The following is a 129,496-nucleotide window of genomic DNA, read 5'->3' on the forward strand; positions in this document are numbered from 1 at the left end:
TACTGAACCCTAAGCCTCGTCAGATCTTAGCTCGTGACTTGTGAGCCAAGGAATTCAATATTTCTAGAAATGCATAGAATATATTTAAAGAAATATATACAACAAGACAAGCAGTTATTGGTTTCATTTTTGCCCTTTAATTTATTTTAAAAACAACGTTGTTTTCTAACCGCTTGATGTTCTCCTGTTGTCTACCGTGGGTGGTGCGTATGTGAACGATATTGCTTAGAAACAAAATCTGCTTCCATTCATAAACATTATGTTTCCTTGAAAACCAAATTGAATAAAATGATTAATTAATTAATATCATATTGAACTTTGTAATTTAATTTTTTTTCTGACGAAAAGAATTAAATTACAAAGTTCAATTACAGATTCTTATTTTCCTAACCGGACTCCTTTTTTTTCCAGGTAAAAAGGGAGGAGAATAAACTCACCTGGTAATGGCTTAGACCGTAAATTACGCCAAAACCAGGGAAGTTATTAATGTAGAGGATCGTCGCAAGAGCCGAAATAAAAGAGAGATGGTTTTCTGGTGACAACTCTCGAGAAGACGCGTCACACGGCGACAAGTGTATGTTAATCACTGGTTACCGCCTTTTTGAAACTTTGAAAATGGTTTCACGCCACGTCTCCACAGATTCTTGAAGTCACGTGCTTAGCGACTCCTTGTTGCTTTTCTTGACAAGACACCTGACATTATAGTTTTTTTTTTTTTTTTTTTTTTATCACGCTAATATTACATCCTCGGCATGTCTATCATATATAGTGTCGAACAACTGAACAAGTATATATAACGAACAGTTGTTGATAAGGAAGCCGGACATGAAATCCCCTTTCATAAGTAAGCAATTGATTGTTTGACTTCTTATGGGGTTTGTAAATGCTGATTCTTTTCTAAAGTATTTTTATTTTAAAAAATATTTTTTATACCTATATATCAAAATAATATGAAAAACATAAATAAAATTAAACAGAAAAATAAATTGTAATAAAAAACAGGTTAAACCACCCAGTCAAGTAGTCCATAAATAATCCCATGGGAGGAGTACCTTTTTTAAATTATTAAATAGTTAGCACAAAAACTAACTTGAAAATAAAATTCTCATTAAAAAAATTAATTGAAAAAAAAGTTCAAGATCATTAAGAAATTAATAATGAAAATCATTAAAAACCCATCTCAAATTAAAAATCTCACTCGTTGCCTTTTTTAAAATTATCAAATAGTTAGCACATAAATTAACTTGAAAATAAAATTATCATTAAAAAAATTAATTGAAAAAAAAGTTCAAGACCATTAAGAAATTAATAGTGAAAATCATTAAAAACTCATCCTAAATTAAAAATCTCATTTGCTTTATTTTGGAAAAATATTGATTACAATTAATAAGCTACAAGTCTAGAGTTTTAATTACATTGTAAATAACAAGCACCAAAAGCAATCTAATTTATATGATCAAGTGTCATCTTCTCACCTTGCAATTTTTATTTTATATTTTTTTCATCAAGGAAAACACACTCATGCAAGTGATGGGTCACGGGTGTATATATTGAGATGATGAAACATAAAATATCGAATACTACTTGTTCAATCTCGATGATCTTAATTTCCTCTACTTTTTTCGAGTATCATTATTATTAATCATTGTTTTCTTTAGATTTCAAAACAGTGGAAATTTGGTGCTAAATTGCAGGGGTGAGAAAAAACCCGAAAAAACCAATTAAACTGATAATACCAAAAAAAAATAATTAAAAAAATTTAACCATGTGAAAAAAAAAATCAATTAAAATTTTATAAAAAATTCTACTAATTCAAATAGTATTTGATATTTTATCGGTTAAATATTAGATTCATTTAAGTATTAGATTAGAATCAAGATGACTATTATCAAATTAAATTCATTTAATATTTTAAGCCCCGTCTGTCAAAAAAATCTAATTGTCATTGTTGTTAACTTATTTTCTTTTTAAATGATTTACAGCTTAATCAATTGATATTAATGTTGCTTTCTTTCTCTGGGAGAGGTTTCAGTTCAAATCCTTATTCATAACATAAAAAAATAAAATAAAAACTTGTTTTTATTAATTTGATGACTAATCCCTTCCCGGGTGATTCTATAAATGCACTTTTTATATCGACATGCTTTGTTAATTTTTTTTTTTAATAAATTCTCTTAGATACTGGTGGATCATTTATACTTAAAAATCGAATACAAGCACAAAAAAAAAAAAAAAAAAAAAAAAAAATATATATATATATATATATATATATATATATATATATATATACCCAGTCACTATCCCAGCCCTTGAAGTTTTTGTTATTATTATTGTTACCTTCATTAAAAGAGGACTTATTAAAAAAGATTGTTAATTGTATATATACCTAGTCACTATCCCAGTCCATATTAAATTTGAATTCAATCACGTAGAATTAGTTTCAAACATATATACTCAAACAAGACCAATTAAGTACCCCAGAAAAGGATTAGAGGTGGGCATCAAATGCAAAAGTTTCACCTTTTTAAATACAAAATATTTATAATCTCTGGATTCCATTAAAACACAGTACTGATGTGCACTTCAACGAAGTCCGTGCCAAGCACAGCCCAGATAAGGTCACGCATTAGCATAAGAGAATTGCTGATAGACGGAGAATCAATCAATCTCTTCCACTGGTTAATTTCTATTATATGGTATGTAGGGTTGTTTTTAGATTATTTTGATATTAAAAATAATTTAAAAAAAAAACAATTAAAACCATACTTCCAAACACATTATATCCTTTTGAAGATCTTCTAGGCATTTTGCAAGGGTAAAACCTCGCAAACGTCGAGAGGTACTGCCCACCAAACCAACGTCTACAACATTGGCTCATGTTTATTCATGATCCTTGACCATCACTAAGCTGTCATTAAAAATAGATGGAAGTGCACGTGAACATGCTTTGGACGCAATAATGGAAGTTTAGAGACAGCCGAAGTGTACTAATTACAATCAAAAGATAAACAGCTAGCCCACTTGTTAGCAAGTTGCAATATAAATCTGATATTTCAACAGTTCTCTCTCTCTCTCTCTCTCTCTCTCTCTCTATATATATATATATATATATATATATATATAGCAGATGGCGAGCTCAGCATTGCAACACCTAGAGTGCAAAATGATAACTAACAAGGTACTATAAGAGCAGGGCGAATTTATAGACCGAAAGAGTAAAAAGCGTGGTGCCTTATGGACCGGCTCAATACATATATGATGCCTGTGTCACAGAATGCTACAGGCGCGCTATGTGGGGCGGTTACGTTGCTTCAACTTGGGGGCTAGGGTTGTATGTGTTGAGAGCAGGGGATTGCTCAGTTGTGAACTACTGCTACCATTTTCTTGTAAAGCACAATTAACGGTGACGTCATCAATATCACGATTAATGGGAGTTTGAATTAAAAGTTACCCAAAATACTCGATGACTTGACTACTAAGAAACATGTGGACCATCACAAACATGCCTGGTGTTCATTGCCAATCAACTTTTACCCTCGTGGATAAATGCTTCTGAGTCTTTGCACCTTGTTTTTCTTCCTCCACGTTGACAATTTAATCACAAATATTGATAAGATATAATTCCAATAGTTAAGTATTTTTTGAGTAATTATTATATTTGATAGGTATGAATATTATCAAATTCGATTCAAGATTTTCCGGAACGTAACTTGAAATATTTATTTATATTATATAGATATATTTATAAAGTATTTATATTTTTTAATACAATATAATATACATATTTTAATATTAACATAAAACAAACACACATTGAATACTATTTTAATATAAATATATTATATATATAATATTTATAATTTTAAAAATATATTAACTATTTAATTTTTATTGAATAATAAATAACAATAAAGTAATGAATACACATAAAGATATCCAAAACTGATAATTAATGGATATTTAATTTTTTTTTACATGATATGTAATAAATAGGATATAATACCAAGAGCAATCTAATCCATAAAAACTGATTTGTCTGCTCCTCTCAGAGAAAGTAAATAGAGATAAGATAGAAAGAAAAACCGGAAAGCATACTCAATGGATTCTTATTGCCTTGCTTTATCTTATCTCCCAGTACACGTATGCAAAATCTAGTCACGAGAGTGTTGAGGGGAATATGTGACCATCTGAATTATGGAATAATTTGATGAACATGTCCAAACACTACTTATGTCTTGTATTTTTTAGATATATAAGGGCAATGCTAAATTCAATAATAATTTAATTTGTTGTTCACACTACTTAGCTTTTTAAAAAAATAACTAATTTATTTTTTATTAATGTTTATTATATTTTAGTTTGATTTACTGTCTTCTTTAATTAATGATATTGACATAAAGAGATTAATTAACAATGGTCATTTTAAAAGAAGCAGGAACTAAAACCCACCCTGTACATGTGCGCGCACGCAATAAAAACATCAAAACATGCATTTCTTACAATTTAATCTGTGAAGTGCTTGAAAATTTTTTTTCTTTCTTTCTTTCCTCTGCGAAGAGTACTGATCTCCAGGCCAATTTTTGTTAGGATGTTCTTAATTATGTACACTAATCACGGCCTTCTTTGCTTGTCTGTGATCCCTGACACCATTGCTGTCTATTTTGGGATGACATTAGAATGAATAATAATAATAATAATAGTTCACATGATCAAACCTATATCTAAATGGACACGAGAGTCGTGTCCAAAATTATAGAAGGCTGGTCCTGGCTGTTTTCTGTATTCATATAGATGGTGAGCAATGGCTACGCATCATCGTCACATGCATGCATGTTTGCACAGAGCCATTTCATAAACTACAAGAAGAACTCAGCTAGATGTGCAAAATTTCCACTAAAATCCAATGAGCCTTCTAGCCACCGAATACCAATGAGCACCCGTGACCTAGATGGACCATAGTATTGCGCAATCCGCCAGCTCCGTGGTTTTAAGGTCCTAGCCTTGTTAAATCTGTGCCCAATGACCCCACCCGATGCCATTTACTTTCGTATCTTCATTGCTATATAAGTCCTAACGCACCATTGGCTCTCTTCACAGCTCCACAAAACAAGAGACAAGAAAGAGATCAGTAGCTGGTCGACATTTTGAGAGTTATGGAGGCACGCACAAAGAAGCTTGTCGTTGTGGCATTGGTCATGGCCTTCGCCCTGATGTCCAATCCCATTGCGGCAAAAGGACAGGTCACCTTATGCGGCATGACCACAGAGGGTCTTGCTTCGTGTAAGCCATCAGTTCAGACAGGTGTTAACCCTCTTCCACCATCATATTCATGTTGCTCGGCTTTACAGAAAGCTGACTTGAGCTGCCTTTGCTTTTTCAAGAAAAACTACCCTAAAATGCTATCTGACAATAATATAGATCCCAACTTGGCAATGCAGCTTCCGGCGAAGTGCAACATGGCGGGGTCTTTCAGTTGCAAATAAAATGCGGCTGAGCAGTACTGTAACTGGTGCCGCGTGCTTGGTTAATATGTTTTGTTGTGTTTCCTGATCAATCTGCTCTTCTTTGTTTGTGTTGTTTTGGGTTTGACCAGCCAGATTATGTTTAGTTGATGTTGTCATGTTGTCTCTGATTTTTTTCAAGTTAATTGATGTATGCGGTGATGGGAAAAATAATCATATCTTTATTATCGAGTTGGTTGTATTTCCTTTTCAAAAAGTTTGTGCTTCACAACATTAATATGTTATGGCTTGTGAGGCAGTTCTCCATGCATCTAAGAACCAGAATTCCAAAACTAGGGCTTTTTTTTCGAGATGAGAGGTCACAATGAATTATCTTGCAACTCATAGAATAGGATAGTACTCTCATCTTTAAAATTACATGGATGTAAACTTCAGAATGCGTAGAATTAGTTAAAATAAATGTAAGTTAAATCAAATATTTAATCAAAAAAGAAATTACATGCATCCCACCTTTCTAGTGACAATATTGTTGGATAAAGTAAGTTTCAATTTATCTCTTAAGATTTGTGACCATTAACGATCCATTTTTTATTAATTATAGTTTTAGTTGAATCAATGCTCCTTATAAAGTTTCATTATGATCATCAATTTATTCCTTCCTTTTTTTATGTAATATTCCTTCTGTCGATCCATTTAATGGAACGGAGGTTTTTCAATCCCCATGCTTTAGGAAATTTGATCACATATAACCATTTCAATACAATTGTTTTTTATTAAAAGGTGTAGATGATGCCACGGATGTTAATAAGGTACAAAATTGAAAATTACCCACCTTTTTTTGTATATTTAATTCAGAATAAAAATAAATAAAAACATAAAACAATTTGAAACTTAATTAAAACTAAATCGGTATTAAAAAGTCAACTAAATTGGATAAATATTTTTTTCAAGAATTTGGGAATTTGTGAAACGTTTAAATTTTTTTACTATTCCTCTTTGGCCTTCCTCTGGTTTGGTTGTTTGGAGGCGTGAGAATTGGTGAATTGTAGCCTCGTTTATGTTATTATGAAGTGATTAGAGATTGTTTTTTTAAATATTTTTTATTTAAAAATAATTTTTTTTAAAAAAATATATATTTTTGGTATTATCATATCAAAATAATTTGAAAATATAAAAAATAATAATTTAAAATATAAAAACAAACAATTGGAAAACAATAGCTGGACTTCTATCCTTGTATTTGGGTTAGGTGTAATTATTGTTGGACCTGGCCCAGGGCAGCTCTCTCTTACTTGCCCCACGCTAAACAATACTATCCACCATCTATATTTTTGCTTTTTACAATTTCTACGGCAGTGTGGAAATTCTACATTGACGGGCACGACAATATGGAATTCTGCCTTTCTCTGTCCACACCCCTAATTTTCTAGTTTTTATTTTGTTTTTTATTTTTTCTAAAAATATTATGTATAAAAAATTAAGCAGACATGTCTTTTAGTCTTTTTTTTAATGGAAATAAAGGTCTTGCTTTATTTATTTAGAAAAATAAAATAAATGAGCATAGTTAAATCATGTGAATCAAACAAGATTATTACAGAATTTTAAAAACAATATTTTAATGTTTTCCAGTTTTGTAGAGAATTATAGGATTAGTAATTATGTTTTCTGTTTCTTTAATTTTTTCCTGTAAAACTATAATATTTTCCACAAGTGAACATTAGATGTTGCATGTTATCACTAATTTTGGATTTTGTTTGATATTCAATGGATGTTGTAATTCTTTCATGTTTGAAATCTAATCTAGTTTTATGAATAATTTGCAATGGCTACTGAAGTCCTTCAAGCAGATTAGAACAAACTAGGTTTATTAGGATTATATATTTTTTTTAACATAAAAAATAATTAAAAAAAATGAGCAAATAAAAAGAAGTCAAGGTGCAAGAGCTATGATATTTTTTTAAAGTAAAAAAACAAGAATATACTGAAACTGATCCTCGTTATCAACTCGCCAAATCCCATCCTAGATTATGGATTCAATAACATTTTTTTGTTATTTAATAAAAAATTACAAAAGACTAATTAAAAAACAAATATGTTATTGTTTCACCCTATACTATAGATGAGGGGGAGTAAACATAAAAAAGGAATATCGATGTTACAGTAAATATTTTGATATTCTCATTAAACTCACTTCATAAATAAAATTTTAAGACTCCCAACCAATTTTATGTATTTCCAAACAATTTTTTATTTAATAATACAATAAAAAAGCATATAATTGCAAAACTATTGCATATTTTGTTTCAAAAACAAATCCAATATGGTTTTTAAAGAAAAATTTAAATTACAAAATAAAAAAAAAAATCCAGCATTTGTATATCATTGAAGACAAAAATATCTTAAATGTGATAAAATGATATAAAAAATATATTAGAAAACTTGAAAAATCACAATTTTTATATTAATTGAATATCCATGATTTTTTTAGTATATTAAGCACAAATTTATAAATATATATATATATATATAAAACTATAATATTATCTAAGAAACGTTACAAAATTGAATATTTTTTTATAAATATGTTTACATGTATATGAAAAAAAAAACTAAAAACTAAAAATGCAAGTGCACACGAGCCCAGGCCACTAAAAAAAGCTGAAGGGCCCAGTCATTGTTTTTTATTATTTTTCTTAAGGGGTGGTCTGCTACCACCTCAGAGGTGACCAGGACATTAGAGGAAATAGATTTTTAACCTGAAAAATTATTTTTTAATTATTTATTTACTTGTAAATACCTATAAAAACATCAGAGACCTAGATTAACCCACTAGTAACATCAATTAACCCAAAAATGGGTTAAGAAACCAAAAAAATAAATAAAGAGTTGGAAGAAATTCTTGGGCTCAAATCTGCCTTCTCAAGAATGTTTTCAAGAAAAAACAACCATCATTGAACTTTATTATTAAATAAAATTGTTAACACAAAAATTAACTTTTTTTCATTGTCAAGTATCAATTGATGATTTTCTCTCTTTTCTATTAAAATTTAATGACTTTCTTTATTTTCTCGTCTCAAGAACTGGATTGGTAAAAAATAAATTGTAAGACCAGAATATAAAATACCAAAACTACAGGGACTGTAAAAAAGGAAAATGGAAAGTACGGGGTTTGGATAGAACTTTCCCACCAATTTAGGCATTAACGGGTCAATAAAAAAAAACCAAAGAAATGAAAAAAAAAAAATGTGGTGCTATTGTTCACCGCCACATAGCATATTCGTAATGGTGAAGCTGGGGTGTGTAATAAAATAAACTGATTGGACTTGAAATCTACACTGTTAAATGGAATGCTGTAATAATGATTTTGCTTTTCTATCAGGAAAATTTAACATTAGCTTTCAAAGCGTGTTTGGTACTACAATAAAAAAATATTTTAAAATAAAATTAATTTTTTATTTTTTTAAAATTAATATATTTTTTATATTTTTTAAATTATTTTAATGTGTTCATCTCAAAAATAATTTTTAAAAAATAAAAAAATATTATTAGCATATTTTTTTGAATGAAAAATATTTTAAAAAGCAATCATAATCGCATTCTAAAAGCATTGGAGTATTTTCATAGGATTGCCAAATTGTTCAAGAATAAGTTTTTTTTTCATCAGTTACACGATCAAAATATTATAAAAAACAAAAAAATTAAAACAAGTATAGGGGGTATTTTAATATTTTTTTGTTATTATAACATCAACTAAGAGGAAATTTGGTATTCAGCCAAATATAAAAAACAATAAATAATAAAAAAGATGGTAAAATGATCAAAACAACCTTGAAAACAAAAAATTTAAAATTAGAGTTAATAGGCGTTTTCGCCATTTTCACAATAGTTCTTTTCTGTTATTATTGAATTAGCTTAGGGGCAACTTGGTATATGAGTAAAAATAAAAAAATAAAAAAAGGGTGGGCCACGTGAATGCACTCCTCAACAAGTCCACCGTCTTTGATGTCTAAAAATTTTCTTTCATCGTATTATTTAATTATTTGAATTGCCATTGAGTCATTTTCCTTTTACATGTTAGCATTGGTGGTTTGTTTTGTCACCGATGAGTCCTTTTTTATTACTCCCTCTTTTTTAAAAAAAAATTACAGCTTAATTATTTTTGTTGTTAGTATTCCAACTTCAATTCATATTCATTTGATTTATAATCTTTATTATTTTTTATTTTATAAAAATTTTATTTATTTTCAACTCCATCATTCCACCGTGATTTGTTTTATATTTTTTTTTCAATCCAATCCCTATTCTTCTAAATTTTATTTTTTTCTTTTACGTTTTTGTTAAAATTTTATTAGTTTTTAATTTCATTATTCATTGTAGATTGATGGTATTGTATTTTCTAATTTGGTTAATATCTTAAAATTTGAAATTGACAAACAAAAAAAAATTTAAACAATCACAACAAAAATTCATAAGCAAAACATTGTGAATTTATGTTGTGATTAACGCTGCAATAGGTATGGGTGAATAATAATGATCCTATACCCTTTAATTTTTGTTATTTTATAAAGTTTAATAACATGGTTTTTTTATAGAATTATTTTTTTAAAATTTTATAAGATGAAATAAACAATGAAAAAAATTAAACTCAATTAAAAATAAATAAAAAAAACATCTCACTAAATTTATAAACAAAAATAACCCGAGTTATTTGACAAACTAGCAAATCAAGCTAGCTTAATAGGAAAAAAAATTACAAATTTAACTTTCCAACTATTTTAATATTAAAAATTAAAAAAGATAAAAATAATTTTTTTAAAAAACCTTTTTTTCAAGTAAAAACAAAAAACTCAACGTGGAAAGTAGCGATCCATGTGAGAAGAAAGAACCACGGTCACCAAGTCAAGAAGAAAGAGCGCAGAAAGTTCATTCAAGGTAAAAAGGAAAACTAATATAAAGGACAACAAACCTGGCTTTTCCAGAAATTATTTCTTTTCCATTCAAGGTTAGCATTTACGTGGCTTTATTCAAGCCTGCCACGCAAGGAAAGCAGGAAAAAAAGCATGATTAAGAAAAATTATCTATAGAAAAAAAATAAATTTAAAAAGTATCTAGAAAAAAGCACAGGGTAAAATAGTTAGTATTGCATAAAAGATGAACGTCGAGGACTCGTTTGTTTAAAGAAAAGTGATTTCTTGAAAGTTACTTTTTAAATTTTCATGTATTTGTTTATTATTAAAAAAATTGATCAATATAAAATAATTTTTAGTTAAAGAAAAATTTGGTTTGTTTTTAAAAAAGTATTTCCTTTTATTTTTGTGGAAAATACTTTTTAAAAGTTGTGAAAAATATTATCTTATTTGCTGATTATATCAAATTTGGTTCCTGTAATATATTTTGTTTCGAATTATTATTATTTTTTCAATTTCATCCCTTAAAATTTATTTTAATTTGATTTTTATATCAACTCTAGTCCTTATTTTTATGATTGTTATTTGCTTTTCTCTTGTTATTTTTTAATTAAAATTTTTTATTTATTAGATTTGGTTTTCATTCTTTTGATTGTTATTTATTTTATTTAAAATAATTTATGAAATTATATATATTTTTTAATTTCATTATTACTTTTAAATTTTTTATTTGTTAGATTTGATTTATATTAATTTAATTATTATTTATTTTATCTGAGATAATTTATAAAATTATTATTTTTTTAATTTTATTCTAAATTTTTTTTTTATTATTTTAATAAACTTGAAAAAAGATATTAATAATTTATTTTTCAACTTATTTTTTATGACATAGTCAAACACTAAAAAATATTTTTCAACTTATTTTTTATGATATTACTTAATATTAAAAAATAATTTATTTTTTAATATTTATATTTTTAAAAATTATTTTTTAAAAATTATTTTTTTTCTCCAGAGACTAGACTATAAGCGTATTTAAGAGTGTAACTGTGATTGTTTTTTAAAATATTTTTTCTTAGAAATATATTAAAATAACAATAATTTATTTTTTTAAAAATTATTTTTGATATGAGCACATAAAAATAATAAAAAATATATAAAAATATTAAATTAAAATAAAAATAAATATAAAAACTTTCAATTTTTATTTTTTAAATACTTGCAAAATCAACACCCTCTATATAGCTATGCACTAGCTTTCTTAGCTCAGAAACTGTCCACTGTAACCTCCCTTCTATCATGTCTAATCACAAAAGAAAGCTCCCTCAAAAGAAAGTTCCCTCCAGTCAGTGTCATCAAAATAAAAGAAGCAAACTCGGTCCCCTCCGTCTCCCCTTCTTCTTCTTCTCGTCGAAGAAAACCAGAGAGTCAGTGGAAGTGACGGCGTCTGAGAGCCACGTGTGTCATCATAAAGATCCATTTTCCTCAACTCCACCACAAGTTTCCCCATCTCCTCAAAGGAACCCTAAAGAACATGATCAATGCTTTATGTGCAAATGGCTTGGCCACTGGTCCAAAGATTGCCCCAACAAACCCCCCCAAAATCACTGGCCTTAAGCCCTGGATCATCCTCCTCGCCTTCAGTGCAGGTTCTTGATCTTCCGGTGGTTCGACGCCCTTGTGGTCGGGGCACTTGTAAAGTTTCAACTTCGAACACCGTTAAAAATCCTGGCAGAAAGTTAGTACAGTACTATTGTCCAGTCTACACCTCATTTCCCTTATTTCTTCTGTATTGCTTTTTTGTTGTTAATTTTTAGGATAGTTGCGGATTCTTCAAATGGAGTGTCGACATTGTTGCTAGATTTAAACCTCCTACGTGTCCATGTGGTGCCGGGTCATGCAGTTTAAAATATGTTTTTAGCATTACTAAACGTTCAACATATACGGTTTGCTTTAAAAGAACGCAGAAAGTTCATTCAAGGTAAAAAGGAAAACTAATATAAAGGACAACAAACCTGGCTTTTCCATAAATTATTTCTTTTCCATTCAAAGTTAGCCTTTACGTGGCTTTATTCAAGCCTGCCATGCAAGGAAAGCAGGAAAAAAAGCATGATTAAGAAAAATTATCTATAGAGAAAAAAATAAATTTAAAAAGTATCTAGTTGCATGCATGGTTGTCCAAAAATTACCTACAGGATGTTTGGAAAATGACTTAAAAGGACAAATTAATTTTTTTAATGTTATTTTCATAATTTCTCACAAGCAATAATAAGAAATTTTCTTTCTTTCTCTTAAAAGCATCAAAATCATGTGTTTGTTATTTTGCAAAACTTATAATTTAATCATAATTTTTAATAAATCTCATGTTATAAAAAATATTTATAAATGCGGGGGGACCAAAAATTGCTTCAATCATGAAAATAAATAAGTTTTCTCATGTTTCAAATCAAAAACCTTAGCTCACCTTTAAATGAATAATAATGTCTCTATTTTTTTTTTCTACACACTTGACGTTAATTTGTTCACTGATACATATTCCACAGTTAGAGTGTATTTGATTTGAAAATCTATAAATTTTAGGATGGAGAAAATAAAAAAAAGAAATAAATGTATGTTTTTTAATGATATTTATTTAGTGCTTTTTACGAGGTATTATAGAATAAGATTCTAATATAGGATGTTGTAATCATTACAGTTACTCATGTATCTATCAGAATAGGATTCTAATATAGGATGTTGTAATCATTACAGTTATTGCAGTGTTCTATTGCCTCTATATAAATATGAAGGTTGGCCAAGGCACAACCAACACATTCCATTATTCTCAACTTGGTATCAGAGCCACAAAACCCTAAAATAAATTAAACCTAATTTTCTCATAGCCTCCCAACCTCCCTTCTTCAATGGAACAACCACCACATACATCTTCAAATTCTGCAGCACCACCAGTCCAACTTTCTTCTTCTCCGACAGTGCAACCCTTTTCTATTGCAGCGCCTTCTATGCTTTCCTCTACTACATCACCGCCTAGATTCTTCTCTGCCATGGCTGGTGAACGTCTCCTTTTGTAGCCCACGTTTGCTGCCTTTACTGCCGCAAGCATTATCTCTCTTTCTCACACTCATCAAGTCATCTCCCTCAAATTAACAAACACCAATTATTTATATTGGCGTATGCAAATGCTGCCTTATCTCCTAGGCCAAGGAGTTTTTGGTTTTGTTGATGGCTCCAACACATGTCTATCAACACATGTTCTTGCCCATGATGGTATCTCTCTTCAGGTAAATCCTTTTTTTCAAACCTGGAAACAACAGAACCAACTCATTCTAAGTGCTCTTCTTTCCTCCCTATCTATGAAAGTTTTGCATCTTGTTGTTGGCTGTCAAAGTTCTTGTTCAGCTTGGGGCACTCTTGAGCGAGCTCTCGCTTCCACCTCCAACTCTTGTATTATACAACTTCATGGCTCTCTTCAGGATCTTCAACAGGGTGATGAATCAGTAACTCAATTTATGCAAAAAGCGAAGGCCTTATTTGATGAATTGGTCGTTGCTGGTCGGCCAGTTTCACTTGAAGATTTCAATTCATATGTGTTTCGTGGTCTTCGGGGAGAGTTTAAAGACTTAGTTACCAGTCTTATTACCAAGGCTGAACCTTTATCATATGCAGATCTTCACAGCCATCTCCTCATACATGAATTTCTTCACAAATCTTCTGCTGCCATACATGCTCCTCTGCTGCCCACACCCAGCATTCCATCTTCTGCTCTTGTTGCACAGCATCAGACTTTTGGCAATTCTGGCCGTAGTAGGGGGCGCTTTAACAGTGGCTGGCGTCCCAACCAGTCCAACAGTAGAGGCAACCGATTTGCTAGCTCCAGACCTGATCACTGTAGCTTCCAAAACTCCTCATTCGGTGACAATAGGCAGGGCTCTTGGCAGCGTAATAGGGGGCAGAATCCACGCTGCCAACTGTGTTAGAATTTCAGCCATACAGCTCCCCATTGCCCTCAATTCCAGCAGCGAGGTTATGGCCAACAACCTACTGCCAACCTGGTGCAGCGCAATCTCTCCTCAACCGGTTTTGTTGATTGGTTTTCAGATATCGGTGCCAATCAACACATCACACCTGATCTTGCCACCTTGACCGCTTCAGAACCGTACCTTGGTAATGATAATTTGCATGTTGGTGATGGTAAGAGCCTTCCTATATCTCATCTTGGTCATACAAAAATATATACACCACATCGTTCTTTCACCTTATCTAATGTTCTTCATGTTCCTGCAATCACAAAACCTCTGCTCTCTGTTCAGAAATTTTGTCTTGATAATAATGTTTATTTTGAATTTCACCATCGTGTGTTTTATGTCAAGGATTAAACACCCATGAAGTCCTTCTCTCGGGTCAGAGTAAAGATGGTCTCTATGCCCTGACCAAGTCTTCTGTCACGTAGGTTCCTCAAGCCTATTGGTCTCCCTGCACTTCTGCCTCTACTGATTTATGGCATCGTCTATTAGGTCATCCTACTTCACGTATCTTTCAATTGTTAATCTTGAAAAATAAGATTATTTGTAACAACAAACGTTTTAATTTTCAATGTCAAAGTTGTCCTTTAGGAAAATCATCGCGTTTGTCTTTAGGACCTACTGGTCACAAAACTTCTGCTCCACTTGAATTAATTTTTAGTGATGTATGGGGCCCTGCTCCTTTTTCTTCTTCAGATGGCTATCGTTATTTTGTTATCTTCGTTGATGCTTATACTAAATATGTATGGTATTATCCTCTAGTTGCCAAGTCTGATGTTTACTCTGTTTTTCATCAATTTCAGACTCTTGTCGAACGTCAATTTTCCTTAAAAATAAAATCTGTTCAAACTGATTGAAGCGGTGAATACCAAAAACTATCCACATTTTTTCAGACCATTGGTATTCATCATCGTCTGATTTGTCCCCACACTCATGAACAAAATGGAACAATAGAGCGTCGTCATAGGCATATTGTGGAAACAGGTCTTACTCTTTTAGGGCAATGTAAAACACCTTTTCGATTTTGGAATTATGCTTTTGAAACCTCTGTTTATCTTATAAATCGCATGCCTACTCCTATTCTTGCCCATCACTCTCCGTTTGATTGTTTATTTCAACGGTCTCCTGATTATCATTTTTTACGTACCTTTGGGTGTCTCTGTTTTCCTTTTCTGCATCCATATAATAATCATAAATTGGATTTCCGTTCCTCTCCATGTGTGTTTTTTGGATATAGTTCCTCGCATCTTGGTTATTGATGTCTTGACATTGCATCTCACCGTATTTATATTTCCCGTCATGTCCGCTTCCATGAATATGTGTTTTCATTTGATAATTCTGAACAGATTGCAAAGGTCTCCACCACAACCCCCACCCCACCCGCTACTGTCACTCTCTTAAATTTGCTAAACCACCCACCGCTACCCGCTCTCACTAGCCACCCAAACAGCCCACAACACTCCACTTTGCCACTCTAAATAGCCACCCGACCACAGCCTCCACCCATCCCTTGGCCATCATCCCATGCTTGTTTATCTAATCCTTATGATGTAGGTTCAGATTGTCAATTTGTCTCCTCTCCTCATGGTCTTGGGGCACTTTCTAGTCCCTCCTCTGCTTCGCCCTCCCTGGCCAGCACTCCTGCAGCTTCAGTCTCTACCTCCAGCCCCTCCTCTACTTACAGTCCTATGCTTGAGGCTGCTTCTTTATCATCCTCTCCCGTTGGTCTGCAACTTATGGTTGATTTGTCTTCTTATCAGCTGCCACATGTCTCCTTGCTACAACCGTCTTCCCCTGTGTCTCCACCAGCACACAACAAACATCCTATGACTCTTAGACCGCGGCAGCCGAAGACAGCTAATCTGGTTGCTTCCGCTGCCGTTACTTCTACCTCCACACAGGTACTGTATTCTCCCTCTTCTGAGCCTTTTGCATTCTCTGATGCTGACCGGTATGCAGTTTGGCATAATGTTATGTGTGATGAGATCGCCGCTTTACGCGAAAATCGCACTTGGTCTTTGGTTCCATTTCATCCTTCGATGAACGTTGTTGGCAGTAGATGGGTATATCAGATAAAACATCATGTTAATGGTAGTATTGAGTGCTATAAAGCGCGCCTTGTTGCTAGAGGTTTTACCCAGCAAGAAGGTATTGATTATTCTGAAACCTTCAGTCCAGTTATTAAGCAGGCCACTATCCGATTGGTTTTCTCTATTGTGGTTTCGTGAAATTGGAAGATTCATCAACTTGATATTCATAATGCCTTCCTTAATGATGTTCTTACTGAAGAGGTCTACATGAAACAACCTCCAGGTTTCATTGACTCTTCTCTTCCATCTCATGTGTGCAGATTGCACAAATCATTGTATGGTTTGAAACAGGCACCGAGAGCATGATACACTCATCTAAGCGATTTTTTTATCTCCATCGGTTTCCGAGCTTCCAAGGTTGACACCTCCCTGTTTATCTTATCTGATGGTACTAATATATTTTATCTCCTGGTGTATGTTGATGATATTCTGCTCATGGGTAGCAACTCTGCTATGCTCCATCACCTTATACAGTTACTCAGTTTTGAGTTCAAGCTTCGTGACTTAGGTGTTGTTCACTACTTTCTGGGTATTGAAGTTCAGTCTACCAGTATGGGTTTAATGCTGCGTCAACATAAATATATTCTTGACATCCTCACCCGAGCTGGTATGACTTCCTGCAAACCATTTGATACTCCAGTCTCCCCTTCGAAAGTCATTTTATTACCGGATCATTCATTCTCTGATCCTACATGATTTCGTCAAATCGTGGGTGCTCTTCAATATCTTACCTTCACTTGTCCAGATATATGCTTTGCTGTTAACAGAGTCTGTCAGTTTATGTATGCTCCTACAGATTCTCATTGGGCCGTTGTCAAACATATTTTACCCTATCTTAAAGGTACGACATCTTATGGTTTCCATATCACTTGAGGCTCCTTTTTTGCTCTACATGGCTTTACAGATGCAGATTGAGCTGGTAGTATTGATGATTGCAAGTCTACGGGCGACTATCTTGTCTTTTTTGGTCAGACGCCGATTTCTTGAAAATCCGGCAAGCAACACACTGTTGCTTGCTCCTTTACTGAGGCTGAGTATAAAGCCCTTGCTGATGGTACCGCTGAAGTCATTTGGCTTCAATACTTGTTAACAGATTTGCAGGTTCTCTCAGTCTTTACCCCTACCATTTGGTTTGATAATCTTGGTGCTACCTATCTCTCAGCAAATCCTATCTTCCATGCTCGTACTAAGCATGTTGAAGTGGATTATCACTTTGTCTGTGACCGTGTTGCCAAGAAAGAAATTCAGATTCGTTTTATTCCCTCTCGAGATCAACTTGCCGATGTTTTCACTAAACCGCTTCCTGTTGCATCCTTTACTACTTTTCGATTCAAGCTTCTGGTTGATCCCCCACCCTCAGCTTGAGGGGGCATATTATAGAATAAGATTCTAATATAGGATGTTGTAATCATTACAGTTACTCATGTATCTATCAGAATAGGATTCTAATATAGGATGTTGTAATCATTATAGTTACTGTAGTGTTCTACTGCCTCTATATAAATAGGAAGGTTGGTCAAGGCACAACCAACACATTCCATTATTCTCAACTCGAGGAACTAATGTACGGGGTGGAGTTGCATCTCCCATAAATAATATAGGAAATCGTTTGGAGGGAGTGATATTTTGTCTTCTAGCTATCAAGAGGGTTTGTTTTTTCTACTGATTTATTGAATTTTAATTTTTAAAATCAATTTTTAGACAAATTGATATTTTAAATATATCATATAAAAGATGCACTTTTGAATTATTATTTATATATATAAAAAACTTAATCTTGGTCGAGGTATCGACCGGTCTGAAATATCCTGATCTAGTCATCTTCTCATGATGATCGGAAAGGAAAGAGAGAGAAAAAAACATAGAAAGGTGGAGTGGAGAGCAGATTCCGCCTCATGCGCCTCTCTCTAGACTATAATATATATAGCAATGCACTAGCTTTCTCAGCTCATACGCAAACTTCTCTCATTTCTAATCACAAAAGAAAGTTCCCTCCGGTCAGTGTGAACCAAAATAAAAGAAGCAAACTCGGTCCCCTCCGTCCTGTTCTCCTCGAAGAAAACCAGAGAGTCAGTGGAAGTGATGGCGTGTGAGAGCCACGAGTGTCATAATAGCGATCCATTGTCCTCAACTCCACCACAAGCATCACCCTCTGCTTCCCCATATCCTCAGAGGAACCCTAAAGAACATGATCAATGCTTCATGTGCAAAGGGCTTGGCCACTGGTCCAAAGATTGCCCCAACAAAACCCCCCCAAAGTCACTGGCCTTACGCCCTGGATCATCCTCCTCGCCTTCAGTGCAGGTTCCTGATCTTCCAGTGGTTAGATGCCCTTGTGGTCGGGGCACTTGTAAAGTTTCAACTTCGAACACCGTTAAAAATCCTGGCAGAAAGTTCTATGCTTGCCCTGTTGATCATAGAACATCGGTTAGTGCAGTACTATTGTCCAGTCTACACCTCATTACCCACCTCTCCCTTATTTCTTCTGCATTGCTCTTTTGTTGTTAATTTTTAGGATAGTTGCCGATTCTTCAAATGGAGTGACGACATTGTTCCTAGATTTAAACCTCCCATGTGTCCATGTGGTGCCGGGTCATGCAGTTTAAATATCGTATCAAGTGGTCCAGATAGAGGCCGATGGTATTTTGCTTGCCGGATTAAGAAGGTGTGCTCTTTGACTTTTGCTTCGTTTTCCTTTTCAACAAATTTCTAACCTGTTTTGAGTTCGGGGTCTTCATTTTTTCCCTCAATAATATGCCATCTGTTCATAATCATTGTGACGGGCTGCTGCTGTTCTTCGTTGATTTTACTGGACTCGAAGCTTCCATGTTCTCCAGATCATGCTCTATCGTGTTCGTAAAGTCCACATCACATTTTAATCAACCGTTGAGATTTTTACTCATTAATAGCGGGTCGTTGTTTCATATTTGATGTGAAGATTAAACACAAGCCTTACTGTTGACCTGTATTCAACAATTTAGATTTAAAGAACTTGCTATGTCGTATTTTCAAAGACAAGAACATGAAACTGACTTCATAACAGCAGTCCCACTCTAAATTTTCTCAAGAAAACCTAAGAAAGTTCCTGGCCACAGCCGGGCATCACCTCTGGAGAATAAAGCTGTTTTTCCAATGCTTTCCAATAATTGATTGTAGCTGTAACCCTGTAAACTCGATCTTTGGGCGAGATGGTCAAAGTTCAAACAAATTTATTAGTTTTTACTTGTGTGTTTCACCATACTTTTGCCTGTGTTTGTAATGCTTGTCTTGATCTAAGTATAGTGGTTTGATTTTGATACAGAACCATGGAGGTTGTAAATTTTTCCAGTGGGCAGATTCTGAAGGGAATAACATGCAGAATATGCAAGGAGATAAAAACAAGGGATACCCTCCCCGTCGGTCCTTGTTTACTGGAAACAATGAACTGTCCAAGGAAGACAATAGGAGTTCTGATATCGAGTTGGAGTCAACAATGGTGGAGAGTGTTGAAAATTATCCTAATTCATCTATGGATTCAGCTGTCAGAAAAGATGAGGCCCTTGTTAGGGACCTGGTCATGCAGGACTCCGAGCCTTGGGATCTTGTGTCAGGGACAGAACTTCAAGTCCCCCCACTAATACCCAAGCCCGAGATTCCTTGCCAAGAACCAGAGTTATCTTTGCAAATTTCTAATGCAAGGCACACTAAAAGTGAAGGTGTATATTTTTTGGGTACTTGATTTCTTTGTTTATTGCTGTCAGTTTGTTTTGATAATTTGCATGATCCCCACTATCATTTCACAACATTGAATTCATTTGTCATTTTGGTGGTTGACTGATGATGTTTATCAGTTTTTACAATTTCATGTCTCTGTTTGATTGGGTAGGGTTGCTTTGACCTCACTTATTGGTTCCTAAAAGAGCCTCATGGTGAACCCTTCTTTTGCCGTAAATATTGTCCATTCATTTGTCCGGCTGTTTTCCTTCCTCAAATCTTCAGTTCTAACACCCCTATTCTGCAACAGGCACTTCTCCTTTTGATCCTGTTATAGAAGATGTGGGTGATATTGAAGGCCTGGCTCTCTTAGCAGGCAGTCCATCAAATGATGATGAAAGTGATATAAAGCAAGGTCCATTTCTACAATCTCCTAGAGAGGATGCTGAGCATCCAAATGGTATTTTTCAGGAGCCTTCAAGGATGCAAACTGTGGTGGAGAACAGTGATACATCAAAGTTAGCCTTGAAAACGTTTGGGCAAGGTTTGCTCGACATTCTGCAGTCTATGGATCAGACTCAGCATGAAACAATGTTGAAGGTGGCGGAAAACACTTTTGATACTTTGCGCCATCTCTCAATCGACCATGCATCTTTTTCCAAGGCTGTGAGGGAATACATTCAATGCAAATCAAAACTGGCTGGAATTGAGGAGTCCATGGGCAAAGACTTTTCTAAAGAAGAATTCCTTGGCCAATACAATGATAAGAAATCCCTGTTTGATAACATCTCTCAGCGCCATGCGGAGGCAGTGTCTGCTTATGAAGCTTCCAAAAACCAAGTCCAAGCACTTCGTGTAGAACTTTCACGTGTCGAAAATGCAACAAGCTTTGGAATTTTCATGCCTCTTCAACTGGAGAAACATTTGTCTTTCTATGAGGATGAGACTTCGAGGTGGAAGTCTGATGTTAGTGAAATTTCTAACCATAAGTCAGAATCAGAGAGAAGCTTGGATGCTGCATGTGAGAAAATGGAACAAGCTTTGAAACTTGAGGACGAGAGGGATTCAATGGTATATGCAACAAATGCAGCATTAGAGAATGCAAGGGCTCAGCTTCTTCAGTGTCACCACGAAACTTTCGATTTGTTTCTGTAGTATCCAACAATCCAAGTTACAATGTCTGTATGTGTATGTATGTACATACTTGTAAGCGAATCTAGCAACTTTAGGCATGCTCATCGCACTTGTAAACACTTAAGACCTGTATGGTATGTATGATGTTACGATACGTCATCCTAAGTAGTCAAATGTAGATTATGCTGCTTGTCTCGCGGAACTGACAGCTAATGTTTTCGTTGTTTGAAAGAAGGAACAAAGTGCTGACGTGGCTAAAATGGGTGAAGGTTAAAAACTGAAGGAGCTAGCCAAGGCAACCCCGGTTGTTTTTTTGGCAGGACAACGGGGGTTTCTGGCAACCTGGTGATTTTTGGGCTGCTTTTCTCGGTTTGCAATTAGCTTGGCAGCAAAGTGTGTTGAAAGACCGAATCAGAGCTTGAATCGGTTAATTATTGTTGGGACTATCACTGAGGCCAATGCCGCTACTAGGTGTGGTCCTTTCGTTCCGCCGAATTATGGATATGGTAAATTGGGATTGGAAAATTCAGGTCAACCATTCATTCAGGTGAGAAGGTAATGGCCTAATAGCTGGATTGTTCACGTCCTTGAAGTTTCAAGTTTTTTCATATTTGGTCTTTGTAGTGTTAGGTTTGTTTGATTGAGTCATCACACTTTATTTTTATAATATTTCAGTATGGGGACAGTAAAGAGTTCTTTTTTTGGGTTTTGATAATAGTTTTGCATTTAAAATTGGACTTGTTGAAGTTCTCGGATGTATTTGGGGTGTTTTCAAGTGAATAATCGGTTTGTGCTTCTGAAAACTTGGATCTTGATTTTGTTTTTGTTTTTTTATTGGAAATTGTTTTATATATCATACAAAGATTTTATACGAAGAACAAAGTTTTTGATAAAAACCGTGTTGCTCAAAAAATTAAAAAAATGAATATAGAAAACAGAGCTTTATTTAAAAAAATATATTTTTTCTCTTAAATTTAAGTCTTTTGAATTCCTATTAGTTTCTAGATTACATGCTTTAATTTGTATTGAAAAAACCATCTTAATGATAAATTAGTCATGGTTATGTCAAATAAAAAAGAAATGAATAAATAAAAACAGAAGATTTTGACAGAATATATATTTTTTATTTATGAATTTAAATTGTTAATTTTCTTTTTCAAGTATTTATTTTAATATTTATAAAGTTAAATAAAAATAGTGTCGAGTATAGACTCGCTCATTGTGTGAGAAAAAAAGATATAATAGGGAATCACTTGTCTTTTATAGCTCGAACTAGAGTCCTGACTCAAGGCTGTTAGATTGATCAAAAGGATTATGAAAAATAAAAAAAAAAACAATCAAGCTCGTAGGGCAGAAAAATATTAGACATCATTTCAAAATAACAAGGTGGTGGGTGGCCAACTTGATCCGGCGGAGCTAGTTTGATGATGTTTTATTATTTTTTTTTTAATTTTAAATTAATGTATTTTTTATATTATTAAATCATTTTAACATGTTAATTTTAATAATAATTTTTTTAGATAAAAAATATTATTTTAATGTATTTTCAATTAAAAAACACTTTAAAAAAAAAAATCCTAATCACACTCTCATACATCTCAATATGTTTCTAGGATTTTAATTTTAATTTTTATCTTCTAAAATATATCAGTTTATTTTAACAATTTATTTAATAAATTGTTATTCCTTAACCCGTGATTTTTCTAAAAAAATCCCATTCCCACGGGGACTTTTAGCATTTGTTAAATTATAGACGACTTGTCGTTCCCTATCAAGGAGTTGAATAAATGACAGGTGGTTCCTTGTGGCATTGGCGTCTAACCCTAATGGGATGGACTTCCTCAATCACTGTCAGATTTTAGAGACTGGGTTAAGCTGCTGTCTGATGCAATACAATCAAGGGCTATAGCATGATAGTTAGGAGTCTCGTCTTTTTTTATTTATTTATTATTATCATCATCATGTCTGCCTTCTCACTCGTCATAATGTCTCAAGTCTTAATCATTGAAAAAAACAGAAAAGTTAAGAGACACAAAATAGGATTAAAAAATCATGAACCATTTATTGAAGAAGATATATGGATGTGATGCATGCCTTTTTACCAAGTTCAAAACAGATGAACTGTGCAAGACATTAACTTGGTTTTGCAGCTTCTTTGCCAGAATCCACTTGATTCTGACGATTCACATCTGGACCATCGCCACATTTAATTTCACATCCTCTTATATATATTCCTCGGTGAATTTGAAGCTTGCATTCTTGAACACAGGGAGTAAAGCAATCTGAAGCAGCCATTCTCGCATTACACAGAATCATCAACACCAGCATCAGGGCCAGGAGAATGCTTGCCCGAATACCCTTACCCTCCATGTCGATCTCAATCAAAATTTCTTTCCCTCAGCCTTTAAATCTTTGTAGTTGGGGCCCTTGAATCCCTTCTACACTACATGTATATATAGTGGATCGAGTGATTATATTTCAACGAATATGGACATAAATCTCACAAATCTCGATGCAAATGGAAGGAAAAGGATTGAGTATTTTTAATCATTAATAGCGGGTCGTTGTTTCATATTTGATGTGAAGATTAAACACAAGCCTTACTGTTGATCTGTATTCAACAATTTAGATTTAAAGAACTTTCTATGTCGTATTTTCAAAGACAAGAACATGAAACTGACTTCATAATAGCAGTCCCACTCTAAATTTTCTCAAGAAAACCTAAGAAAGTTCCTGGCCACAGCCGCGCATCACCTCTGGAGATGGTGAGAGTTAAAACACAGTTATTAGTTTTTACTTGTGTGTTTCTCCTTCCTTTTGCCTGTGTTTGTAATGCTTGTCTTGATCGAAGTAAAGTGGTTTGATTTTGATACAGAACCATGGAGGTTGTAAATTTTTCCAGTGGGCAGATTCTGAAGGGAATAACATGCAGAATATGCAAGGAGATGAAAGCAAGGGATACCCTCTCCGTCGGTCCTTGTTTACTGGAAACAATGAACTGTGCAAGGAAGACAATAGGAGTTCTGATATCGAGTTGGAGTCAACAATGGTGGAGAGTGTTGAAAATTATCCTAATTCATCTATGGATTCAGCTGTCAGAAAAGATGAGGCCCTTGTTAGGGACCTGGTCATGCAGGACTCCGAGTCTTGGGATCTTGTGTCAGGGACAGAACTTCAAGTCCCCCCACTAATACCCAAGCCTGAGATTCCTTGACAAGAACCAGACTTCCCTTTGCCAATACCCAGCCCGATTATGTTTTGTTGTAGTTATCTCTGATTTTTTTCAAGCTAATCATGATGTATGCGTGTGATGGGAAAAATAATCATGTCCTTATTATCGAGTTGGTTGTATTTTATTTTCAAAAAAATTTGTGCTTAACCACATTAATATGTTATGGCTTGTGAGGCAGTTCTCCATGAATCTAAGAACCAGAATTCCCAGAACTAAGGCTTTTTTTCAAGATGAGAGGTCACAATGAATTGTCTTGCACCATATAGAATTGGATAAAGCTCTTTATCTTTAAAATTATTAAAACTTGTAGATATAGAATTAGTTAAAGTGCATGTAAACTATATTTATATTAATAAATGAAAAACAACAAATTGCATGTGTCCGTCCCTAAGTTTCAATTTATCTCTTAAGATTTGTGACCATTAACGATCTATTTTTTATTAATTATAGTTTCAGTTGAATAAATGCTCCTTGTAAAGTTTCATTATGATCATCAATTTATTCCTTCTTTTTTTATATGTGTATAATAATCAGTTTATTCGTTTTGTCGATCTATTTAGGCTATATTTGTTTAGGCAGTTGCGATTATGTATTAAACAAAACACAGCTACCAGGTTAAAAAAAAATAGATTTTAGTATTTATAGGTCCCGTATTTTTCAGCATTCCAACCACAGCTTTAATGGGACGGAGGTTTTTCAATCCCCGTGCTTTAGGAAATTTGATCACATGCAACCATTTCAATACAATTGTTTTTTATTAAAAGGTGTAAATGATGCCACGGATGTTAACAAGGTGCAGGATTAAAAATTACCTCCCTTTTTTGGTATAGTTAATTTAGAATAAAAATAAAGAAAAACATAAAACAATTTGAGACTTAATTAAAACTAAATCGGTATTAAAAAGTCTAAACTAATTTAGATAAATTTTTTTTTTCAAGAATTTGGAAATTTATGAAACGTTTTCATTTTTTTGGCCTGACCTAAATTTGATCAGCTAAAGTAAACAACTCCTCTTCGGCTTTTCACCCTTTCACAGGTGTGGTTGATTTGAGTGAGCGAGCTAGTTTGGAGGCGTGTTACTGTGATAATAATAATTTTGTAAAGTAATTTTTATTTAAAATACATTGTATTGTAATAATATTTTTTTAATTTTTTAAAATTTATTTTTAATATCAGCATATCAAAGTAATTTATAAAATAAAAAAAATAAAAAAAAATAATTTTTTAAAATCACTTTTAAAATAAAATAAAAAAACCCATAGCTCTCTCTTACTCGCTCCTAGAGAGTGTTGTTTTAGAAAATAGTTTTTTAGTTTTTATTTTGTTTTTTATTTTTTTAAAAGATATTATGTATACAAAATTAAGGAAACATGTCTTTTACTCTAGTTTTTTTTTTTAAATGGGAATAAAGGTCTTGCTTGATTTATTTAGAAAAATAAAATAAATGAACATAATTAAATCAGGTGAATCAAACAAGATTATTACATAACTTTAAAAACAATATTTTAATGCTTTCCAATTTTGTAGAGAATTGTAGAGTTAGTAAGTATGTTTTCTGTTTCTTTAAAATTTTCCCTGTAAAACTATAAAATTTGCAATGCCTATTGAAGTCCTTCAAGCAGATTAGATCAAACTAGGTTTACTAGATTAGATTTTTTTAGCATAAAAAATAAACAAAAAAAAAAAAGAGTCAAGGTGCAAGATTTTTGATTTTTTTTTTTAAAAAATAAACGGTAATATATATATTGGATTGATCAGGTTATCATCACCAAACTCAATTACCAATTACCTACGATTCAATAACATTTTTTTTTATATTTAATAAAAACAATACAAAGATTAATTAAAAAACAGTCATGTTATTGTTCCGCACTATACTGCAGACTGGACAAAAAAAATTCAACACTTTAAAGGAATGTCCAGGTTACAATAAATGCTTTTGCATTGTCATTAAACTCGTCTTAGAGGGTAAAATTTTGTAACTCCCAACCCGACTTCATGTATTTTCAAATAATTTTTTATTTAATAATACAATAAGAAAACATACAATTGTAAGAACTCCTGACCCGACTTCATGTATTTTCAAACAATTTTTTATTTAATAATACAAAAAAAAACATACAATTGTAAAAATATTGCACATATTGTTTCACAAAAAATCCAGTCTGGTTTTTTATAGAAAATTTAAATTACAAACCCAACAAAAATTCCAGTATTTTGTATATCATTGAAGACAAAAATATTTATAAATGTGATAAAATTATATAAAAATATATTAAAAAACTTGAAAAATCACAAATTTTATATTAATTAAATATCCATGCTTTAGTAGTCTTTGTTATGATAATATAATAATTTTTAAACACCTTTGTATTACTTGAATATAATTGAAAAAAAAAAGGAAACAAAGTCCGGCATCTCTATGAACCATCATTACCAAGGTGTGTTTAATATTGTGGTAACTTTTGCGGTTATGGTTTAAAAAAATTATTTTACAAAAAATACTTGTAGTTAAGTTTGGTTTGATATTTATACATGTTTGGTTAAAACTGTCGTTGAAATTGGTATTAAACAAAAAGTAATTTAATGTGTTTGGTTAAAAAAATACTTTTCAAATTGATGTTATTAAATAATATATATATATTGATGTTTTTAATTTAAATATTGTAGATTTAACTACTCTATTATATAATAATAATAATAATAAAAATACTTATATCAAATATTTTTTATTGTTTCATTAAAATATCTACAATTTCATCACATATGAAATTCATCCAATAAGAACTACAGTTTTCTTGGTTTCTCAAGTGCGTAATAATATCAAGTAAAATATGACCAATAACAAAATTATAATTATAATTAAATTTTATAAATGTTATGTCATTAAGTAATTTCCATTTAATTTTTCAAATAAAATATAATTAAAAATTATTAATTTTTAACTGGTTAAACTTGATTTAATATATTTAACTTTAGACGGACCTTTCAAACAAAAACAGCAAAAAAATTACTCTACTATTCACATAAACAGTACAGTTTCACTCTCCACTTTCTGGAAACACGTGGTTCACATAAATTTTGTATGGGTATCAGGTGAACAGTAAAATATGTTTTTAGCATTACTAAACATTCAACATATACGGTTTGCTTTAAAAGAACGCAGAAAGTTCATTCAAGGTAAAAAGGAAAACTAATATAAAGGACAACAAACCTGGCTTTTCCAGAAATTATTTCTTTTCCATTCAAAGTTAGCCTTTACGTGGCTTTATTCAAGCCTGCCACGCAAGGAAAGCAGGAAAAAAAGCATGATTAAGAAAAATTATCTATAGAGAAAAAAATAAATTTAAAAAGTATCTAGTTGCATGCATGGTTGTCCAAAAATTACCTACAGGATGTTTGGAAAATGACTTAAAAGGACAAATTAATTTTTTTAATGTTATTTTGATAATTTCTCACAAGCAATAATAAGAAATTTTCTTTCTTTCTCTTAAAAGCATCAAAATCACGTGTTTGTTATTTTGCAAAACTTATAATTTAATCATAATTTTTAATAAATCGCATGTTATAAAAAAATTTAAAAATGCAGGGGGACCAAAAATTGCTTCAATCATGAAAATAAATAAGCTTTCTCATGTTTCAAATCAAAAACCTTAGCTCACCTTTAAATGAATAATAATGTCTCTATTTATTTTTCTTTCCTCCACGCTTGACGTTAATTTGTTCACTTATACATATTCCACAGTTAGAGTGTATTATAAATTTTAGATTGAAGAAAATAAAAAAAAAGAAATAAATTTATGTTTTTTAATGATATTTATTTAGTGCTTTTTACAAGGAACTAATGTACGGGGTGGAGTTGCATCTCCAATAAATAATATAGGAAATTGTTTGGAGGGAGTGATATTTTGTCTTCTAGCTATCAAGGGTTTGTTTTTTCTACTGATTTATTGAATTTTAATTTTTAAAATCAATTTTTAGACAAATTGATTTTTTAAATATATCATATAAAAGATGCACTTTTGAATTATTATTTTTATATATAAAAAACTTAATCTTGGTCGAGGTATCGACCGGTCTGAAATACCCTGATCTAGTCATCTTCTCATGATGATCGGAAAGGAAAGAGAGAGAAAAAAACATAGAGAGGTGGAGTGGAGAGCAGATTCCGCCTCATGCGCCTCTCTCTAGACTATAATATATATAGCAATGCACTAGCTTTCTCAGCTCATACGCAAACTTCTCTCATGTCTAATCACAAAAGAAAGTTCCCTTCAGTCAGTGTGAACCAAAATAAAAGAAGCAAACTCGGTCCCTTCCGTCCTGTTCTCCTCGAAGAAAACCAGAGAGTCGGTGGAAGTGATGGCGTGTGAGAGCCACGAGTGTCACGACAGCGATCCATTTTCCTCAACTCCACCACAAGCATCATCCTCTGCTTCCCCATCTCCTCAGAGGAACCCTAAAGAACATGATCAATGCTTCATGTGCAAAAGGCTTGGCCACTGGTCCAAAGATTGCCCCAGCAAAACCCCCCCAAAATCACTGGCCTTAAGCCCTGGATCATCCTCCTCGCCTTCAGTGCAGGTTCCTGATCTTCCAGTGGTTCGATGCCCTTGTGGTCGGGGCACTTGTAAAGTTTCAACTTCGAACACCGTTACAAATCCTGGCAGAAAGTTCTATGCTTGCCCTGTTGATCATAGAACATCGGTTAGTACAGTACTATTGTCCAGTCTACACCTCATGTCCCACCTTTCCCTTATTTCTTCTGCATTGCTCTTTTGTTGTTAATTTTTAGGATAGTTGCCGATTCTTCAAATGGAGTGACGAAATTGTTCCTAGATTTAAACCTCCTATGTGTCCATGTGGTGCCGGGTCATGCAGTTTAAATATCGTATCAAGTGGTCCGGATAGAGGCCGATGGTATTTTGCTTGCCGGATTAAGAAGGTGTGCTCTTTGACTTTTGCTTCGTTTTCCTTTTCAACAATTTTCTAACCTGTTTTGAGTTCTGGGTCTTGATTTTTTGCCTCAATATATGCCATCTGTTCATAATCATTGTGACGGGCTGGTGCTGTTCTTCGTTGATCTTACTCGACTCGACGCTTCCATGTTCTCCAGATCATGCTCTATCGTGTTCGTAAAGTCCACATCACATTTTAATCAACCGTTGGGATTTTTAATCATTAATAGCGGGTCGTTGTTTCATATTTGATGTGAAGATTAAACACAAGCCTTACTGTTGATCTGTATTCAACAATTTAGATTTAAAGAACTTTCTTTGTCGTATTTTCAAAGACAAGAACATGAAACTGACTTCATAACAGCAGTCCCACTCTAAATTTTCTCAAGAAAACCTAAGAAAGTTCCTGGCCACAGCCGGGCATCACCTCTGGAGAATAAAGCTGTTTTTCCAATGCTTTCCAATAATTGATTGTAGCTGTAAAGTCTTGGTCCTTGGGCGAGATGGTGAAAGTTAAAACACAGTTATTAGTTTTTACTTGTGTGTTTCTCCTTCCTTTTTCATGTGTTTGTAATGCTTGTCTTGATCCAAGTAAAGTGGTTTGATTTTGATACAGAACCATGGAGCTTGTAAATTTTTCCAGTGGGCAGATTCTGAAGGGAATAACATGCAGAATATGCAAGGAGATGAAAGCAAGGGATACCCTCCCCGTCGGTCCTTGTTTACTGGAAACAATGAACTGTGCACGGAAGACAATAGGAGTTCTGATATGGAGTTGGAGTCAACAATGGTGGAGAGTGTTGAAAATTATCCTAATTCATCCATGGATTCAGCTGTCAGAAAAGATGAGGTCCTTGTTAGGGACCTGGTCATGCAGGACTCCGAGCCTTGGGATCTTGTGTCAGGGACAGAACTTCAAGTCCCCCCACTAATACCGAAGCCTGAGATTTCTTGCCAAGAACCAGAGTTCTCTTTGCAAATTTCTAATATAATCCACACAAAAAGTGAAGGTGTATATTTTTTGGGTACTTGATTTATTTGTTTATTGCTGTCCGTTTGTTTTGATAATTTGCATGATCCCCACTATCATTTCACAACATTGAGTTCATTTTTCATTTTGGTGGTTGACTGATGATGTTTATCAGTTTTTACAATTTCATGTCTGTGTTTGATTGGGTAGGGTTGCTTTGACCTCACTTATTGGTCCCTAAAAGAGCCTCATGGTGAACCCTTCTTTTGCTGTAAATATTGTCCATTCATTTGTTCAGCTGTTTTCCTTCCTCAAATCTTCAGTTCTAACACCCCTATTCTGCAACAGGCACTTCTCCTTTTGATCCTGTTATAGAAGATGTGGGTGATATTGAAGGCCTGGCTCTCGTAGCAGGCAGTTCATCAAATGACGATGAAAGTGATATACAGCAAGGTCCATTTCTACAATCTCCTAGAGAGGATGCTGAGCATCCAAATGGTATTTTTCAGGAGCCTTCAAGGATGCAAACTGTGGTGGAGAACAGTGATACATCAAAGTTAGCCTTGAAAACGTTTGGGCAAGGTTTGCTCGACATTCTGCAGTCTATGGATCAGACTCAGCATGAAACAATGTTGAAGGTGGCGGAAAACACTTTTGATACTTTGCGCCATCTCTCAATCGACTATGCATCTTTTTCCAAGGCTGTGAGGGAATACATTCAATGCAAATCAAAACTGGCTGGAATTGAGGACTCCATGGGCAAAGACTTTTCTCCAGAAGAATTCCTTGGCCATTACAATGATAAGAAAACCCTGTTTGATAACATCTCTCAGCGCCATGTGGAGGCAGTATCTGCTTATGAAGCTTCCGAAAACCACCTCCAATCACTTCGCGTAGAAGTTTCACGTGTCAAAAACATGCTTCTTCAACTGGAGAAACAATTGTTTTTCTGTGAGGCTGAGACTTCGAGGTGCAAGTCTTGTGTTAGTGAAATTTCTAACCTTAAGTCTGAATCAGAGAGAAGCTTGGATGCTGCATGTGAGAAAATGGAACAAGCTTTGGAACTTGAAGACGAGAGGGATTCATTGGTATATGCAGCAAATGCAGCATTAGAGAATGCAAGGGCTCAGCTTCTTCCGTGACACCACGAAACTTTCGATTTGTTTCTGAAGTATCAAACAATCCAAGTTACAATGTCTGTATGTGTATGTATGTACATACTTGTAAGCGAATCTAGCAACTTTAGGCATGCTCATCGCACTTGTAAACACTTAAGACCTGTATGGTATGTATGATGTTACGATACGTCATCCTAAGTAGTCCAATGTAGATTATGCTGCTTGTCTCTTGGAACTGACAGCTAATGTTTTCGTTGTTTGAAAGAAGGAACAAAGTGCTGACGTGGCTAAAATGGGTGAAGGTTAAAAACTGAAGGAGCTAGCCAAGGCAACCCCGGTTGTTTTTCGCAGGATAACGGGGCTTTCTGGCGACATGGTTTATGGCAACCTGGTGATTTTTGGGCTGCTTTTCTCGGTTTGCAATTAGCTTGGCAGCAAAGGGTGTTGAAAGACCGAATCAGAGCTTGAATCGGTTAATTATTGTTGGGACTATCACTGAGGCCAATGCCGCTACTATGTGTGGTCCTTTCGTTCCACCGAATTATGGTAAATTGGGATTGGAAAATTCAGGTCAACCATTCATTCAGGTGAGAAGGTAATGGTCTAATAGCTGGATTGTTCACGTCCTTGAAGTTTTAAGTTTTTTCATATTTGGTCTTTGTAGTGTTAGGTTTGTTTGATTCAGTCATCACACTTTATTTTTATAATATTTCAGTATGGGGACAGTAAAGAGTTCTTTTTTTGGGTTTTGATAATAGTTTTGCATTTAAAATTGGACTTATTGAAGTTCTCGGATGTATTTGGGGTGTTTTCAAGTGAATAATCGGTTTGTGCTTCTGAAAACTTGGATCTTGATTTTGTTTTTGTTTTTCTATTGGAAATTGTTTTATGTATCATACAAAGATTTTATACGAAGAACAAAGTTTTTGATAAAAACCGTATTGCTCAAAAAATAAAAAAAAAATGAATATAGAAAACAGAGCTTTATTTAAAAAAATATATTTTTTCTCTTAAATGTAAATCATTTGAATTCCTATTAGTTTCTAGATTACATGCTTTAATTTGTATTGAAAAAACCATCTTAATGATAAATTAGTCATGGTTATGTCAAATAAAAAAGAAATGAATAAATAAAAACAGAAGATTTTGACAGAATATATATATTTTATTTATGAATTTAAATTGTTAATTTTCTTTTTCAAGTATTTATTTTAATATTTATAAAGTTAAATAAAAATAGTGTTGAGTATAGAATCGTTCATTGTGTGAGAAAAAAAGATATAATAGGGAATCACTTGTCTTTTATAGCTCGAACTAGAGTCCTGACTCAAGGCTGTTAGATTGATCAAAAGGATTATGAAAAAAAAAAAAAAACAATCAAGCTCGGAGGATATGAAAAATATTAGACATAATTTCAAAATAACATGGTGGTGGGTGGCCAAACTTGATTCCGGCGGAGCCAGTTTGACAATGTTTTATTTTTTAATTTTTTAATTCGTCTTGTAAAAATCATTATGATGGTATAGCCAAAGCCACCAATGAAGATTTCTGTTTGAAATTATGGTGATGGAGATTTTTGTTTGAAATTATGATAATAATGATGGTTTAAAATATTTTTTATTTAAAAATATATTAAAATAAATTTTTTATTTTTTAAAAAATTATTTTTGATATTTACATATCAAAATTAAAAAAAAACATAAATTTTTTTAATTTTAAATAATTTTTTTTTAATATTTTTAGAAACACGATATACCTTGCATTTCCAGAGACACCAGTGTTTTTCTGGTTAATATGCAGGTGATTATTTGTTAGATTATAGACGACTTGTCCTTCCCTATAAAGGAGATGAATAAATGACAGGTGGTTGCTGGTGGCATTGGCGTTTAACCCTCATGGGATGAATTCCTCAATCGTTGTCAGATTTTAGAGACTGGTTAAGCTGCTGTCAGAAGCAATACAATCAAAGGCTGTGGCATGATAGTTAGGAGTCTCGTCTTGGTTTATTTATTTATTTATTATCTCTACCTTCTTCTCCTTTTGAAAAAAATTATCACTCGTAATAATGTCTCAAGTCTTAATCATTGAAAAAAACAGAAAAGTTAGAGACAAAATAGGATTAAAAAATCATGAACCATTTATTGAAGAAGATACATGGATGTGATGCATGCTTTTTGCAAAGTTCAAAACAGCTGAACTGTGCTAGACATTAACTTAGTTTTGCAGCTCCTTTGCCAGAATCCACTTGATTCTGACGATTCACATCTGGACCATCGCCACATTTAATTTCACATCCTCTTATACATTCTCCTGGATCAATTTGAAGCTTGCAGTTTTGAACACAGGGAGTAAAGCAGTCTGAAGCAGCCATTCTCGCATTACACAGAATCATCAACACCAGCACCAGGGCCAGGAGAATGCTTGCCCGAATACCCTTACCCTCCATGTCGATCTCAATCAAAATTTCTTTCCCTCAGAATTTAAATCTTTGTAGTTAGGGCCCTTGAATCCCTTCTACACTACATGTATATATAGTGGATCGAGTGATTATATTTCAACGAATATGGACATAAATCTCACAAATCTCGATGCAAATGGAAGGAAAAGGATTGAGTAATTATTATAGGTTGAATGAAATCGTTAGGTATATTCGATATAAATGGAAGGCAATCTCACAAATTCTAAATCTCGATGTAAATGGAAGGAAATGGGAATGTAATTTGTTTCCTGTATGATTAGCGATACAGTTAATATACTAGCAAATTGGAGAACAAACGGAGAAGGGAGCAGCTATTGACACTCCTCGATATACTATCGACAGTCGGCCCCCACGCCTTTCTTTGCAAAGGATGAAATTGTTATTTTTAAATATTTCAAAGTTTGATGCTTGAAAGGACTTAACTCGTGATGTTGTTGGTGCATTTACTGTGATTTAAAGTATTTTTTATTTAAAAATATATTAAAATAATATATTTTTTTAAAAAATTATTTTTAAAATCAGTATAATATAACAATTTAAAAACATAAAAAAATAAATTTTAATATATATTTTTAAAATTTGACGAAACACGGTTTCAACCATGTTCAATAATTATTGTATGGTGCTAATAAATATGTTGTTAAATCTTTTATTATACCAATGGAAAATAAATACTATGATGTATTAAAAATATTCTAAAAAATATATTTTATTTACCTATTAAGTGGTTTATGATTCTTTAAATTCATATGAGAAGTGTATATGAGAATGGTTCTTTAATTTAAAAAACAGTTAATAATACACACACACACATAGTTTTTAAAAAATCAATAATATATATATATATATATATATATATATATATATATATATAATTTTGAAACATGATTATATAAAACACTAGCATTCTAGGCACGAGTTAATGGAGAAAGTTATCATTTTAAATTTTAATAAAAATAAAAATGGACTCAACAATAAGAAATTATGCTTTCGATTAGTGTTCGTTAAAGGCCCGGATCTTGACTTGAATTTTATTTGACTTCGATGTAATTAAACAGATTTGTATACAATTTTTATGATTCTAGTCTAATTATAATTAACATGTTTTATAAAATGAATCAAATATTAATCTACTTGGATTCGATCCAATAATAATCCAATCTGGAATTAATATCATTATTATTTTTATTTCTAGAGCACATCACTGCTCAAACTCAATAACAAAAAAATATTTCCTTCAAGTATACTATTCTATTCTTTATTTAGTATATATTTCAACTAATAACTATTTTCGAGTTAGTTGTAAAAAAAAAATCAACTAGTAATTTCTTTCAAGTGAAGTCACGTGTTGCATAGTATACTCTGGTAAAAGAAAATCAAGGAGATTATAAAGATATTGTTCTAATATAGTACTGTTCAAGAGAAATCTTGAAATTTTTGAAAGGTGATTTCGAGAAAAATCTTTCCATAAATTGCTCTATACAAAACAATAGGCATGGAAGTTAATTAAAAAGATCGTCATATTTGATTTTTTATATGAATTGAAAACGTCAATTATTGATATGCCATATCACTATTGCTTATTCGTGTGTGTGTGTTAAATTACCCCTTTCCAATTATGAGTATTTTATCAAATGAACTTTAATTAAAAATATTGTAGAAAAATACATGACTTAATAATTTTACTATACTAGACAATTATTTTATAAATTTTATTAGAAAATCATTCTGTAACAAACAAAAATGGAAAAACAGAGAATTTTTTTCAGAATTAAGAGGTATACTAATTAAGTTGTCGTCTGCCATGAACCCATAACACGAGAGACCAAGTGATTCTTTGACCATTCAATCAATGACGCATCAAGATTGTAATTATCTATCAATGTCATTGCTTATAAACAATTCCAACTCAAAATGTTCGTTCTTTTCAATTTCTCTCCCTCTCCCTCCCCCCTCTTCTCTACCTCTCTCCGTTTTTTTTCTTCCTTGGTGGGGTTGTCACGGAAGGCCCGCAGGCAGTTTCTTCAACATCAAATGTTATCTCAGCTACTTGCTGTGCAAGTGGGCTATGGTGAAAATGAAGAATCCTGCAATCTGGACACCATATATAAATAAGGCATAAAAAAGACAGTAAAATGGAACCACAAACCTGAAAGAGAGTTTCAAAACCTTTCATACAAGAAAAAAGAAGCCCCAGTTCAGGCAGCAACCCCAGAAAACACAACTAATGTTTCTGGTTTGAGCCACGATTTAGCATATTTGTGCAGTTGATAGAAGCAGGTATCAGTGATCTACACGCATAGATTATTGCTAGTTGAAAAACCCTGACATAAGACACTCCAATCCCCCGGAAGTCATGTAGCATTCTCAAGAGGATAACCGGTCTAATAAGCAAAAAAACTACATACGAACAACTCAAAAGTTTGGGTTGTAAACTAGTTAATTGACTTCATTCAACTTGTTTAAACCACAAGAAGCTAACAAGTCAAGCAACAACATAAATATTAACAAGAAAGTATATTTAGGAGCCCAGCAGACCCAGGATCTTTTAAACTAATGCAGAGATAAATCCCTTGCTCCCTCCAAGCAAGACAGGTTGCATTTTCAATATGATGCCCATACCTTTGTATGGAGGAAACCAATAGTCCCTGGGTATTGTGGTTCCAAACCTTAGCATCTAGGGTTCAAGCAATGACACCAGCACAGCAACAGAAATCTTTCCATGGAGGAAATTATAGATTCTATATTAAGAACAAGCTTAACTAGGTTTGATAAAGAGCTATTCTTGGTCAAATCAATAAGCAAGTCTGAAGAGAATTATTGAATAACGATCCAGCTTAGGCCCAGTCCACGCTAAACCAAGCCAGGGGTGAATACCAAAATGCTCATCATATCAACTTCCATTGCCCAACCAAGAAGGAGCAATATGAGAAGCTCAAAGACTAATATCCCAGATTCTAAAAAGACGAGTACTGGCAGACGACCTGAAGGGGTCTATAACCTAAACTCCAGTGATGTGATAGATAAAATGACTTTGATGGCTGGGTTTTTAAAAATGAAAATGGTTACTTTGATGGCAGGGTTTTAAAAATGAAAATGGCTAAGGGTGGTTTAGAGAGGAGCAATACCATAGAAAATGCAGCTCCATAGTAGGGGTAAGCTGCTGGCATAAATCTCTCATATTCATTATGTCTACAGGGCTGGACTGGAATCTGCAATTCAATTTTCAAAAACCCACGGCATCAACAATAGCAGCTATAGCAGAAAGACACTGTACTTATTCAATACTCAACAAACTATAACACTGAATATAAATGAAATACAAACTGTCAGTATTGTTGAACTTAAGAGGTTTGTAATGAATTTGATTAAGTTGGCAAGATTTCAAGCTACTGTGCCATTTATTTTCCCCTTTTTAACTATAACTTCAACTGGTAGCTAGGCAACATGTGAAAAAGATGCATGAAGAAAAGCATAAGCAAAGGTACACGTTACTTTGTTCATCCTGCCTTGTTATAACTTAACAAGATCCCAAGCAACCACCTATTATGCAATGAAAGTCAAAAAATACAGCAGAGATCACAGGTATGCAGGTTTCACATGAACAAGACCAGATGATTATGAAAAAGGCATCACACACCACCGCAGAAGCCTTTAGTCCAATCAATTGGAAATTCCTTTTTGAAGAATCTGGAATTTAAAATGCTAGCTTAAAAAATCAAGTTTTTGGTACTCCATCTTGAACTGGAAAACCCTTTACACATCTGGAACCTTGAAAGATGTGAAATACAGACCCTGCAGTACATATAATTATGAAGCAAAAACCTCAACAATGGAGGAAACCAAAATTCATATGCATACACATGCTCAATAATCAACTAGCTTACTTTTGTATCTGTTGACAAGGTTTTCAAAACATAGGGGCTCATCATGTAAAACTGCACTTGAACATCATCTGCCACATATGGTTCACAGCTTGCTCCAGACCACACATATGTTCAACAGAGTATACCTGCAACCAAAGCTTATCCACAATTTATTTCTCCAGTTCTACAACAAAAAGAGAAAAACAACAAGAGAGAAATATTACCAATTCATCTTTGATCCTGTACATTGCAGGTTCATCAGCTTCCCCAACTTTGTGGTGTCTTACATCTACAGCCAGTAAATCATGAACTGTCTTAAACAAATGCATTAATAAGGACATAAGGTGATCACAAGTAACCAACAAGAAAATAGCAATTTTCATTTCCTAGTGTTCAGAATGAGTTCATGTTCGGCAATATTAAGAGATCATACCAAAATACAAATGAAAACATCCTCACCTTAAGATCTCTATCATGGAAAATCCATTTGTTGAGTTCAGTCAAGAACTGCTCATTTCCGGATTTCACATGTCTGGCATCAAAAAATAAAATTAACTTGTGTCAATACCATCTGCAAGATTTGTTCAGCATGATAATGACATTCATTTGCAGTTCACGTTCATAACTAAGTCAACCGCATGTGCTGAAAACCAAGTAAGAAGAAGTCCCAAATTGTAGTTTTAATAGACACCAATAACTACATTGTCATTACTGCCCTTGACAGATAATCACAAAAAGGAAAAAAATAATTGTAAGCCATGTTTTTCTTCTAGTCCAGAAAAAACCACCTGAATTCTGCAAAAAGCAACAGAATTCCACAACCTTCCTGTAACCTCACTTCAGTAAGTTAATCCTTTCTTGTATTCATTTTTTAGTCAGGTTTTCTAGTGTACACATCCATCTTCGCAGTCTTTTAATGAACATAGTTACAGTTTCATATGGATCACAGAACATATTTAAATGATAACAAAAAGGGAAGTTAAGGCTTCACTGACTTGGTTGAGCTCCCTGCCTTCTGCACCCCAGAGATCTAAAGAATCTGAAAATGGGTACACAAAGAGAAAATTTGTTCACCTAAGAACTGCCACATACTGTTGCTGAACATGCTTAATGAGCCAGCAATCAAAATTCGTGCATTATTCCTTGCCTGAAAGGAAAGGAAAGCACGGGCATTTTTTTTCTTTGAGATGTTACATGCAGGCATACCGATTCATTTTATTCTTTGAGTTTACATGTGAATCTTGCTTTCTCTTTGCTACTTTGTTGCATTAGGAAGTTTTCTTGTATCCTTCCATAATTGATAACAATCTCTTAAAATGTTGCCTGATATGTGTTAACCCAGCCATAGATTGATATTTAACAAAAGATTAGCGGAGCATAGATAATAGCATAGCATGGAAGCAAATATAATTCCACAATCCACATTTTCAATAAAATAAAACAAGAAAAAATCATAAAAATATCAAGATAGCAATTATAAAAACATTATGGCAGTTAATGAGACAAAATCTAGAAGACAACAGAGAACAAAAGGTTGCACATGAACAACCGATACTAAAGAGATTGCAGAACCAGTGAGTTCTGGAGGACTTGACATCGCAGACTTGGGGTTAGCAGAACATGCAGCTTGAGAAGCCGAAAGAACTTTTAATACCTAAAAACTCCACACATTTTGATGAACAACTTAAGGTAAAACAGTCGTTTAAGCTTCAATTCTGCCAACAGTTGCAGAGTGGACAAGATAAATCCAGATTACCAAGCTATTTGCAGCATTTACCGTATGTGCAACCCCTTCAAAAAGCACAGGAGCCTATACCAGATTCGTAAAAGAACTACTGATAAGAAATTAAAACAAAACCATCACTAGCATAGCAACACGAGCATCGACATCAAAACTTCTGTAATTGTTTTACTTCAATATTGTCACGTCCCAAAATCACCTTAAAATTAATAAAACAAGCAATTAATGTATGATCTCCTTCAAAATCCAACACCGCATAGCTAATATGATCTATAACCATAGCTGCTGGATCCTACACCAATTAGACTACATTACACTCCTACGTTTAACACTAAACAAATGATAAAAAAAATCTCACAATTAATTAATTAACACCAATGTCCGTGGCTATTTCGCGAATTAAATCAGACAGGTTAGCATCCGCTCCAATAATCAAATCATGACCATAATCAATAAAATTAGCAATCGCAGCGATATCAATCGATCCTCCAAAACCTAACCGGAAAACTAGAAGGGATCACAGTGTGACTGGCGGTCGATGGAGGGGCAAAAGATGATTAGAGCTTCGTATATTGGCCTTAGCGTTGGAGTGAGAGTTTGGGATCATCAGCGAGTTTGAAGTCAAGGTTAAAGTTGTTGCGGGATTGGAGGGAGTTGAAGAAGAGAGAGTGTGGGGACTTGAGTGCGAAGTCGTCGAGTAAGATGAGAATGCGGCGGTTGGTTGGAGAGTCGGGGGAGGAGGACGTGGTGGAGAAGGGGAGGATAGTTAGGCGAAGGAGAAGGTTTATGGCCATTTTGGAGTGGATGTGGGGTTTAGATTTTTGAGTGGGAGAATGAGAGGCCGGGAATTTGTTAAATCGTTAGAGTTTTGAGCGGTTTTTTCGTTTACCCGTCGGGGCCGGAGCAGCCTGATAGTGGAAATGTAAGGGTTTGGTAATTTATGAAAAAATGGTGGTAATTTTCTAAAGGAGAAATAATGGTGGATAATTCAAGGAGTAGATTTCTTTATTTACGAGAATTGTAATGAACAAGTGATAATGTCAATAGATATAACCTAATATCATAAATATTTCCAATTATTACATTCTGGATATTAAATAGGTAGGCAGACAAGCACGCATCATGTGCCACACCAGCATCCTTATCTTCTCCGGAGCCTTAACCTTCCATGCCCAGATCCATTTAACATTTGTCTGCAGATTTCTGTTCCTTCGTAACAGCCACAAATAGGCAGACTTCGAGGTGTACATTCCATTAGAGCTAGCAGCCCACATCACGCTATCTAGAGGGGCAGAAAGCAAAGATGCGATCAATAATAAAATTGGAAAGCACATCAATAATCAAACGCCTCTGGCCTGCGCTAGCTCTAGCAAAAATCAGGACATCATCCACGGAAAACAAATGAGTTAATTCGAATAGCTTAAATAATTTAATTTCAATTTGATTTTTAAAAATTAAAATGATATATTGAATTGTGATTGGACTTAAGTTTGAGTTATTTTTTTTTTAAATTCAGACGGGACAAATTTAATAACTATGCGGTAAATAAATCTTAATGGTTGAATCCAATTCAAGAAAGAAATGTCTACAAGATAGCGGAAAAAAAGTGCTACTGTTTGTTTTTTTAAGAGTAAATTTTTCTAGCCAGTAAATGCAAAATTGTTTGCAAAACCATGTTTGCAATAATTGAGAGAGAAGTATAACTTTTATGGTTGTTCATTTGGAAAAAATGTTTGAAATTATTGTTTTTTTAAAATTTTTTTTTTATATTAATATATTATTTAAAATTATAAAAAATAATTTTAAAATACATTTTTTAATGGCAAAATCAAACGCACCCAGAGGATAAAAGTATTACAACTACGCTGCAAGTGGATGACGATTATTGACGCCGACACGATAGACATAGAGAGAGAAAAGCTCGTTCTCCCCTTCTCCTTCGTAAACAACGAGCATCCTTAACACGCTTTCAGGTTCCTTCGTTCTTCATAGCTCCTGCGCTCTCTCATTTGTTCCAAGAAAAGCAGCTAAGCTTTCCTTCTTTCTTGTAACCCATCTTCGTGTGTTTGTCAAACATTTTGATCAACTCCTGCTGTTTAATTTCTTGATTGAAGCTTTATCGAACTCTTTGCGACACACAGGTGGGTTTTGCTTACGGTTTTCTTTAATATTATTAATTACAGAGATGTGCTGACCCCTGTTTCCCCTTCTTATCGTGAAGGAGAAATGATCAAGCTGTTTAAAGTGAAGGAGAAACAAAGGGAACTTGCTGAAAACGCCAATGGAAAGTCACCTATCAAGAAACAAAGTGCAGGAGAATTACGTCTTCATAAAGGTTGTTCTACCTATGCATCTTCATCGCTATCTTTTAATTGCTAATTATGATTACTTTTATTTAATCCTGCTCGAAAAGCATTATTTTTGGTATATGGGTCTTGCTTGCTTTGTTAAGATTTATACTTTGACGAACTTTCAGATGCTTTCAAGTGTTTTAACTGGGTAGAAGAGAAAGTTTTGATCTTTATCCTTTTATGGTTGGTTAATGGGTTATCATTCATGAATTCCATTGCTGAAACTAGGATCAGCTACCTGGTTGTTATTTTCATTAAGAACTCCATTACTATTTTAAGTTTCTTGGTTATGACGCACTGGTTTTGGATTTTTCATAAATCTTACGTTAGGGTGTTTCTCTTATAGATATCAGTGAACTGAACTTGCATAAAACTTGTACAATGGCTTTCCCGAATGGCAAGGATGACTTGATGAACTTTGAGGTTACCATTCGTCCTGATGAAGGATATTATCGGTTAGTAATTTCTTAGGCAACGCTCAATTCCATCTTTACTTTGCTCGAAAAATTGGGTGCAAGGCATTCAGGATCCTAAAACTTGCATTTCCTTCCCAATAATCATCTTTTGGTTTGTTTTTTTAAGGAATTTTATGCCATGTTTCCTGGGTTATATGTTTCAATTACTTAACTAGATGCACTTCTTTTCCTGTCACAGAGCTGGCACATTTGTGTTCTCGTTCCAAATTTCATCCATCTACCCTCATGAAGCACCAAAAGTCAAGTGCAAGACAAAGGTATTTAAGCATGTTCTGTTTTCCATGCTCAACAAAAGCCTTTTGCCATTAACATAGCTTTGATTGGGATGCGGTGCAGGTTTATCATCCTAATATAGACCTGGAAGGAAACGTTTGCCTCAATATTTTACGAGAAGACTGGAAACCTGTTCTGAATATTAATACAATAATCTATGGACTCTTTCATCTTTTCACGGTATTGCTTTTCTTCCATGATTAGGTTCTTGCTATTTTGTAGGTCCAATTTAGTTGATGTTTGTACTTGTGCATGCAGGAACCTAATCATGAGGATCCCCTCAATCAAGATGCCGCAGCTGTCTTAAGAGATAACCCACAATTGTTTGAATCCAATGTGAGAAGGGCAATGGCCGGTGGATATATGGGACAAACCTTCTTCCCTCGCTGTATCTAGTTGCTGCCCTTGTCGATGGGAAGCATCAAGCTCAGTGCATGTAGTTCAGGAGATTGCAACTTTGGTAACATCTCTCTCCCCGTGTGTATTGATGCTAATTCTTCAAAATATTGCAAGGCCAATGTGAAGTGTGTGTATGACAGTGTATTGTTGTGATGTGTCTGATACTGCCTGGAGTATTACTACCCCATTTCTCAATATGAATCGATTCTGCAGCACTGAACTTGAGAATCTAGTCATGTATATATTTCCTTGATGTTGGCTAGGAATAAAACTTTCTCCATAGTTCAGTCTTGAAAAACAAGTAATGCATTCATATCTCTTTAAGACTATCTTGTGTTTGTCAAGACCATAGCTGAAATACCAGAGCTGCAGAAATTTTTTGCTCTTGCTTTGAATACGTGGTAGTGTCAATAAACAAAGTAGTGCTGCTGATCTTCCTACAAGGCATTCTTAAGAATTTCGCATTTTGAATCAATACACAAGTAACCCTTTGTTGATTTTGGTTTGTTTTCATAAAAAAACAGAGCGACTTCTGATTAGGGCATAAAGCTGTTTAAGACTTCTACTGTTTTATTAGAGCACTGCCCAGTGATGGTAACTCGTTTCGAACTGCTCTTTTTATCTGCTCACGGTGGCTAATGATTTGGGATATCAAACATGATCAAGGCTTCATGTACTGGGTAAACAGCAAATCTTTCATGTTGCAAAACCCAGGCAACATGCATAATAGAAAACACAGAAAAGTCGTAAGCCAAAAGTATGTCAAAGAACACAACCTCGCAACTTTTTGATCAATATGGTAGCTCAATCAAATGGTTCATCCGAATAAAAAACGATATAATCAAATGGACATTTCAAACCATATACAAGTACGTAACACACCAAAGAAACAGGGAGCCAGAAGATGGGAACGAAAAATGGGCATGGAGTAATGTTGAGCTACAAAAGAATAATCTCCTAAGCTATCTAAAACCTATAGACACGTGATATCTAATGACACGAGAGAGAAACACACAAAAGATCAACATATAAACATGGTGGACGGAGATGTAATTGAATGTTGGTTTTAGCAGCGCTAGTTGTGGTTCTCACCAGACGCAAATGAAAAGGGCAAGGCAAATCTTTTGACTACCTTAGCCATGTATTTTCCCTGGTGCTCCACAAAAGCTAGCTCTGTTTCACTAGGCTCTCTTGTGCCATCCCCAGAAAGGACTTCTGCGCCACATGGAGATCCTCCTCTAATGGAATCCATTCCGAGCATTCCAGCACCACACGTGTAACCAATAGGGACAAAGAGCATCCCATGATGGACTAACTGAGTGATTACTGTCAAGCTGCAAAATGAACAAAAAAAATCAATTCGATGATAATCATAAATTTCACACTGCAAAAAGAGGTTAGTTTTCCTAAAATAAGTGCACATCGTTTATCCTGACTGCATGTCCTCTTTCAATGTCATTAGAACTGAAGCAGGAAACTCGGGGGAGTGCAAAATCCCAATCAGGGACTTGACATTAAGTTGTCAGGCCGACATTTTACGCCATCTGATCTCTAGGGTACATCCAAGGCACTAATAAATGCAAAAACAGTTCCATAACAAGACATTCTTGTTGCATCTGTTCACTGCTACACCTGTCAAGCTCACAATCTAAGACTTATGAAAAATCCCTTCATTGTTGATAAAAAAATGTTGATTGATGTTTGGGAAAGCTGATCAAACTTTAACTATCCGTCTCCCCACTAAACAAGCTATAAATCGAAAAAAAGCCTTCATTTGAGCCGCCATGGAACCAAACCTTGTAGGAAATCAAAGCAAGAACCCATCAGCGTTAACCAACTCATCAATTTTCACCAAAGGCACCTCATTTCCTTTCTGGGGAACCTTCATTTGCCCTAAAGTCCTATGTGGCAACGTCTCTGGGATCCTATACAAAACTCCTTCAACCTCAGGAGTGGAATCCACTCCTTTCTTTATTCTTCTTGCCATTAACTCCACATGATCATAAGTTGAGCAAAAATTAATGTAACTCTTGCTCTTTTTAAACTACTCGTCGTGTGGTGTTATATTGATCTGGGATTGTTGTGTTCGTGGATGTGGTTTGGTTTTGTGCGGAAATAGCAGGGTTTGTTTCTTATTGGAGAGGGATGCTTGATCATGCACCTCTATAGGTAATCTTCTCTTGCTTGGTACACGGCCACCACCTTTATCCATGTTAAAAGATTCAATAAACTCTTCAAGAATCAGAATCAATGATCAAGAATATAGAATTCTTGGTTTCTCTGTCGTTTCTTGAAATCTTGAACTATAAATGATCAAATGATTGGACGGCAGCTGTAGTTAAAAGAAAGATTGTAAATTTATGCAAGCCTGATTATGCTTAGCATGAACAGAAATTGAAACAACGAAGATGAAGAATTTGTTTGTCTGGGTCTTGGGTCTTGGGTCTTCGGCCTCACTCTTTCCATAGATGTTCTTGCTGGCATTTTGATATATGTCCATAAAATAGCGGTCATGAAACTCTGTCGTAGGAATCTGAAAGTTCAATAAAAAGCAGTCTTTTTACCCCAGCAACCTCAATTTTGTTTTGTTTTTTTTTTTATCTCTATTGTCCCGTTACTCTTTTAATCTAACCTAACAATTTCAATTTTTTGATTGAAATTTAATATGATGTTAATATCAAAATCTTAATATAAACAACCTCACCTAATAGCTTCATCATCTTCATAATAGCTCAAGTTACATTCTTAACATTCTTAATTGGTTTGGTCTACATGAGTCATATATTTGTTGGCTGTAGAGTAATTAGTTTAACACATCTTTGCTTATTTTATCAATCTCTCTCCTTTCTTTTATTTTACGGAAATCTTCACCATTTTGGAACATGAAGAATTGGAACATTTTATTTATTTGAGATTTCTGTCAAGAAATTGATGAACAGAAAGCAACTTTTACTATTGTGCTCTTGTAATGTAATGGGAGTGAAGTTTCAAAGAGTAATTAACACCAAACGAGAATAAAGGCAACGTAAAAGAGAATCTTTTAGCCAAAGAAATAGCATATATAACCAAAATCAGAAAGAGCTACTGAAAATTAGGAGATCAATGTGATTTCTAGACAACTGAAAAATCTACACCAGTTCTCTAGCAATGCAAACAGGCTTGCACGACATCGGAATACAATCATAGAAGACAAGAAGCAAATTCCTCGGAGGCAGCCCGGCCGAGATGGGATAAGAAGTGTAAAGCAATCTATTGTCGCGCTCAAAACAACCACCTTGCACATATTTACTTTCCAAGAAAATCGTTTTTAAAGGAAAGATGTTTATATCCCCCGAATGCCTCAAAATTGCAAAACCACAACTGACAATCTTTCTAAAGCACTGACATTTTTTCATCCTTCCTTAAGTGAATCCTTTCTGGACCTCTTCAATTCCCATGGTGGTAGGCAGCCTTTGTAGTGAGAGTGCAGAAACAACGAAGACATGGAGACTTCCTTTTGTGGCATTGAAATTGATGAAAAGCAACTGAAGGAACTTCTTAGTCTCTTCTTTTCGCTTTCGCGTTCTTGATAATTGGGGTCATGCTGTACTTTAGTGGCCTTGAGGGCCTCTGGGAGTATACAGTTGCATAGTGAACCTAAAGAAAGAAGTTAACAGGTGAAAAGGAGTTTTATATCAATACAAAGAATTTTTAGGGGAAAAAATAACAAGGGAAGAAGCGTGGTAAATGAACATGCAGCTCGCATAAAAAGTCTCGTAGATATGATTGAATTCTCGTTTCTTGTTGCTGTCGGAAGCTACAAGAATACTGAAGATAACACAAGGAGATGAGAAGGGAACACGCATAAAATTGCAACATGAATGTTTGGGTGGGTTCAGTAATCCACAGCAGTCAACTGATACGTAGTATTTGAACATCATGCAAAGGATGGCACGAGGTGTATCATTAAGGAAGGATATTTATCCAATACCTATTCTTGCAAGTCGATTCACCCATTTCGGTATTCGGTTCCCAGTCAGTTTGTAACACGTATCCTCACAGAAATGGTTGCAGTTCTTAACAATCAAATGATATGCATCACCATTGTAATTAGCAGATTGGCGCTCCATGAACTCTCTAACTTGTTTAGGATCTAAGCGTGTTGTCCCCATAAATATTGATTTTCTAAACTTGAAACCAGGGCACTGCCGGGGTTCAACCTCAAACACACCGCTTGATGGGTAGTCATGGGCTCCAAAGGCATATTCCACACCATGGACTGTAAGCATGCAGAAGGACAATTTATGATCTTGGGAAGAAAACCAATGAGAAGATGAAGCATCAAATGATTCATAGCATTCTATGAATATATAATATGATTGATGAGAAGGCAATCAAGAGCAATGTGTAATAAGTGTTGCTAAGTGCTAACCTTCCACCCCAGAGTGAAAGATACCGAAGCCTGCCCAATAGACATAGCCATTAGCGTTTGTCAAGTCATACACATTCAGGTAGACAGGTGCGTTTTCTGGGCTATAACCTGCTGATTTAACTTTTGGGAAAATGCAAAAGCCGGTGACTGCTTTGCCTCTGAAATTAAGGGGCAAAATAGAGTGCCACCCGTTCTTTGGTCGTGATATCATGTTTATGGGTGAAACCAGGAACAAGTCTACCTGTTTCTGATCTGCAAATATGCCAATATGGAAAAAAAAAAAATAATAAAGTTACCAAACACATACAATTAATCTTTTGCATGCAACTAATGCAGGAGGATTTTTAGGGGAAAATTATTTTTCTTAATTATTATTATTTCATATTTAGTTATGAAAAATATTTTTTTATGATGTTTTTTTAGGACTAGTATAAGCAAGGAAATACAAACTATATCAGAGTTATTTATCCAGTAATGAAAATATAAATCAAGATTCTATATACCAACTTATTTGTCTTCAATTCTGTGTTTCTCTCCTCGGCTATGTTCTCTCTCACCAAAAATTATGGTCAGAAATGAGCATCTATGTAGAAAGACAGAAGTTAACTAATTGGGACGTGAAGGCTTTATTGATCAATACAAGTTTATTTGGTTTCTTAATACTGAGTTATGGCATTAACCCACGAGTCAGATATGAACAGATTGTCTCTCCAGCAGAGCACCCAAGATCCTATCAGAAAACCTCGGGTCCTCCAATTCATTGGAAATGACAGAGAGTCAAGTATCTCATGCTGCATTGGACATTTACCATTCCCGAATTAATAGAGAGAGAGAGAGAGAGAGAGAGAGAGTAGATGACAAATCGACAATAGTATATCAATATGGTTCAACAAAAAGATGGCAGAACTGAAAATCTACTGAGTGGGTCGGCTGCACATAATTCTCAAAGAAAATGGCTCTTTCAAGTAGACAGATCAGGTCAACAAATTACTCAAAGTGCAAAAGCCAAGTAAACAACCACCATTGTTAACAAAAGAATAACCCATTGACCATGAATAATACAAAACAAAACGAGAGATGCAGAACTGGAAAGAAAAAAAAAAAGGCACCAAACTCATCAAAGGAGTAAAATAGGAATCAAAGAAATCAACATCAATGTGAAGGAAGAATTATGAATCAAAGACACTAGCTTGCCTTGCTAAAGAAATGCAAAACAAATCAAGAAATCAGGATTCCATGAAAATAATGCAAACCCACGAAAGAAAAGTGGGAAATCATAAGCACATTAATAAACAAAGCAAAGCCATGATAAGAGAGAGAGAGAGAGAGAGACAGAGAGAGAGAGAGAGAGACCCTTTTACCTTTATTTTAGAGGGGTATTCATTCAAGAAGCATAGCATATGTGGAGAAGGGAATGCCGGAACAAAAATGCCAGTTTTTCTCAAGAGTCAAAAGGAGAAGAAAAACTCCTGAGAATGCAGTAGTAAGGTAGAGATGTGTGTCTGAAACCCACACATTTGTTCTCCTTTTGTTCTTGTCCTTCGACTGACAAAAATGAAAGCAGGGGTAGGCACAGAAACTGCTGTTCTTTCTTGAAAGACCAATGAGCAAAGAGAGAAGAATCAACGAAGAAAAAGAAGAAAGTAATAATATTTAATTATTAAATTTGCTGAAAAAAGGTAAAGGTAAAAGCTGACGGGACATGAGTGTTGACTGGATTGCTTTTGGAAATCGGACTAGACTTCTCTATTTTCTCTCATATTTAGGTGATATTCATAACAGCAATGAATATTATGGGCTGTTTATTTATTTATTAAAATATTTTAATTTTTTTATTTTAAATTAATATTTTTTATATTTTTAGACTATCTAAAATATTAATATCAAAAATAACTTTAAAAAATAAAAAAAATAATATTTTAATACATTTTTAAATAAAAAATAATTTAATAATTAATCACAACCGTATTTTTAAACATTTTTCCGAATGAATTTAAAAAAAAATAAAAGAATTTAAAGAGAATTCGAGTGATAATTTAAATCTAATTATGAAAAACTGAAATAATAATTATTGTGCTTGGAATTGATAAATAGAAATTGAAATAGCATAATATACTTCTCTATGTATTCTTAAAAAAAATATAACAAATTTTGTCACGAAAGAAATTAAGATTTTAAAAAAAATATTATAAGAAGATTCTAGTTGTTTTATACTCACGTTTTTTTTCATGCATTATACTCTTTTTTCCTCCAAATTTGAATTCTTAAAAGTAAACCAACATGCGACATCATTATATTTTTCAATTTGAATTTTATTAACACAGACACACATATATATATCTTTATTATTTTTATTTTTAAAAAATCATGTGAGAATAAAAAAAATGTGAAAAAAATTAAGGTATAAAATAATAAAAAAAAAGTAATATACATAAAATGATTTGCAACCTAGTAATAAACAAAATATTGTATATAACGTAAAAGACAACAATTATATAAGAACAAAAGTTACCATCATTCCAAAAAAAAACGAAAAATTAAGAGTTCGGAAACTAACGGGGTTGATATTGCCGCTCCTCGTTTTTTTCTTAAGATGACACAATTGCCCTTAACTAAAAGGAGTCGGATACATGCCGTGATGTCTCCTGGCTGCTCAAGTGAACTTTTTCCGGCTATCCAAACACCTAATCCAACCTTTTGTTTCCCCACCATCACCAATGTCCATCTTTTAAGATTTTCCAAACAAAATTAGAACCAAAAAAATTATATTTTTATTAATTTATTAAATAAACTAAGGACTGTGAAATTCAAATCTTATTTAAGAATTCAATCGAAAGGTTTAAACGGTTGGGCTATAAAACAGTTGGTGATCTTTCTCCTGGTTTTCCATGTACTCGTTATCACCATCAGTACCATACTTGTTCAAGTTTGAATCTATTTCTCGCTACTAATTGAACTGAACACTGAGAGTTAATTCAGTTTCTCTCGTTTCCTCTCTTTCCCTCAACATCAAAATTGAATAAGTTGCTAATTGATCAATGAGACAGGAGGCGCTAACCAAGATATATGAACGAGATGCAATCTATGATCTTGTAGCCATGGAATCTGATGCTGAAATTGAAAGCGAAAATGATGAAGAAACCACTTCAAGTGAACAGAACCAAACTCTTGACCAGAGTGAGATTTCTCATATCTAGCTTGAAGACAGAAGGTAACTGTTTTTGTCTAGGCAAATCAAGTCTTTGCTGAAGATTCATCAACAGAATAGGCAGGCATTCAGAATAAATTCTGCAGATTTGAAACTTTACTCTCAAATTATTTTAAATTTACTGAATGGTGGGTTATAAAGCTGTAAGACTAAGAATAGATACCACCAATGTACTGAAGCTTGTCTCCAGAAGCTTCGAAGATAGGATAGGAGATAAGGTTATGGTTTTTGATCTGTATCCTAAGTATGTACAATAGGGAACTCCCGAGTTCTCATCCTTATAGTTCGTATTTATCTATTGAGGCATGAGAAATGAAGGATAATTTCATAGTCTGCAAGATTGAAAAGTCATGTACTTTGGAAGTGGAGATCAGTCAAAACGCAAGCTACCCAGTATTTTCTTAATGAAATCAACTCCCGTATGATTATTTTGATAATCTAAGAGGGTCCGTTTTAAGGACCTTAAACTAGTAGCTTCCGGCTACCTCAGCAGCAACAAAAAAATCAGCTACGTCCAATTTTCAACAATCATGGCGGTTTTTTTTTTTTCTCCTTCACCCGCCATTATCAGTAGATAAATATCATAAACATTGCTGGTAGTTCAAAGACAACATGACATGAACTAAACTTCAACTGTAAGTAAGGCTGGAGGGGCAAGACTGGAGCTGTGAGGAGGGAGTTTAATGAAACTAGATTTACCTCTTCCATTGCAATGTTCAAGATCAAGGAAAATATGTTCATTTTCAGCGTAGAAAGTCATACACAGATAACGTATAGCAGAATGCCCATGCATTTCCTTGTATGAGATTGGTATGTTTACTTGCAAGATACAACTACAGGAAAGTAACAAATGTTATTGTGCTAGATAAGCGATTGAAAGAAAACCATCTGTTTGGGAAACAAAGGGTTGCAAATGACTTATAAGCTACCTGCATAACCTGGTAATACAATGGCATAGAATTTGCTCTGACAGAGGAGCAAAATTTCTAACATGGACATTTGATAAGGATTGTCTGGGGATGATGGTGCTGCTCTCATTGGGTCCTAGCTGTGGCGGCTTTGGCCTTACAATTTGTTTTGGACAATTCATTACAAGTCTACAACATGATTGAAGGGTTAAGCAGGAAAATGTGGAGGCTATCTTCTGAAAAGCAGGAAAGAAACACCAATCCAAAAATTTATCATTCTGATCCATCAGGGAAAGAGCTTAGTGCATCTTGCTTGCCATTGACATAGAATTCCACCACCGCGTGCATACGTGGAAGCTTATCAGGATGGTAGTTTATATGCACAATCACTGGCTTGATCTTTCTCAAGTTAGCATTTTTCCTCACAGTTTTGAAGAGGACCTTGCTGTTCATGAAGAGATAGAAATCCATAGTTCTCCTGGATGCATAAAGTCCATCATACCCAGGATGTGAAGGGAAAAAGAGTTCCTCGTTGAAAACTGCCTGGTCCCAAGCATTCCCACGAGAGAGCCGATTAGCAACTCGATCCAACAGCTCGATTGAAGGAATTGTCGGTCTAATGTAGAAAAAGCCAGAGTTGTAAACCCATATCCGCATTGTATGGGCATATCTAGCCCAACCCATTGCAGGTTCATCGAAAACATCATTATAACCATAAGCTGTCATATTATTGTGGCCATCACTCATGGATTCCACATCTGAATCTCTATAAAGATAATGGAAAGGATTTTGCAAATACACAATATCAACATCTGAGAGAAGAACACTGTATCCGAGCTGCAAAAATTCCCTCAATATATGAAATTTCAGTCCTGAAACAGCATGGTTGCCTCCAGTCTTTCCTACAGAATCAATTCCCTTGTCTGGGTCTCTCTTATACACTGGAACATCATTTGATTCACAAAACTTGGCAATCTCATCATCCAAAGCAACAACCAAATAGTTGGGTATCCCTACTTTCTGGATGCTTTTAAACCAAACCTCCAACATGTCCTTTACATTTGAATTCGCCAAAGCAACTATAAGTTCCTTCCCAACAGCAATTTTCTCTAAAATATTTGCTAGTCTCGGGTTCACAGAATCATCTGGAACGACTGTCGGATTTGTCCTTAAACCCTGAACAGTACCAAAAGGCCCAGCTTTATGCGGTTCACCCAACACCAACACTTGCTTCTCTGCATGATCTTTACCTTGTTCAGCCAATCTAAGCTTTTCAATCAAAACATTAACTTGTTTTTTCAACTCGGCATTTTTCTCCGATGCAGCCACAAACTCAGCTTTTAACATGTTCAGACTATCAGATGATTCACATGATGTTGATACCACCTAATATAACACATAGTTAGAAGCTTTTAACAGAATTATCATTTGTGTTGAATAATCTAACCCTACAGATCACCCATCCAATTCAAAGCTGCCAACTAGCTAATGAAACTACCAAAAGTGTAAACAAATCTACACAGATCACATAAATATACATTGACAACAGTACATTGTTGTTGACCTCATTCTAACACCACTTACATTGTTGTTGACCTCATTCTAACACCACTTAGATTTGAATTAGAATACACACAATAACATGTTAATTAGAATATCCCATCTAACAGTAGGATGAATATGGTAAATCAATCACTCCAATTTATACAAACAAAGGAAAAAACACACTTTATTTCCAAAACAAAAAATCCTCAAAATAGAAAGACTAGATAGTATCTTGTAAATCAATAGGGAATGACTTATAAAATTCAAAAGAACAGTGGAAGGATCAAAACTGTGGCGAAAATGAAACCTGGGAAATGGATCTTGTGAGGTGGTTATGGTCAAAGTGAGGAGAATTGGAAGAGAAAATTCCATGAGGGAAGAAGAAAGCGAAGATGCATCCAAGGAACATCCCAATGGCAATTGCAATTGCAATTCTTGATTTAAGTAGTGATTGATTGCTGCTGTTGTTTCGCATCAACGCTCCATCTCTGCGTCCAATCATCTTTCTTTCTTTCTTGGTGTAATATGGAAGCAGAGGTTGTGTTTGGTTTCTCGTTTTATGCTTAGATGGGTTCAGTCAAATGTTGCTGTTTTTTGCTAATGTGTATGAAAGGTAAGAGAAAGGGTTTGGTTGAGTTGAAAAGTTCTTACTCCGTATTGGGAAAGAGAGAGAGAGAGAGAGACTGAAGACAGGGAGAGTTGGCTGGTTCAGAGAGTAGTTGAGGGGGGGTGTATGTCGCAGGAGCACAGTTAAAGTAAAGGTTGTTTTTAAGTAATTTTTTTTTTTTGTAAATATAATTAAATAATATATTTTTATAAAAATAAATTATTTTTAATATTAATAAATTAAATCAATCTAAAAACATTAAAATTTAATTAAAAAAATTAAAGTTCTTAAAAACTCCCATTCAACCATAACCCAAACACCCATGAAGAAAATGCAAACCAGTACTCAAGTGGGCAGATTAGTTGACTTATTTAGAAGGTGGGCAGATTAGTTGAATTATTTAAGAGGTTTTACTGTTCCAGAAGGTGGTGTATCAGCAATTATTTTTTATTTAAAAATATATTAAAATAATATTTTTTAAAAAATAATTATTTTAAATTTCAACATATCAAAATAATTTAAAAACACTTAAATTTTTAAAATAAAACAAATAAAAAAATTAATTTTTTTTAAAAAAATTTAAAACATAAAAATAATTAAATTCTTCATATAATTTTCTAACAGGTTTTTTTGAAGTCAAATATAATTATATTAATTTATGCGTTAATCAAAGCACATAATATTATTCAATACTTTAATACTTCTTCCCTTTTTTAAGTAAAATATAATTATATTAATTTATGCGTTAATCAAAGCACATACTATTATTCAATACTTAATTATTATTATTAATTTATGATTTAAATTCTTCCACAAACAATCGTCATATATCGTCATTGTGGATAAAAATTAAAAAATAATAATTCTTCGAGCAGAAGCAGACTCCAAATTGATCAAGTACATTTTAAAGAATTTAATAAATTTCTTTTAGATAATAGTCTTAAATCTAAAAATTCAAGGAAAAAAAGAATTTCTCCTTCATTACTAATCCAGCCTCGTATCTCTTAACCTAAAAATCCATCTTCCAATTCATCCACATCAAACTATTACTTTCAAGAGTTTTATCTTTTTCTCATACAAATGCGAGTGAAATTCGATAAGGCATAAGCTATATGACTTCGCCAATTAAATGATTGAAACTATCCAATGTTTGCAGTGAACAAGGGTAAACATTTTGTTTTGCCTCTTCTTTAGATTGAGAAATCGAACTTCCAACCTTCACCTTACCTTCATAAGAACCCGACTTAGAGAGGATCTTAATCTTCTGACTGCAGGAGCAGAACGGGGGGCCTTTCGATAACGAGCTAGCTTAAATCAAACATTAATGGCTGTTATTGCTGAATGGATGCATAAAAGAACATCAAAAGTTGAAGAAAAAAAAGGGGATATAGACGGGCTAAAAGCCTAAAACCCCCCAAAGGCTCAAGCGTTGACAATTTGAAATTAGCCTGGCCCTTGGACATTTTTATAACAACATACCTTAACGCTATCATGCATTACCTGGCACCACCCTCCAAGATATAAAAAAAACTTCTCTCTCCATTTAATACAAGAAAGTCGAATTATTGCTTCAAAAACTAAAGAAAATATTAAAACACAGAAGGGCATGTCATATTTTAAATTCCAGTTTTCAAACAAATGGCAATTGGTAATCCTTGGTTCAGATTCTTGTATATGGCCTACGTATATACAGCTCATGCTTTCCATTACTCATTATCCAGATTCGAAAACTTACATAAACTTAACTCAGGCCTGTCAGAAAGAAAAATGCCAACTACCACCTATACAGCTATACTCCTATAAGCGAATTCTGCTTGTAAGGAAGGAAGCCCTAATCTTCCCCGTCAGATTGTGAATCCTGGATTCGCCTGGCTGGGCCTTGAAAGGTGCCATTTGCCTGTCTTCCCCCTGGGCTAATCACATCGCGAGCTATTTGGTTCACTGATCACAAAAAAAGAGAAAACAATTTTATAAAAGACAATATTGACATCAAGAAGACCTGGACACAACAGATTATTTACCGATTTAGGCAAAATATGTTTGATAAACATATATTCTAGTGCTGAAACTTCATTTAGAATAATAATATATGGTATTCAATCTAAATAATTGCTTGTTCAATCCAAATCCATACCTGATGCCAGAATCTTCATTAAAAGTGCTTTTACAAACCGAAATTCAGCTTGATGTGCGCTGACAAACTTATTCTGCAAATCCAGAAATCCATCAGGTCACTTTCAATTTCCAAACCATAAGTTATATTATTTGAGTAAATTAGTTTAGACACCCGGTCCAACAAGGCACACAGAGTTTACCAACTATGCCAACTCCGACAAGGCACACAAAGTTTACCAATTATGCCACTTGCCATCAAGACTTTCTATTTACACAAGGTTTTTCAAACATCGAAAACTCAGATCAGGCTAATGTTTAGGATGAGCCAAGGAGATTCAGGCATGGAGCTGAATGCTCTCCTGCCCTTATTCTCATTGCACATACCATGATGTTACCGTACTATACAAGGAAGACCTGGATTTAATAATCCAATTATTTTAATCACAATTAGTAACGGCACAAATCCTTACCATTTCACCATGCAGAAACTCCACAAAATTATCAAGTCTGGCTTGATGCCTCAACAGGAATGGGCGTAGATGGCTCATATACAATTTCCCAGCTCCCTGTTAGATAAACAGCAAACAGTTATCAACATAAACTATTTTGTTATTTTAGACAGTAAGTGATATACTAATATAAGATGGATTTATTAACCATACTCAAATAGAGTTTCCAAAACACGCAGTACTAGAATATTCATTAACCATATCAATTTCATCTGAAAGCTAGTACTTTCATTCATTTTACCCCTAAAATGTAAGACATGCTTGAAGAAAAACTGATCCACAAAGTAAAGGTGGAAAAATGAAGCTTACATTTGCAGATGGGAGCTGTAGCCAAACAAGAAATGCAAACTTCATGTGATAGTAAAGAGGAAACCTATTGAAGAAGACAAAAGAGCTTTCTGATTGTGATACCTCGTACAAATAAAGCAGTAAAACCATGAACCGTGACCAAATTAACTTGACAAAAAAGGGAAAATCATTGTCAATGTTGTTAAATGAACCTTGCATACTTAACACATGTGCGAATGAGCTTACACACTTACTGCAGAACTAAAGTAAAAGAAATGACCGACATCAGTAAGTCAAGGAAATGACCAATCTCAGAAAGAATATATACAAGATCAATTTAAAACTGTCATCATTTTATGTGAGCTTCATTATAGAGCTTTTTTGTGGGTTCTACCACCATTAACAATTGGTTTTCAATCAACAATCAAACAAGGGATACTTCTGTTCCCTACAAACAGTCTGTGTGGAGTTTTTAATGAACACAATCATGACTCCCATTCACATGCAAGCTATAATAAAATAAATCCATCAGAGGTCATGATTTAGTCAATTAAAAACAGCACAACATAGTGTAAAACATTTAAACAAACAAGGTAATTGAATAGCATAATTTGACCATCCATGAGAAAGCATCACCAAGTGATTTCCCTAACACAATGGATACTTTCATAGCCGAAGCCCAAAAAAAATCATGTTGGGCAGAACCATACCAGGAGAGAATTTTATCTGTAAAGACTTCCGCGAGGCTAAAAGATCCATAAGCTGCAAGAGGATAAAAACGCGCAATGATATCAACTTATCAGTATAGTATAGCAATCTTTTAATGATAACAGGAAAAAAAAAACGAGTCAGTACAAACCAGCCCAGTAGAGAAGCCATCGCTGTTGCTCGATTTGATCTTTATTTTCAATAGCCTTAAATGTTGAGTAAATAGGTAAAGCAATTCCAACAGAACAGCTGCAGAAACCCCAGTATTCAATATCGAAAACATAACCCAATTAACTCTGACTAGAATGCAAGAAAAAAGCGAGGTTTTTACCAAGCTGTCCGGACAACAATGTTGGAAATGTTGGAATTCAATGGTGAAAGAAGCAATTGCAATCCCACCTACAAAACCGAAAAAAATTATTTTTAATTTTTTTTGTTGTTAATTTGAAGATCTTTAAATTTCATGAATAACACGATTAAAGGAAGGAAAAAACATAATTTTTTTACTCAAGCGAGTTTACCTTAAGAAGATAAAAGTATTGAAAAACTAGGAGTTAGAATAGAGTAGGAGTAGTGGAAAGAGATAAGAAACAAGTTCTGATGTATGGATTCTTACCTCTCCTGGAAACGCCATGGAAATTCTTCGATGATTTGCAGAGAGAGAGAGAGAGAGAGAGCGTGTGAAGAAAAAATATACAGAAAATGAGAAGTAATATAGTTTGTACTAGATATTTTTTCCATCCTTGTAGGACGAATTTTTCTTTTTTAATATAAAAAAATATTCAAGTATAATAGCTCAAGTAAATTATAGGGATATGAGATAATCTAAAAAAAATAAATTCACTGTCTATTAATTTAATGTTAAATAAGAAAATAAAATAAAATTAAAGCTAAATCAGATTATTTTTTTAAAATTAACAAATTTAAATATGAGACCAAAATGACTATACACAATACCAAAAGAAATCTTAAACAAATTTCTTAATTATATATAAAAAAAGTAAATAAAAATTAAAACAATGAAGATCAAATCTAGTATAAAAAACTAATAAAACAAATAATGAGGAACTTTATTGAAAAATAAAATAAAAAATAAAAAGTAAATTAAGAAAATGAAAAACAAGGTTGGATTAAAAAACAAATGAAATAAAATACTAAAAGTCAAAATTGAAAGAAAAAAACAAATTAAGAAAAGATTTTAAAAAAATAAATTAAAAAAAATAAGGACTAAATCTAGAAAAAAAAATGTTAAGGGATAAAACTTAAAAAAAAAACTAGGAAAATGATAAAAAAAAAAAAAACAATTAAGAGAATGAATGTCAAATTTGATATATAAATAAAACAAAATCAAATATAACAAGATGAAACTAAAAAAAAAAAATCCAAAACAAAGAAAAGGAACCATAATTGATTTTTATTTTTATTTTTTAATGAAAATGATATTATTTTTACTTTTTAATTGAATAAAAAATTAAGCTTGATTAGGAGAGATCATGTTAACACCTATTAATTTTTTTACCTTTTTTTTTATCAAAATAATGTTATTTTTACTTCTTGTATAATAAAAAAATCTGATTGACACTGGTAACCCTGATCATTCAATTCAACCCATGACCTGGGACATAACATGGGTCGATTCTCGAACTGGGTTTTAAAAGCATTATATAAAAAACATAAACATAAAAAATGATATGAAAGATCAATGAAATTAAACAATGAGGGATAAAATCGCCAAAAAACAATCAATTAATAAGAGAACTTAAAATAAAAGGATTTACAATTATAAAAATAAAGATTACATTCAACAACAAAAAAAAAAAGAATTAAAATCAAATGATTATGGATGAAATCAAAAAATAAAATATAATTAAAAAAATATAAAAATTAAATGTCAAGCGATGAAATTTAAAAATAACTAAATAAAATTTAATATAATTAAAAAAAAATAAGGATCGCTTGGTAATTTTGTAAGGCATGCACCAATCATTTTATTTTTTTGATTTATAAAAAGACCATAATACTCTTGAGTTTTGACCCATAAGATAACTGTAAAAGAGTTGAGATTAAAAAAAATAAAAATATCTCTTTATTTTAGGTAAAAAAGAGTTTACCTCAAGGACTATGGAATAATAAAATTGTATAAAAAATATAAAATTTCAAAAAAACTCATCGGACATTAATTATGTTTTTTTATTATAAGGATACAGGAGTAATTGTATTGTATAATAAAAATACAAAATTACTCCTGGATATTTAATTAAATATTTGATTTGTTTAGAGAAACATTACTTATTTTACTGTGTGGATTATAATGGACACAATCCACAGTCCGCCGCCTTTTTTACAATGTTACAGGAATTCCAAAGGTGAGGAGGGAATAATAAAAACGAGAATTAAAATTTTGTATAATTTAATGATATTGAGATAGCCATCCAAAAGAGGTGTCGTGGTGTAGTTGGTTATCACGTCAGTCTAACACACTGAAGGTCTCCGGTTCGAGTCCGGGCGACGCCATTTTTACTATAATTGTTTTTTCGGTATTTTGACATTTTTAACATAGCTACTACTTTTGTTTAATTTGGTTTACCTCTTTTATTTTGGATTAATTACCAGTTGAAACCGAATTCTTCGACTCATCTTCTCTGCAAAACAACTTCAAAGCCATTTCCATTTCACTAAACCAGAAGCATTCACGTTAGAAATATGTACCAATATTGATACAAGTTAACAAGAGGCTTGAAGTTTCCAGGCTATACAAGGGAGAGAGCGTTTGTAGCAGCCGGAAGAGCAAACCATTTCACTACCAGGCAATTGATGGGCAAACTTTGAAGAAAATTATTCAATTTTAAAAAAGAGAGATGTTATTATGCATAAACATTCTCAAATCTCAATGATCCATTGCGACCAAATCGGTCATATGCTGCTTTACTGACCAAAAGCATGACCTTGCTAGTAACTTAGCATCAGTTTCCAAGCGGGTGAGAAAAATCACTAATATACAGCAAATTCTACTCTCTAATATTTTTTTTTTTGAACATTTGAATTTGAAGGCTCCAAACAGTACACATAAACCAGCATTGTTAAGGAGTCCTTACATGACTTAGACTTGTTCGATCTTTCCCTTTTCCTTTGTTTTTTGTTGGACCATCTTCATTTAATAAATTCTCGTAATCCTCAAGACTTGCAAATGGGGATGTGCCTAACTTCCCCTTCGACTTCCGTTCGCTTTTTTGGCTTACCGAAACCATAATCCGCAATGTCATCATCTCTCAGTCATTAATGGTGCCAAAATCATCCCCTTCCGCAGTATCCGAGGGGGCATCCACCTCTGCACTGTCAACATTGCGAAGCAAGTCTTCGTCATCTTCATTCATAGCTTGGTTTAAATCACGAGTCCTATTCATTTTCTGCTACAAGAGACAGATCAGCAGGATCTAGCATATTATCAATCTCTTCATTATCGCTTTCATCATCACCAACCACTTCATCGTCATCATCCACATCAAACAATTCTTCAGCTGCCTTATTTGGCTCTGAAAGGTTTTCATTTTATTCACATAAAATTTGTGGAAGACGAGATCCTCTGGAGGTGCATCCACTTCGGCCAACTAAAGAATTTTGGGGCCAATCAAAGGATTTATCTAAAAAAATCTCATAAAACAAGGTTGTGTTGCTGGAGCATTTGGAAACCATGGTAGAACTGCAGCATGGCTCCTCGAAGATGCATGTGACCACATTTTCAGTTTACAAAACCCAGATAAGGATAGCCAAATGTACTGTTCAAATCCTTAGGAGACTTGACCTTTGGCTTGGAAGAACTTCCAGCCCTAGTAACAAAACAGTTGTGATGGTTGCTATTACACTAAACATCTTGCTTTGTAGCTTCTCAATCTGGATGTTCACTTTGGCTTCAGTAATAGTTCTCCTCATAGCTCTAGTCTATTATCCTGTTTCAGAATGACCCAAAAAAAAAAAAAAAAACTCCTACATGTTACCGTATCAGGAAAAATGGTTATTTGAAGTACATAATAATCATACATGACTATAAAAATTGATATGAACCCGATGGTAAGACTTCATTGACCAATACAATATGGAGTTCCTTTCCCAGCATGCAGGGACAAAGCATCAAATAAGAAATCTGTCTCATGCACATACCAGAAAGGGACATTGGAATCAGAACATGATCTCCTCATCTTTCCCAATAGAGAGTCAATTTGTTTTTGATGCTATAGTGCTGTAGAAGTTCCTTGCATCATCGAGCTCCTTCTCTACAAAGATACTATCGTTAACTTGCAAACTTTCTGATAGATGAAGAAGAGAACAAATAAATGCACAGAAAACAGATTTTTGTAGAAACACGAATAATAACCATGAGAAAAGGTGAGAACTCATGGTAGTGGACATGAAGTTCTCTCACGATAGACTAGCTTTTGAATATTTCAGTGTGACCGCAAAACATCAGCGGCCACTCCAAGTTTCCACTCTCCATCCTAAATGCAGGCTGTTCAAGCTTTTCAACCATGTTGTCATGCCAACACTCAAAACATTATCTAACAGAATGCCCCAGCGATTTCATATAGTTCTGATGTCAAGAAGTCCAACATTGAATAGATACACACTGCTTTTGAATGAGTTCTGTCACCAGAGATAAAAGTATGGACTCCATTATCCAAGTATACCCAACTACAACCAGCAAACTTCTTGGCCTCCTTTCCTCTCATCTCCTTCCTAATCCTACCCATCTCAGCCCAGTTCCCTTCTGCTGCATAAGTATTAGCCAACTGCACATAACGAGCTCCACTATCACCTTCAATCTTTAACAGTTTCTCCTCTGCCTCTCTTGCTAATTCTGTGTTCTTATTTAGCCTACATGCATTAAAAAATGCCCCAACCACGGCAGCATCTTGATATTCTATAGGGATTCTTTGCATGAATAGGACCATCTTTTCTAGCTGGCTAGCCCTTCCATAAAGATCAATCATGCATGCATAGTGATCAGTTTCAGGCAGTATGTGATAATCTTCTGTCATGGAATAAAAAGTTCTTTCACCCAAATCTACCAACCCATGGTGACGGCAAGCTGACAGGAGGGCAACAAAGGTAATAGCATCTGGTCCAACTCCTCTCTCCAACATTTCCTGAAACAGATTTATAGCTTTAATCTCATACCCGTGATGAGCATAACTGGCTATCATTACATTGTAAAGGACTAAATCTCTTTCAATAACTTTCAGGAACATTTTTTCTGCATATGGTATACTTCCACATTTTGAGTACATATCAATCATAGCAGTAGTCATCTTGATGTCCATTTCAATCCCCATTCTGTATACATAACCATGAATTTGCTTCCCAAGACCAAGCGCAGCTTGGAATGCACACACACTAAGTGCACTGACAAGGATCAAAGGATCAGGAATTGCCGCTTCCTTGGCTATATACAAGCATAGAAGTTCAAAAATAGCTTCACATTGATTCAATTTGACATAACCACCAAATAATGCAGCCCAAACGATAGAATTCTTCTCTTCCAACGAATCAAAAAGCCTACAAGCTTCCACCATGTTTCCTTGTGAAGAATACCCCACAATCATTGAGGTGATGGAAAAGGAACTTCCAGTCCCGCTTGTCAAATGGAATGACTCTGCATACTTCATATTCCCAACCTTGCAATAAACATCAACAATGCCACTTTCTACAAAAGCACTCGAACTCAATCCATTCTTCAAAATCCAAGCATGCATTTCCTTACCAATCTTCGAGTTCCTTAAATCAGCACAAGCACTCAAAACACTACCAAAAGTATGCTCATTCCATTTAACACCATTTTCCCCCATACAAACAAACAACTTCAATGCCTCCAGTGGATAACCATTTTGAACATAACCAGAAATCAATGTATTCCATGAAACCGAATCGTTCAACTCATTTTCCCTCCAAAACAACCCCAAAGCCATCTCCATTTCCCCTTCTCTACAACATGCTGCCACCATCGCATTCTTTGAAACCAAATCAATACCCCCTTCCTTTTCACACCCTCTAAAGATACCGCAGGCCTCTTTATAACACCCACATTTAGAATACATGTCAATCAAAGAACTCACAACAAACCCGCTTCTATCGTTACCAGTTTTCACCATATATGAATGCAATTGCCTCCCATAACACAAATTAGATAACTTAGCAAACAGTTTAACCATACTTGTAACAGTAAAATCATCAATACCAATATCATTACTCTTGCTGTGCATTTCAACAAACAATTCAAGGGCATTTCTTTCATATCCATCCACGTCTACAAAACCAGATAACATAGAATTATAAGTGACCAAATCCCTAACAGAAGCGGAATAAAAAATGGATTTTGCTTGTGCTAAGTTTTGGGATTTTACGTGGGCAGATATTATTGTGTTCCAAGAGTAAATATTTCTCTGAGGCATTTCATCGAACAGTTTCTGGGCTTCATTTATCAGGCAGTGTTTGGAATACAAGTAAATGAGTTGATTTGAGGTTAATATTGGTAGTGTAAAACCGGACTTTATGGATCGGACATGGTGTATTAGTCCAACTCTTAAGGACCTCATTTACTATGATTACATGGAACAAAACGATGAATGAATTGAATTGCAGGAGGGATGTTGAACAGTGAGGTTTAAGATTTGCTCCAAGTGAAGAACAAAACGATGATTGAATTAAATACCTACGTGTTATTTATTTTAATTTTTTTATACTTGATTCATTGGGTTTGCGCAGGGTGCGCTGCCTGTTTTACGTGATGGTCTGAGAAATATTCAGGAAGCTTATAGAAATATTGTCGTGTTTTTAATTTTTTTTAATATATTAATATTAAAAATAATTTTTTAAAAATAAAAAAAATATTATTACAAATTTTTTGAGATCAAACACGGTTCCTTCATACAAATCAAACAAGAGCACACACTCGAGCCATTTAGTTAATTAGCTGTTACTACCAGATGAACAACTCAAAACATGGATACCATTGGCAGAAGAGATCATTGACATGCTTCTCAGAAAAAGATGCCTTGTGCTTAGCTGGGCACGCTGGAACTTCAGTCCCGGTTTGATCCACAACTATGCGAGAGGTTCGCCACTTCAACTTTGTATTTTCGTATTTTTCAACATACAACAATACTCAACAATGCTCTGCCTAACATCTAAACCTGAACAGATAGAAGCAAGTGTCACAGCTGTTGCAGGAAGTGCAGGAAAATGTACAGAAAAAAGATGAGAGCTTCTCTCGATCTGCATAGCACCAGAAAATCTACTTCAAGGACAGCCAAATGTCACATTATCATATAATTGTCCACCGAATCCATTTTTCTTGGTTCTACCCAGATTAAATCTCATCAAGTTTGGTCCTCTTGAGCATAAGAAAACTCCCATCTTCACCGAGGGTCGCGACAGCTATCTCGATACCCTTCTCCAGCAAAACCAAGATTGCTGGTTTCAACAATTGGAACAAAGACTCGACTGGACACCTGTATCCCTTTAGATTGGATGAAAAATATTTTCAGAAGACAAAGCATTCACCATGGCATTCCTTAGCTTTTTATCCCGAAATTCTTCATGAAATCAATTCTCGAAGAATTTCAATCGTTAAATCAATGAGATACATCAATTCACTTATTTAATATAGGAGATCTTCCAAAAAAGAAAAATGAGATACAATTAACATTATTTATGGCATAATAATCTCACATGAACAACCCCCCTAAAAGTTGTATATTTTATTCCCTTTTTTCCGTATACATTATTCATTCATTAATCTTTTTATTCTATAAATATATATATATAAGAGAGAGAGAGAGAGAGAGAGAGAGAGAATTGACAGGCAGAATCCGAATGGGCTCAGCCAATGGACGCAGCTCACTCCAACTCCAGTCCAGTTGGTATTCATCTTGTTGCTTTAATTAGCAGGCCGAGAGTTCAGACTTTCCTTGGAGGTGAGAGTCGATTTTTTGTTTCTGGGAAAAGTCCACTCCCTTTGAAGGTGGCACAAAAAGCCCAACAACTCTCGAAGATAGCCAATTAAATGTATAATCCTAAAAAAAAAGTAAATAAATAAATAAAGTAAGCCATAAGTAATTTGTAAATTTTGAAGCCATTATATCATGGCATTTAGTTACAGGTGGGTCAACAAGCCTCGTCTTATTCCTAGTGGACCTTTAAGAATATAGGTTCTGCCCATATTAGTATCACAATTAATTCCGGCAATCAACAGAGCAACGATGGCCTCTACGTTAGTGGTAGAGCCGGCAATGAAAATGTTAAGAAGTCAAAAACCATCTCAGCTTCTTTAAGGATATGCACAACGAATTTCTTACACGACCCCCATTGGCTTAAGTAAATCATTAGCACTTATCACTTAAGCAAATATTCAAGATGCACGTTAATCTGCTGCTAAGCGAGAAGGTGCTCAACACTTATCTAATGATCCGCCTTCAACACTTTCTTCAACCTTTGCTACTTCTTGACAAAAAATCTTCTTGTGATATATTCGTCTCGTGTTGGCACTTTCGTTGTAATTCAGCAGCCATTAATTTCCTTTATGTGTGGGGATGATGTGGAGGAGAATGTGTGATCATAAAATGATATCGTGGAACAATGATTATGATGAGGAAGTCAGATGACGATAATGACTTGCACTAAAATTTGATGTCGGAAAGTGTGACTGGTTCATATTGGTATATATCAAGAAGCACTTCCGGCAGTGATTTTTTTGCAAAATTAGGCTTGCATGGTCGTTCGGTTCAGGCTACTTTAAACCGCATGTAGCGTTCATACAAGGAAAGAGGATTTTGGAATATGCTTGTGTAATACTTGTCAGATTATTATTGATCAAAGTAATCTCTACTTATAGATGAACCAATTCAAGAAGACGTGATCAAGGGATTGAAAATAATCCAAAATCCATAACCATTCAAGTGCTTGTTGGCATAAAATCATGTGTATAAGATTTGGGGTTTAATCCTAGATTATAAGTTGCCAAATCAATTCATAAGTTGATGAAGCAACTCAGTTTTTTTTTTATTAAAATGATTTGGAATTAACGGATTATCAAATTAATTTGTCATTTTAGATTGTGTTTTTATTTTCTAGTTCATTTTTTTATTTCTTTGAAAATTGGTTATCCATATACATATAATTTTATTCCACATATTTTGACTTTATTTTTTTTTAATTATGGATGTCCGGATCAATTTACATATATTTTAATTATGTAAATTTCAAGTGATCTTGAGATTTATAATACTTGAAGTGATAATTTTTAAAGATTAAATTTAAGATCTCATGAATTAAGCTTCACGTTTGTTTATATATATATATATTTTACTTTAACTTACAAACAAAGAAAACAAAGAAAATGACAGAGATCTGAAAGTTGGCTTGTACTGTTTACGTTTGATCAATTCAACTTGGTCAAGGAGAAAATAATTAGTAGAGATTCTTACTGACTGGATTATCTAATCTTCAGCAGCAAGAAAATCTAAAAGTAAAACCATAATGAGAATCCTAAGTCCACAGATAATGAATTGTTTTATAGGTTTCCATTTATCCGCAAAATATTAAATTCGATATGAATATATTATTATTCTATAGCCGTAAGGGTTTGCTTACTATATACTGTCTACAGATTCAACTCCCCAACCAATCGTTCGTTGACCAACTTTTAGAGATGCGAGCTGAGGAAACAGAGGGGGTTCAGACCTCAACGAGTAAATATAGAATTAAAAAAAATATATAATCTTAATTATACGCATTCAAGGATTCCTTCAGCCTTACTTCAGATGACAAATAAGTTTAATTAAATTAGTATGCTGAGCTGTGTTTCAAAAGAAAACGAGGAGAATGGAGCCTTCTGCATATAAAAATATCAATCTAAATATAAATATCATATCAGTAGACAAAAATTGGTGTGAAAATAGCTTAATATAAAAACATACCAAGTTGATGGAAGATAAAAATGGGTGGTATGACTTTGGTTTTATGAGGTGATAAGGTTGATTAAAACCACAAGATTGTCGAGCCCGTTCTTTCCATGAAACCGGCGTCATTTTCCACCTAATGAGCTTTCGCTTTTGGAGATTCCAACACCTTAAGATTTTGTCAAAGAAATTAGGGCAAGCAGTCTCTCCTCAGCACTTTGAAGTTTGAATTCAAATTCTACAAAATCACAAGTATCTTTTGTTGATTTCCGGTGCCCTCTAAGGAGAGTCCAAGTTCAGTTTCTAACCAACACGGGAAATAAAAACCGGGAGTGGTGGCTGAATAGAAAAGACAACGGCGATGGACTTTATCAGGCGAGAGATCAGTGCCACGTTGTAAAAGGAAAGGGGTGATGGAGCTTTGTGAGATCGTGGGATTTTGTATTTCATTGGAAAATTCTTGCAGTCTATGAATAGACAGAGACTTGGGCGGCCTATTCTATGTGGTAAAAATGGCCACCTCTTGATAGTGGAAAAGGCAAGCTTTCCCTTTCCAAGCCCCACAACGAGGCACATGGAGAGAACGCACATTATTGTACCCAACTTGGAATAATAAAGCAAGGGAGCAATTTTGTCAGTTCCAGAGGCAAATGAATTCCAAGAAATGAAACAATTTTACCTCTATACCTATCTATGTGATTGTTACTGCAGCGTAGATTGCTTTTTAAAAATGTTTTTTTATTTAAAAATGTATTCAAATAATTATTTCCAAACACTTAATTATCAGAGAAGCATGAAATGAAGTTGTGAATGTTGAAAATGATGAAATTATTTGGAATCGAAACTCCCTTTGATTTGATTAAAGAGACTTTGATATTATATTGGTAAGTGTTTTAATCTTAGAATTTAAGTTATTAGGTGTAATTTCTGAAATGATTTTATATTAATTTTTAAACAAGTACATGGGTGGGATTTACAACAAATCATTTAGCATATCTTAGGCATAATCTTTAATTTCGTTTGTTTTTAAGATTAAATTCGTTTTTAATCAAATTTGAAATCTCTCTGTCGCAATCTTCTTTAATTTCAAATTTGAGATTATAATTTATGTGGACAATAAATACCTCATAGGCAAGCGTTGCAGTTCTTGTCGTAAAATTTGAAACAGAGCAGAGATCTTGCATGGTTGCCCTCAAAGGAATCTAGACGATTAAACTTGAGCCCGGATCGATCTAATATTAGATATGATCTAATATTAGACGATTAAACAGAGAGTCTCTAGTTGATAGCTTTCACGTTGCATGATCATTTAATATGTGATGATATTTAAACTATTAAAATCTTATTATAAGTTTGTTTTCTTTAATTATTCTTTATTAACTATCTCAAATATCAACAGCCCTACTGATCTTGAACTTGAAATGATTTTTGCCTCCTGACTGATCAGTCGATCTCGGTTGAGCTGTAGCGTCCAGATTTACCAAACTTGGGAATCAAATGTCCTCTCATACTGGGAAAATGCTCAGTGGAAAGTCGAATCATACTAATCAATCAAGAACTTGTTTTGATAATTGAGAGGATAGAATATAAAGAAAACAGAGAATAAAAATAAAAGAATGATTCAAACCCTTCACTTCACTTGTTTCGAAGAGATTTGCAAAGGTGGTCTGCGCTCATGTGGTCAAAAGTGGCAAGCTATGGAAAAGTCCATGGCACAAGTGCAAAGAATAATTTCATTGTTATTAAAAAAATAAAAAAGACAGTGTTACCTAAGTAATTAAAGAATAGATAGTCAAATTTACCGTAGCCATGAATATATTCCACTATGGATGAGCTACAGGAAAAACCCACAAAGTTTAATATTTTACTTAATGCAGCCATGGATGGTCACATTTCAAACTGTTTCCAGAGGCACACGGGGACACATTTTCATGATCAAAGGTCTCTGTCCTAATTATTTGTCCACGTTCACTTTCAATACAACAGTGACAACTGCTATGAGCCAAACTGGTTTTATGATGCCACGTTGTTATGTTTTTTTTTTTTTAATTATTAACGTGTATATTTGGATCAATTTATACGCATTTCAATTAACTTTACGAGTTCTAAGATTAATAATCATGTAAGCTTCCAATAAATATTATATTAGCAACCATAGGACTCGAACTTAAAATCATAAAGAGAATAAATTTATTAGTTATCACTGATCCACCTATTAGATGGTTCCATGTGGTTATGTTTTATTCATCTATATGGGAAAGGTTTTTTTTATCTTTGAAGTGCCATTGTACTAGTTCTCACCGTCGAAACTAAATTCATCTCTTCACTATATTTATAATCAAGTTATCCACGTTGAATTAGACAATTCATAATAATTTTATATTCTCACTGACTTATTTAATGTATAATTACCAGGATAACCGTAAACTTAGTTTGCAAATATTTATTTTTCAGACAACGATCATATCAGTTTAAGTTTTTTTTTAAAAAGGTTATTTACACTTGAAAAATCATTATAAAAAAGAGCATGCATCCATCGAATTCGATCATATGCACGGCTGAAATATGAATAGAATGCAGACCAGATATTACTCGAAGCTGTAATTTCGAATTATAAAAAAAATAATATCCGTTCATGATTTCTTCTTGTAGGAGCAACAATGTTTAAATTAATCCATCTAACATCGGATAGCGGATCTCCTCGAGTCTCTTTAATTTGGAGAGAAATCTGGACACTGACCCAGTTTTGGAAACATCTTTATGATTCAATATCCAAGATATTTAGGCTCAAAAGTTTTTTTCCTTTTTATCCTCTCCGGGTGAAATGACTAACGCATCTTTAAATCAATGATGTGAAAAAAAAAAAAAAAAAACTCTAACTTCTTTCAAGATTAAAAAGAAAAGAAATGTAAGATAAAAAAGAAGAAAAGAAAAGGGAAAATGGTCCGAAAGTAAAGGGGAAATGGAAGATTTTAGGCGCAAATGGTCCGAAAAGTAATGGGGAAATGGAAGATTTTAGGCACAAATTCAACTGCAAACACCTGTCTAGTGCAGGCATGAATGCAGGAACTTGTCGACGTTAAATTTTCTGCCGAATTGGTTCTAAAGTTTGTTTCTAGACCAAGTCGTTATAATATCCACTTTTCCCTTTTAGCGGTTACAATCCTGTAACCAGAATTATTTCATAAATCATAGTCCAGTTCGAACCAAGATGTTGACATGCATCTCTGTATTGTTCATGATTTCATTTTTTTATCGAGCTGTTCATAATCAAAATACTGCTTTTTATGTGTTTAATTGTGACGAGCAAAATAACAATGAGTAACTAAATTTGATAGTTGTCGTGTCCTGTCCAGATTTTGTGAAGCTGAATTTAACCTGTAACGATCTTTGATGTAACATATATTATGGTATGTCATGTTATAGTTTTTCGAAAATAACATATATAATAAGCTAATTTAGTATAAAGAGATTGACGGGCTTACTCACTTATAGGTGGCGGCGTTGAAAATCCTAAAACCCATGACCCGGACTTTCAGCTGGGTCGACCACCAGTCAGATTTAAAAACTCCAACATGTATTTGCTAGGTAAATCTGAGAGCAGAAGAAGATATTTTTTTTTATGAAGGAGAAGATTCAAGGTAGTTTATAAAATCTTGAACCCAAATGGACGAGTCCATATGAAAGTAAGACGATCAATGTATTTGTTGTTTATAGTTTTGGACTATTTGAAAATAAAAGCTCAAAAAGTCTTAGTTTTAGATTTTATAAGATAACATGACCAAACTATAGAGATACGTGGCTACGATAAGTGGCTAAGAGACGTGCTCTCTTTTAACACATACATATGTACATATAGTATATTCAAATATAATAATTGGATTTAGGCATATAATCTTATTAAACCCCCGTTCAGGGATATTATCTAGTTAACCTCCATGGATAATTAGCAGAAGGAGATTTACAATCTCCACAGAATGCATGATATTTGATTAAGTACATATTCTTAATTCCAGCTTGGGTATATTGTATAGCAGTAGATTTGCTAAAATATATGCAATCTTCTAAAGGGATTAGTTATAGCTCAATGTCTCTTAAAGAAATAAACGGTCCATTTCATTTTTTTTTCCTGAGAGAATATATATATTTGTTTATTTTACGAGGGGGGGATATGAGCCATAAACCTTGTTGAAACTTGAAAGAGAGATGGACGCGACTCGCGAGAGGATTAGCCACAAATTAAACCCGATTTGCCTGTTCTTTTCAGTTTACAAACCAAATCTAGAGAAAACTGTTATAATACCAATAATCTTGCACAACTTTAACTGTGTAATCATTTTATTTAATAGAATGCTTGGGGTTTAAATAGCCATTACAACTTGAAATCAAAGAAAACAACCCACATCTTCATATCCCAGAGATTATGGTAATAAAAACAGAAAATAATGACTAAGTAATCATTTGGCTTAATCAACCCTAACAAAAATAAATTGATGGCTCCTCAAAGACAGGAGTTTATTCTTAAACAAAACACCTGGATTCTAACAAAAACATGTTCATGTGGCACCCAATTAGTTGAAGAACTCCAATATATATATAAATATGAAGCAAGAGCAGGCCAGCTTGAAGCAGATTGGGTTGGTATGATTATAATACCACATATACAGCCACTGATTAATTGTGATGACCAAGAGCTGTGTACATGCACTACCTCTTCATATTAAAGTCTTACACCAACTTAAGAGATATAATTTAATTAACGGTTTTAAATTTATTTTTTAAAAATTACCGATTTAAGTTTTATAAATCTCAGAGTCACTAAATACTTATATTGTTGTTAATTTCAAGACTTGTAAAATTAATAGAGATACATACAAGCTGACCTGAATTTTCATGTTAATAATAATAATAAAAAGTTTAACACCTTTTCTTGGGAATTCAATTTAAAAAAAAAAAGGAAATGAAGAAGTCTATCAGCGTAAGAGATTAAAATCGAACTAATACAAGACGGGGACGCAATGTGCTGAACATGTATGCCAAAATACTGCCGATGATCTTCATCAAACAAGCATTTTTTATTTAAAAAAACGTAACAGGATCTGTCTGAAGAATACTATAAAATGTAACTCATAAATCATACAGATTCTTTTTTAATTGGGTTGCCCTCATCGTTAGTGTTTTTTATAATAATGCATTGCTATGGAGTGAAACATGATTGATAAATATAAAATATGGACGGTAGCTTCAGGAGCCAGCTTGTCAAATGGTGACAGCATACCCTCTCCCTTGTCAAGACTACTGACACAAGAAGTCAATGGAATTAATTTTCTAGACTAAAAATAAACAATAATCCAGCTTAATCTTCGAAGAGCCACGCATCGTGACGATACCTTTTGAAGGTTACACACTCTTGGTCAAACTTTACATTTAAAGTTTGTTTGACCGTGTTTTAATGGTTATTTTTAAAGTATTATTATTTAGAAAGTATTATTATTTAGAAATTTATAAAAATAATATTTTTTATTTTAAAAAAATATTTTTGATAATTAAAAATATTTCAAAACACCACCCAGAAACATTAAAAAAAATTACTCTGAAAACAAAATTATTTTTTTAACAAAAATTATTTTAGTTGTAATAAAAAAAACGCGTTCTTAATCTAATCAAAAATACATGGCGTTCATTCCCAAGGAAGGTGGATTTCTATTTCAATGACATAGAAAAAAGATTCAAGAAATTTTAGGGCCGTATTTGATTCCTAAACTTAAGTACGTGAAATGAAAAATACGAGTGCATGATAATAGAAGAAAACGGGTTAAGTAACCGTGACGTGCATAGCTTTCTTTTATTTTGAGAGTTTCGATCTCGGGTATGCAGTCATTTTCAGGATTTTTCTCTGTTTTTTTTTTTATATATATATAAAATACTCCAGAATTAATCTATTGCTGTGATTGTTCATAATTCTTATCCAATAAAAATATCAGAAAATCTAACAACAAAAGGAGATTAATAGCAAGATTTATAGATGTATTTGCGACGTAAGCTCTGTCTCTTTTTTTTGTTCTTTTCCAGCTTTCCAAATTATGAAGAGAGAAAATATTGGAGAACTCACGGGCCAATAATTTTTAGTATATAAATCATAAATACTTGTTCAAGACAGATTATTAAGGACGGGGGAAGAGTTTTGAAGATTAAAGCCTCCTATTTTCAGAAAAAAATAATGGTAGTTACTTACTTGAGAATATTATTCTTAATTAAGATCATTTGCACATAGAAATAAAATAAATTGAAGATTTTATTTTTTTTTAGTTTAACATGGGTGTCCTGGTCAGCTTGCGCGCACCTCGACTAATCCAACGGACCCTGAAGTTAACGACTATGTAAACCTCTAGTGGTCATCATATGAGCAACTCCAGAGTTTGAATTTGAGACTACAGAGGAAGCAAACTTCTTGATCCCAAACTCTTATCACTGGGCCACCATCTAAATGGTTAAATTAATCATGTACGTAGAGGATGATGAGGAATAATCTGAATTTAAGCATGGCAATGCGTATTTCTACAGGCTCCATTGAATTATGAATAGAAAAAACAAATAATTAATTGTTTTATATAAGGAATAGCAAACAATCATTGAAGGGAAGAGCTGGGACGTGTACAAATTGCAGGCAGGGGGTCCTTGTACATTGGTTTATAATAAGTGGTGTGGGGCCTGTCTTGTATCTTGATAGATCAGCACGTCTTTGTTGACCTCTGGAAAAATCAAAGAGATTTCGAGAACCTCTTGTCAACAAATTTGAGTGAAGATGTTTTGTTATTTTGTGTGCCCACTCTTTTGATTTCGAGAGCGTCATTGACTTGATTGACTTATTAAAAGTGAGAGAAGGAGAGTTTTAATATTCTAAAATTGATTGGAGAGAAGACAGGTATTTTACATTTTAATTGTATAGTAAATTTACACCATTACTCTTAAGAGAAATATTATTTTTTTGCTTTTATTGATGGTTACTTTTGTACATAGAAAAAATATATAGTAAATAATATATTTATCCTTGAGATAATAATAATAATAAAAAAACTAATTTGCAATGGGGAGGCCTTTTTTTAATTTTTAATTATGGTTGCATGGTAAAAATACCTTGACTTCTTTGATGTAAAATATTAATCTAACCCTTGGGTTAAAAGGTATTTGTGTTATCTTCTTGATTTTTTTTTTTTTTTATATAATTAGTGAGTTGAGATAAGGTCATTTAAGTACTTTAATAAATAAAAAGAAATTAAAAAAACATACCAACGGGTGTTGCACATGCATCAATCACTTCATTATCTTAGGTGGCTAAAATTTCCATTTCAAGGTCACTTCCGATGCATCTCGGTGTGTTCTCCATGAAAAAGTGGCCGCGTGCATGAATAAGTTTGTTGGTTTGTTGCCAATGACCATTCCTTTTTTCTTCTCCCTTCTTTGCTCTCTTTTCCTTTGTCTTTGCATGTATCCTGCAATCTTTTAGATTAGTCATTAAACTTTCTTTTTTTTTGTTCATGTTCTTTTTGTTATTATTTGTTTTATTTTTTAATTTCATCATCATTAAACTTTTGTAATTTTTTTATATACTTGATTTCATCTCCACCTTTTACTTTCTTTTTTTAATTTCAGCTTCATGATAAAGCTCTCCTGTCTAGCATTTCACGGGTTGCAAGTATCTAAGATAATTTTAGTTGTTTTTTTTATTTTTTTTTAAAAAAATATTATTTTAATTATTTTAAATTTTTTTATTGACATAAATTAATCTATCTTACTAATGACTAGGATCTAACGTGAGTCAGGTTAAATAAATATGTAATTTGTATGGTGGACATGAAAAAAAGAGAAAAGAAGCAAGAAACATGTACAGCTATAATATATTATCTATTTTTTTCTTTTAATAAAAAATCCAGTTCACATGTTTCTGTCATATCATGGAGGAGTCCTTTCTTTACTCATTATTTGGCTGTCACTTGGCAACAATTTAGATCGAGTTTGATGTTCTCGGAACGCATCCTGTGGTAACAGAGACTCGAGAGTGTGGTTGCTTTAACCATGCTAGCATCCGGTTAATATTTTCATCTTCTTCACAGCTCCAGTTTTCAACTTCTTTCTAGAGAGAGAGATTGGTATCAACAGAGCACAATTTTTTATAATAAATATTCAGAAGTTAATTACATGATGCATATTTTACATATATAATAACTAAAATTAATTCACATACTTTTGAAATTGGAATTTTTTTTATTATCAATATTCTTTCCTTGAATATCTCATAAAACATTAAATTTTAGTTGTCACTCACTCCACTAAGAAAAATATTGGTGGCCTAAATTCAGGAGGTAAAATTGAAATTTCAGGAACTAAAATCCCCTTTGTTGGAGCAAACTCTTCCTATGTTGTGTACTTTGAATTTTATTCACCTATATTTACAAAATAATTGATGAAATATTGGCACCATAAATTATGTCGTTAGTTTTTAAGAGATAAATTTCAGAGCTGAAACGTCTCCCTAAGAGAATTGATTTCTTAATTAAGGTGAATTTTTATAATTCGTACATTGATTCCCTAACTTAGTATAATGGAGTGTTGTTTTCATTATGAATATGAAATTGATCTCGTCGGGAAAAAAGATATATCTTTCTATTAGTTTTTACTTCATCGTTGAAAATTCACTATCATCGTTGAACTTTAGGGGATTAGTATAGTGAATTATATATATATATATATATATATATATATATATATATATAATTCACTATACTAATCCCCTAAAGTTCAACGATGATGAACGTTGTTTACTTTGAAACCAGCCAGACCGGTCACCAGGTTACAAAAATGATGATGTCAACCAATTTTGGACTCTATTTAACCAGTTAACTCCAGCTTTACTGCATCCCCAACTTCCAAGTTTTCATGGTGCATAGGGCTATAACACTAGCACTGCTTGCTTAGCTTAAACCATCTCTCTGTCTCTCCGTCGCTTTAAGTTGTTTAGGCATAGATATCATGGCTACAGGTCAAAACACAGAAGGGGATGCCAATCCCAGCCAACCCACATTAGATAGAACACTTGCAGATTTTGATCCTGTGAAGAAACCAAAACGAAACAAATTTGCTTTTGCTTGTGCAATCTTAGCTTCCATGACTTCAGTCTTGCTTGGTTATGGTGAGTACTTTATTTTCTCTTAAGCCGTTCCTTTTTCCAATATTATTCTTTTGGTATCATACAAATGCTTTCACTGTTTTTCTTCTACTTATCCTTTTTCATCACTTGGATATGTATTGCTGCAAGAAAAAGATGCTGTCAAGAAATTAATAACTAGCCGTGTTAACCCTCAATGAAGAATGAAACTTAAGAAAATAAATGACGTTAAATTTTTTTATTGCAACTGTTTTTTTTTCTGTGTGTGAATCATGCCTTGATTTTTGTATCATTATCCTGACAGCTTGTTTCCCATCATATTTTGTCATAGATATCGGAGTAATGAGTGGAGCCAACATCTACATCCAAGATGACCTTAAAATCAGTGACTTGCAAGTAGCATTGCTTGTGGGAACTCTTAACTTATACTCTCTTGTTGGCTCAGCCGCTGCTGGCCGGACCTCTGATCGGATTGGTCGTCGATACACAATTGTGATGGCCGGAGCCATTTTCTTTCTTGGATCTCTACTCATGGGATTTGCCACAAACTATGCCTTTCTCATGGTTGGTCGCTTTGTCGCTGGTGTCGGTGTCGGTTATGCCCTCATGATTGCCCCTGTTTACACTGCTGAAGTCTCTCCAGCCTCTTCCCGTGGATGTCTCACCTCATTCCCAGAAGTAAGTATACATATATTTAAATACATATTTTAGAACATCTAAAAAAGAGGACTCTCTCTTTATGAGAGTGTTTGGGTGTTTAATATGTAATTATGTACTGAAAATGGTTTCCAAGAGTAAATAATAGCCTTGAAAAGTTTAGTTTAAAATACTCTTAAAATTCTAATAAATGCACAAGAATCCCACTTTTAGCAATTTGAATGTTGAAAAAAACTAAAATCTGGGGATTTGATATCAACATCACCTTTGTGATTCTGTATCTTGTGCAGGTATTCATAAATTCTGGGATCTTACTAGGATATGTATCCAATTATGCGTTCTCTAAGCTCCCAACTAACTTAGGTTGGCGATTCATGCTTGGAATTGGAGCAATTCCTTCAGTCTTCTTAGCTTTGGTTGTTATAGGCATGCCCGAGTCTCCACGTTGGCTAGTCATGCAAGGTCGCCTTGGTGAAGCTAGGAAAGTTCTTGACAAAACCTCTGATTCTAAAGAAGAATCTCAACAAAGATTATCAGACATAAAAGAAGCTGCCGGAATCCCACAAGATTGCAACGATGATATTGTCCAGGTGCAAAAACAGAGTCATGGTGAAGGTGTTTGGAAAGAATTACTCATTTATCCCACACCTTCTGTTCGTCACATTTTGGTTTGTGGGATCGGTATTCATTTCTTCCAACAAGCTTCAGGAATAGACGCGGTCGTTTTGTACAGTCCGAGGATCTTCGAAAAGGCTGGAATCACGTCATCCAATGATAAATTACTAGCAACCGTAGCCGTTGGATTCACCAAGACCGTTTTCATCCTAGTGGCCACATTCTTACTTGATAGGATCGGACGACGCCCATTGCTTTTAAGTAGTGTTGGGGGTATGGTATTATCCCTAGCAACCCTTGGATTCGGGCTGACAATGATTGATCATTCAGATGAGAAACTACCATGGGCTGTTGCATTATCAATTGCCATGGTATTAGCTTATGTTGCTTTCTTCTCCATAGGAATGGGACCGATAACTTGGGTATATAGCTCGGAGATTTTCCCCTTAAAACTACGTGCTCAGGGTACAAGTATGGGAGTGGCGGTTAACAGAGTGACAAGCGGGGTGATATCTACAACTTTTATTTTGCTGTACAAGGCTATAACTATCGGTGGATCCTTTTTCCTTTTCGCTGGAGTTGCAACCGTGGGATGGCTGTTCTTTTATGCATGTTTGCCGGAGACACGAGGTAGAACTTTAGAGGATATGGAAGTGCTCTTTGGTAGTTTTTTCAAGTGGAGGTCTGCTTTAAAGGATGAGCAGAGGAAGTCAGCCGGTGGTGACAATGGCGGTCAGATTCAGATGGGAACTAAAGCTCAAGAATAGTATTAGTGTGATAATGGTATCTTCTGCTGCTTCCTTTTTTATAAATGCTTCAGATGGTGTGCAAATGAGAAGCTTGTTTACTATCACGCAAAAGAAAAACAACAAAAAAAGCAGATATGTTATGAATCAAAAAGATAATATTGTCGATAGTCTTCGTTTTTGTCCCTTTTTTTAATATTAAATATGTTTAGCAGATAGCTAATTAGTATTTAAAAAAAGTTGGTGAGGAGACACGACCTATAATAACTTATGGGTTCGAACTGCTTAAAACATTTTGGCCTAAACAAAGGACCATTCTTGGAACTGGTGCGCATCTACTCGACAAGTGAATTATTGGAGGTGAGTTTTTCTAACGTTTGGCCTGAAGTGTTACGCCATCAAATATCCCACGGGACAACAATAATGTGTTTGAAAAACTGAATTCACATCCCACGGGACAACAGTAATTATGGACATGCATCATTGGTCGGTGAGTCATTTGTGTGTCTATATATATATATATGGTGAGTCATGTGTCTATATATATATATATATGGTACACGATGTTCATCTACTAGGAGCAGGAGTGAGTGTGCTACTTCTTCATTGCTGTTGGGTTGTAGAGGTAAATTATCAATCTAATTTTTAATTAATAAAAAACTTGAGTAAAAAAAACTTGAGTAAATGAAATTAATTTATTAAATCTATGATATGAGTAATGAGTTAGGATAATTTTATAAAAATATTGAATAAGATGATAAATATTAATTTCTAATAAATTTAATATTCAATGATAAAATAAAAATGAATATTATAAATTAAAAAAAATATATTATAATAAATAGTGTTACGTGGAGAGATATATAGTAAAAAGTAATTTTTTAATAAATTTAATGTTAAATGATAAAATAAAAATTTTAAAAAAATTATATTATAATAAATAGTGTTACGTGGAGAGACACATAGTAAAATCCTCATATATTTTTTGTTTGGTTAGTTAACGTTGTTGGGGAAGGGAGGCACGGCTAGTTTGCTAAGAAGGGATACACAACTAGTCCAATAAGAGGGGGCACCAGTCACAAGACTCACAACCACTCTACCGAGAGGGGACGCAAGATCAGTCCGAGGAGGTTAGGACACGCGTACAATCCACCAACAGAGGGTGTGTGGCTAGTCCACCAAGAAGGAGGTTAGGGCATGCAGTCCGTCCACTAAAGGAGGAGTATTGCCTGTGTTTGTGCTTGGTTTAGAGGTCTTATTGGTTTATTTTAAAATATAATTTTTAAAAAATATAAATCACATCTTATAAAAATAAAAAATACATGTTTTTTATATAAATTCCACCCAAAAAATCAATCACATATCTATCCCAAACACTTTTGAGAGAGATGCGTCGTTAGTCCACCGAGAAAGGACATAAGATCGATTCGTCTAGGTCAGGACAGCCGATCGATCAGTTTGGGAGGATGCTCCACCAATCTACCAAGAGGGATGTGCAGCCGGGAACGGAGAGGACTTAGTATCGGACATGACGTGGCCATGGAAAGAGGGGGCGTCGTACTTGTTTCGAATTTCCCATGTGTTGGGAGGGGAGAGGCCTAGTGGATTTTGTTGAGAAGCTTAAATTTCATGTCTCGTCAAATGATAAGGCATTGCCTTCTTCTTTTTTACTATTCTCCCTATTGCCCTTTCTAATGTGAAAATGAAACTAGATCGTGAGTGGGTGACTCACGTCTTAGAATAAGTGGTTCCCTTTTCCTGGATGTACCATCACTTGCAAGTTGCAACCATGGCTCCATGGAGGTTTCCTTTTCTTTATAATTTGTTTTTTTCGTGTTGTTTTTTTTATTAATTTATCATTATGTAATACTTTTCATTTACGCTAAATTCACTCGACTGTGGTGAAAATGACGGGCTAGGAAAGGTGCTCTAGTTGCGGTGCTGATTTATGTACAAAATTGTTTTTAATTTGAATTCCCTCGTTCTCAGGTCGAAGAATTTCGTCCACTTGCTTCAATATTCTGGACCAGTACTTGTGATGATGCTGACCCAAATCTATCACATAATTGATCTCTTTAAATATATCGTCGCATGATGAATTTTGTTATGAAAATATACTTATTTAGAAGGAAAATTATACATAAAATTAATAAGTTGTGAAGGTCCTCAATTCAGATGTGAGCTACTTATATAATTATAGTTTCTCTAAGCACGTAGCCTTGCATTTCCATAATCATCCAACAATAGTATCCGCGATCAACTTTCGTCCTATAAAATTAAATCTATTTCTTTGTTCTGATGAGATAAATAATTTTTGTAATTTAAGTTTCTTTGATCTCAAGTATGACTTATAAACAAAAAAAAGACGTGAAGGCGAGAAACAGTCCGTGCACAATAAAAAACGTGACTGGGAAACTGCCAGCAAATAGCCCTGGTAGAGTGGCAGCAGGTTTCTTAAAATGTTTAAATTATTTTAATGTATTTATATCAAAAATAAAATTATAAAAATAAAAATATTATCTTAATTTATTATCCACCGAAAAAAGAATTTAAAACATATCTTCTACTACGTTCCCAGTACCAAGAAGGCCACTCACCACAACTCGTGTTTTTTTTAGGAGTCATTTAGCAATGAGTAGGAAAAATTGTGATTTTTACTATTGTTCAAGGTTTGTTCTCTCCCTAAAATTTTGTCGCTTATGACGATTCAAGTGGTTACAGTCTACGGATTCCTAATGTCGTGGAGCGAACATGAAAGTTCGTCGGGTGAATCGCAATGTGAAAAGGATCAGAACATATCATGAACAGAAGATAGCCCCGTGTAATACTTTATTTGTCCAGCCACGTTATACATGTATATAAAACAGCAAAAGCCACATGTTTAATAACAAACCCTAGACTGATAGTTCAGCAGTCAACACTACGCCTCGAGGCAAGGATAAGACAGATATTGAAGGAGGCTGCTACAGTAAAATAAGCCTACAGAGGACCGCATTACGATACAAATGTAATTTAATAAAAATTTAAATTATTATTATTATTATTTTAATATACTAGTATTAAAAATAATCTTTTTTTTTTTTTTTTTTTTTTTAAGAAAAAACACGCTAAAAATACACTTGGATAAATATCACGCCCATCACCAGTAACGGTAGTCAAAGAACTCTGAACTCCCCACAATTCCCAGAATGTTTCGAGGGCGAGAGGTACGAGTTTCATAGCTAATCAAAGTGGCTTGTTTCTTGTACTTGCAAAGAAAGAAGCATGAATTTCAGTTGTGTATAGGACCAACAAACAGTGTTTTAGCATCCTTGCAAACATCATCAGGAATCCCATCGCTCGATTATGAAAATTATGCCGTTCTGCTAATAATATTTACTTCAGCTCTCTAAAGTGGAAAATCTCCAGGAAAAAATCCACAGCTGTAAACCTAAGGAACAATTACAAAATTACAAGCAATCATGTACATTTATGATGAACTCTACGTTTTTATTTACTTCTCAATGCCCTGTTGAATGTATTGTATCAGGTCGTAGCCAGCTGTGGTCCACTTATTGTAGGCATCTGTGCACACCCGGATCATGAAGTTGGCAGCTTCACGCTCGCTCATCTCAGGGTGAAATCTCTTGCGAAGATTTCCAATTGGGTCACCCCTACTGAAGCACGGCAACCCACTGTCAAGCATCAACATCACAGTGTTGATTATCCCATCCATGTAGCGGCGGGCTGCGAGGTACCCCTTCACACACAAGCTGTTGACAGATTTTAGGAAACCAAACACTTAGCTCTCAAAATCTGTCCATGAAAGCAGATAGAAGAGAGAAAATCCAAAAACAAGCACCAATCTTACCGTACAAATTGGGACCAAGTTTCGCTCTTCATAACCCCAGAGGGATCTAGTAATTGAGTCATCTCATGGCTCAGCTTGAAGTGTGCACTCTCAAAGCGCATATTTCCACCAGGTGATGTTTCCAAGATGAAACCAAAATCAATGTGAACAAGCCTCCCCACGCTGCATTGGCATGAATGTCAGTGTCAGGTAGTCGGTATTTTTTCTCAAAATCCTAAAATCTAATATCAACTTCTATGTTGATTGGTGTTAGGCATGCTGTGCTTCAAACCCCCCCCCCCCCACCCCAACACGCACACCTGTTTTCCTTCATAGTTTTGCTTGGATTGTTTGTTTCTTGAATGCACTAACTTTACTCCCCAGCCATTGCAATCAACAATTACTTCCATGAAAATAGAAAAATAAAAAGATTGCGTACTTGTCAAAGAGAAGATTCCCATTGTGTCTATCCTTTGGCTGAAGTAGAAGGCTGGCAACTGCATAACCAGCACTGCTAATGATAAAATTCTCGCGTGCAGCTTCAAAACTAGGAGAGCCAACAGGCCCATAATCCTGTTGAAAGATCTCATACAAACCACCATCTGTTGTTTCACCCATCTGACTTCTGCTACGTGTGTTAGGCACAACCTACGTCATTACACATGGTTTGCAACATATAAGCATAACACATACAACATCACAGAAGAGGCAATTTTAGGATGGTAGGTTGAACATTGCCACATCAAAAGAAAAGGAAAAGACTAATATTTTAGGAAGTCTGGTGTTTAAAATTGGCTATTAGTCTTGAATTATTAAATTAACATTACTGAGATGGCATTCCTACTCTATATGAAGATATCTTGTTGGCACCTCATTCCACACTAAATGGCAAACTGCACTCTTGCTCTCATTCTGCATATCGTATTGAGCTGTATTCCAGGTAACATTGCACCAGACAAGCACAGCTAAAATAATGGTTAAACACAAAATCTCACCTCAATTATACCTCTCTCCGGACCAGTTGGGAGAACACCATAAGGAAACAAGTAGAGATTAAGTCCAACTGCTTCAAATATATCTCTAAGGAGTGCTATAACTTGAAGGGCAAGAACATCCTGTCGACAATCATCTCCTACCTTCAAATGGAAAAGTATCAAATAAGCCATTTATGATAAGACTACTTAAATCAGTATCAAACCGAAAAAAATTAGTTTGTACAGAAAGATGCATTTTACTATCACCAGTGCCATCTATTTCATTCAAATAAAAAAAAATTAAGCAAGCATCGCAAAATTATGTGATAAAAAACATTACATGGCCTGAAAATGACAAACCTCTTTAGAGAAATCATACAACATATAGTTCGTTCTTTATATGAATTTGTGAGTATCAGTGTTCATAGGTGGTACATTCTATAGGGATTTTATTGGTGTAACATGTTCACAATCATACCTTGAAGATGCAAGCTTGGGGTTTTACATCATTTTGATCCCCAAACCGATCAACCACGTTAAATGTCACCATGATGGGAACTTTTGCTGCAGATTGTAAAGGTATTCCACTGTCCACCCGGATGCCCCTAACAAGCTTGCTAGGAGCAGTTGGCAAGTAAAGATCTTCTCCCTCCAATTCAATTTTCTCCAACTCTCTATTTTAGCAAGCCATATGCCAACATCAACAGCAAGATACAAACCATAAGCAGAATCAGCTTAAGCATTGAGATTAGGGGTATACCTCCGAATACCAGCTCGGCGTTCTTCCTTAGAAAGTGGATGCAGAGCACCAGAAATAGATGTAACTTTATCAAAAAAATCAAACTCCCTTTGAAACAAGTTTTGGGCCTTGGTGCTGAAACCATCAATAATACGCTGACGAACAACTGGCAATAGTGCTTGAAAGGAACCACTCTGTAATAAAAACATATATAAATATAGTAGTTAAGTATGAAATGATAAGACCATGGTGGGATCCATCGATTCATACTCATGCACACATGTAGCATCTTAGGAACCACACGTGTATCCAGATATGAAAACACCCTAGATTATAAGTGCATCAAAAAAGTAGACACATATCTCGAGTAATTGAGTGTGACAAAGAATTGTAATGAATAGAGCAGGTTATGATTGCAAACCTAGTATTAATATTCACCAACCACCCCCAGTGCATTGTGTTGTAACATATGTATGTACAAGCAACTACATGATCAAGCTGGTAAGTGGCAACACCGTAGCACACATTTGCTGACTGCAGAAAAACTCTTTAACATATCGCGGCAATAACACCAGGCTGCTAATAAACCATACATGACAAATACATGAATATGGTAAGAGAGGAGTGTGAGGTGGTATCTCTTAAGCCTTTCCTCTGATCTCTTTCATATCTATGAAAGGTTAAGGTATAGCAGGATTTTCACATGAAACAAGCAACGTTTGCTAAACTGCTTTGTCTACAACTGAAATGCTCTCTATGACATCTGTTGTATTCTACTGGGTCAAATGAACAGAATGTAATTCCAAATGAATGCATATTAACAAACTTATATCCCACTTGGGAAGTAAGCCTATACCTTCCAGATAAACTATCCATGCATAAAGAGGTAATTACATTTAGCAGTTTCTGGGTCAAGAGTAAAGGATTGAATTAGGTCTAAAGGTAAGAGGTCTGTTTGACTAGAAGAAAAACTATACATACCTTTCCAGAGGCAACTTCTTTACCAGATTCTGATGGAAAGGTTTCACCCTGTCATGCATAAGACACTCATGAATTATGCAAAGTGAAGAAAATATAAGACCATTATAAGTTAGCCATACAAGTATACGAATGCTTCCACACCTGCAGATGCCATATCAGAATATGGGCAAATATATCACTTCTCTGAGTTGCTCTGAGCAAATATCCTTCTACTAACCTCTGCAAAAATTATAAAAGTAGAAAACCAATGAATAAGAAAATACTTGTATATTCCTGGTGGCAGTTTACAGTTTAAAAATCCATTCTAAAAAAAAGGACAAGTACAATAATCCCATTCTCAATTCTGGCAGCTTTGTATAGTTAAATAGACAAAATAGACCTACTGATCGAATATGCAATCAACCTGATTGTCCAGAATTATAGAAGTGTAGAAGCCAGGTTACAGTGGAGTAAGAGGCTTAAGGTTGAAAGAAGTGCACAAAAGGATTTTTTCCCTTTTTCTGGGCAAAAAAAAAAACTTCCTATTTGATTTGCTTATCTCATGCAACATAAAACAACAAGAGCAGTAATTTTTAGGCGAGTCAGGTTAAAATTGGTTTGAGATGTCCATCCTCCACCTCACCTAAACCACTCTTGAATTAAGATGAGGTTAGGGCTTCCCCAACCAAACCTGAACTAGAGTATTAGCATAAGCACAAATGGTCAGGTTCATCAGATAACCCACCCCATCATCGTATCGCAAAGACTGCACTAGCTGTGGCATAAAGAAAGTCACTCGCTCTGGAGGATAAGACTCCAAAACTCTAAGAACATATGCCATCACACGTGGATGCCCCTTGTATGCAGGAGTCAAGAACTCGAGTGCTTGTGTGATTGAACAAGCAGCCCAGTGAGGCAGTTGTTGCAAAAGCACTGAATCTTCATCAACAGCATTTGGGGTGACAAAATATGGCAATGCTTCAGGTATGCAGCGGAGATCCAAAATATGTGACTGCAATGGAAACACCAGAAAAATCAAGGTATCATAAACTAAATTACACAAGTAACAAATCATTAAAAGGGGGCCGGAATCACCAAAGGACAACATAAATCATTGTCATTCCAGTTTTCCACGAAAGTAAAGAAGAATATCTTTGCTCGCAAATGATATTAAGAAGCAAAATTATCAGAGTTGTTTAGTGGTAAGCAAAGATAGTCACCATTTTTTTAATAAAAAAAAATTAATGGTCACATTTCGTGATCACTCTTTATCACATCAATGGTTTTTTGAACTAGCAAGAGGCTCTGAGTTTTAACATCAAATCAAAACAAAGACATAGAATGGCCATTTCCACCCAACTGTGCTGAGGCCATTTGAGCATGATAGGCTCAGCATGCTCCAATCCAGAGTGAGAGGAGGAACACTTCTACACAAAGTACCAAAAAAGGATACATGCAAATGAAACACTACAAAAACATGAAGGACATTATCAACCTTGCACCTGTGTACCTAATAAACAAGAGACGCAAACTAATTCTACTATGAATTGTTGAACTTGCCTCTGGTCATGGTTTGCTAGGTTTGTATGGCTATTAAATGATAAAAAGGTTCATCTCATGGCTGATAATTAATGGATACTAAAACATGTAAAAAACCACGGTGTTTAAATGACATTTTAGGCTCTCGACTACAGATTTGTATATGATATTTTGATATTTTTTTGGGAAAAAATCCTGAAGAAAACCAAAGATCTATGAACAGGAGAAGCATAAAAGAGATTCAGTAGGGGAAAATGCATAGGTTTTGACCCAAATAAACAAAAAACAAAAGAATACGACAAAAAAATTTAACCAAATAAAAACAACTATAAAAATGCAGAAGATCTAAAACACATGAAAGAAATTCAACCATAACTAGATATTGTACACTAAGCAAAAATGTAAACAAAACATGTGCAGCTGAATAGAAATCATCTTCTGCAACTGCAGCTCAATAAACTAAAAACATCTTTTTTTCCAATATTTATATCATTTTTCACCTTTACTGTTCAAGACAATGATAGCAGATCACTTAGTGGCACAGAATTAAACAGAATCTCTGAATAAGCTTTTATACTTTCACCCAAGGAATGACAACTGTTCATAAAGAGATGATTTTCCAAAATGAAATCATCTTCTAAACAAGAATTAAATTACAAATGTTAATCCTTATTCAGGAGTTTCATATTGTCAGTTCTTTGCAAGCTTATGCTCCCACTAATAAAGATATGGCAAAACTACCTGAACTAGTTGAGTTACTTCAGCTTTCAAATTAATATTTGTTGGGAACCTCGAGACCAAGCATAAGGCAATCCTTGGATCCACAGAGAAGGCAGTCCTAGCATATTCAATCCATTTCTCTGAGCTGATTTTAAGCCGAGATGCATTTTCCCTTGAGATGGAAAGACAAAAGGAGTCGAGATCTTAAGAAACTAATACTATAATATCTTCAAAAAAGTTGGTAGCAGAATATGAATTTATTGCGTAGAATAGCGACGATTTACTTAGAGTTAGTGGGTTGTGCCCAAACTTCAAGCCTATCAGCTTCATGCTGGCATAGCATCATAAGCAGCTGCTTCCGTTTTTCTCTTCCTGCAGCATAGTTCTCCATCTGGCCCCATACAGGGTGACACTGATCATTCTGCAATTACTTCATTTTATTATTATTAATTCCCTAATAAAATACAAAGGCAGGCTCTGAGATTCAAACAACGATTGAAGATACCCCAAAACACACACAAACACAAAAAAGGTCCTATATCAGCATCCCCACCTTTCCATATTAGGAAATCCACAAAACATTATCCACTTTAGTTTTTATAAATCAGATTGCATGACTTAATGAGCTTGCCCATTATTAAAATTATTTGAAAAAATGGAAATCAAAGTGTTTTTGAAATGCCAAGAACTTTCACTTGAGTTGATAGATATGAAAAAAGCACATACATTTAGGACCATGTGAAAGTGAAACAAATTGGATGAGTATCTATATAGGTATCAAAATGTGAAATAACCAATTCTTAGAACTATGCATGGCTATTGATTCTATATGCAACAAACGTAATCTTACCATATCAACCAAATAAGTCCCATTCTCGTGCCCCCGTCCTCTTGCATCAGATTGACCATCATTAGAAATATAGTGAACAAATACGGACAGAGATCGAGCCTCACTAATGGAAAAATTTACATTGTTTACATCAAACCATTCAGGCTCAAAAGCAAACCAACCCAAACAGGCCCTGAAACACGCACCAAACACGACTTTCAATCCTCAAATACAACAGCAAAAAAAGCATTTAATCATCATCAATAAAGAACTTCAAAAGCAAACTGATGGTACTCCAAAGCCATCCCGGTTAACTCCAAAAACATTGATTAAACAACACTGCAGTAGATAAGGCCATTAACAAAGTAACTGAGAATACCATCCTCATCAACATTGCCTTCTGCGGGAAAATAACCAGCACCTTGACCTCTTTCAGTGGTTTTCCAAAGCCCCAACCCATACATACAAAAAAAGAATCAATCAAAGAGACCCAATCCCCAGTCATCAAAAGATTTTCATTTTCATATTATTTCACTGTTTTCTTCTCTTATTTTCGAAAAGCAGATTTCAATGTTTAATATTCTGTACAACTTTCTTGTTTTAGTTGCCAGGGGGCTGAGTAAACTGTCATTGAAGCATAAAGAGAACAAGCAGCAAGTTTTAATGTACAGTAATGGAATTGACCTATAAATCCGATCTTCCAGGAGTTGAAGCCCTGTTTTGAAATTCTGCAGATTGCCTTGGGAATGACATGAACAGAACTTAAGACCAAGAAGCATGATGGTGAAGAAAGTGCCAGTAGCTGCAGGATGGCGGGAAAAGTTCCAGGAGGATTTGGTTGTCCCTTGTAACAGTCGACCAAGAAGCAAGAGTTGCTCAACACTGTTGTGTCGAACTACCTGTACAACAACAAACCACAAAATATTTTGATGGAATAAGAAAACTATTTGCTTATTGCTGTAAAACAAACACAACAAGTATTTAACTCCAGTGTGCAAACTCCTGCATGTGAATACTGAATACCACCACAAAACACCTTAATCCCACCAAGAGTGCATTCCAATAAATACAAAAGAATGAACACTGACAATGTAACTGAGAGAGAGATTGACAATCATAGATAAATCCTAACCTCAAACCGGTCAATTAAAAATCCAACCCATATTTTATGCGCCATTATTTGTTCAACAGGATCAATTTCAGGCAGCGATTCAGGTTCCCCAGGGGCTAGCTGAGGTCTCAGTTTCGCAGCAGGTCCCGAGTACTTCACTTCATGCGCAAAAAGTCCTCGTTTCGTATCAATTGTCCATAACCAAGCATCCACTAGCTCTGCAAGCACAAGAGAACCAAGTTGCGGTGCAGCGGAAACCAACCACGTCCAAATGAAAACACCAGTCTCCATCGAATCAGGTGTAGAAATATATGCTGGACACCAGCAAAGAAGACGTAGAAGTTGAGCAAAGCCTTCTACATTTGATTTTGACTCAGAAGCCTATTACCAAACAAATAAATCAAACAGATGGAAAAAAAGGAGGGACAAGTAAAACACAAGTCCTTCAACATTATCAGCAGGAATATCAGTGACAAGATGGAGAGCCTCATTTTACCAGATTTGAGAGAAGAAATGCAGCAGCCTGGGAACATGTATCACGAAACTGTGACTTGTCCACTTCCCCACCTTTCTCTGCAATACCGACAAATTGCTGAAGAAGGAGCACAATCTTATTAAGTAGCATCTCATTAAATGAATCATCCTCAGCTGGTGGTTGTTGAGAAAACGCTCCAGTTATCAACCTTTGAAGACCACTACCAAAACCTGTTGGTGCGCCACCGGATTGAAATCCACCAATGCTGTTATACAACCTTCTCATGCCTGCAATTTCTCCAGCATGGTTGCACTTAACTGTTGCACTCACAATACCAGTGCTAAGCACCTCCAAATTGAAAGCTTCAGTCACATTCAAGTTTGCTCCTGAAGCAGCTGCTGCTGCAGCCATGACTGCAGGAATATTAGCTGTTCGTATGCCAGTCCAGTCATTTTTACTGGGCCCAATCCGTATCTCAGTTAAGAGAGAAACAACATCAGTTGTAGGTTGTGTTCTCTGCCAAGTATTTGCTTTGCAAAGCTTTTCCTAAAGTGTTCGGAAACCCAAAAAAAAAAGGAGCAAAAACCCATAAAAATGAGAATATTTTAATGAGAAATGGAAACTCCATAAAATAAACAAGATCATCATTATCAACAAATACATAACTGATTGAATAGGATAAGACCTTGTTTAAATGAAGCATGCCACAGGCATACAAAAGAGCATGCACAATTCTCAATAAATTGCAAGAATTATCATAAACAACTCATGTACAGCAGTTTTATCACATATATTCACACATTTAGCAAATATAGAAATCCAAATCCACTTCATCTATGATATTGTAAAACCAACCTGCAGTAGACCTTGGCTAGTGCATGGGGCATATGAAAGTGATATGCTGATCCATTCCCTGACAATCCTTTGGTACAAAGAACGAACCGATGCTATCAAAGCAGGATCATTAATAACTGCAGAAGGTGAGTCGTTGTGAACTGAAAATAGCAGGGAGTCTAGACAGGATGAATTCCACAAAACCTGCATACATGTATTTCCATTTTATCCACATAAGATTAGGCAAGTTGTGGATCACAGGAAAAGAAAAGAGAAAAAAAAAATCATCTACTGCAAACAGCATTACCAAACAACACTACCTGAGGAAACTTGTCTCTTAGCTGAGTCAACAAGTTTACAGAAATATCTCGAATGTGTTCCTCCCTCTGTGACATGCTTTTTATAAGAAAACAGGCATGGGAAAAAAGAGTTGATTCTCTAACATTGGCTTCATTGCCTGTTTCAGTTATTCGATCTTCCTGAAACCAGATCAAAGTATCAAAGACGTTCACAAGGTAATGAGAGGAAGCGAAGAGAGCAGTAAACAAACTTCATTTTACTAGGAAAGGGTACCATTTCTATTTCTACTACATGTTATTGTTTAAGAAAGCAAGAGTCCCCATGAAACAAGAAATAAAAAGTCAATGTCACACTTGAAAACCATCCACTGCTACTATCAAATTTATTCATTTTAAACAGAGTAAGAGAAAAAAAAGGATATCACCAGTTGTGGCTCAATGAAGTGCAGTCCTGGGAGGAAGTATTATAGGGACTATAATAGACACTTTACAGAGAACATAAGGGAATGTATTGTTTTGATATTTACACCTTCAGTGCAAGAACTAAGCATAAAAAGTAATCAACATTCCCTACATGAGCAGAAATAAAAATGGAAGGGCATTGCTAGAAAAAAGATTTTAAATGCAATGAAATAAAAAAAAAATACCAGCCAGAAAACTGCTGCTTCAAATGCCCTATGAACAATAGCCATCAAACATTGGAACACAGCTGGCATAAGATTTGGAGTTTTTAGATATTCGAAGACACAGCTGAAGGCACTTCTAGAAGCACTCAAACTATCACCACCATTAAGGATGCCACCATTGCTACTGAAACGTATTATCTCCAAAAATGCAACAGCAAGCAGGTAGGTTGCCTTCACACCTGTAAAATCAAAGTGTAATCAACACACATGCTTGGGACACCAATATTAAAGCAGACTTGAAAAAAAAAATCAGGACCATTAATGAGGAATAATTCCACCAAATAAGGTCCCGAAACAACCAAATTTTCAAGATGACTAAAGAAAAAAGCATCAAGTTGAAAACAAATAAACAACACCAGAATCACAAATTTAAAGCACAACAACATAGTACGCAATCTATTGAACCTGAAATTGTGCTCATAGCTGCAACATCAACTCTGCCACCAAGAGCAGCTGAAAGAGTAGATCTTTGTGTTAAAGCTGCTTTCTCATTACCACTCCCCCGACGACTACCAGGATTGTGAAGGGCATTGAGTTCCAATTCATCTTCAAGCCATTTCACAGAGCTAACAACCTGGAGAGAGATATTATTATGTCGAACTCAAATATGGGTAAAATACATAGAGAAATGACTTTCTTGAATAGTTAAAGATAGGGTGTGATGATTAAGTTCCAAGTGTAAAACAGGCCAAGTCAAAAGGCAGAATTTCTCAAGTAAAATTAAAAATAATTTAAGATCATAAGGGAGGCAACATTTTGGAGTGCAAAACCATATATATCAAAAATAGGTTCTAGTTTAGAAATGAAAAGGAAACTACTTAAAGCTATATTTAATCCTTAATTGTCCAGGATAGAGATCAGCTCATCGAATGCCTTACCAATAAAATGATGATCCAAACCCAATTTCTTACAAGTCTCAGATTAACACAGTCTACAAGAGAAACAGAAGATTGGTCTCTTTGTACATTTGATATTCCACATTGGCCATATGACAGAACAAGAGTCCTATTACAAGCTGATGTGGTGAGTTTCAAGTAATAAAAGAAGTAACATATGCACAGAAGAGAGAAATATTGATGAACCACCAGCCTCCCAAATTTGATCGAACAGCAACCATTCATCAGCCTCATAAGCCAACCCCCACCCCCAATATGACAGAACAAAAGTCTTATTATAAGCTGACGTGGTGAGGTTCGAGTCATAAAAGAAGTAACATATGCACAGAAGAGAGAAATACAGACGGACCACCAACCTCCCTAATTTGATCAAATAGCAACCCATTCATCAGGGGTTTTCCTAATAAGCCAATCCCCCCCCACCCCCACCCCCCAAAAAAAAAAAAGCAAAACTTAAACCATTTCTTGATCATTGAAATTGTTTTCAGAGACATAAGATTGGTGTATCTACCGATGTTGTAATTCAGGTACATTTTGCTACAATTACAATTTATTTCAGTGAAAGATTAATTCATCTATGAATTTAGGTCACTGTAAGTGGTCCAGTTATAAAATTACAAAAGTAGCCTACCTTTTTTTCCTTAATCAACTAAAGCCATGTCAGAGACAAAAAAATATAGAACTGATTAACTGAGTGTGTAACGTATGCATTCCAGAACAGCAATCTGTTGCAGCCCTTATAAAATTAAACAAACTAATCGCTAACAAGTTAATGGCATTTGGCACAATTTCAGAGAAAGACAGGAAAGAAATTATCAAGTAAATAAGATGTCATCATTTAAGAACCATTTGCAATCAACTTACAAGGGGAGGTGTCCCTTGAGCAATTTGCTGAACAGCAGACGACCACTGTGCATTCCACATGTATGGTCCACCCACTGCTTGAAGAGCAATTGTGCCCATGCTTCCCACACTGTTCAGTGTAGTTGAAACTGACTTTGTTGGCTGCTGAATTTTCTGAATGGGCGGTGCTAGACCAAAAAGAGCAACATAGAACCACAGGTTGCGGAACAATTTCAAGAGTGATGGTTCCACATTCACAGTGGGGTCAAAATCAGAGCATATTTCAGCAACAGCAGAAAGCAGAGGCCCTAGAAAATCTGCTCCACTCCTGCAACAATTGGGGTATCAGATAGAACAACGCCAGAAACACAACGCAGTGAGGGGGGAAAATGGCTGTTGCAAGCAGATAAAACAAGAGATTCCACGTGAAGGAAAAGATATATACCTTCCACTTTTGGATTCAGCAGCCAGGCCTACATCCGAGCACAGAGATAGCAAACGATGACGATAGTCTGAGCGTAATTTCATATTTTTAAGCCCACTAGCAATCAAAAGAAATCCTGCAGGAAGAGTCTAGAATGTGATGGAACTAGTGAGCCACCATTTGATAAGATAAACCATCAGCCATCTTAAAGCTATTTTGTATGACTGGTCATTGTAAACAATGCATACCTCAACACGTTCTGTGGTGGCTTCTGGTGCCAATGTTTTGCTTTCAGCAGACCCTACACTTGACAGTTTACTTAAGTAACTTCTTGTCATTAGAACAACTGTCTCCCGATACGACTTCTCAAAACCTAAACCTGCGATGCGAGAAACAGCATCGAGAAGCTGCAAGAAGTTAAGGGAGAAAGAAGTTAGAGAACGTGCCTAATAGATATGAGATGCAAAATACTAGATTGCAATTTGAAATGACCACCAATAGAAAGGAAAAAATATGTGTGAGAAAATCAAATCTATATCAGATACTAGATTGCTCCAAAGACAGATTCCCTACTCGAAGTCGCAATAAACCAGGAGTTGAAGCTTCGCCCTCTTCCAAGCTTTCAATAAAAAGTGGCAAAATCATGTCTACCACTTCAGACTTGTTAACAGCGACAGTCAAATCAGCAAGCAAGCGAATAACATTAAGCTGCACAGCAGGAACTCCCTGCTTCTCCTTGTCAACCTGGAAATCAGCACAACTAGTAAACAGGGAATGAAATAGAACCAGGGATCAATAACAAAAAAAAAAAATGGAAACCATGAGCTGGTGCAGAAAGGATTCCGTGATCAAATGGTTATAACCCTGGTTAGCAAACAACTTCTGTTACTTTTGTTATAACCTCTAGCGAAAAAAAGGATGAACACATTTGACATTCCCATCCCTGGTGAGTATAAGAAAAACTAACAAGTGATCCATCCTAGATTAATTTGAAAGCGCCTTTGTTAACAATGTTGACAAGCAGACAAAGACACCAACAAAATTCTGTATGTGATCTGTATATCATAGTTATAAATGTATCAGAGTGTGTTGCTCTCAATATAAACCAACCTGTTCATCATAATCAATTCGTTCGCGTATACTGGAGGCCAATCCAGAGATAAACGTGTCCACAGGAGCCCGATCCTTTGTCCAGCCAGATTCAATTATCTGACAGCTTATCTTCATGACAGTCTCAAACATTGCTCCCTGACTGCCACCCCAAGTATCAGCCTGTTACAATTGTAATGAACATCTTTACAGACCATATAGCATGCTTGTATATGCCAACTGAAACCTATCCATAACACATACCTGAGCACAGGCAGTCAGCACAAGTGGCTTAAGGCGAATGAGCAAGACACGCATTGGCTGACCCCCCCTGATGACAGCAATTTGTGCAATCCCACCAAGCAATGAACTGAGCAGCTCTTCACAGTTTCTCAACTTCCGCCACACTGAGAGCAAACAGGCTTCTGCAGCATCAATCAACAATGCCAGAGTCTCAAGCACCAACCTCTTGGATGTCTTGCCATCCACATCAAGAGATGCAAGACTCTGAACTTTCATCCTGGCTGCAGCTTGATAGACGGAAAGTTTTGCATTGACTCTTGCTTTTAAAAGCTGTCCCTGTTCATTACAGTCCCGTCTCCGTATCTGCCAACATAACCAACTTTCCCTTATCAACCAGTATATTCAACATTTCTTTTCCCGCTACAGAAAGAGGTCCCATGCACGTTCACTTAATTACACACACACACACATGTACTCACACAAATAGACATGCACGCACATAAAACGAGCCCAGAAATTTACATACCCGCATACATGAACATATATATGCATTGAGAGAGGCCATAACAAATTTCCAATTTCAAACTTTACTGTATCAAGTTCAAATTCCATGGTTTCTCCTGAGAGATACCTCCTAGGTAAAAATGTAAAAGCAAATCCAAAATCAAGTTAACATATAAGCACGTTAGCTTCAAACACATGACCGATAAATAACCAAAAAAATCCATGGTTAGATTTTTCCTGCGCACTAGAAGCACCTTCATACACTTCTACCTTTGCCATTACTAAGTTTCCCTTACATGCCCGTTTCCTCAATGAGGTCCATCTATTTTTCATCTGAAATACATTAAGAACTGTTCACAAACACACAGAGTAGTGGTGGCGGTGGTGGTGAAAACAGCAGCAGCAGCAGCTGCTGCATTTACCTTCAAAAATGCAGACAGAGATTGAAGTTGCTTCTTAGCAATGAACCTAACTAGCTCCAAAAGCTTGTTATCTATCTTGACACAATCCAAAACATGTCCAATCAACTTGTACGCAATCTCTTGCTTCTCCAATCCCTCCGCACTCTCTTCCTCAAATGAAGCCACTTGTTGCCTGCTCAATCCCCCACCTCCATCAAATCCCACCCCCGTTGACTCCAAACCACTCTTCCACGTAACTCCACTCCCATTCACCACCAATGTCGTTGATGCACTCGACGAAGACAGTGTCATATGACTCAAATCATTCACCGTACTCGAAATCTCATTATTGGCATCGTGGCTATTATTATGTTGTTTCACATTATTACTCAATGGCGAGCTTTGTGAGGATGACGTTCCAGAGTTCATCCCAATTCGCTCACTAGGTGACGATGGCACCGGTACGGGCACATTAAACTGATCTAAAAGGCACGTGATCAACTTCTCCCCATCTTCCGGCAAAATCGGAACAAAATTCTCTGTTAACGCAATTAAAAAAACCCTAGAAATCGCCGAGCTCGCCAAATTTTCACCGGCATTGTTCCCAATCGCAGCCATAACAACTTCTCCAACAAATCCGGCAACATCCTCGGAGAAACCCGGATCCAATTCAGCCGACTTTGACACGTAAGCCAAGAAGTCGGTAAAAAAAGACGCGATCGAGTCGGTAGAGAAGGATTGTGGCCAGTAGGAAGGATTAAACGACGTCGGGATTGAGCGGAAGAAAGCGAGGATTAGTGATTTTGGACGGTTATCGGTGTGGTCGAGGGTTATGGAGAGGAATCGAGAAACTGCGAGGATTGCATTGATTTGTGAGTGAGAAACCCTGGGTGATCCGGTTAAGAGAGACTCTGGTTGAGGACAGCGATTGCATAGCCAGGTCAATTTATCAGCGAATTGTGCAGGATTTTGTGAGATTAGATCACAGAGCTCTATTAATGACTCCATTGTCAGATAAATGGAGAATTGAATTGATGGATTTTTGTTTGATTTAGAGAAACATAATTTATTTGATTCTGAATGCGAGGGAGTGGGCGGAGAGAGAAAATGTGTGTGTTTTTATGGTATAATTTTGTTTCTAGGGTTTACAGGGAGAAAGGAAATGGAGTGATGGGTGAGAGGGAAGGGAGGTAATGTAGAGGTGAGGCTGCTGTTAGTTTTGTTTCTCTTATATTTTGCTGCCATTGTTTCTCTTTCATCTTCTTTTTTTGTCTCTCTCTTCCCCCCTTCTCTCTGTTTGTGGATGTTCCATTTTTTCGGATAAGCTACATTTGTATCCTCTAGGTATTCCAAATGTTTCAATTTAGTCTGTCCTTGGTGTAACTTTTGCAAATTAATTTAAGTTGTTCTCTTACTTTTTACATAAATAAATAAAAAAGTTATAATTATGTCTAGTTAGGAATAACTTTTAACTTAAATCAGAATTTTGTAGTAAAATTGAGTTAAATTTTTAATTTAATTTAATTGAAATTTGAAATTTTTAACTTGGATTAAAACTTATTCTACGTTCTTTATTTTTTTAAAAAGTTGTATTTAATCATTCTTTATTAAATGTGTTTTTATTTAAATTCATTTTTGCTTGATTTTGTTAATAGTTATTTCTAAAAAATAACCTCTGAATCATGACTCAAAAGTTAAAAGTCATATCAAGTATAATGCTAGTTTTATCATTTAATAATAAGCCTATGTTAAAATTACGAGAGAGGGCAAGTCTTTTTAAAATAGTCTTATTTATTTGCACAAAATACTATTTCTTTAAGTAATATTTTCTTACTTTTTTTTTCAAGCCTAGTACATTTTTATAAGAACATGTAAATGAAAAAGCATTTTTTTTATTTAAAAAAAAAACATTTAAGAGGAAAAGGTAACTTTTATCTATAGAATACTTTTTATTTTATAGTCCTGTTTATTTTTACGTTTCAAAAGTATTTTAAAAAGGTTAAATTTTTTTATTTTTTTATTTTAAAGTAATATTTTTAGATCATTTTAATGTATTAACGTTAAAAATATTTTTTTAAAAATAAAAATATTATTTTAATATATTTTTAAATAAAAAAATACTTTAAAATATAACTATAAATATATTTCCAAACATGCGAGGTAATAACTTTATTATTTTTAAATACTATTCTAAGTTCATAACTATATATACAGTCACTGGACTCAAGTCTGTACATGGAGGGATCCAATGTTATGCCTGTGAGCACGATGGCAAAAATAGACGAGTATTAAATAAAAGGATGATATTGAATTAATAGCGAAAATTTAGTGGTTTCTTCTTTGAAGTTTCTGGTAAATGAGGGACGAGACTGAAATAGTCTAGTCTTTTTGTGGCTGTTCTGTGCTGGGTCTTTCTTGTATGGCGACGAGGCGTCTTTGGATCCTCTTTTTGTCTTTTCTACTTCCACCCTCTCTGTCGCTCCGTCAAGGTCAGGGAGTCCGCTTGGAAGATATCAAGATAATGTTCTCTGCGTTGATTTTTCGCTCGTTCACTGTAGAAAGTAGAAACCCAGAAATCAAACCAATATTTAAATTTTTGTAGTCTTGCAACCGATTTTCTTCATTCAATTTTCACACGATCAAAATCTAATCCAGTTTTTAGCCAATAAAACAACGTATTTACCTGCACTAAAAGTAAAGTTTTCGTGAATTTTTAAAGAAAATAACTATTCGTACGTACAGTTTATTTTTTTCCAGTTTCTTCGCGGTTATGGATCCACAAAGCATCCCAAGTCATAAATGAAATCTTCGGTGTATTGATATGAAAGGCATTGATTAACCAGCAACCACCCACTCGCAGACAGAGCTATAAATATCCGTATAGAGTTGTTTATTTTTGTATTTTTTAAAAAAATTAAAAATATATTTTTTTCATTTAAAATTAATTATTCAAAATATTTTTATATAGATTTTAAAAAATTAAAAAATATATTATTTTAATATTTTTTAAAATAAAAATATTTTAAAAATTAACTGTTTCTATAATAATAAAACTCATGGTATTTACCTTTTAAATCAATGATAAAAAGTTGCTGTAATAATAAAAAATGACTTTATAGAGAATCAAATATCTTTTTTCTCTTTAAGCTAATCATGCTCCTCGTGCTATATTTGCACGACCGAGCAAACTTGCATGCTTGTACTTTTTACTTTTCTCATGGCTAGAATTAAAAATTTTCCTTTTTCTTTCTTGAACAAGTGTCATTAACTCAATAAATAACAATTAAGAAAACAATAAACAAATTTTATCTTAAGAATTTGAGACTGAGATACCTTTGGAGTGGCATTATACCAGCCACTTTATCGAATTCTTTTATTATAAAAAAAAAAAAAAACATTTGGAAAACAGGATAGGGGTTGTGCTTTTAAAGTACAAAGTTATTTATTTAATGGGCCTCCTAATGTCGTAAAGTCTAGCTATTTCTCTCCGTTGTCGGATAAAGATTAAAGTCTAAGAAATAGAACATGGATTTCTATCTAGAAGATGGCCTCATAGGTGTTACAAATCATGGCCCACCAGGCCTGGTGCAATTAATCAAAGTAGTGGACACCTGGTATAACAGCACACATCATTGCTGGGATAGGTAAATCGTCCGACTACTTGGTAGTTGGGCCTGGTCCTGGGCCTGGTAACTAGCATGTAGAACCTCTCTCTTTCTCTGATGACACTAGACGTGGACGGGGTTCGTAAGGGTTTTCCTCCCTTTTTTATTTGATATTAGTAATGGAAAAGGACGGCATTAATTGGATATTTGGGATTGTGATTTGACTGTATTTTTTAAAAGTTTGGAGTTTTTTTTTTTAAGCTTTAAATTAATTTGTTTTAGCTAATTAACAAATTCTGCAAAAACCCAAGGAAAAAGATGAGATGACAAAGCCTATTTAACATGTGGGTATAAGGGGTGAGGACCTTAAAGTAATAAAAAGTTGTTTGAAAATGTAGTGGTAGTTATTTTTAAAATATTTTTTATTTAAAAATATATTAAAATAATATATTTTTTTATTTTTTTAAATTTATTTTTGATATCAGTATATCAAAATAATTTGAAAATATTAAAAAATATTATCTTGAAATACAAAAAATTTTAAATTTTTTTTAAAATATTTTAAAATATAAAAACAAACAAAAATCTAAAAATATGTTATAAGATTACTTGACTAAGATAACATCATGGATGCCAGTCTGCAATTTAATGTATCATGAATATTTTCCTTAATTTCAAATTCAGATCTCTATACTGCTCAAGATTATATGTTTAGCAGGATTCGATGTTTCACCCTCTTATAAGCTGGCTCAGTACCCCAAGGACAAGCCACTCATATGGATGGCGCGGGCTGCTACTGGTTGCATTATGACAAGTCAAGGCTCGATACCACCGGACCAAGCCATCAAAACCATAACTAGCTTGGGAAAAACATCAAGCACCTGTACTTCTATGAAATTTGCTTGGAAGAAAAGCTTGAAGGGGCCAGCATTCAGACATCAGAATCTACATCCCGAAAAAAAAACTAACGCATAAACATTAGTTAGCATCAAACTATTCAATATTTTTCTTTTTAAAGCTTGATAATTCTCGAAACAGGAAGAAAGATTGGAGTTAATCCCATATCATAATATATATAAATATATAGCAAGATCAAGCGGATACATGGTGTGATATTATAAGGCTTCCAATATGGAAATTGATCTTGCCTAGCTAAACAATATTTAAAAAAAAAAAAGTACACAATCAAAAGAAAATCCATGAACCCACGAAACTAATTAAATTAACTATTTACTAATCCACACACGCATACTCTGGTACGATAACATGTTACACACGTACATGCACAAAACACATGATGATATACCACCTCACTCAGAATCAGCAGCAGCAAATAAAAGATCCTCCTCCTTCCAATTCAGCGATCAAAAGGGCCATTGGGATCAAGCTGTTTACACATTCCAAGATAAGCAAGATAGAGAACACGATCCTTAGCCCCAGTGCGATGATTTTTTGTGTGCTTGCAAAAATATTTCAACTGATCAAGAGTACAGCAGCCTAGCATTTGTCCCAAAAGCAAAAACAACCAATTAATCTTCTGCTTCTTGTTGGCAATCACAGGCTTCACGCTATTTTCCTGGTCGCAAAATTGGCATCTGGGCAATACCGGATTCATCCAATCACTTGGTGCCCTATCATGCATGAAACTCTTGTTTTGAGAAATAAATGCACCAATTTCTACAAACTTGGCTCTCAAGTCAAACCCTAATTCATATTGTTTTTCACATCTCTTGCATTGGACTAAACCAGTAATGGTTTCTATTCTTCTTGATAGCAAATAGTCCAAGCTATGCACCATGGCACGACGATCCATGGCCCAAGGATACAAGACGGGAACAGTTTCCCCTTTCCCTTCGCGGGGACCCTGAGAAGGGTTCCGGCGTGTGCGTGGAGCGCGAGAAGGAACAGCCATGGAACTTTCATGGTTTATTGGAGCAGTAGTGTATAGCAATGGTTCAGTCACAGGAATACCAGCGAACGGGGCGTGTTTGTGAGAAAGCTGAAGAGGGCCAGGAGGCCTTGGTGTCATCTGGGCATCCGATAGGATTTCAATTTGAGGGATATCTTGATGCTGGGGTAATGGTTGATGATCAGTTACTGGTGATGATGTTACAGGTGGTGGCAATGACAATGATAACTGCGGTCTTGTAGTGTTTAGGCTAGTTTTCTTTTTGGATCTCGGAGGACCAAACGATAAAGAAAGTGTTAGGTCAAAATCTTCTTCATCTTCACCTTCCAAATCTTGCTGGCTAATGCTGTTGTTATTGTTGTTGTTACTGCTGTGCTTTCTCTTCGTGGAGATCTCTTGCTCATTGGTTTCTAAATCTCCTTGGCTGTTCATGGTGTGAGTAAAAGAGGGAGAGAGGATTAGGGTTTTAGTGATCCGGCCGGCAATGCTAGTATTTTGGTTATGAAAACAGAGAGAAAAACAAGAGAGATGGATTTTAAAAGGACATTAAAAACTGAAGATAGAGACATGGAAACAGAATATATATATATAAGATAAAGACGGGAGTTGATAAAATTTCTTTCAAATTTTGAATAAAAGTAGTAGAAAAGAAAACGACTACTGGTTATCTTTCTCTTATGTGTTTGTTATGGAGTTTGTTACAGTGTTTTTCCCCTACCGGTCACCTTTTTTACTGGGTCTTTTTCACTCTGTTTCAGCAAGTCTGGTGACTGCTGCTGGTGACTGTCGAGGAAGAAAATTAATTAAAAGCCTCGATGAGTAAACTGAAGTGAGAGAATGTAGGGAGATAACTAATCGGGGAGAGAGATAAGAATCTAAGAGTCTTATCTCTTTCTTAATTCTCTGTTTTTATCAAAATGCTTTCATAAATATCTCTTGGACTTCCATAATGTCCAAAGTCATGTAATTTCGAATGTAATCATGTACACAAGAAAACATAAATATGGAGATTAAATGCTGTTTTTCCCGAGCAGGTGTATATGGTTAATTTGGTGTCTTCTCCAAATAGCATTTTAATTTGTAGTCTAGTAATTAGCAAAAAGTTTTATAATACCAAAAAAAAAAAAAAAACAAATAAATTAAAAGGTGTTAGTAGCATGCACTCTCCTGGAGTGACTGTAAGAACTGCATGCTGGCTCACCTTTCATGGACTGACAGAGGCGCCTGGTACGTAAGGACCAACTTAGCAAGGACAAAGGATGGCCGGTGATGCTTTTTTGTACATGCAAAGTTGCAATCGAGATATTGTAAGAAACTAAAGTGTGTATAAACGCAAACACTACTGATCGCAGAAACGAAATTAATGCAAAAAGAAGTATTTACGTACGTACCCATTAATCCATCAGCAAGCAGCTGAAAAGGGAGCCTCCTTGGCCATTGCATTACCTCACATTGATGGCACTATGATCTGGTCCTCAGCGCCCACACATCTAATGGCTACATCTTACATTCTGTGAGCAAAAAATAATATCTAACATAACAAAAAAAAAAAAAAAAATCATGTGGTGATGCCATTATCTCATATAAGTTAGAAAACGAGTATCTTGGTTGCTTAGATGACACCAAAAATATCTCTCTCATTGCGAAGCGTCTTTTAAAGAACAAAATTTACTGGAAACCATGTGAAAAAATAGCTCGTTATGGGCATATCATGTTGCGGATATGGACACATGCACATTATCAATTGGCGCCGTCCGTGGGAACGAGTCATGTGCTCTACCCAAGCTCCTCGTCTGAGGGCTTTGATAAGGCCATTATCTCATATCGGTTAGGAGACGAGAGCCTTAATTGCTTATATGGCACCAAGAATATATCTTTCATTGCGAAACATCTTTTAAGGAACAAAACTCATTGAAAGTCATGTGAGACAATTATATATCATGGTGGGTCTACTATACTACATACGGATATACACACCTCATCACCATGCATGAGATATAGCTATTAAAGATTAAACTTGATTTATATTTTCAAAATTTAACAAGTAGGAGCTTATGTACATTTCTGTTATGGTTTGATACCCAAAAGAGTTTATGTGCCCAAAATGTACATGCTGTTTTTTTGAAATTTGAAGTCTTTTTTTTTTTCTTTTATTTGAAGACAGGTGGGAGAAAGGGAAAATAGAAAGAAAAACTTGGCACTGAAAATAAAAAATAAAATGAAGTAAAAGTTCTGTTGTGGTTTTTTTTGGACTATTTGCAGATTCCGTTGATACATATGGACCATAAATTCGTTGCAAGGACAGTGATTTAGAGCACGTAGCACAGTACCATGCTCTTAACATATATATAATTATATAGAGAGAGGGAAGTATGATATTTCATGGATTAATGCAAACTGCAAAGTTGCAAACACTAATCATAAAACTGAACTTCGATGGTCGTTGCATTGTACAACATTGCCATACAGCACTAACGGCGTTTTACATTAAGCAATCACTTCAAAGTTGGAAATGTACATTATTTGAGATTTGATAAAGATTATATTACAATATTAAAATTAGAAACTTGAAATCAAATTACCAGCACCACTAAACACTTCGAAAGAGTTTTTTCTCATCAATTCTCGTTTGAAAATATTTGAGGATTTAAATCCAATTATTATCAAATATTTCTTAAATTACCTAAAACAGGATCACTTCACTCACTGAAACCACGTAATAGGCTATCTAGAAAAGTTTCGGCCCAATAAAGGCTAAGTCCAACCCAACCTGATATAATTCAAGGAATAACAGCGGGTCCAAATTTATACCAGCACATATAAAAACAGCACGAAAGAGAGAGCTAGAAACAGTAAAAAATAAACCGATCGAGTAACCAATCAAAATAATTTTTTTAAAAAAGAGCATTTTATCTTAATTTATTGTGTATGTTGTTTGAGAATATCCAAAAATATATATCTTATTTTATTATATATTTTAGAATACACAATAAAATAGGCAGTCCTCTCCATTCTTAGGTGCCACCCTGTAAATTCTTTTTATGTTAAAATTATATTGAAATTACAATCCCCTCTCCAATAAGAAAATGGGTTATAATTTCAAGAGATTGATCTCGAGGCATATTAACTTTCTTGATTTCTAAAATTTAAATTTTGGCGAAACATCCAAGAAATTTTATTAAATTCTTCTAAATATATTATACCAACATGGAAATATGACTATATCTTTAAAATTGTTCAGAGAAGGTATTTTATTTTAATTTGACCTGTAACCTTGCATGATAATATCCAAAAACATATATTCAATACGGATGTTTATGTTTTGTGTATTTTTCCTTGACTCTAGAGGAGATAATTATTTTGGGTTTTAAGGCTTCGTGCAGGTTGGAAATTTTGTGCTTCGACTAGTTTGGCATTTTATACATCTTCTTGTAAGATTTTGGTATCTTAGAGCTAATGTGATTGAGAACTGTTTAATCTCAAGTGGACTACATAAGCGTTACAAAGCCATCGATGCTGGCAAGCTCCAGTATCTTGCAATTGTTATCAGGTATGCATTAGCTCCCAAATAACTCGTGGGAGAGGAAATCCTGGATTTTTTCCCCAAGTGGCCGAAGAACTGCACAGTTGGAGAAAAATAACCCACTTGGAACAATTACCATGTGGAATGTTGATAAGCTTCAGATTGTTCTACGAGGAATGTTGATAAGCTTAGTCGTGCAAAGAACCTGAACCATCCGAGTTTGTAAAATCAAAATTCTTGCACGCTTGGCATTGAAATTTATAATACCTACTTGATAACATTGGATCACAAATGCCAATAAAAAATGGAGGTGACTCAGATAAATCATCCAACCTTCGCACCGCATTCAACGACGGATGTTGTTGAGCGGATAGATCCTAGTTTAATATTCTGTTTCCAGGATGCCATCAATGAGCCCAAACTCCATAGCCTGCAGCAAAAGGGTGGCACAAGGAGCATGGTGATTACTAATTGCATATGGTTTTTAAATGCCCAAACTAATTAGCTGAGTGAAATGCTATGATGAATAGATCGCTTGAAGGTCATAAAACACCAAAAGATGACATGTATACGAGATCATTGCTTTTTTACTATTGTCAGGTGTTCGATTATGAGCATGAATTTTAACGGAATCTAAACAAATGCATAATGAACAGTTCTAAGAGTGACGCAGGCAGCTCAGAAACATGAAAGAGTAGGTAAAATTTGATGTTATCTCATACATACGCTTTTTACTAGAACAATCTGTTTCTTCTCCCATTTTCTTTTCTCCAAAACTGTGAGGGTGCAGACATAAATGCATAACCACATGCACACACGGACAGGTGTTGAAACAGGTTTTCACCAAGCAATAATGTCTGGGAACGACTACTTCACATCAAAAGGAAAAAGGAAAAGAAGTTGAGCCACATACCTCTGAAGTAGATAAGAAACGATCTCTCTCAGTGTATTGCTGTACTTTTCTCAAGGGGTTGGCCGGTAAATACAGCATACATTTGGTCAATTTTCTGCACCAGAATTACCAGGGAAATAAGACTTTTAAGTAGAGAAATCTTCAATTTGAAAGTTCCATAACTAGCAAACTGCAGTAGGCTTTGTACGAACTGGAATGGTCAGCAAGCAAGGCATAGAGGCGGTTTTAATCTGAGAGTTCTACAACTTGAGTGAACATTGAATAATCTTTTTGCCTTGAACATGAAAGTTTTGGGACCTCTGAAAAGTCTTGCATTGATAGATTCGTAGCCACCTTTTAGACTCCGACTATGCGCGATGAAAATCCATTTTCAAAAAATTATCAGGAATGAGAATTTTATGATACATTCCCTGTATACTGCCACTAGTAACAGCAAGCATCGGCATGCCACCAATAAAAATCACGATACATAAACTTTTGGTGGCGAAAGTTAGAATAATCTTACTAGAAAACCCGAATTATAATTCCTTCAGGCCAGCCAATGCCTGAAGTAATTGAAGGCCAAGATCCCGAAGAAAATGACAAACTTGGCGAAAGTTAGAATCTTACTAGCAAACCCGAATTACAATTTCTTCAGGCCAGCCAATGCCTGAAGTAATTCAAGGCCAAGATCCCGAAGAAAATGACAAACTTGTCAAGAATGTTGTTCCTGACGAGCCTAAAAATGAAAGACCTCTTGATTTAGATGATTGGTCCAATCGTTGTATTTATCATGAAGCTCCTGAGATTGAAACGGATAAACTAGATTTGGATGATTGGTCGAATCGACGTATTTATCATGGAACAACGATCTAGCCTGAAAGTGATGACTTTTCGAACCGACGTATGGAGCGACAACTGAACCCGAAACTGATGATTGGTCGACCATACCTTTGTATCACGGAACAACTACCGAGTCCAGAAGTGATCAGAAGTCCTCTGTCACTGCCTCCGAACCAAGACAGTGCAAAGATGCCAAACCAGCAGAAGATGGTAAATTTGCCAAGGATATCAACAAGGTGACCAATGTTATTGTCTTAGGCTCAGAATAACGGAGTTAGCAGTGCTATATCCTTAAGCTTTGAGTCATTAATGAGGGCTACATTATAGAAATAAACGTGCTTCCTTAACGGGCAAGCTGTGAAGTAGATGAAATGAGGAGAATTGTTTTTCAGTTTGTATTCAGGCGTCTCAACACGTTAGGTTAGGATGCAAGCCATCTTGATTACGAGGTAAACATTACTGGACCAGGGTTTTATGCATCCTGTTGTAATGCAGGAATATCTTGTACTATGCGTGATTGGAATTTGGAAATAAGCATCTTGGAGTTAAAACCTTGCAGTATAAACATTCAAGCAGAGCAATGTTATATCATGCACGTTTATAACGGTGCGGTCTTCGGTGCCTTTCGTTAAACCCGACGAAAACGTGGGATTGGATGCTTAAATTATGTTAAGCCATGACTAGATCCAGTTATGGTTTAGAAATCTGGTCAGTTCTAGCTGGATTTCCATGAAATCCAGTCATGCCCAGAATATTTTTCGCAGCCAGGTTCTGGTAATGTAATTAAAGAGAATGCCCTTGCCTGCCATCATAAACCACTCGCATTCCAAAACGTTACCATTTATAGAATCCCCGATGTTATTTACTAGTCTTCGTAGCAGGGAACATTGGCGTGCATGCCTCCATCCACAAGGACTCTTTTAGAGACAAGCAAACGACATAACACAAGATTTAAGTATCAGGACTTATTATTTACAATCACAGCAATAGATGTTACTACTGAATTTACGAAATCAAAGGCACCCAAACGATGTTATCTGCTGGAAAAATATGGCACACGGGGGCAGTTCCAGGCTTTATCTTCAGCACACGAAATGATGGGTTGTCAGGATCCCATTTTGAGGTGTCCATGTGGCAAACACCAGTAGCTTGGACTCTACCTCCATGCTCGCTACCAAGTGAAATCTCAAATAGCCTGTTCCCACCTTCTTGGCTATGGCAATAGTAAACTACATAAGGGTAAGGCATGGTATGACATCCTATCATTTTTGGCGCCAAGATCTCTTTGGGCTCTTCCAACAGGGTGTAGTTTTGTAAAGGTGCAACTGACTTTCTAAGGTGGTTAGTAGTTAAAGCTTTTACTTGGGTATCCATTCCAAAGGTGGCCTGTGCAAAATCAAGCATGGATTCTAAGGAAGTAGCACAGAACTTGGTCTCTCCTTCCATGGGTCTAGCTTCACATTGTGTTAGTGTATATTCCATGGCTTTGGCTTGAGGAGATTCTTTAGACAGAGAGAAAAATTCAAGAAGGTAAGGTAATTTTGCTAGAGAGAAAGGAATTGAATTGGCTTCTTCTCTAGATATCAGATGAGGAGAAGTTGAAGGATCTCTATGGGAGAAGTAAATTGGAATTGCGTTACCAACTTTTAGATCTTTTATGGTGAAGAAAATCTTATCTGAAGGGTCCATGTGATCCATATGTGATGATAGATGAGCATGCGCATGCTTTTGTGATCCTTTATGCTTGATTGGCAGATGATTATCCTTGGAAAGTTGTTGCAAATCAGGTATTTCTGGGTTGTGTTGCTGACCATGAGTATCATCATCCACTTCTTTCCATCTTATGCGAGTTATCTCTCTTGCACTGCTGTCTTCAGCAAACTGTAAGAAGAACAAATTGTTTAGATTATTGAATCAGGAAAACCAAATATTAAAAAGCTCCCAATTTCGTAAACAATATATTAAAAATTCAAGGAAATCAATGGAGGCTGCAAGTGTGATTTCAAGAAGGGGGGATAAAGATTACCAGTAAAACAAGGAGAGCACAGAGGATAATTCTCCAAGAAACATCAACACCCATCCCTGCTTCTGATATCTTGAAATCAAACCCGCTCTCTCGTACTCTCTCCTTGTGAAAGGAAACAGTTATATGATCAACTGATCCAATTAAAACCTAGTCTAACAGTTGAAGTTATTTCTATGTCAAATGGAACAAATAACTCTGCACTCATTTATTGAGTTTTGTCTTAATACGGCTAGTTGGAGACATCACATCAAACTGAATTGGGGTCAACTGTTCTAGAGGAGAGGCCAAATGGCACTTCAATCTTTGTCACCCCTGTTCAGGCATTTTTGGCTGCGTTTGATTTCCCCTGCACAAACTTTGCACTAGAAGATCCATTACTAATATTATATTGTTCAGTACTTATCAGTTATCACAGGGTAATGTTTTTCTGTGGATGATGCATTTGCCAAACTTGTATTGATGTTGAAGGCCGACATGCAGTGGGCAGAGCTACGAGGGCCTGGTAGGGGCAGCCCTGCAAAAAAAGAAAACATTTCCTGTTCCCTTAAATGACTTAAAATTTCAGGATCAAGATTAGTAAAATTTAAGTTTTGATCTCCTTACAAAGATCTTCTTAATCTTGCCCCCCTCAATTTTTTTTAACTCCGCCTCTGGCCACAGGGCTACCGAAGTGCCCGAAGCTTGACACACTACTAAATTTAGCGTGTCTTTACTGGAACATGCTTGTTTTCTTGAAAGTTTATACTCATAAATCTTTCTCAATCCGGTATTTTTTTATAAACATATAATGATAAGCACGTTCAAAACCTGTGGATAATTATGTCCACATACCAGAAAGGTGGATATTTGAAGGAATTTAAATCTTGATTCCAGGCACCTTCAAAACCTCATGGCATGTAATAAAAGTGATATCTATACAGAATATAATTCAGATGGATGGATATTCGGCCGAGGCACCAGAAAAGATCCATCTTGAGTTTTATAATACTGACCGTATATATATTAAACAATACATGTGAGCAGTAATTAAATGTACAGGGCGTGCAATTCTTATAAGAGTCTAGGATAATCGGGGTTTTACTCATTCACCTGAGTATAAAGTGTGCTTTTCGGAGGGTGAGGTTTCTTGAATCTTAAAAAAAAAAAAAAAAAGTAATTACATGTACAAGTGAAATGTAAGGTGGCTGACCATGATTTATTTTAAGATTGAGTTCGTTTTCTATCGAGTGAGGTGGATTGAACGTTACTACTGTCTGGGCGTGGTGGAGTTGAATGTTGAAGCGTTACAGATGGGGGCGGGCGTAGTGGGTTTGAACTATGAACACGTGGGTTGACTGCAGGCGTGGCTACCGTCGATGCTTTTGTAGTGGGCATCAACCTCAAGCGTTCAAATCGTCAATAAGTATCTCAAATCATGATAGCGTTGCTGACTTTAGCATGCGTGGCTGTGCCTTTTATTTGTCCCTGCCACTTTGTGCAAATTGGACCTTAATTAATGCCTTGAAGTGGACAAAAATGTTCATCACTGTTTCCGAATATTCCCTATATATATATATAAAGTGTTTTTGAAGCAAGACGATTGGGTGCGATGATAATTATTTTTTAAAATATCTTTTATTTTTTGAAAAACACATTTAGACAGCAATAACAAACACCACTGTGCAATATCCCACCTTCCTCAAAAATATTATTTATCAGTTTAATAATTAATGAATTCCATTTCATTCCTATAAAAAATAAACGAAAAGAAAAGAAAAATAAATGTGGTTGATAGAATTCAGATATCATTACTTGACAGTTACTTTTCTGTTTTTTCTTGGTTTGCAAGTTGAATGGATCTTAATTAAGAAACTTGATTATCACTTGACACCATGGCCGCTCCATTACACGACTCCTTTCAAAGGGATCCGAGCAACATTTATTGCAACCCCAAAAACTATTGACTTCCTTCTTGGTTTCTCTATTAAAAGATCTAGAGAGGTCTCTCTCAATTAAATTGATAATTCTTTCTTAGAATGGTAATTTTAACCGGAGTCATTTCCCTGGATGCTAGGACAGGTTGTATTTTAAATCGCAGAGCCGGCCCCTTAGAAGAATCGAGACTGTTAAATTGTTTTTAATTTTTTAATAATATTGATATTTGGTTCGTATGCGTATCTTGATTAATCTCATGAATCTTAAAATTAACGACCATTTAAATTTTTAATGATTGCTTTAATCAGTTTCAAGTATTCATTTAAAAACCTAACCGTAAATGTTTTTAAATATATACTTATTTTTTTTTAAATAGATAAACATGGAAAAAACCTGAATTCATTAAAAATTTAAAAGATATTTTAATTTTATTTTATTTTTTATAATTTTATATTTCCTGCTTTTCTTTCTAACTTGTTATGTTTATTTTTCTTTTGTAGAATAGATGTTAATAGTTATTTTTTAAATACCATAAAACTTCTCTCTCTGATAATTATGTAAATGGACTGGAAAATGAGGTTGTGCGATGCCAACCAACACAATGTTTCAGGTTCAACATAGCACCTACAAAACCAAATTTGTTGAACAAATTAAAAAAGAAGAATAGAAAGGAAAATGATAAATTAGTCCTCCAGCTCCACTCAATTCTTACTCTAGTCTATAAAATCAAGATTAAAAAGGTATTTAAAATTATAGCAGATGGTGTTTTCGTGATTTTTACTTGAAAATAAATTAAAATAATATATTTTTTATTTTTTAAATTTGTTTTTGACACCATACAATATTAACTAATTTGGATTATTAACCATGTTAGATAACACAGTAACATTACGCTTTGAGTAATTAGAATATTTGGATTTTTTTAGTTTTAAGAGTATATATCAGATTGAAAATGAAGTAACAATTAATACGCTGATCCTGTCTTTTCCTCATTTTAAAAGTGGACAGCACTATTCATGAACAAAAGTTCAAGGAACAAAGACAATCTCTAAGGTAAGCAAGAGACCGCCCCATTTATATTATGCACATTTCAAGATGACTTTAGCCTAAAGATCCAACCTTGGCCCCTGTTTAGCATTGCATTGCGTTTCAAATAGAGATAGGGTAAAATTTATTTTAATTTTTAATTCATTTGTTATATTTTTAAATTATTTTAATATACTAATATAAAAAATAATTTTAAAAAAATAAAAAATATTATTTTAATATATTTTTAAATAAAAATCATTTCTTCAAACACACAAAATCTCTAACCTTTCTCGTCGGCACTAGAATCTGATCTGAGCACCCAAAAAAAGTTCCTTTCTACCCTTTTTTCTCCTTCTCTCGTCGCTGTCAGCTGATAGTCAATGATAGATCCCTGCAAGGAGCGCAGCATTAGGCAGAAATATTGTAGGCTAATAATACCAGGCTTGAATCTTTCTCCTCCACGGAAATTCGGGCTACTCTAACCATCTCTTAAATCTATATCAATTGAAAAAACAGTGATCTAATCAATCTTTTTGAACTTGAAGATTGATATTAATTAATTGTGTCCCCAGAACGATGATTGCTATAAGATAATCTTGAGCCAGCGTGTGGTCTAAGAGTTGACAATAGTTGTGGAAACATCTAGGTGTGCCCTCCTGCTCCTAATGATCTTGACATTTGATTTGATTAAATGTTTTTTTTTGTGTGTGTGTGGTGTGTGTGAAGGTCAACTTGTAGTAAGCCAAGAACAGGAGATAACACTGTTAAGATGGGTGTGCCTGTCAGCATTAGCACTCTGGGCAGTATTTTTCCCAAATTTTTCTCTCCTAAAATGACTACTCAATAGTCAATAGTACCCCTCTAAAGTCTAAATTGTGGCTGGTGGATCTTCCAAACGACGGGCCAAGTTCAGTTCACCGACACACAGGAGAGTAGAATTATGACATATATGTGTATGTATAAAAGATGAATTTGTTTGCTATAATTGCACATCGATTTCCAACTAGCATGGCAAAAAAAATCTTTTCGTTTTTTTTTTTGTTCTACTCGTATAATTATACCAATACTGATATAACATAGCAAGTGGGTTTATAAATGTTCTTGGACTTTAGAAAATTTAATCAGCAAAGGCTATCTAGACAGCGTGAAGCTGGACAAAACAGCTTACAAATATAAATCAATGAGGCCGAAAGCAAACAAATTCCTTCTGCTGTCTAGGGACCCTATGTTTAAGTCAGTAACATATAAAATGAAAATACAATATTTTGTAGGATACACCATATATTCAAAGATTTATGAGGAAGATGGAAATGTGAACCAGTGTGGAAAGAAAGAATGTTCCTGCTGCTTCAGTGATTCATGAAAGCGTATTTATCTTCGTGAACAATGCTCACTTGCATCATGACAAGAGGAAAATGAAAAACAACTACGATTAATGGTGATTATTTTTTATTTGGTTTAGTTTTTATAAAAAAAAAAGTAATTAAACCAAATTTGTTTTTTTTTTAAATTGAAACCGGGTCAAACCGACCAGTTTCGGTTCGTTTTTTTTAGAGAAAAACCAATTCAAACCGGTTGGCTTGGTTTTTTTAGTTTTTCCGGTTTGGCTTGATTTTTTTCGGTTTTGGTTTGGTTTTTTGCTTATAAAAACGAAACTAAATTGAACCGATCAGTTTTTTTAAAATTTTAATTGATTTAATTGATTTTTTTTATTTGGTTTTTTCAGTTTTTTTTTTTCAGTTTTTTAATTCTTTTGCTCATCCCTACCACAATACAGACATGGGCAAATACCGATCATCTGAGTTTATAGTTTTTAATGAGTGATGGCTCTATGTTCAAGGGAAAAAAAATCTTGTCACGTTGATTGGCAGCTAAATTTAAACGAGATCAACATGACTGTCACCGTTGTGTTGGCTTGGTGGTGAAGAATGGCGTGTTTATACTATAAATGCAAGTTGCTTCATTCAAGGTCGGGACGTGGAGACTTGTTCAAGTTTATTTTTTATTTTTAAAATTAATGTTTTCTAGGGAAAACACTTATGATTTTTGTATACGTATGCAAAACCTCTGGCCATTGCCTGTCACCAAAAGAAGAGAAGGATTTTTATATCTAGGTATTTTGTATTATTCCCGTGACTATTCAGACCAGTTTATGTATATCTCAATTAATTCTTATAAGTTTTAAAATTAATAACCAGGTAAGTCTCTAGTGACTATTAATATTAGCAATTACAGGACTTGAATCTAAAATTATAAAAAAAATAAATTTTTTAATCCCAAACTTTTAATATTAATTCACCTATAATTGTTTAGGAAATTTCTTTTTGGAAGGTCAGTGGTGTTTCAAATTTTCAATACAGGGGCATTATCGTTATTGATGGACACTAGACTCTAAAAATAATTAAATCATTCACATACAATCCCTATTGGATTCTTTCTTCTCTCTTTCAAGCCACAATGTCGACACTTTGCACCCCCTCCGACCATGAATTCACCCTTATATTTATTTGTATTTTATTACGCAGCGTTTGATTCGATCGTGCTCCGAAGCACATCAACTCCTTTTCTTTGATAGGGCAAAGGATATTTTATAATCACTTTCTTGTCCTTGCACTTTGTTATAAATGGTAGAGATCAGCTAGAGGTTGAGAGACCAGGCTACCATACAAGACAAAGTACGAGCAGCAAAATCAAAGTGTAGAATTCTATACTCTATACATGAAGTCTTTCTTGTTTTTTCTTGCTCTCCTCTCTTTTCTCTCGGTAAGCATATCCTAACCACATGAAACCCTTTCAATTTATTTAAAATATCCTGCTATTTAATCTTTTTCCCTTTTGATTTATGAGTCTGTTCCCTCTAGAAGTATATCAATGGGATGTACATCTAGAGGTAAATCCAATTGGATTTCAAATCACCCTGTACACTATCAATTAAAGATGTCCCTGCACTTTCTTTCCCCTCTAGTAGTATTTATGCTCTAACATGTTTTTCACCTATATGGAATAGTTTGTTGAGCTCAATCATGCAAGAAAGGAACCGAGGGAGAATTACTGGAAGAGCATGACGAAAGATCAGCCCATACCGGGAGCAATTAGAGATCTTTTCGTTCAAGATCCTGCCGGTGCTGACAAAACGAACCACTTTGTTAAGGATTTTGATACGAAGCACAACGCCATCATATACCATAGTCATGAGAAGGACAAGCTGCAAGAAAAGAAATCCATGAATCCCGCAAATACCTGGGATCATGAGAAGGAGAAGGAATAAGAACAATAAGTAGAAAAGTTGTGATCCAAGGACTTATCACTTGTGTGTGTAGAATATCAAGTAGTGTGCTTCGTGTTGATTGATTGGTGAATAAGTCTGGTTATGTTATTAAATAATTAAGCTTTTTCTCTTTTCTTGGCATGGCTAAAAATGGATGAAATTTGAATGGAAAAAAAAGGGCTAAAGCTGGATGTTGTCACTCATGAGCATCCGCGTGCAAGAAAGGAAAACGAGGTGCATGAGATAGCAATAACCCGGTAGGCGATAGCTGTTTGTTGCAACTCGTAAGAGTTTTGGTTATTTTCTTGGAATAGAAAAAAAAAAGGAATAAAAATGATATATTTTTCATGTATTTCAAAATAGTATTTCTTAGTTATCTTGATATAGAAAAAACAAAAATAATAAAGATATAATCATGTTTAATTGAAGGGATGAAGATAAAAATATAAAAATAAATATGTTCCTAGAACAATAATGAGGTAAAAAAAAAATTGTTTCTGGATATAATTTTTATCTTCTTTTTATTTCTGTTTTTTTTTCTCGAGATAATTACCAAAATTATCTAAAAATATAAAAATTTACTCCAAAAATAGATTTGTTTAATATATTTTCTTTAGTTTTTATTTATTTGAGTTCTTATTCGTTTAAGAAATTATCAATGACTACAGGTTTAGTAAATATCCTGATATTTTAAAATTATAAAAGAATCTTAATTTAAAACTCTTATATATATATTGGGGGGTGGGGGGGTAAGAACAAGTCATTGATAAGTTAGCACAGCAGTTAAAGGATCAAACAAGTGTTATGATTTTGAAAAAAGTGCCAAATAAAATAAATGTAAATAATAAGAGGCTATGGGCTAGTCAAATGACATGCAAGTAGTGGATGGGTGGATGATAAAAAAAAAATGGGCTAAAAAAATAGGTAATTTTGAGTTAACTGCCTCATCTTGCTAATAAATTGCATGATTTGCCCTCCTCAAAAGCTCTAGACCCAAGTGTTCGACATAATGCTTCTGAGAAGGGCCTTGGTGTTGATATACGAGAAATGCCACGGGTCAGTACACTACTGAGATGCCTATAGCAGATTCCAACTTGATTGTTCGTAAGTATTCACTTGTACCTAAAGCTGAGCATGTATGTAGATTCCAACATAAAATATGATATTGATACTCCTTTGTTGGGCGCGGAATCCGGTGACCGGTGATGTACTGATAATTGCTCAACGAAGGGATAAGCACACTGAGACACAATATTTAACGTGGTTCGGCAAAACCGCCTACATCCACGGGAGAGATAATATTATTTAGAGATTAGAGAAAGGATACAATAAATACATGGAGGAGGAGGCACATCCACTCAACTCAACTCACTATTCACGCAGCTGCAATGGCTGCAGGGCTGCTGCCCATGGCAGCAGCTCTTTCTCTCCTCTTTCTCTTCACTTCATTCTCATGTTCTCTCACACCTTAGCTCTCAAAACATGCCTCTTTTATAGGCAAATGCTAGCACCAACTCCAGCTCCTTTTCATCAATAATGGCTGCTGAATTTTGACAATTGAGAAGGCTGCACATGGGAGTCAATGGTGGCTGCCATCTTCTTCAACAAAGGTGGATGGTCAAAGTCAAGGTTAGGCACATTCAATGGCAACACACCTAACAATCACCCCCTTTGACATTTATATGGGCAATTGTCCTCTTGCTTCTTCAGCACAATCTTGCATCCTGCAACTCTTCCAAGCTTACCATTCTGAGAGCATCTCCGGCCAAGTTTACAGGTACTCGCCAAACCTTTCAATCACCAGAGTCACCAAAGCACACCTTTTCTCACACAAAAGGATCACTACAACCAGATGGTCTGCCACTTCACATCTGAAGAGTGTTAACGCTTGTCTCTGGGACACAACATTCCCCTTCGAGCGTATCAACCATGCTCGGTCCGGAATGATTCATCAAGCCTCACAATAAGGCTTACAACACCCCCTCAAACAGATATTCCAAGTGCGACATCATTATCTGAGTATCTCAATATGATCACAAGCCCACCACTCTTCCAAGAGTCTACTCATCCAGGAGTTGCGCCTGCCCTCTGTTCCACTGTAGGAACCACGCCTTACTTCTCCATGAGTCTCTCGCTCTTAGTCGTAAGAGTCCAGGTAGCTCTCCACCTTTAACCATGGGGGCAGCCCATTAAAGGTTGATCCATGTATGTCTTCATACTCTGAGTATTACAATGCCATCACCGAACTCACCACCTTGACAAGAGTCAACTCGTTCCCGGAACCTGCGCATGCCCTCTGCTCCTTCATAGCAGCCGCGTCTTAATGCTCCACAAGTCACACACTTATTGTCCAAGGCAAATGTCTTCTAGCTCATTGATCTTTAGCATGGGGGCAATATCCATGAAAGTCAATCATGCATTTGTCTTCATACTCATCATAGCCACTTCATTTGCTATCCTTTTGTCCACTTATATCTAGCCATCATATTAGCTCTGGGGCGTTCTGAACTGGGCTCATATCGTGGCCCTCACACCTTTCATCCAAGGTGTCTCCGCTCGTCGTCATGCGGCGGTCTGAACTGGGCTCATATCGTGGCCCTCACACCTTTCATCCAAGGTGTCTCCGCTCGTCGTGGAGCGGTCTCATCCTCCTTCATCGGGATGACTCTAGTGGCTCCAAGATTCTCTACCACCATGTGGACTTGGGAGAGATTACTGCCACTGACTACATAGAAAGAGAAACTTGCGGTATATTCCTCGCAATCCTCCACCTCGATTTCTATGTTTGGAGCTTCTACACCTTTCTGCTTGACAACTCCACCTACACCAACTCTCTTTGGTGTCTTCGCCTGTCATCATAGGCGGTCGCCTTTTATCACAGGCGTTTGCACCCCCTTAATTAGGTGCCTCTGCAACAGCTCATCTTTCCATCTTTGCATGCATTGAAAGGTCCTCGCTTGTTGCCTTTATCAAGAGCATAAGAGACTTCATGTTGTACATAGTCTCTGCTCTGAGCTTCATCTGGGAACTTTTCTTCTCTTTGCACCTGTTGTCTCATTACAGTACCTCGTTGGATCCTACGGGTACTCCTGCACAATCTTCGTGTGCCCTCGTGCAATTTCTATTCTCCAGATTTCTCCCTATTCCTTGCTTATGTTTGACAGCAGCTCATCCTGTCACAACACCTGTCCAAGTCAAAATAGGGTGCCAATCTTCATTCCTTGCTGTATTTCTCTTCCATTATCAGGGTCTTCATCAATTTTCCCCTCGAGAAATCACAGTCACCGAATCTAGCTTCTTTGAAGAAATCACCACTCCATTAGATCCTTGATCATGCGGAACCCAACTGTTCCCCTTGTGCCGTCATCTTGCTAGTCTTCAACAGTTTCATAACAAACTATCACATATACGAAAATAGTATCGTATGGATAATCCTTCCACTAAGCAAGTTCCCAGGAAAGATTGGAGGGGTCACAACGGTCCCGCTTAAAACCCAATCTCCTAGACAGAACTTCTTAGGCCATATCTATCCATCGTACTGTCTCTCCGTATATACAACCATTTGCTAGCTTTGTTGCGGCTTTCCTTTACAAGTGATCTGGAATATACAGGTTTAATACATGATTTCTCAACATCTAGCGAGACTACTAGTGCTTAGATTCGTCAAGATTGGTCTTCGTCAATTTTCACTCTTCACCTCTAATTGTCCACATAACCGGGTGTTTAGAGTATCCCAATTTTGCCTTCCTTCAAGGCATTAAATTTCCCCCTCTTAATAGTTCAGCACATGTAATTGGGCAAACATGTGCACCTTATTCTTCATCATCTTCATCGACCACCATGATGACCTTTAGATGCCTCCTAATCGGGCAATCTCTCTTTAATAATTCACCACCGCCATTTTTGGTCTCGAATATCAACGATCGGACCGTACCATTGCATCCGGAATGATCAAATTAGCTGGAAACATGTCTTGAATCGTCCAAATCGCACTTCAGACGGCTAAGTTTTGATCAACACAATTCTGGCCTGAACAACGGCTCAGATTCAATCTCAGATCCGGATGCACGTAGGATCAGCTACACTGGATCCTATCCCTCGGCTCGCGTCAGCTCCAAGTCGGCTCAACTCAACTCGGCTCGACGTGGCTCGGCTCGCGGCTGATGACGTGGCAAGTGGGTCCCCCATATGCTGACATGGATGGTGACTAGTCAAGTGCTTGCTGCTGTGTATGCTGATGTCATCCTTGCATCATAATGACGTCATCCTTTGCATGGTACTGTTCATGAAACCGTCACTGTTTATGATACTGTTCACATGGGTCGGGTCAACTGGTGTTCGGGTCGGGTCAACTCATCCGGGTGAAGAAGACGCGTGGGCGCGTCTGCGCGCGTGGCCCGCCACCTCACCGGAGAGTGATGGAGAGTGCGGCCATGTCCGACGTCCGATTTTGACGCCGTTTTCACCAGTGGCTTCGTATCGGCCTCCTCTACACAGTGGTATGGTCAAAACACCATTGTGACAACTTTCATTTTTGAGCAAAAATCAAACACCACTTTAACCATATGCTCTGATACCAATTGTTGGGGGGGAATCCGGTGACCGGTGATGTACTGATAATTGCTCAACGAAGGGATAAGCACACTGAGACACAATATTTAACGTGGTTCGGCAAAACCGCCTACATCCACGGGAGAGATAATATTATTTAGAGATTAGAGAAAGGATACAATAAATACATGGAGGAGGAGGCACATCCACTCAACTCAACTCACTATTCACGCAGCTGCAATGGCTGCAGGGCTGCTGCCCATGGCAGCAGCTCTTTCTCTCCTCTTTCTCTTCACTTCATTCTCATGTTCTCTCACACCTTAGCTCTCAAAACATGCCTCTTTTATAGGCAAATGCTAGCACCAACTCCAGCTCCTTTTCATCAATAATGGCTGCTGAATTTTGACAATTGAGAAGGCTGCACATGGGAGTCAATGGTGGCTGCCATCTTCTTCAACAAAGGTGGATGGTCAAAGTCAAGGTTAGGCACATTCAATGGCAACACACCTAACATCCTTTGCCTATAAGTGGAGATGGTGAAGGATCTTTAATACTTGATGATTTTGAGGGTGACAAAACTGTTAAATAGCATGATCCTGTTGGTATCAATGGTGGATAATGCTTAATTCTGAATCAGTGTAGTCCGTAGAACTATTCCTTTCACGATCAGAAGTTTGGTGGCCAGAAGAAGATGATTATACTTCTGATGATAAGGGCTTGGGCGTGGTTGTTACTGGATTTCCGTTGGGCGTTCAATGACATGGATTTTACCTTTCCTAATATTGTTGGTGGAAGGGTAACCAGTCATCATAATACCCTTAAGGTGGTGTCTCGTGATGACGACAAAGAGCTAGAGTTACATTATACGATTTTTGTGCTCTCTGAAGTTAGCGGAGGGATGGCATTGAAGACAAAAGGATCTGCTTGTTTGTTGATTGATCTCTGCCTTCAGGCGTTTGGAAACGTCTATTTAGATGCTTCTGGTGGTGGTCCGTTTATGGAATGGGATCTAAGACCCGAATTGAAGTGGTTCAGCAATTCTCTTGTTTGTGTGAAATTCATGGAGTAGTAAAGGGGGATAGTTTTATGGGGAGCAGTTTTGGTGTTATTGCTCTTACGAATTCCAACAATTGAAAGCTTGCTTATACTGTAAAGTTTTACCATGGAAACATTCATTGGAATTATAAGACCTAAAACAGGTACGGAAATGGGACTGCTCCATGCATGAATGGGTTGGGAATTAATATTGTTATGAGTTGAATGAAAAGCTTGTTTACTCCCTAAATTTTGACCTAGGTGGAATTGTGTGGAGTTATATGAGTAGAAAGAGAGGTTTATGTGGACATTGGGTCACTAGTTTTTCACCAAGTGTCCAAATAATGGTTGCTGAGAAAAGTGTTGATGATTCATTAACAAAACTCGTAACCAGAGCCTGTTTCTCCAAGTAACAACTGACATAAACGAGAAAGCTCTCGTGCAAAGCCTTCTTGCAACATTGTTATTACCTTGGGAGACTAATCTGTGGTGGCTGCTTGGTAACTTTAGTGTTCAAGGGATTAATGCTTTGTCAGAAATTGCGAATGAAGAGACCATGAATTGGTTCAAGAGGCATCCGAAATGTGTGGTTAACAACCCGGTGGGAGCTTGTGTTTATGATAGAGAGAGAGTGGTTAAATACATGTTTGATTGGTACAAGGTTTGCAAGTTGAGAGTTCACACCGGGCTAGCTCGACATTGTTACTTGTAACCGAAAGCAACTTCAACAATTGACGAGAAACTTTTTACAGGGAAAGTGGGAGCTTGCTGTGGGACACTGTTAGCAGAATTAAATTGCAGTCTGGCCATTGTGCTAGAAGAGACAAGAAGAAACGAAACTCCAGATGGTTACATCATGGCTTGGTTACTCGTGTCTTCTTATATGCTTACAACAGCACTGGTGCTAAATGCTTGTGTTTGGATAATGTTTTGTGATATCTCGAAACGCTGTGGTCTTTGGCATAATTCATGACAGTTTTGGATTTCGAAGCTTGTTGCTAAAAGATTATTGTGATGGTGAATCAAAACTTAATGATTCCAGTTGTGTGTTTATGGAGCAAAAGAATGATTCTAGTAGATCATGAAGGTTGCATAATCTTGTGCGTTACGGCGTTGGTGCTCGTGTTCATTTAAAGGTGTAATCGGAAGGAAGGACAACTTAGGGAGCTGGATGCCTTTCTGTTTAGTAGCAGTCTAAACTTTTCGAGGACAAGGGTCTTTGAAGAGAGATGCATGTTTTTCGTTTTTCGTATTGGCCATGGGCTCGTGTATTTAAATATTTAAAATGGAAAGTCTAGGCCTAATTGGCCCATGTTTTGGTGGGCTTAGACTATTAATTAGGCTGCTTAGACTAGAGAGAGTTTGCTGTACTACGTATCAATTAATTAATTTAAAAACAAAAAGGACGGGATTTTACAGTCCTCAAAAAATTCTTGAATGATTTTTTTTCCCTTTTCTTTATTTTTTTTCATTCTATTTTTTATTTTATTTTAATTTCATACTTTTTGTTGATCGGATAATGGCCTTCTTGACAAATGGAAGCCGGAGAGAATAAATGAAGTCTTGAAGAGACGATTTGGAGGGGGGGAAAAAGAATTGTCTACAGATGAAAACGGCAACTGTGAATAAAATGGTAGTAAATATAGTTGGGTTTATTTAAAGTGATTATAATAGAGAAGGCCTATCAGGCCCACGTAAAAAAGCCGAAGACTGAGCCTGCCTTTACAAATTAGGGACCTTATTAGCTAAAACCTCTTGCACAGGCTCATTAAAAAAAATCCCGGATCGGAGCTAGTCAACAAAGCACTTGAGCCCATAAATACTTCTATTTTCCTAAGCTTGAGTTAATAGTTTTTTTAGAGAGAGTTTAGTGGATTTTTTATATGATATCATTACCATAATCCTTTAAAATTAAAAAAATAATAGAATAGAGAGTGATTTATGAGAAAAATAAAGGTGAGGAGGAGGAGGGGGGGTAAGTTTTAAAAACAATCTCAATTTGATAAAAAGCATATAAGAACTTATAACAAATACAAAAGGGAAAAATACATGAAAATATTTATAATTAAAAAATAATTTATCATTAAAAAACTGAAAAAGATGGTAGTTTTATTTTTCACCACCTTACATCATACTATTCATTATAATAGTTTTTTTTTTAAAATTTTTTTTTATCATTCAACATTTGATTTATTAAAGATTGAGCTTTATGATTTGTTATGATTTGCTTTTTAAACAATTATTATAGTCTCATGACTCGTGTTGTAATTTTAACAGGTTAACCTAGTTGACTCGATGTTTTTTAATTGATATTTTTTTCAATTTTTCAATTCAATATTAGATTAATTAGAAAGCAAACTTCATGATTTTTTTTTCGATTTACTTTTTATTAGGTTATCCCGGTCTCATGACCCGAATCACGAGTTTTTATGGGGTAACCTGGTTGACTCGGGTTGTTTTATTAAATTTTTTTAGATTGAATTTTTATCAAATTTCATTTTTTAATAATGAATTAATTGAGAATTGTGCTTCATAATTTGTTTTAATTTGTTTTATATATAGTTATCCTAATTTTATGACTCGAGTAGCGGGTTTGTCAAGATAACGTAGGTTTACCTTGGTTATTTTTTTGGTTTGTTTTCAATGAGGTTATCCACATCTTATAATCTAAATCATGAGCTTAACAGATTACCTGGGTTGATTCGTGTCATTTTTTGTGTTCTGTTTTTTCATTGATTTTTTTTTTTCATTTTCATCCTTTAACTATGGATTGATTAGGAGTTGAGATTCATAATTTGTTTCAATTTATTTTATATGAGGTTATCATAGTCTCACGACTTAGGTCATAGATTTAATAGATTAACCCGGGTTGACTCGAACCCTTTTTTTGTTATTTTTTTTCAATTTCATTCTTCAATATTGAATTGATTAGGAATTGAACTTCATAATTTATTTTAATATATTTTATATGGGGTCATCATGATCTCATGAACTAAGTCGTAAATTTGATAAATAAACTCAAGTCGATCTAGGTTGATTTAATATATTATCATTTTAATATTTTAAAAAAAATATTATATTGAATTTTTTTAGTCAAACTATGTTTTTAATGGTTGTCCAAATTGTTTTTTGACCCGTTAAGGTGAACAAGTCACATCGAATTAACCCTCATATAATTTAATTTTTCTTAAAATAAAATATTAGCAATGCTTGAAATATTTTTTATATTAAAAAAAATTTAATACAGCTCTCAGCATAACGCAAGCTAGTGATATAGAATTTTTCTAATATAGTCTCGTACTAGCTTCAATCATAGAAAACTTCAACCATACTATTCAAGATCATACTTGGATTATTGAGAGGGAAATAGCCAATTATCGTGGATCGCTGTCCTAGCACAAAAAAACACCTTTTATACAAGGCATCAAATAATCTGCTGAAATTGTGAGAATCATGCAGATTGATTGGCATATTTTGTGTAGCAGTGCTTTCTGAGGAGGGTTAAGCATCAGAATAATAGCCTTGCTCCTTCCGCTGGAAAGAAGCTGCATACCTAAAAGTGATATCAGTTGGCCGACCTTGAGATTAATATACTTCGACATAGCCTATCAAGGCTAATGCAGTCTCTTGTTCAAAAGCTCAAACTTTCGCTCATAAAATTGTAAACTGGATCAAATCCATGTGAAGGCCGGTTAGCTCGGGATATCATCACCCCTGCTGGCTAGTTTTGTTCAGATTTGAATACAGTAGGTGAGAATATAAAGACAGCAAAACCATTAAGCTAAAGGGTTTCAGAAAAAAAAAAAAAGTTCCATTGGAGCTTGTCACGCCATCTTCTTTACCTTCTGCGTAACTTCCTCTCTAAAAACTCATGTGAAGACATGGAAGTTTAATTTTATCTGAACATTTTATTGGCACGTTACATTGATCACTCAGGATCACTGCAGAGCTCACATTACATTTATTAGATTATTAGACATAGTAGGCATGGGAACATACACTAGATTGTCTTCTGGGAAGAAATGGCAGACATCGGAGGACCCTGGTTCAATTCCAAGCACTTTAAACGACACATGATTACGACTCCACTGTGAAGTATCCAAGTGACAAACGGCAAGAGCTTCTACCCTATCTCCATTCTCACCGATTAGCGAGACCATAAACACCTTGTTCTTAGTCTCTTGGCTATGGCAATAGAAAACTGCGTAAGGGTAAGGCATAGTGTGACAAGCTACCATCTTTGGAGCTGGTACCTCTTTTGGCACTTCTAGGATAGTATAATTTTGGAGAAGGATACTCGATTCTGTAAGGTAGGTAGTGCTCACAACTTTGAACCGGGACTCCGAGCCAAGTATACCTTGTACAAAATCAAGCATCAATTCTAAGGACGTAGCACAAAATTTGACCTCCCCTTTGATGGGTTTAATCTCACATTCTCTAAGCGTATCTTCCATAGCTAGGGCTTGGGGAGACCCATTAGAGAAGGAGAAGAATTGAAGAAGATACGGAAATTTTTCATATGAAAAGGGAATTGAATTTGCATCTTCTCTGGGCAACAAGCGAGGAGATTTTGAAGGGTCCTTCTTCGGAAAATATACGGGCATTGTTCTTCCCACTTTAAGATCATTCAAGGTGAAAAACACTAACAGCGAATGATCCATGTGATCCATATGAGATGATGGATGATCATGAACATGAACAGGTTCTCCATGCATCCCTTCACTTTGAGAATCATCCCTGGCTCCTCCTTTTCCATCAACACACTGCAATATATATACCATATGCTTCAGATAATTAACAACTTAGTGAGAGAAAGAAAAGAACAAGAATTAACATTCATCATTTCCTGTACGAAACACAAAAGTTTAAGCTAGATCATAAATATTTTAATCGAGCAGAGAATGGTACAAAGACAGACTGAATAGATAACTCATATATACACTTAAGCGTATACAGATCATATATACTATATATCAAAAGGAACCAAGCTAGCACAGTCTAGTTCAGAGTACCATAACAAGCAGAAGATAAAGGAGGAAGAACTTGAAGGCAAATTCTGCGCCCATCTCTTTCGCTGTTTCGACTGAAGTAACACTTCCGAAATTATTAGATCGCAGAATATATGGTCACGTTCTATATAACGTGAAATGGTCATATTTATCGCCCAGATAAAAAAAAGAAAAGAAAAGAAAAGAGAGAGAGTCATATTTCTCAAAGAAATGATTACCTTTCCGCTAGGCAAAACAAACAAGTTAATGTCTAAATGATAAGTAATTCATCTATGGGACACGTCATATCAGAGAGACGGATCATGCGAATCATGTGGTGTCAAAACAAACAAGTTAATGTCTAAATCTTCCAAATTTAATCGTGATCATATCAGAGGAGCTGGATCCTGCGAATCATGCATGTCAAAACAAACAAGTTAATGTCTAAATCATCCGATTATAATTATAATTATGATAATTTTATAAAAAAATAAATTATAAAATTTAATTTTTAATTAATCTAGTATTAAATAATAAAATTAAAAATAAATCAATTAAAAAACACAAAAAAATAATTTAAGTCAATTACAATTAATCCGTCAAACTCATGATTTTGATCATTGAATAACCAGAAAAATCTCATAGAAAAGCAAACTAGAAAATTAATTTAGGTCAATCCAGGTTACATTATCAAACCCTCAACTGAAATCAAAAGAATGAAATAAGTTTATATAAAACAAATTAAAAAAATTAATTTAAAAATAGAACAAAATAAAATAACCCTAGTCCACTCAATTAAGTTAACCAATAAAACTCATGATCTAAGTCATATGACTTGAATAATTTAATAGAAAGTAAATTGAAACAAATCATGAAATTTAATTCATAATCAACATATTATTGAATGATAAAATTAAAAAAATAATAATTAAAAAAAATCTTAATCAACTATGTTAATCTGTTAAATTCAGAATATGAGTCATAGGATTAAAATAACCACACAGAAAGCAAACTGCAACAAATCTCGAAATTAAATCTTTAATAAACTAAACGGATAAAAAAATATTTTTAAAAAATAACCAAAAACTAAAGAAATATTATTATAATTAATACTATTTTATAAAAAGATGTAAAGTAAAAACATCACCTCTTAATAATAATAACAAGAACAATAACAATGACTGAGCTCCTTTTCACTGTCGGGAAATTAACACGTGGATTGGATTTACGTGGGTGCAACGAATTCGATTGCTTTATTTTATGAAAAAAAAATCTGTACGATGTGATTGGTTTAGTTTACTCATGTGCCGGTACATGTAATGTATATACACCAGCTTTCTTTGTCTATCTAAATGTGATTAGTATGGTCTACACGTGCCATTAATTGATCTTATATACTTCAAAATGAAGGCGATAAAACAATTCTGGCTTGGAAGTAACCCGAGAGAGAACTTCGTTGAGGAAAGCTATTAACTGCCGTCATTAATTCTAGTTAGGTGCCAACAAATTTGGAATTAAGAGAGTTTTTACTGGTTAACAGTTCTAATTAATTAGGCGCCACCAAGAGCAAAGAGATTGCATGAAATTGTTCAAATTGGTAATTCAGGTGAAAAAGGCTCTCACGGTGGCCAAGTTGGGGAGACTAACATTATTTTCTTGATAATTCTTTTTAAAGCATTTTGAATTATTTAATTTCTTAAGATCTTTTAGATTGAGACTTGTGGAAGTTACATGAGCGGCTTTACTTTTTCCTCCCTTTCTCTTTATGAATGATACGATATCACATCAACATCGAACAAATAATTCAAAATAAAAAAAAGAACTAAAATGAAGAAAAGACGAAATGAGAAGACATGTGATTTAAAAAGATAAGATGGCCACGCGTTCATCGAATGCATATAATTGAATCTTCATGTGCATATGAACGGCATGGCTGTCCAATCTTTCTTTATCGTCGTGATCTTTCCTTCTTTGTCCATTAATAACAATAATTTTCTTGTCTGGATAGATGAACCACGTAAAGGAGATCCGGTTACACTTTATGGATTTAAATTTAATAGGTTAAAAAATTATAAAAAATCCAATAAACATTTTTTTTTTATTAAGTTACCAAACGCCTGGATGTAATAAAAACAAGTTAAAATAAGGTAGCTCAAGGGCGTGCACCAAGGTTGTTAAAATCACGATTTTAACACGGCACGAAAAGTTGTTCACAAACTCGGATCGTAAAAACGGATTGTAAAATTGTAAAATCGTAAGGAATTTTAAAATACATTAAAAAAAATTCATGTTTTAAATAAAAATTCATACATAACAATTCGTCCAATTAATTCAGTCCTATAATACTGAAATGACATTAAATTCAGTCAAATTCAATATTTTCAGTCAAGATAATGAAAAGCAATTAGCTAAGAGCAACTCTGCAATAATAAGTCAAACAGGTGAATCCCTGTATTTATTGGTTAATTATGATAAGATCTCCCATATTTATTTATGTCTTTTTTATCATGATCAATTATTTATTGACAGTGCTTTGAAACAACCTGGAGTATGGACAGTGCTTTGAAATCTGCAGGCTGGGGTGGGTGTGACAGGGTGTTTTGTGTTGGTGTTGCAGGAAAAAAAAGAAGGTAATATTGAAACAACATATTTATATATAAATCATCTTTTATGTATTCATAACCAACCAACATCTGCAAATTATAATTGTACCATTGATGAGGACGATTATGAGATTGGAGAATTATTTCAGTGTAATCTAAAATTCAATTAACTTTTGACAATGCTTCTTTAATCTATTGTCTGTTAAGCTAAACATAAATATATTTAGACATATAAAACACTAAAATAAAACACGAATAAAATTGAAGGAAGACCATCTACAGACCATGTCTTCAATTAATTTTATTATGCAGGCATGCATCATCTCATTAGCAACTGTCATTGATGCTGATGATAGTAGAGGTTTTTTAATTTCTGCATTTCAATTAACTTATGTTTTACCTTTCCTTTTATTTTTACGGCTTTTCAAATCTTTTGCCTGATTCATTACTTTACCCTGCAGAAACTTCTGCAACATCAACGGTTCTTTTCCCCACCTCAATACTTTGTTTCTTGATTAAATTTATGAAATGAATTTGTTTTGTGCTTGCAGTTTTGTTAACGGTATCTGGGCTACAAGTCACTAACAATAAACTAAGTAATCCATGAATACATTAGGTGATTGTCAATTCATTACAAGGGATTTCAACAGCAGAGAGTAATTTTTGTCTATCACTTTCTAAACAAGTTCAAATTGAAGCCCATCCATTCTTTCTATTCATTTACCCAAACCAAAAAACTACTTTTAATCTCTTTCCCGTGCATAAAGCCATCAAGAAAAAGCTTATAATTCTCAATCATAAGCCTACATCCATCCAGCTTTCTTTGTCTATCTAAATGTGATTAGTATGGTCTACACGTGCCATTAATTGATCTTATATACTTCAAAATGAAGGCGATAAAACAATTCTGGCTTGGAAGTAACCCGAGAGAGAACTTCGTTGAGGAAAGCTATTAACTGCCGTCATTAATTCTAGTTAGGTGCCCACAAATTTGGAATTAAGAGAGTTTTTACCGGTTAACACTTCTAATTAATTAGGCGCCACCAAGAGCAAAGAGATTGCATGAAATTGTTCAAATTGGTAATTCAGGTGAAAAAGGCTCTCACGGTGGCCAAGTTGGGGAGACTAGCATTATTTTCTTGATAATTCTTTTTTAAGCATTTTGAATTATTTAATTTCTTAAGATCTTTAGATTGAGACTTGTGGAAATTACATGAGCGGCTTTACTTTTTCCTCCCTTTCTCTTTATGAATGATACGATATCACATCAACATCGAACAAATAATTCAAAATAAAAAAAAGAACTAA

General features: G+C 34.8%; 13 protein-coding genes, 1 long non-coding RNA gene and 1 other non-coding gene across 23 annotated transcripts; 5 read left to right on the forward strand and 10 right to left on the reverse strand.

Annotated features, from left to right (window-relative positions):
• Positions 1-18,332: 18,332 nt before the first annotated feature.
• LOC118058738 (uncharacterized) lies at positions 18,333-22,020 on the forward strand. Of its 2 annotated transcripts, none has more exons than XM_035071482.2 (4): positions 18,333-18,911; positions 19,000-19,149; positions 19,786-20,194; positions 20,488-22,020. In XM_035071482.2, exons 1-4 carry the CDS (start codon positions 18,567-18,569, stop codon positions 21,330-21,332), a joined length of 1,749 nt encoding a protein of 582 aa, XP_034927373.1. In that variant the 5' UTR covers positions 18,333-18,566; the 3' UTR covers positions 21,333-22,020. The 2 variants fall into 2 exon arrangements, with proteins under 2 accessions (XP_034927373.1, XP_034927374.1); XM_035071483.2 differs by having other exon boundaries at positions 18,337-18,911; positions 19,786-20,179.
• A 6,625-nt stretch (positions 22,021-28,645) lies between these two features.
• LOC118058739 (uncharacterized) lies at positions 28,646-32,432 on the forward strand. Of its 3 annotated transcripts, XR_012170649.1 has the most exons (5): positions 28,646-29,250; positions 29,339-29,488; positions 30,118-30,526; positions 30,820-31,756; positions 31,855-32,432. XR_012170649.1 is itself a non-coding variant. In XM_035071484.2 (4 exons), the coding sequence occupies exons 1-4, from the start codon at positions 28,906-28,908 to the stop codon at positions 31,611-31,613; spliced, it is 1,698 nt and encodes a 565-aa protein (XP_034927375.1). In that variant the 5' UTR covers positions 28,646-28,905; the 3' UTR covers positions 31,614-31,781. The 3 variants fall into 3 exon arrangements, 2 of the variants coding, with proteins under 2 accessions (XP_034927375.1, XP_034927376.1); XM_035071484.2 differs by lacking the exon at positions 31,855-32,432 and having other exon boundaries at positions 30,820-31,781; XM_035071485.2 differs by lacking the exon at positions 31,855-32,432 and having other exon boundaries at positions 28,649-29,250; positions 30,118-30,511; positions 30,820-31,781.
• A 3,456-nt stretch (positions 32,433-35,888) lies between these two features.
• Positions 35,889-41,046, reverse strand: LOC118059020 (uncharacterized). 5 transcript variants are annotated; one of them, XR_012170654.1, is made up of 6 exons: positions 38,930-41,037; positions 38,394-38,466; positions 38,159-38,223; positions 37,956-38,080; positions 37,197-37,280; positions 35,889-36,162 (listed from the first exon to the last, which is right to left on the reverse strand). It is a non-coding gene; the product is annotated as an uncharacterized lncRNA (long non-coding RNA). The 5 variants fall into 5 exon arrangements; XR_012170657.1 differs by having other exon boundaries at positions 37,956-38,244; positions 38,930-41,046; XR_012170656.1 differs by having other exon boundaries at positions 38,159-38,244; positions 38,394-41,039.
• A 498-nt stretch (positions 41,047-41,544) lies between these two features.
• On the forward strand, positions 41,545-43,503 carry LOC118058741 (NEDD8-conjugating enzyme Ubc12). The gene is made up of 6 exons (XM_035071486.2): positions 41,545-41,816; positions 41,897-42,010; positions 42,373-42,481; positions 42,681-42,759; positions 42,839-42,955; positions 43,034-43,503. The coding sequence occupies exons 2-6, from the start codon at positions 41,902-41,904 to the stop codon at positions 43,169-43,171; spliced, it is 552 nt and encodes a 183-aa protein (XP_034927377.1). The 5' UTR covers positions 41,545-41,816; positions 41,897-41,901; the 3' UTR covers positions 43,172-43,503.
• Positions 43,504-44,249: 746 nt separating this feature from the next.
• Positions 44,250-45,161, reverse strand: LOC118059021 (probable NAD(P)H dehydrogenase (quinone) FQR1-like 2). The gene is made up of 3 exons (XM_035071837.1): positions 44,995-45,161; positions 44,714-44,806; positions 44,250-44,508 (listed from the first exon to the last, which is right to left on the reverse strand). Exons 1-3 carry the CDS (start codon positions 45,159-45,161, stop codon positions 44,250-44,252), a joined length of 519 nt encoding a protein of 172 aa, XP_034927728.1.
• A 1,041-nt stretch (positions 45,162-46,202) lies between these two features.
• On the reverse strand, positions 46,203-49,262 carry LOC118058742 (deSI-like protein At4g17486). Of its 2 annotated transcripts, none has more exons than XM_035071487.2 (4): positions 48,947-49,262; positions 47,586-47,837; positions 47,145-47,432; positions 46,203-46,810 (listed from the first exon to the last, which is right to left on the reverse strand). In XM_035071487.2, the coding sequence occupies exons 2-4, from the start codon at positions 47,794-47,796 to the stop codon at positions 46,566-46,568; spliced, it is 744 nt and encodes a 247-aa protein (XP_034927378.1). In that variant the 5' UTR covers positions 47,797-47,837; positions 48,947-49,262; the 3' UTR covers positions 46,203-46,565. The 2 variants fall into 2 exon arrangements, with proteins under 2 accessions (XP_034927378.1, XP_034927379.1); XM_035071488.2 differs by lacking the exon at positions 48,947-49,262 and adding an exon at positions 48,089-48,863.
• A 2,365-nt stretch (positions 49,263-51,627) lies between these two features.
• On the reverse strand, positions 51,628-53,983 carry LOC118058743 (arabinosyltransferase RRA3). Its single transcript, XM_035071489.2, has 2 exons — positions 53,554-53,983; positions 51,628-53,087 (listed from the first exon to the last, which is right to left on the reverse strand). The coding sequence occupies exons 1-2, from the start codon at positions 53,746-53,748 to the stop codon at positions 51,975-51,977; spliced, it is 1,308 nt and encodes a 435-aa protein (XP_034927380.1). The 5' UTR covers positions 53,749-53,983; the 3' UTR covers positions 51,628-51,974.
• Positions 53,984-55,440: 1,457 nt separating this feature from the next.
• Positions 55,441-58,209, reverse strand: LOC118058746 (HVA22-like protein k). The gene is made up of 8 exons (XM_035071492.2): positions 58,090-58,209; positions 57,805-57,872; positions 57,625-57,722; positions 57,476-57,527; positions 56,787-56,850; positions 56,439-56,534; positions 55,988-56,060; positions 55,441-55,794 (listed from the first exon to the last, which is right to left on the reverse strand). Exons 1-8 carry the CDS (start codon positions 58,105-58,107, stop codon positions 55,685-55,687), a joined length of 579 nt encoding a protein of 192 aa, XP_034927383.1. The 5' UTR covers positions 58,108-58,209; the 3' UTR covers positions 55,441-55,684.
• A 1,704-nt stretch (positions 58,210-59,913) lies between these two features.
• TRNAV-AAC (transfer RNA valine (anticodon AAC)) lies at positions 59,914-59,987 on the forward strand. Its single transcript has one exon. It is a non-coding gene; the product is annotated as a tRNA-Val (tRNA).
• Positions 59,988-60,289: 302 nt separating this feature from the next.
• On the reverse strand, positions 60,290-65,232 carry LOC118058745 (putative pentatricopeptide repeat-containing protein At3g18840). The gene is made up of 2 exons (XM_035071490.2): positions 61,632-65,232; positions 60,290-61,420 (listed from the first exon to the last, which is right to left on the reverse strand). Exon 1 carries the CDS (start codon positions 64,058-64,060, stop codon positions 62,027-62,029), a length of 2,034 nt encoding a protein of 677 aa, XP_034927381.1. The 5' UTR covers positions 64,061-65,232; the 3' UTR covers positions 60,290-61,420; positions 61,632-62,026.
• An 11,099-nt stretch (positions 65,233-76,331) lies between these two features.
• Positions 76,332-78,777, forward strand: LOC118058747 (polyol transporter 5). The gene is made up of 3 exons (XM_035071494.2): positions 76,332-76,613; positions 76,921-77,267; positions 77,537-78,777. The coding sequence occupies exons 1-3, from the start codon at positions 76,454-76,456 to the stop codon at positions 78,626-78,628; spliced, it is 1,599 nt and encodes a 532-aa protein (XP_034927385.1). The 5' UTR covers positions 76,332-76,453; the 3' UTR covers positions 78,629-78,777.
• A 3,153-nt stretch (positions 78,778-81,930) lies between these two features.
• Positions 81,931-97,276, reverse strand: LOC118058748 (phosphatidylinositol 4-kinase alpha 1). Its single transcript, XM_035071495.2, has 26 exons — positions 96,024-97,276; positions 95,119-95,460; positions 94,876-95,037; positions 94,339-94,509; positions 94,014-94,172; positions 93,787-93,914; positions 93,363-93,669; positions 92,008-92,176; positions 91,564-91,781; positions 90,938-91,096; positions 90,639-90,821; positions 89,805-90,329; positions 89,330-89,689; positions 88,882-89,096; positions 88,219-88,390; positions 87,653-87,789; positions 87,390-87,540; positions 85,855-86,121; positions 85,272-85,349; positions 85,131-85,178; positions 84,171-84,343; positions 83,889-84,084; positions 83,432-83,572; positions 82,876-83,084; positions 82,458-82,619; positions 81,931-82,359 (listed from the first exon to the last, which is right to left on the reverse strand). Exons 1-26 carry the CDS (start codon positions 97,008-97,010, stop codon positions 82,101-82,103), a joined length of 6,078 nt encoding a protein of 2,025 aa, XP_034927386.1. The 5' UTR covers positions 97,011-97,276; the 3' UTR covers positions 81,931-82,100.
• Positions 97,277-100,964: 3,688 nt separating this feature from the next.
• Positions 100,965-101,948, reverse strand: LOC118058749 (uncharacterized). Its single transcript, XM_035071496.1, has one exon. The coding sequence runs from the start codon at positions 101,946-101,948 to the stop codon at positions 100,965-100,967; it is 984 nt and encodes a 327-aa protein (XP_034927387.1).
• A 5,666-nt stretch (positions 101,949-107,614) lies between these two features.
• LOC118058750 (BURP domain protein USPL1) lies at positions 107,615-108,990 on the reverse strand. The gene is made up of 2 exons (XM_035071497.2): positions 108,801-108,990; positions 107,615-108,655 (listed from the first exon to the last, which is right to left on the reverse strand). The coding sequence occupies exons 1-2, from the start codon at positions 108,852-108,854 to the stop codon at positions 107,780-107,782; spliced, it is 930 nt and encodes a 309-aa protein (XP_034927388.1). The 5' UTR covers positions 108,855-108,990; the 3' UTR covers positions 107,615-107,779.
• Positions 108,991-124,485: 15,495 nt separating this feature from the next.
• On the reverse strand, positions 124,486-125,770 carry LOC118058751 (BURP domain-containing protein BNM2A). Its single transcript, XM_035071498.2, has 2 exons — positions 125,610-125,770; positions 124,486-125,360 (listed from the first exon to the last, which is right to left on the reverse strand). The coding sequence occupies exons 1-2, from the start codon at positions 125,661-125,663 to the stop codon at positions 124,548-124,550; spliced, it is 867 nt and encodes a 288-aa protein (XP_034927389.1). The 5' UTR covers positions 125,664-125,770; the 3' UTR covers positions 124,486-124,547.
• Between the last annotated feature and the right edge of the window lie 3,726 nt (positions 125,771-129,496).

This window comes from Populus alba, chromosome 9, assembly GCF_005239225.2.
Source record: "Populus alba chromosome 9, ASM523922v2, whole genome shotgun sequence".
NCBI lineage: Eukaryota > Viridiplantae > Streptophyta > Magnoliopsida > Malpighiales > Salicaceae > Populus > Populus alba.

What these genes read in the sequence shown, in the direction of transcription:
- LOC118058738 (XM_035071482.2), top strand. Translation starts at nt 18,567, where the DNA reads ATGGCGTGTGAGAGCCACGAGTGTCATAATAGCGATCCATTGTCCTCA. An exon ending in TTGCTTGCCGGATTAAGAAG is followed by an intron (nt 19,150 to 19,785) that starts GTGTGCTCTTTG and finishes ATTTTGATACAG; the next exon opens with AACCATGGAGGTTGTAAATT. An exon ending in TGAAGGTGTATATTTTTTGG is followed by an intron (nt 20,195 to 20,487) that starts GTACTTGATTTC and finishes ATTCTGCAACAG; the next exon opens with GCACTTCTCCTTTTGATCCT.
- LOC118058739 (XM_035071484.2), top strand. Translation starts at nt 28,906, where the DNA reads ATGGCGTGTGAGAGCCACGAGTGTCACGACAGCGATCCATTTTCCTCA. An exon ending in TTGCTTGCCGGATTAAGAAG is followed by an intron (nt 29,489 to 30,117) that starts GTGTGCTCTTTG and finishes ATTTTGATACAG; the next exon opens with AACCATGGAGCTTGTAAATT. An exon ending in TGAAGGTGTATATTTTTTGG is followed by an intron (nt 30,527 to 30,819) that starts GTACTTGATTTA and finishes ATTCTGCAACAG; the next exon opens with GCACTTCTCCTTTTGATCCT.
- LOC118058741 (XM_035071486.2), top strand. Translation starts at nt 41,902, where the DNA reads ATGATCAAGCTGTTTAAAGTGAAGGAGAAACAAAGGGAACTTGCTGAA. An exon ending in CCTGATGAAGGATATTATCG is followed by an intron (nt 42,482 to 42,680) that starts GTTAGTAATTTC and finishes TTCCTGTCACAG; the next exon opens with AGCTGGCACATTTGTGTTCT. An exon ending in GACTCTTTCATCTTTTCACG is followed by an intron (nt 42,956 to 43,033) that starts GTATTGCTTTTC and finishes TTGTGCATGCAG; the next exon opens with GAACCTAATCATGAGGATCC.
- LOC118059021 (XM_035071837.1), bottom strand. Translation starts at nt 45,161, where the DNA reads ATGGCAAGAAGAATAAAGAAAGGAGTGGATTCCACTCCTGAGGTTGAA. An exon ending in GAGTTGGTTAACGCTGATGG is followed by an intron (nt 44,807 to 44,994) that starts GTTCTTGCTTTG and finishes TGAGCTTGACAG; the next exon opens with GTGTAGCAGTGAACAGATGC. An exon ending in TACCCTAGAGATCAGATGGC is followed by an intron (nt 44,509 to 44,713) that starts GTAAAATGTCGG and finishes TTCATTTTGCAG; the next exon opens with CTTGACAGTAATCACTCAGT.
- LOC118058742 (XM_035071487.2), bottom strand. Translation starts at nt 47,796, where the DNA reads ATGATATCACGACCAAAGAACGGGTGGCACTCTATTTTGCCCCTTAAT. An exon ending in CTTTCACTCTGGGGTGGAAG is followed by an intron (nt 47,433 to 47,585) that starts GTTAGCACTTAG and finishes GCATGCTTACAG; the next exon opens with TCCATGGTGTGGAATATGCC. An exon ending in GAATCGACTTGCAAGAATAG is followed by an intron (nt 46,811 to 47,144) that starts GTATTGGATAAA and finishes TTCTTTCTTTAG; the next exon opens with GTTCACTATGCAACTGTATA.
- LOC118058743 (XM_035071489.2), bottom strand. Translation starts at nt 53,748, where the DNA reads ATGATTGGACGCAGAGATGGAGCGTTGATGCGAAACAACAGCAGCAAT. An exon ending in TCACAAGATCCATTTCCCAG is followed by an intron (nt 53,088 to 53,553) that starts GTTTCATTTTCG and finishes GTGTTATATTAG; the next exon opens with GTGGTATCAACATCATGTGA.
- LOC118058746 (XM_035071492.2), bottom strand. An exon ending in ATTGTTGTCCGGACAGCTTG is followed by an intron (nt 57,723 to 57,804) that starts GTAAAAACCTCG and finishes GGGTTTCTGCAG; the next exon opens with CTGTTCTGTTGGAATTGCTT. An exon ending in ACAGATAAAATTCTCTCCTG is followed by an intron (nt 56,851 to 57,475) that starts GTATGGTTCTGC and finishes CTTCTTCAATAG; the next exon opens with GTTTCCTCTTTACTATCACA.
- LOC118058745 (XM_035071490.2), bottom strand. Translation starts at nt 64,060, where the DNA reads ATGAGGTCCTTAAGAGTTGGACTAATACACCATGTCCGATCCATAAAG.
- LOC118058747 (XM_035071494.2), top strand. Translation starts at nt 76,454, where the DNA reads ATGGCTACAGGTCAAAACACAGAAGGGGATGCCAATCCCAGCCAACCC. An exon ending in TTCAGTCTTGCTTGGTTATG is followed by an intron (nt 76,614 to 76,920) that starts GTGAGTACTTTA and finishes ATTTTGTCATAG; the next exon opens with ATATCGGAGTAATGAGTGGA. An exon ending in GTCTCACCTCATTCCCAGAA is followed by an intron (nt 77,268 to 77,536) that starts GTAAGTATACAT and finishes TATCTTGTGCAG; the next exon opens with GTATTCATAAATTCTGGGAT.
- LOC118058748 (XM_035071495.2), bottom strand. Translation starts at nt 97,010, where the DNA reads ATGGAGTCATTAATAGAGCTCTGTGATCTAATCTCACAAAATCCTGCA. An exon ending in CGCCGAGCTGGTATTCGGAG is followed by an intron (nt 84,085 to 84,170) that starts GTATACCCCTAA and finishes TTGCTAAAATAG; the next exon opens with AGAGTTGGAGAAAATTGAAT. An exon ending in CCCAAGCTTGCATCTTCAAG is followed by an intron (nt 83,573 to 83,888) that starts GTATGATTGTGA and finishes TTCCATTTGAAG; the next exon opens with GTAGGAGATGATTGTCGACA.
- LOC118058749 (XM_035071496.1), bottom strand. Translation starts at nt 101,948, where the DNA reads ATGAACAGCCAAGGAGATTTAGAAACCAATGAGCAAGAGATCTCCACG.
- LOC118058750 (XM_035071497.2), bottom strand. Translation starts at nt 108,854, where the DNA reads ATGGGTGTTGATGTTTCTTGGAGAATTATCCTCTGTGCTCTCCTTGTT. An exon ending in GTGCTCTCCTTGTTTTACTG is followed by an intron (nt 108,656 to 108,800) that starts GTAATCTTTATC and finishes TTCTTCTTACAG; the next exon opens with TTTGCTGAAGACAGCAGTGC.
- LOC118058751 (XM_035071498.2), bottom strand. Translation starts at nt 125,663, where the DNA reads ATGGGCGCAGAATTTGCCTTCAAGTTCTTCCTCCTTTATCTTCTGCTT. An exon ending in TTTATCTTCTGCTTGTTATG is followed by an intron (nt 125,361 to 125,609) that starts GTACTCTGAACT and finishes TATATATTGCAG; the next exon opens with TGTGTTGATGGAAAAGGAGG.